General features: G+C 39.2%; 1 protein-coding gene across 3 annotated transcripts; it reads right to left on the bottom strand.

Moving 5' to 3' along the window:
* Window positions 1-18,993: 18,993 nt before the first annotated feature.
* Window positions 18,994-128,380, bottom strand: scml2 (Scm polycomb group protein like 2). Of its 3 annotated transcripts, none has more exons than XM_060832945.1 (15): window positions 128,308-128,380; window positions 89,544-89,642; window positions 79,279-79,347; window positions 70,602-70,672; window positions 66,933-67,167; window positions 65,068-65,156; window positions 62,949-63,192; window positions 48,373-48,620; window positions 47,019-47,154; window positions 44,469-44,672; window positions 38,714-38,896; window positions 31,172-31,297; window positions 27,561-27,839; window positions 20,459-20,622; window positions 18,994-20,361 (listed from the first exon to the last, which is right to left on the bottom strand). In XM_060832945.1, exons 2-15 carry the CDS (start codon window positions 89,566-89,568, stop codon window positions 20,236-20,238), a joined length of 2,199 nt encoding a protein of 732 aa, XP_060688928.1. In that variant the 5' UTR covers window positions 89,569-89,642; window positions 128,308-128,380; the 3' UTR covers window positions 18,994-20,235. The 3 variants fall into 3 exon arrangements, with proteins under 3 accessions (XP_060688928.1, XP_060688930.1, XP_060688929.1); XM_060832947.1 differs by having other exon boundaries at window positions 27,561-27,836; XM_060832946.1 differs by lacking the exon at window positions 128,308-128,380 and adding an exon at window positions 118,352-118,372.
* Between the last annotated feature and the right edge of the window lie 11,681 nt (window positions 128,381-140,061).

The raw sequence follows: 140,061 nt of genomic DNA, 5'->3' as shown, positions 1-140,061 counted from the left end.
ATATATCAGAACAATCTGAAGTAAGCTTTCAGATGACAAGCCTCCTCTGGTCCAAGGAAAACAAACTCAGCTTATCTAATCTCTCCTTATAACTGAGATTTTTCATCTCAGGCAATATCCCATTGAATCATCTCCTCACCCTCTCCAGTGCAATCACATCCTTCCGATCGTGTGGTGACCAGATCTGCATATAGTATTCCATCTGTGGTCTAAGCAATGCTTTATAAAGTTGAAACAAGACTTCCTTGCTCCTATATTCTATGCCTTAGTTAATGAAGGCAAACATTCCTTAAGCCTTCTTCACCACCATGTCTACCTGTGCTGTTACTTGTATGATTGACTCTTAACTGCCCTCTGAAATGGCCCAGCAAGCCACTCAATTGTATCAAACCACTACAAACTCTAAAGAAAGAAATGAAATCAAGACAGACCACCTAGCATTGGTATAGGCACTAGAAATGACAATGGCAAGCATAACTCTGTTGATTCCACAAACTTTTCCTTTCTAGCATCTGGGGTTTTGTGCCAAAATTGTGAGAGCTATCCCACAGACCCAGTCAAACAATAGCCTGACATAGTCATTCCCATGAGATCATACCTTACAGGCGCCACCATCACCATCCCTGGTAATGCACAATACAATGACACATTTTGGAGGGAGTTGCCTTTGGAGTTCTCAATATCAACTCTGGACCCCATGAAGTCTCATGGCATTGAGTCAAACATAAGCAAGGAAACTTCCAGCCAGTTACCACCTACTCCAACTCTCCTCACCCTTGACTGGTAAATTAATTATCCTTCATGAGGGTGGCAAGGACACAACATATACTCTGGTTGGGGAATATGGAAGTCCATCTCCAAGAGTGGCTTAGTAGATCCATTTCTGAGCAAGCTGTTCAGGTCTTAGCTGCTAGACTGGGTCTCTGGCAGGTCATGAGAGAACAAACAAGAGGAAAATAGATACTTGACCTCATCCTTACCAATCTGCCTGCCACATCTCCATGACTGTATCAATAGGAGTGACCATCGCAATCCTTGTGGATAACAGGATCTGTCTTCACGTAGAGAATATGCTCCATTATGTTATGTTCAGTATGACTGTACTAAATGGGAGAGACTTGGAACATTCCTGATGAAGGGCTTATGTCTGAAATGTCATTTCTCCTGCTCCTTGGATGCTGCATGACCTGCTGTGCTTTTCTAGCGCCACACTTTTAGCTTTGAACAAGTCTAGCAAGACCGAACTTGGCATCCATGACACTGTGGGCAATCAGCTGCAGAGTTGTGGTCAACCACAATTTGTAACCTCATGGCCTGGCATACCCCCACTCCACCATCATGATGAAGACAAGGAATCAACCCTGGTTCAATGAAGAGTGCAGGAGGGCATGCCAGGAACAGCGCCAGGCATACCCAAACATGAGGTACCAAACTGTGGAGCTACAACACAGGACTCCCTGCATGCTAACAGCAGAAGCAGCATGCAATAAGCAGAGCCTAGCATTCTGACAACCAATAAGTCAGATCTAATCTCTGCAATTCACTCACATCCAACAGTCAATGGTGGTGGATAATTAAACATCTAACATGCTGTACAAATATCCCCCAAATGGGCGACCATTGCATTAGATAAGACTGAAGTATCCATCTTCAGTCAGAGAACCAAGTTAATGATCCATCCCTGCTTCCTCCTGAGACCCACAGCATATCAGATTTTAGCAGATTTGATTCAATCATTCGCCATCCAGAATCAACTGATAACACTGGATATTGCAAAGACAATGCACCTTGACCCTGATTCTGCCTATAGAACTGAAGACTTGTGCTTCTTGTTAAACTAACACATTTCAATTGCAACACTGACATCTACCTGACAATGTAGAAAATTGCTGAATTATATCCTGTACGCAAAATGCAGAGCAAGTTGACCAGATCCCTCAGTCTACTGCCCCATTAGTCTACTAATGACAGAAGAGATTGGTGAGAGTTTTATCAAGCAGCACTAATAAAAGAATAATCTGCTTAGTTCAATTTCGTCAATTAATATGTCTATATCAAACACTGACAGCAAGTGTCCCTCTGCACATCTATACTTTCCAAGCTTGCACATTTAAGAAATATTCTGCATATCTGTTCTTCCTAACAAAGTGGATAATCTCTCATTTTTCTACATTATATTCAAGCTCTTGCCCAACTTCTCAGCCTATCCATATTCTCCTGAAAATATTTTACCTCTTCCTCACAATGCAATTCCTGTTTAGTTTTGTATAACTTTGAAACTTGGAAATATTACATTTGAACGCCACATCAAAATTATTGATACATGTTGTGAACTTTGTGTTGCAGACGTTTCGTCCCCTGTCTAGGTGACATCCTCTGGCGGTTGACACAGGATTCCCATTTCCTGGCTTGTCTTAGCGTCTCTTGCCCGTAGGTGTTCAAAGTTTGGGAGAAGATTTGTAGCTCGGGTGCTTGTTGTTGTGGTTCTGTTCGCTGAGCTGGAAATTTGTGTTGCAGATGTTTCGTCCCCTGTCTAGGTGTTCCCAGCACAGCGAACAGAACCACAACAATGAGCACCTGAGCTACAAATCTTCTCCCAAACGTTGAACATGTTGTGAACAGCTGTGGCTGAAGTACTGATCCTTGTCATACCCCACTAGTCACAGCCTAACAATATGAGAACGATCCAGGTATTCCTGTCTACTGTTAACCAATATTTAATTCATGCCAGCACATTACCTCGTTTAATTTCACTAACCAACCTCTTGTGAGGGACCTTCTGAAAATTCAAATATACTACATCCGTCAAACTTTGTTTGTCAAACACGATTTCATATTTGTAAGTCCATGCTGAATATGTCCAATTTGATCACGTTTAGTCCAAGTGTCCATTTATCATGTACTTTATAATAGATTCTAGCATTTCCTTTCTACTTTTATGAGGCTGATGGGTTTGTTGTTTCCTTTGCTCCTTTCTTAAACAGTGGGGTGACATTTACTACTTTTCAATCCTGAGGAATCATTCCAGATTCTGTGGAATTTTGTAAGATGATTACCAATGCAATGGCTATCACTATTGCCAGCTCTTTCAACCCTCTGGTAGATCAGCAGATTTCAGGAGTGTATCATCTTTCAGTCCTAGTAATTTTTTCAATACAACCTTCTTCCTGATTACCAAATTACTTCAACTTCTCATTCTCCTTGGTCACTTGGATCTCTAAGCCTGGGAGATTTATTGTATGTTCCTCAATGAAAGCAGGCACAGTGATCATTTAGTTCTTTTTTTGTCCATTTCTCTATGATGATTACAATTTCTCCTGACTCTGCTTTACTGAGACAACATTCAGCTTTGCTTCCTTTATATGTACCTGTGGAATCTCACAGTTTCTAAAATATTTTATTCTAGATTGCATTTGTATTTAATACTTCCTTTCCTTATCAGTTTCTTCATCAACCTTTATTGTATTCTCAAAATTTCCCAACCCTCAGATTTATTAGTTTCTAGTTGCTTCATAATCTTTTTAATCTTGTACAGTCATGAACTTCCTTTGTCAGCCATGCCTGACTAACCTTGTTAGTGTTTTTGTAACTTGGGAGAATATAGAATTGTTACAAACCATATAATAGTTCTTGAAAGACTATTCATTGCAAAAGTACAGTCTAGTCCTTTTATGTATTTTCTCAATTCACATTGAACAATGAGTAGACCTTAAGCTATGCTGGGCATTATGCAAAGAAGTAGCACTCTCTTTATTTCTAAAATGGGATGACACCAAAAATGGGTAACCTGGGTCACTTGATTCTTGGAACTGCAGTTACAATGTCAGGGGACCATTCAGGCAATGATGCAAAATGGCAATATATTTACTAATATAAACTTGTACTTGTACCCATGTTCCCTATGTGCATTCAGAAGCTTTTTTGTTCATCTCCCACTGACTGCATTGTGAAGGGCAGCTGCTATCTCACAACACCAGATCTGGTAAATGGCGACAGTATTGCAAATCCTAGGAATACTTGAGACACTGCCAGGTGCACAATAGTACAAGTGGGTCACTACAGAGATGTGGTGCACTACTATTATTGAGCTGTGGAGAAGAGTGTGAGAGAACTTGTTAGAAGGCAGGCTTAATTGAAATATTCAAGAGGATATTGGATGTCTGTATAGATAGAAATGACATGCAAGCATATGGGGGGAAAAAAATAGGAGATTGGCATTAGGTAGTGATGGTCATTTGACAGCCAGTATTGAAACCATTGGTCAAATGGCCTCCTGTGTTGCAACCCCTCTGTGATTCTGTGGTCTGTCCTGTTGTCTTCTGTTCCTAAATGCACGCTGCATACAATCTTCAACGGCTTCATGTGTTATAATGGTGAAAGTTGTTGGTTCTTCATCCTCTGTCTCTTCCTCATTTTCCAACAAATATGTTGTAGAACATAAAACAACACAGTGCAGAACAAGCCCTTCGGCCCTCAATGTTGCACCGACCTGTGAACTATTCTCACCCCTACACTATCCCATCATCATCCATGTGCTTATCTAAGGATTGTTTAAATCTCCCTAATGTGGCTGAGTTAACTACACTAGCAGGCAGGGCATTCCACACCCATACGACTCTCTGCATAAAGAACCTGCCTCTGACATTTGTCTTAAATCTATCACCCCTCAATTTGTAGTTATGCCACCTCATACAAGCTGACATCATCATCCAAGGAAAAAGACTTTCATGTCTACCCTAAGTAATTCTCTGATTATCTTGTATGTCTCTATCAAATCCCCTCTTAGCCTTCTTTTCAATGAGAACAGACTCTCAGCCATTCCTCATAAGACCATCCCTCCAGACCAAGCACCCTCCTGGTAAATTTCCTCTGCACCTTTTCCAATGCGTCCACATCCTTCCCGAAATATGGGGACCAGAACTGTACACAATGTTCCAAGTGTGGCTGCACCAGCGTTTTGTATGGTTGCAGCATGATATTGCGGCTCCGGAACTCAATCCCTCTACGAATGAAACCTAACACACCACATGCCTTCTTAACAGCACTATCCATCTGGGTGGCAACTTTCAGGGATCTATGTACATGCACTCCAAGATCCCTCTGCGCATCCACACTACCAAGAATCTTTCCATTGACCCAGTACTCTGCCTTCCTGTTATTCTTACCAAAGTGCATTGCCTCACATTTATAGGCATTGAACTCCATTTGCCACCTCTCAGCCCAATTCTGCAGTTTATCCAAGTCCCCCTGCAACCTGTAACATTCTTCCAAACAGTCCACTACTCCACCAACTTTAGTGTTGTCTGCAAATGTACTAATCCATCCACCTATGCCTGCGTCTAAGTCATTTTTTAAAATGATAAATAGCAGTGGTCCCAAAACAGATCCTTATGGCACACCACTAGTAACCAGACCTGAATAACGCCAGCAAATTTCCCACCCAGGATATTCGTACCCTTCTAGTTCAAGTGAAGGCCGTCCTGTTTGTACAAGTCCCATCTTCCCCAGAATGAGCCCCAATTATCCAAGTACCTGAAACCCTCCCTCCTGCACCATCCTTGCAGCCTCATGTTCAGCTGATATCTCTCTCTATTCCTTGCCTCGCTATCACGTGGCACGGGTAACAAACCAGAGATAACAACTCTTGTTTGTTCTTGCTCTCATAGTCAGGATTACTGCAGCAATAATTGTTCCTGATCCATTGCATTCGTTGGGTAATGGTTGATTTCTGAGATTCATGTTCATTTGACTCCTTGTGCATTTGATGACACCACATCATCAGCCAGCCTCTGGAAAGGAGCAGTTTCGCCAGTTGTACATCCATATCTTCAGTTGTGACATTTAATTTAGTCACTAACTGTGCACAAAATGCAATTGATTAATTTCTATTGTAGCACTGAGGAGTCAATTGCAAATTTTTCCTGAATGAAAGAGCAATTTTATTATAAACTAACCTGAAAAAAAATAAACAAAGATGCAATATTAAGTATTGGAATACAGAAGTGCAAAGTTAAAAAGGGATTGTGTGCAGTACTAGAGGAACATGAAATTAATATCGAGTTTTAAGTCCTTAGTGTGCCCTTAAGTTGTAAATTGAGTTTTAACCTTGGACTGTGATTGTTTAGTTGGTGTTTTGGATCACTAAAAGCCAGAGCTGTGTAGACTGATGAACCTGATGTCAGTGTTATTGTTGGAATGGATTCTGAGGGACAGGTTCTGTATGTTGTCTGTGAGAAATCGTGTCTCATTAACTTGATTGAGTTTTTTTGAAGAAGTGACAAGATTGATGAAATCAGAGTAGTGGGTGCTGTCTACACAAGCTTCAGCAAGGCGTTCAGTAAGGTTCCACATGGTATACTGGTTAGCAGAGTTCAATCACATAGAGTCCAGGGAGGGCTAACCATTTGGATGCAAAATTGGCTTGAAGGTAGAAGACAGAAGTTGGTAGTAAAGGATTGTTTGTCAGACAGGAGGACTACGACCACTGTTTTTTGTCATTTATATACATGATTTGAATGTGAATGTAGGAGGAATAGTAAGTTTGCAGTTGACACCAAAATTGGTGATATAGTGGACAGTAAAGAAGTTTATCTCAGAGTATAATGGGACCCTTGATCAGATGAGCCGAAGTGTGGCACATGGAGTTTAATTTCAATAAATGTGAGATGTTTCATTTTGGTAAGGCAAATCAGGGCAGGACTTATACACTTCGTGGTAGGGTCCTCGGGAGTGTTGCCATACAAAGAGACCATAGAGTGCAGGCTTATAGTTCCTTGAAGGTGGAGTCACAAGTAACAGGGTAATGAAAAATGCATTTGGTACACTTGCGTTTATTGTTCAGTGCATTGAGTATAGGAGTTGGGATGTCATGGTGTCACTGTGCAGGACTTTGGTTAGGCCACTTTTGAAATACTACGTTAATTTCTGGTCTCTCTGCTAAAGGAAAAATGTTGTTAAATTTGAAATGGTACAGGAAAGATTTAGAAGAATGTTGCCAGGTTTGTAGGGCTTGAGTTATAGGGAGAGGCTGGAGCTATTTTCCCTGGAATATTGGAGGCAAAGTGTTGACCTTAGAAGTTTATAAAATCACGAGGGGCATGAATAAGGTCAAGAGCCAAGGTCTTTTTTCCTAGCTTAAGGAAGTCCAAAATGAGAGGACGTACGTTTAAAATGACAGGGGAAATATATAAAATGGACCTAGGGGGCAACACCTTCAGCAGATGTTGGTGCATGTGTGAAATGAGTTGCCAGTGGAAGTGTTGGAGAATGATACAATTATAACATTTAAAAAGCATCTGGCTGAGTACATGAATAGGGATATAGGCCAACTGCTGGCAAAAAAGGTAGGCAGGTAGTGCAGGAGTCTTCTGTGGCTATCCCAATTTCAAACGAGTATGCTGCTTTGGAAAATGTAGCGGGTGATGGATTCTCAGGGGAATGTAGCACAGACAGCCAAGTTTCTGGTATTGAGACTGGCACTAATGTAATGAGGGGTATGTCGGGTTCCAAGTGATCGATTGTGTTAGGGGACTCTCTAGTCAGGGGCACAGAAACTCGTTTCTGCAGCCAGCAATGAAAAATCAGAATGGTGTGTTACGTCCCTAGTGCCAAGAGAGGATGCAGAATGTTCTCAAAGGGGAGGGGGACGAGCAGGAGTTCATTGTTACACATTGAAACCAACAACATAGGAAGGGGAAAGGATGAGATTCTGAGGGGAGAATAGAGAAAGTTAGCCAGGAATTTAAAAAGGAGATCTTTGAGAGTAGTAATATCTGATTACTCCTGGTGCTATGAGCTAGTGAGGGTATGAATAGGAGGATAGAGAATATGAATGCGTGGCTGAGGAGCTGGTGTATGGGAGAAGGAGTCACATTTTGGGATCATTGGAATCTCTTCTGGGGTAGAAGTGACCTGTACAAGAAGGATGGATTGCACTAAATTGGAAGGGGACGAGTACACTGGCAGGGAGGTTTGCTAGAGCTTCTTGGGAGGATTTAAATTAGTAAGGTGAGGGGGTGGGACCCAGGGAGATAGTGAAGAAAGAGATCAACCTGAGACTGGTACAGTTGAGAACAAAGGAAAGTCAGTCAGGGCAGTAAAAAGTGAGGTTTGCAGATGCTGGAGATCAGAGCTGAAAATGTGTTGCTGGTTAAAGCACAGCAGGTCAGGCAGCATCCAAGGAACAGGAAATTCGACGTTTCGGGCCGGAGCCCTTAATTCCTGATGAAGGGCTCTGGCCCGAAACGTCGAATTTCCTGTTCCTTGGATGCTGCCTGACCTGCTGTGCTTTAACCAGCAACACATTTTCAGTCAGTCAGGGCAGGCAGGGACAAAGCAGAGAACAAGGTAGGACTGACATATTACATTGAAATAAATGCAGTTTAAGAGGCTTAGCAGGGAAGGCAGGTGAACTCAAAGCATGATTAGGAACATGGGACTGGGATATCAGGAAAATTACAGAAACATGGTTCAGGGATGGGCAGGGCTGGCAGCTTAATGTTCCAGGATACAAATGCTGCAGGAAGGATAGAAAGGGAGGCAAAAGAGGGAGGGAGTGGCATTTTTGATAAGGGATAGCATTACAGCTGTACCTCGGGAGGATATTCCCGGAAATACATCCAGGGAAGTTATTTGGGTGGAACGGAGAAATAAGAAAGGGATGACCACCTTGTTGGGATTGTATGAAAGACCCCCTAACAGTCAGCGGGAATTTGAGAAAAACATTTGTAAGGAGATCTCAGTTATCTGTAAGAATAATAGGATGGATACGGTAGGGGATTTTAATTTTCCAAATATAGACTGGGACTGCCAAAGTGTAAAGGGTTTAGATGGAGAGGAATTTGTTAAGTGTGTACAAGGCAATTTTCTGATTCAGTATGTGGATGTATCTTCTAGAGAAGATGCAAAACTTGACCTACTCTTGGGAAATAAGGCAGAGCAGGTGACTGAGGTTTCAATGGGGGAGCACTTAGGGGCCAGCGACCATAAATCTATTAGTTTTAAAATAGTGATGGAAAAGAATAGACCAGATCTAAAAGTTGAAGTTCTAAATTGGAGGAAGATTAATTTTGACAGTATTAGGCAAGAACTTTCAAAAGCTGATTGGGGGCTGATATTCACAGGTAAATGGATGGCAGGTAAATGGTAAGTCTTCAGAAATGAGTTAACAAGAGTCCGGAGACAGTATATTCCTGTTAGGGTGAAAGGAAAGACTGGTGGGTGTAGGGAATACTGAATGAATACTGGGTAATGAAGGAGAGAATAGGGCCCCTCAAAGATCAGCAAGGCAACCTTTGTGTGGAGCTGCAGGAGATGGGGAAAAAAGTAGATGAGTATTTTGTATCAGTGTTTACTGTGGAGAAGGACATGGAAGATATAGAGAATGTAGGGAAATAGATGGTGACATCCTTGAAATATGTCCATATTACAGAGGAGGTGGTGCTGGATGTCTTGAAACACATAAAGATGGATAAATTGCCAGGACCTGGTCAGGTGTACCCTAGAACTCTGTGGGAAGCTAGGGAAGAGATCGCTGAGGTATTTGTATCACCGATAGTACAGGTGAGTTGCCAGAAGACTGGAGGTTGGTTAACATGGTACCACTATTTAAGAAAGGTAGTAAGGATAAGACAGGGAACTATAGACCGGTGAGCTTGACAGCGGTGGTGGGCAAGTTGGTGGAGGGAATCGTGAGGGACAGGATTTATACATATTTAAAGGCAAGGCTTGATTAGGGATAGTCAACATGGCTTTGTGCATGGGAAATGATGTCTCACATCTTTTTGAAGATGTAACAAAGAGGATTGATGAGGTCAGAGCGGTGGATGTGATCTATATGGACTTCAGTAAGGCGTTCAACAAGGTTCCCAGGGGAGACCTGTTAGCAAGGTTAGATCTCATGGAATACAGGGAGAACTAGCCATTATGATACAGAACTGGCTCGCATGTAGAAGATAGAGGGTGATGGTGAAGGATTGTTTTTCAGACTGGAGGCCTGTGACCAGTGGAGTGCCACAAGGCTCGGTGCTGGGGGTCCTCTACTTTTCTTCTTTTATATAAATGATTTGGATGTGAACACAGGTATAGTTAGTCAGTATGCAGATGACACCAAATTTGGAGGTGTGGTGGACAGTAAAGAAGGTTATCTCAGATTACAACAGGATCTTGATCAGATGGGCCAATGGGCTGAGGAGTGGTAGATGGAGTTTAATTTAGATAACTGTGTGGTGAAGCATTTTGGGAAAGCATTTATACACAAAAGGATTTATACACTTAATGGTAAGGTCCTAAGGAGTGTTGCTGAACAAAGAGAGCTTGGACTGCAGGTTCATAACTCCTTGAAAGTTGAGTCACAGGAAATAGGATAGTGATGACAGCATTTGGTATGCTTTCCTTTATTGATCACACCATAAGAGTGTAGGAATTGGGAGGCCATGTTGCTGCTGTACAGGACGTTCGTTAGGCCGCTTTTGGAATATTGCATGCAATTCTGGTCTCTTTGCTATTGGAAGGATGTTATGAAACTTGAAAGGGTTCAGAAAAGATTTACAAGGATGTTGCCAGAGTTGGAGGATATGAGCTATAGGGAGAGTTGAATTGTTTTCCCTGGAGCGTCAGAGGCTGACGGGTGACCTTATAGAGGATTATAAAATCACGAGGGGCATGGATAGACTCCCCTGGGGTGGGGGAGTCTAGAACGTAGCTTTAAGGTGAGAGGTGAAAGATGTAAAAGAAACCTAAGGGACAACTTTACATGCAGAGGTTGGTGGGTGTATGGAATGACCTGTCAGAGGAAGTGGTGGAGACTGGTACAATTACAGTATTAAAAGGCATCCAGATGGGTATATGAATAGGAAGGGTTTAGAGGAATATGGGCCAAATGCTGGCAAATGGCACTAGATTAGCTTGGGATATCTGATCAGCATGGACAAGTTAAACCAAAGGGTCTGTTTCCATGCTGTACAGCTCTATGACTCTAAGTCACGGCCAGAAATCCTTTGTGAAACATCCTGAAATTGACACAACTGCTATCTGGGAAGATTAGTCCATTGTTTCCAAAAAGCCATGTGATTATGTCAACTGCCTGGCAGGATAATTGTAGTGTGATTTGCTGGAAATCTCATATTGCTCAGAAAATGTACCAGCTGCCATTAGTTTATCTTTTAACTTCAGAAGAATTAGATCATCAGTTTGCAAGAACCATTTCCTCTTCATAGGAGAATTCAGTTTTTGGTTCAAATGCAGAAAAGTTTTAGTTTGTGAAGTCTCCAAGTTTAAAGAATTTGTATGGAAGTTGTCAGAATTGAAAAGAGGCTTAGGTCAGCAATCCAAGGAGAACCAGAAAGAAATCATAAAACAATCTTAATGGTCTCAGAAGGCAAATTTATCAGGACTGATAAATTAAAAAAACTAAACAATTCGGTAGGAGTGGTACTTAGGAGTTGAGCAACTTCCAAACACGCAATATCTACCATCATGAACAAATAAAAATTTACAGCACAGAAAAATAACCTTTGGCCCAATTGATCATGTTTGCTATTTAAGCTACCTACAAGTTTGTTGCAGTTTCTTCTTTCCTGCCTTGTGACACAATTTGCCTCTCCCTCAATTTCAAGTTTACCCATAAATGCATCACTATGTAGCACAGGATTCCACATTTTTTTCCACTCACCCTGCCCTACTTTAAGATTTTTTTAATGACACATTTGCCTACTCTTCTTTCCAATCATTCCTGTTAGTTGCATATTCTCAATTTTAGCTATATCTTTGTAAATCTTTTCTGTGCTTTCTCCACCGCTTTATACTTTTGTTATCTCAAGGCCATAATTCCATAAATGATTTCAACTGCATTTCCTCCATGGATTGAAAATTACTGCTTTTATCTATTCCTTTAGAAACAAGCACCAGAACTTTCTTACATTCTTTATGAGTTTAGCAGTTGGCACAATTACTACTTCCAATGTATGTTTCTATGTTTTCTTTGCTCATCTATCCAACTTAGTTTCTTACTTTCCTTGGGGTAAATCTTATTTCAATATCCACAAAATAAATTACTTCACACTTATCTAGTCCGAATGCCTTCATTTTAGTATAATCCTTTTCATTATTAACCATACGCTGTTCTCCTTTGACTGTAACATTCAACCCACCTCCCCAATTTGATTCGTATGCGAGTTTTGACATAGATTCAAGAGAATTCAAATAACATGCACATACAATGAATCATGGTCCAGTGCGGATCCCGATGGGACACCACTTCTCACTTTCTGCCATCCTGAGAAACTTTAGCAACCTTAAAACAAATAAATTGCAAAGTACAGCTACTATTGCTTGCATTTATTTAGCACTGCTAATGAGAAAGACAAACGTCCTAAACCACTCTTTGGATAGGGGGCAGAGAAAACAGCCTAGTCAGCGCATGATTAGGAAAGGCAATCACATTTTGAGAGACAGGGAGATTGACAGGAATAAGTCATCCTGTGACAATGGTCTGAGAAAAGTATTGCCACAGAATTGGAATAGTATTTGCAATTGAAAAGATCTAGTATTTTGAAATTGAGCTAAGAACATAAAGATCATGGGCCTGTTCAGCCGATGATTTAAGAAACTTTGCAGTGACAATTTCAAAATCTGTTTTTGCAATGAGGTTGCAGGCACAGGAGATATGTAAAAGTTGGTTGGTTACTGTTGCACAGCTTGTGAATTCTACATAGTGCAGAAACAAAACTTGGATGGAAGGGATTAAGCATGTTGCTTCTCGGAGTTTTCTAGCTTTTCATTTATTATTGCAGTTACAAGCAGATGAGTGATAGATATCCTACCACAATACTGACTTGTACCTTGCAGATAGCAGAGAGTTTCTTTTTGGGGAGGGATTGGTGGAAATTGAAGCTCAGTATTCAACCTCTGCTTTTGTAGCCAGTGTTGAGATACTTAGTTCAGGTTCTGAGTTGGTTTGGTAGAGGTGAATATAGGATGATGAGCCTAATAAGAAATATGAACACTGTTAAAAGACTAGTGGGCAAATTATTTACTTTTGTGAATTTTGAGGGATTTTGCAGGTCACAACAGGTCAGAGAAGGAACCTGGCTTTTCTCCTGTTGTAAATGGCATTGCCCGAAACTTATGGTACAATTATACTTGCCACTTGTCAGACAACTGCATGTCTTGCTATGGACAAGCATATCGGGCTTCCAAAAAAAAAAGTTTTGAAGAATTGAAATACTAGGATCAGCAATTAAAACAATGGATGGTCATTGTTGAAGCAGCTGAAGATGCATGTAGCAAGGTTGCCTTATTGAAGAACTCTGCATCAATACCACAAAGCAGTGATGACCCACTTCCTATTTGACATCGGTGGATCAGCCAATGACTTGGGCCCAGGTATGGTTGAGCAGAGATGCAGGTAAAAAATGAGGTCTGCAGATGCTGGAGATCACAGCTGCAAATGTGTTGCTGGTCAAAGCACAGCAGGCCAGGCAGCATCTCAGGAATAGAGAATTCGACGTTTCGAGCATAAGCCCTTCATCAGGAATGAGAGAGAGTAGCCAAGCAGGCTAAGATAAAAGGTAGGGAGGAGGGACTTGGGGGAGGGGCGATGGAGGTGGGATAGGTGGAAGGAGGTCAAGATGAGGGTGATAGGCCGGAGTGGGGTGGGGGCGGAGAGGTCAGTAAGGAGATTGCAGGTTAGGAGGGCGGTGCTGAGTTGAGGGAACCGACTGAGACAAGGTGGGGGGGGAGGGGAAATGAGGAAACTGGAGAAATCTGAATTCATACCTTGTGGTTGGAGGGTTCCCAGGCGGAAGATGAGGCGCTCCTCCTCCAGCCGTCGTGTTGTTATGTTCTGCCGGTGGAGGAGTCCAAGGACCTGCATGTCCTCGGTGGAGTGGGAGGGAGAGTTAAAGTGTTGACCCACCTACGTTCGGGACATCACCCACGCCCTCCACCTCCTCCAGGATTTTCGCTTCCCCGGTCCCCAACGCCTTATTTTCACTATGGACATCCAGTCCCTGTACACCTCCATCCCCCATCACGAAGGACTCAAAGCCCTCCGCTTCTTCCTTTCCCGCCGCACCAACCAGTACCCTTCCACTGACACCCTCCTTCGACTGACTGAACTGGTCCTCACCCTGAATAACTTCTCTTTTCAATCCTCCCACTTCCTCCAAACTAAAGGAGTTGCCATGGGCACCCGCATGGGCCCCAGCTATGCCTACCTCTTCGTAGGATATGTGGAACAGTCCATCTTCCGCAACTATACTGGCACCACCCCCCTTTTCCTCCGCTACATCGATGACTGTATCGGCGCTGCCTCGTGCTCCCACGAGGAGGTTGAACAGTTCATCAACTTTACTAACACCTTCCATCCCGACCTGAAATTCACCTGGACTGTCTCAGACTCCTCCCTCCCCTTCCTAGACCTTTCCATCTCTATCTCGGGCGACCGACTCAACACAGACATCTATTATAAACCGACTGACTCCCACAGCTACCTGGACTACACCTCCTCCCACCCTGCCCCCTGTAAAAACGCCATCCCATATTCCCAATTCCTTCGTCTCCGCCGCATCTGCTCCCAGGAGGACCAGTTCCAACACCGCACAGCCCAGATGGCCTCCTTCTTCAAGGACCGCAGATTCCCCCCAGACGTGATCCACAATGCCCTCCACCGCATCTCCTCCACTTCCCGCTCCTCCGCCCTTGAGCCCCGCTCCTCCAACCGCCACCAAGACAGAACCCCACTGGTTCTCACCTACCACCCCACCAACCTGCGCATACAACGTATCATCCGCCGCCATTTCTGCCACCTCCAAACGGACCCCACCACCAAGGATATATTTCCCTCCCCTCCCCTATCAGCGTTCCGCAAGGACCACTCCCTTCGTGACTCCCTCGTCAGATCCACACCCCCCACCAACCCAACCTCCACCCCCGGCACCTTCCCCTGCAACCGCAGGAAATGTAAAACTTGCGCCCACACCTCCACACTCACTTCCCTCCAAGGCCCCAAGGGATCCTTCCATATCCGCCACAAGTTCACCTGTACCTCCACACACATCATCTATTTCATCCGCTGCACCCGATGTGGCCTCCTCTATATTGGAGAGACAGGCCGCTTACTTGCGGAACGCTTCAGAGAACACCTCAGGGACGCCCGGACCAACCAACCCAACCACCCCGTGGCTCAACACTTTAACTCTCCCTCCCACTCCACCGAGGACATGCAGGTCCTTGGACTCCTCCACCGGCAGAACATAACAACACGACGGCTGGAGGAGGAGCGCCTCATCTTCCGCCTGGGAACCCTCCAACCACAAGGTATGAATTCAGATTTCTCCAGTTTCCTCATTTCCCCTGCCCCCCACCTTGTCTCAGTCGGTTCCCTCAACTCAGCACTGCCCTCCTAACCTGCAATCCTCTTCCTGACCTCTCCGCCCCCACCCCACTCCGGCCTATCACCCTCACCTTGACCTCCTTCCACCTATCCCACCTCCATCGCCCCTCCCCAAGTCCCTCCTCCCTACCTTTTATCTTAGCCTGCTTGGCTACACTCTCTCATTCCTGATGAAGGGCTTATGCTCGAAACGTCAAATTCTCTATTCCTGAGATGCTGCCTGGCCCGCTGTGCTTTGACCAGCAACACATTTGCAGCAGAGATGCAGGTAACCTCCTTGATCCATATTTTGCCAAGGCTTTTAAGTTTCTTAATGTGTATCAATGCGGAAGGCAATATTTCTCACCTTTCTATCATTGGCTAATAAGGGCTGTTATGAGGCCTGAAATTAAGTAGCTCTGGTGTAAACCGAACTAACAATTGATAAGTAAGCACCACTGGTTGGCTTTATTAGTTTGATTAGCAAAAGATTTTTTGGGTTCATAATTGGTTGCATTTTCCCTTTGCATTGAGAATAGCTTATACGTCTATTTTTTGGTACTGTCCAGGTTGAAGAAGAATGGTTTGGCTAGGGACAAGTCAACATTTTTCTTTTCATCATTACAAACATAATGTGTTACATTGTTCTATTACTAAACAGCGGAGTAGGACGATTCAGTTGGACCTTGTCTGCTCCATCTGTTGCTTTTTATTTTCTCGTTCTTTATTTCTTCTCGTCCTCCAATCTAGATGTCACAGACCTGCCTCAGATCACCTGACTCCAGTGCAGATCCGAGGGATACACTTGGCTTGGCATAGCAGCCTCCTGACCCAGCGTTGCCGTCACTCGGTCCAGCATGGACTTCCGATCTAGAGGCGATTCCCCTCCCAGCCTCGTGAACCCTGAGATGAAGTCCAGCAGCGCCTGGAGTCAAGGTTAGGTACCAGTGTGGTCTGAGTTGGAAGACTGTTGTTCTTAACGTTTTAATTTTGCTCCACTTTGTAATTTATTCCTAAAATATACAATGCTGGACGACTTCTCCATTTCTCCAAGAACTGTAACTGAAGCTGTACCCAAGGACCTTTGTGTCTAAGATGGCCCTGTAAGCGGGAACTTGTACACTGTCCATTGCACTCATTTGAGTACATGACAATAAAGCTAATACTAATTATATTTCTGCGTACATCTTCAGATCTACTGCTGAAATGCTACCAAAACCTATAGCTTTTTCTGTTCAGTGCTCATAGTGCTGCTTTGCAATAGGGGGAACAAACATTTTCAGCTCATTATGATCTATGATGTTGAAAATGTTTAAGGAGGCCAAGTAGAATTATTCTTGCACTAGAAAACCTTTTTTTTTTGCCTTGCACTGTTGTGTGCTGGACTCCACCATAGTTAGGGCAGGAAATATGTACACCATCTTTTTCCATCATTTACTTCATTGTCCACAACATCCTCCAAAAGAGATAGCTGGTTTATACAGCTTTGGCCTTATCAGTTTATTGTAGAACAACTTAATGCTATCTAAAAGCTTGGTGTGTTCAGCACACTGATGAAATCTCTTATTTTGAAATCAATAAAGATAGCTTTAGGGAACCATTTCCATTTTGTTCCTAGAAATCTTTATCACCACCTTCAGTCTTCAGGTATGATCTGGAGTCTGAAGTCACCATTGACCTTACTGACCTGTCCTGTCATTAGAGTCACCACACCTCAAGGTGGAGTCATGAAGGGTGGTGCTGAAAAGCATAGCAGGTTAGGAAGCATCCAGGGACCAGGAGAGTCAAGATTTCAGGCATATGCCCTTCATCAGGGCACTCCTGATAAAGGGCATCTGCCTGAAATATCGACTCTCCTGCTCCTCAGATGCTGCCTGACCTGCTGCGTATTTCCAGCTCCACAGATTTTGACTCTGACTCTCCAGCATCAGCAGTTCTCACTTTCTCCACACTTCAATGTCGAGAAAATGGGACCTTTATGGTGTGCTAGCTGGTATGGGAATTTAACACCTGCTGTTAGCGTAACCCTGCAGCACAAACCAGCAGTCCAACTGGTCTAATTTTTGGTTTGATTTCCACAACTGTAGTTTGTAACAAGGTCAGTCAGGTGGAACTCAGAGTAAGAGTTCCTTAATGGGGGCTATTAATCTGGTCTACTCAGGGAACCCTGCCCAACAGATATAAACAGGCATGTCAGAAATTCTGGTCACGCAGAGCTGTAAAAACAGCAAAACCCCCAGCCAAACGGTTAAAATTTTCTTCAGGATCCATGCTGACGTTGCTGCTAGTGTGCAGAGTCGAGACAGCAAGAGTCCTGTTCAACCTACATTGAGTAAGAGGCCTTTATCAAGGGCTGAGCACACGCTGGAAAGTCCACCTACATCTGATTTGGAACAGTTCTATTACTTAGCAACATCGAAATCAGAACCATACATAAATATCTGGTTAGAACCAGGTTCTAATGCAAGTTGATACCGGCATGGCCATTTCAGTGATCGTGTAACCAATCTTTTTAGAAAATTTGCTCTGGACTTCAACTGTTAAGTTTGTACAAGACTTCAGCTGGACTGAGAATCTTTACGGGGAACTTTTACAGATTAAGGGTACAATTTTACGTCTGATCTCTTCTTATGAGAAGCATCTGGTTTGGTTACCACTAATTGTGGTAAAAAGGCTTGGGCCCAAGCTTGACAGGCAAAATTGGTTCAGAAAGATTCACATTAATTGGATCAATTTCTTTTGTTTGAAAATGGCTGAATGAAGTCCTAATTAAATATCCAGAAGTTTTTCCAACAAGGTCTAAAGACTAACAAAGGAGCCAAGGCCATTTTGCATGATGGCCAGGAAGCAATTCCATGATTCTGCAAGTCCTGCCCAATGCCATTTGCCTTATGGAGAAAAGTAGGTGCAGAAATCAGGAGGCTGGAAAGCAAAGGAATCATTAAACCAATTCAGTTTGCGAAATGGGCAGCACCAGTCATATCAATTGTGAAGCCCAATGGGTTAGTTCACCTTCATGCCGATTTTAAACAAACCGTAAACTGAGTTTTGCAGTTGGATTAATAATCAATTCCTAACATCGCAAAGCTGGCAGGGGGCTGTCCTTTGCCAAGTTGGACATGTGCCATGAGCACTTGCAAATAAAGGATGACTTGGTGACGGGGTACTGGCCTCTTTGGCGTTATTTCACCAACCATATCTAATTCTGCGCTGGTTAAGTATACTGATGTGTAGCTTCAATATATTGACACCTCATTTTAAAATATGCTTCATACTATTCCTGGCATATTCCTTTACAGTATGTTCCATTGATGTAAGGTTGACAGTGCTAAGGAATGAGTTATCTTCCAGGCCAAAAGATCAGAGATTAAAACTGCATCTATTTCTGCAGCAGTTGATGCTGTGTTGTGCTTAAAAGATGCCTAGTTTCAGGCAGCTGAACCTGTCATATTCTTAATCTAATTCTATCCTTAATGTGTCACATTCAGAATTGTACTCATGCTGTTTATCAGAGGTAGTAAAATTCAAGACTGAGAACAGACCAAATTCATTTATTTCTTACCAAGATGCTGTATTATGTACAGTGGCTTGACTATTGCTCATTATATTTGAGTTGCAATAGAAAAATGTGCAGTTAAAGTGGGACTGGATTATTCGTGAACACTGATGAAACAACGGTATTTAAATTATAACACAACTACACTCAAAAGTATTATACACGATTTTATATAACTACAATGTTTATTATCCATAATGCATAAAGCATTCTTCCACAAGTATGTCGTTATCTATGCAAATGTTTTCTTACTAAAAGGAATTCACCTTGTATAAAAAGGCAACCAGCAACAAAATAAAAATCTCTAGTTTCATAGACTACGAACTTATGTAAAATAGTCATTTCTTCCAATTAACACTCATTTATGAAATACATTCAAGCTGTTACTGGCTAGGAGATTTTACATTCGTGTCCCTGATTTTTTTTCACAGGCACAGATAGTAACACAGCTTACTATCAGTATGTCAGGTCTCACAGTGTAAAAAACATGGCTGGCTGACTGCATATCATCAGTCAACAAATTACAAAAAAACTGAGTGTAAGAACATAGTATAAACATACAAATATTAAAGGCTTTTAAGATAATCTGCCAAAACATTGTGCTGGTTTAGTTTTCAATTACTGCATAACAGTGTAAACCACTGCCTGATCCCTTCAAGGGCGACAGTATTAGCCTGGTTGATCATATGACAAAAATCATACGTACAAGATTGTTTACTCCACTGGAGCATAAGAGGAGCCAGGTAAGAATAGTCACAGGGTTTGCTGAGGCAAGAATACCTGATCACTCAAAAATCCTTCTAGTAATCTAGAAGCTTTGCATAAACATTTTAGTACAGTAAAATCCTGACGCAGATATCCTTTGGATTCTAGCTATTTGGTACCAGGAGACTAAAAGCTGTTATGGATTAACAGAAACCTGCAAATGGAACACTGCGTTCCTGCAATTTAACACCAGGAAGATAAAATTGAAAATTCTCTATCCTATGTCTAACTGCAGACTCAATTGTGTCGAGTTACAAAAGCATGTACAGTAACACCCTGAATGCACAATATTCAGCACTATTGCATCCTTGTTATATGAAATACAAAAATGACAAAACTGCCTTGGACACTGCAAAACAGACCCATTTCAAGTATTATATCGCAGGATGAAACTGTACATTTTCTTGGTTTAAAAGTCTTAAATAATATTACAACTGCTCCTCTTAAAAAAAAAATCATGAAATTATTTCACATGAAGAGGAATTCAGTGGCTTTGAGGATCAACGTTTCCATCAGGCTGATGAAAGGCAAAAAAGATATGTTAGTATTTTCCATGTTTCAGTCTCTCAATGTGATAACAAAGCTTCAAAGCTGGGCCCAACTTCAATCCCATATATTTCATTATCATGTCACTTCGTAGTAAGAGTAATGCCTTTCCATCAATTTCCTGAAACATACCATAATACACATTAAGGATTAAAACATATTTAGCAAACAGATTCTCAGGTCTAATACATGTTAAAAGGTCTTTGAAAAATACTTGCATGTTTTCTGAAGAGATCAGCATGTGGTGCTAAAGCCTGAGGATCTGCTTCCTTAACGAACTTCATGACTTCTTCAATGGACCAAGTGGAAGGATCTTTACTATTAGTTCTTGGCGATTCACGTTCTGTTGAATGAAGGTCCGGTCCAGTTGTAGAACTTGCAGCTACATTACAAAAATAAATGAACATAAGTGCAGGCATTAATTTCTACTATGAACATTCAATTCAGTTTTCTACATCTGTTAAAAACTCATCTAAGTGGTTGATTTTTTTGACTCTTCATGATAACAAAAATAAAATTTAACTCTAATCTCTAGAAGTATTAATTTTGTTTTTGATGTGCTCAATGCTAGCTATTTTCTGATTTTTGGTTCAGCCAGCACTTTAAAACGAAATATGATTGCATAACAAGTAGCATAGTATTCAACTACGCTACTAAAATGCCATTTCAGAAATATGCTAATATTCTAATTGGTTGAATTGGTGAAATGAAAATTTGAAAGTACTACAAACATCAGTACAGAGCCTTAGGGAAACCACAAAATAATGGATGCATCATCTCCTGTTATTTTTTAAAAATCCCTCAAAATTTAAAGGACAGGCACATCACAATTTTACAACATAATCTGCTAGTATCACAGCAATATCATACATCATGCCAAATTTTGGATGGCTGCTAGATTAAAATTGGTAATAATGAACTAAAAAATATTTGTAAACACAACCAACATTTTTGAGAACATTCCATCTCCAATGTTCTCTAGATCTGGAGAAGTGTCAGAAGATTAGTGCTGCAAATGTGACATCTTTTAAGAAAAGTTGCAAGGTCATTCATAATAACTCTAGGTTAGTCAGTTTAACATCAATAGAGGGTAAGAGTTTAGAAATAATCAATCAGGAACTAAAAATCAGGTGTTTGAAGATGTGGCTTTAACAAAGGAGAGTTAGCAAAAACTTATAAAAAGGTAGATTAAACTTGACTATTTTAACTAGTTGTTTGATGCAATAACAGGAAAGGTTAAAGAGAAGAATATAAATATTGTTTAGCTGAATTTTAAGAAAATTAGTGCCATTCCAGCCACATCCAGCTACCTTCAATGACCTTGGACATTTACATCCAAGTTCCTCTGCCACTGCAGCACCTTTAGAATTCAAACATTTATTTTTATTAAAAGTAAAATATTGTGGATGCCAGGACTTTTAAATAAAAACAAAAATTGTAGATACTCAGCAGGTCCAGCAGCATCTGTGGAGAAAGAAATGGTTAACTTTTCAAGTTCAACATGACTCTTGTTTGGTACCCTTTATGTTATTATTTTCATACTCTTCCCATCATGCTGCTTTATTTGAACAGTTAAAAATCGCAACACCAGGTTATCAAGAAACAGCACTTCGATAGCTAGTGCCTTCAAATAAACCTGTTGGACTCTAACCTGGTGTTGTGAGATTTTTAACTTTGTCCACCCCAGTCCAACACTGGCACCTCCAAATTGTTTTAACGAAGCATTGAATTCTTTTGGCTAATTGATTGATTATTTTGAAATGCACATCGAGTATAATTACAGAATTACTGCAGTATGGAAGGCAGTTATTTGGCCCATAGAGTTCACACCGGCTCCCCAAAGAGCATTCCACACTGATCCAACATGTAACTCCACATTTATTCTGGCTAATCCACCTAGATGACATATCACTGAAAACTATGGGCAATTTCAGCATGGCTAATTCACCTAAACTGCACATCTGTGGGGGGAAACCGGTGCACCAGATGTTTATAAATGTTAAGTTATACGTTTTGGTGTGAAAACAGAAAGGCAGAGTAGTATTTGACAAATCCCCAGGCGCAGCCGAGTTGTATCCTTGGCTACTGTGGGAGACATGGGGGTGGTGGGAAATTACAAAAGGCCCTGATCCAAATTTTTAAATTGTCTCTGGCCATAAAGGAGAATGCCAGAGAATGGAGGACAGTTAATGTGGTTACACTTTAGAAGAGATAGACCAGTGAGTCTAACATCAACGGTGGATTGACGCCACTCCCCCACCAGCCGACGCCTGGAGGAAGAACGCCTCCATGTTCCGCCTTGGACTACTTCAACCCCAGGGCATCAATGTGGACTTCACCAGTTTCCTCATTTCCCCTTCCCCCATCTCACTCCAGTTCCAAACTTCCAGCTCAGCACTGTCTCCATGACTTGTTCTACCTGCCTATCTTCCTTTCCACCCTCCTCTCTGACCTATCACCTTCATCCCCACCCCCATTCATCTATTGTACTCTATGCTACTTTCTCCCCACCCCCCTCCTCTCATTTAGCTCTCCATCCTGCAGGCACTCTGTCTCTATTCATGATGAAGGGCTTTTGCCTGAAACTTCGATTTTCCTGCTCCTCAGATGCTGCCTGAACTGCTGTGCTTTTCCAGCACCACTCTAACCCAGAATCTGGTTTCCAGCATCTGCAGTCCCTGTTTTTACCTAACATCAATGGTGGCTAAACTTTGAGAAAATGGCTAAGGAGGATATTAATCTCCATTTAGAGAGGCAAGGATTGTTTAGGAATAGCCAGTATGGCTTTCAGAGAGAGATCATGCTTTCAGAGAGAGAGACTACAGCAGCTGAAGTAGTTTGCAAGGACTGTAACAAGGTTCCACATGATAAAGAAAGTAAAAGCTCATCACTTCCAGCACAACTTGGCAAGACGGATCCAAAACAGGCTTTGTGACAGGAAACAAGAAGGTGGTAGTACAACATTGTTTGCTGAACTGGAGTCTGGTGTTATAGTGGTATTCAGAGGGATCAGTGGTCTGTCCATTATTGTTGTGATATTCATAAATTATGTAGATGAGAATGCCCACAAAGATAAGTAGTTTGTGGTTGACGGTGAGGAAGGTATAAATGGATTGGTTAGATAAGCAGATCAGTGGCAGATTGAATTTATAAATGTGAGGTAATGTACTTTGGATGAGGGAACAAGTCCAGGGAATACTCCATGAATGACAGGACATTAGGAAGCTCAGAAGAACAAAATGGAACTTGGGGAGCTCGTCTACAAAGTCCTAAAGGTAGGAGGACAGTTTGATAGGGTAGTTAAGATGACATATGTGATCTTTGCCGTTGTCAGTCATGGCATAGATTATAACAGCAGGGGGGGGGTCATGTTGGAATGGTACAGAACTTCGGTTAGGCCACAACTGGAGCAGTGTGCAGTTTTAGTCCCCACACTATAGAAGGGTGTGATTGCACTGGAGGGGATGCAGAAGAAATTCACAAGGATATTGTCTGGGATGGAACATTTCAGCTATGGAGAGAGGCTGATTTATCTGAAGTTGCTTTCTTTGCAACAGAGGTTTGAGGGGAGACTCGGTAGAGGTGCTCAAGGAGCATATTTGTAAGGTGACAGGAGGATGTTTTTAGGAGGACATGAGGGCCAACTTTTCTTTTAACAACACACAGAATGGTTCAGTGTGGAATGAACCACCAGAGGAAGAGGTGGACGCAGGTATAGGAATAACGTTTAAAAGACGTGTAGGTAAGTACATGGAATAGGGAAAGTTTGGAGGGATATAGACCAAACGCAGGCAAGTGGGACTAGTTTAGTTTGGGAACATGTTCACTGTCGAATAGTTGGTGCAAAGCATCTTTTTCCATGCTGTTTAATTCTATAACTGGTCAATGACTATTTTTGAGACTGGCGATATGGAAAATAAAGAGCATGAAAGTATGGGAAGGATTAAAGCATGAAGACCACTGGCGATTTGTTGCAAGGGGTCTGTGGAAGGCAGGATGGGATAAGAATAGTGGAATGCTCTTACACCAATTAGCAGAATAAGGTTAAGACTGAAAGGTCACTATGGCGAGATGAGATAACAGTTAGTAAAGGTAGTCTCTCTGTTAAGTGTCATCATGATAAGATTGGGACCATAAATATTTGGGACAGGACAGTAAATATCTAATTAATAGTTCGTACAGTCAGCTTGAGACAGGAGACTATTGTAATAGATGGAATAGTTAAATATTTAATCATAACAGGTTAGTCTGGAATGGAAGATTACTGTAGCAGAGGTGATAATAAATATCTAATCATGACATTAGGAAAATATTAAGTAGGGCTTGGAATGAAAGACCATTGTTGCAAATGTTAGCACTAAATATCAAACCATGACATTAGAATAACATTAAGTAGAATGTACTACTAAAGAGATAATGGGAACTAACATCACTGGTTTATTGTGTAGCTAGAGTGGAGTACTTTGATTAATATAGTTGGACATGCTGATAAGCTAACAGAGACATAATTTTTAAAAAAACCACGGACCCTGAAGTTTGTGGGCATTCGAGAATTTGCTTTCTCAGTGTCATGGTTTTTTGTTTTGCAAATAAACGACTACTTCTGCGGTAGAAAGTCATGTTCTCAACATATGAACATTTATACATTACTTGTTTGGAATGCAGGGTAAATCTTAAAAATTTGCCAAAGACAGCACAATTGGAGGTTTGGCGAAGACGGTCATGAGACCGATCAATTGCAACAGGAACTATAGATAAGCTAACAAAATTGGTAGACAAATGAAAAATGTAATTTTACAGATCAACTTTGTGACATGTATATTTTACATACTCTGCTCTGTTTCCAAAGAGTCAGAGATATACAGCACAGAAACAGTCCATGTTGACCAGGTATCTGATATAAATAGAGTTCCATTTGCTGCATTTGGGTTATAACCCTTTAAATCCTTCCTGTTCATGTACCCATCCAGATGCCTTTTAAATGCTGTATTCAGATCAGCCTCCATTACCTCCTCTGGCAGCTCATTCCATACACACACCAACTTCAGGATGAAAACTTATGTCCCTTTTATATCTTGCCCTCTCACTTTAAACCTATGCCCACTAATTTTGGACTCCCTCACTCCAAGGAAAAGACTTTGCCTATTTATCCTATCCATGCCACTTATGATTTTATAAACCCTTATAAGGTCATCCCTCAGCCTCTAATGCTCCAGGGAAAATAGTCATAGTCTTTTCAGCCTCTCCCTATAGCTCAAACCTTCAACTCTAACATTCTTGTAAATCCTTTCTGAACCCTTTCAAGCTTCATAACATCTTTCCGATAGGAAGGGGACCAGAAATGCACGCAGTACTCCAAAAGTGACCTAACCAATGTCCTGGACAGCCGCAACAGGACCTACCAACTCCTTTATTCAATGCACTGACCAACAATGGCAAGAGTACCAAATGCCTTCTTCACTAACCTATTTACCTGTGACTCCACTTTCTCGGAACTATAAACCTGCACTCTAAGGTCTCTGTTCAGCTGTACTTCTGATGTGCCAGAAACAAACAAAATTGCAACAAAACATACCGCAACATTTTAAAAATGGTTCTCAATTTTTAAAATTCCTGAGGAGTAAATTTCAAACAGCCTGGTCATCTGTTTTATTTCAAGAACATAAAGCTAAAATAACTTGAGAACATTCCAGATGATTATACCGTAATATTATATACTGCAGAATATTATTCATCTTCAAATCAATTCTTTCCCAACTAGACTTGCGTATCTTTTGGCTTTTGCTACCTTATGTAGATGATTAAGGGATATAGTCAATGTGTAACAATGTCAGCTAACTATTCTTGACGCAGTGTATGAACTGCACTCATTCATGAGTTCAACAGTTAAATGCTTTATATTGTACAATATATGTAGATAAGTTAAGCACAGATTTTTATCTTTCTCTTCTCTCCCAACACAACCGATAAATCCTTTGAATCAATTAGGATAGAGAACATGACCAAAAAAGGTTGGAATATTGCATGCAATTCTGGTTACCTTCCTATCGGAAGGATGTTGTGAAACTTGAAAGGGTTCAGAAAAGATTTAAGTGGATGTTGCCAGGGTTGGAGGATTTGAGCTATAGGGAGAAGCTGAATAGGCTGGGGCTGAGTTCCATAGAGCGTTGGAGGCTGACAGGTGACTTGATAGATGTTTATAAAATCATGAGGGGCATAGATAGGATAAATAGACAAAATCTTTTCCCCGAGGGGGGGGCGGGGAGGAGGAGTCCAGACCCATGGGGCATAGGTTTAGGGTGAGAGAGCAAGATATAAAAGGGACATAAGGCGCAACTTTTTCAATGCAGAGAGTGGCATGTGTATGGAATGTGCTGCCAGAGGAAGTAGTGAGGCTGGTATAATTGCAGCATTTAAATGGCATCTGGATGAGTATATGAATAGGAAGGGTTTAGAAGATATGGGCCAGGTGCTGGCAAATGGGTCTGGATTAGGTTAGGATATCTGGTCAGCATGGACATTTGGACCGAAGGTTCTGTTTCCATGCTGCACATCTCTACGTCCATCACTTTCTTCATACAGAAAGTGTTTTCTGCAATTACAATGACCAGTATTTTCTCCTCTACAATAACTCATGACTTGGGTTTGTTTTTATGCCACACCTGTGATACGAGCAGCTTTGCGAGAATTGACAGATGAGGTTTTGCAATTTAAATGAGGTCTTTTCATGTGTCTTCTTGAATGCAAGCAAGACCCTAGAGTTTTCATTTAAAGACATGGCTTAGTCTTTAATTCCCATTACAAATGCCTGAATATCAGTTGCTGTAGGAGACTGACAAAATCAGCTGTATTTTTACATATAAGTGCAATGTACATTTAGGCAATTCTGACAACTTGTAACTTCAGGTCATCTATTCAAGTTTAGAGTTCATTTTCTTCTCTATCATGAATTTTCTCCCTAATGTGCAGCCCTTTTACAACTCCATCTAATAGCTGTTAAAAAACTGATTTTTGTAAAACAGTTCAACTTGTGCTGTGGACACACAGTTCCACTACCTTACATCATTTTGTTTATTTAATTTCTCTTATACTGAAGAAAAACTGGAATATTTTACCTTATAATTTAGGAATAAATTGAACTAAATAATACATAAAATGTAGTTACTGAAATTGCAAAACAGACACTTCCTATTTGATCCCAGCAGATCTTATTTACCTTTCTTTTGTGCACTGATTAATTTCTATTTCACCAAGATTATCCTGACACAAAAAGCATCAATACTGTTATAAAAAGACATACTGCAGGACCAAATGACTTACCTTCTATTCTCCTTTGCATGCGGGTTCTGTTAACATCATAGTAATTATTATTTGCTGCTGAATTTGAAGTCTGCCTTCTCAAAGTGGATGCAGAATTTGAGGTACAGCCTGATGATACGACAGAACTTCTGAAAACAAATTTATTTCCTGAGTTACGATATTCACTAGAATTCCGTTGATGGGGACTAGGTGGTTTTACAGAACTTAGGGAAGAATCCAAGTTCTCTGAATATTTGTACTCCTTCGGTGTAGCGTTCTCTTCTGCAGGCAATGCTTCTGCTGAAGGCAAAATTAAGAATGATTATTCAATTAAAAAAACATTTGAATTAGAACTGTATTCCATTAAATCATTATTTCTCATAAGGCAAATGCTACGTATATAAATCTATGCATAATTTTTGATTCTATTTTTCACAGAATGTGGGATTAGCCCTTTGCTGACTCTTCAAAAAAATGAAGATCATTCAACTACATACCAGTTTTCAAATGACTTACTTTCACATTATCCCACTTCATATAATGTGCATGGGAGAGTTGGATGTGAAGGAAGAGGGGAGGAGGTGTGCTACTGCTGACCATCGTTCCTCCTGAATTTTTACAATAATTGGGTTTTGATGGCAAGGAATGCACTTCTTGCCCATATCGGACTGTTCCCAAGGAGGTAGTTGTCCGTTACCGTTTAAATTGCTGCAGATCGTGATGCAAGTATACTTATGGTATTGTTACTGAGGGAAATCCAGGACATTGGTGCTGGTAGACTGAAGGACTGATAATATAGTTCCTAATTAGTGCAGTGCATGACATAAAAAGGAACTTGCAGGGTGATGTATTTCCATATGATAACTGGCCTTATTCTTCTGGATGTGGATGTCATGGATTTTGAAAGTAGAGTCCAAGGAGGCTTGGTGAGTTGATGGTGCCTCTTGTGAATGGTACATACTTCTGTTATCTTCTGCACAGATAATTGAGGTACTGAATGCTTAAGTTGGTGACCGCATGCTACTTTGGCTCAGATGGTGCTGAGTTTGATTTTTATTGGAACTACACTCATAAAAAATCGAGAGAGAGAGAAAACTATATAGCTCCTTAAGCATGAGCATCATTTAGTACTACTTGTTGGTCCACTGCATACACCATCAATTCCAACAGATCATCTAACAGAGAAAAGGGCTGCTCACTCATGAAGAAAGCTGCCAAAAAGCTCTCCTGCTTCTATTTCAAGAGAAAAACAATCGAGTCAAACTCTATCGCCTAAGTACGGGTGCAGGGTGAGGGATTCCCAGACATCACAAACTTATCCCTGCCACCTCTTGTTGATTGGCACAGGGTTGGTGTTGCATGTGGGGGAAGGTCATCCTCTGGGGAGATGCCTTATGCAGGACATTTTTTAACACGGGAATGTTACTGCACAATAGCAAACACATTGTCCTTGACAGAAGCTGGATCAAGTTCCAGTGGCAAGGAAACCTCGAGTTGGAATCTCCTCACTGTTGCAGCCTTTAATCACCATCGCAGTCACTGATACCAAATGAATATTTACAACTGGATTGCCGCCATTGAGGCCTTGTTTCAGATTGCACTTTGTCTCGTTCCTTCCTTCTAGCTTACAATGGGTGGCATTGCTAGGTGTTCTGAAGAAGGGTCACTGAAACTGAAATGTTAACTCTGCTTTTCTCCACAAATGCTGCCAGACCTGCTGAATTTTTCCCAAGTTTCTCTATTTGTACCTCTGATTTTCAGCACCTGCAGTGCTTGGGTTTTTCTTTGTTCCATCCAAAATGATATTAGTTTGTAAACAACCACGTGATAAACTGCTATTTTCTTATCAGATGAAATAGACGTGAAGTGAATAATAGCTAATCGTTGCTACCTGAAAGAAATGTGTTTTACAATGCCATTGGGAAGAGGACAGTGGAAGTCATTTGAGAGCAGTTTGCAGATTGCCCTACAAATCGACAAACATCACACACAAACAGCTGTTATGGCTAACAGAAAGAAAATGGTTAAAATGTGACATGTAGTTGTGTCATCCTTTTCAACATGTTAACCAGCAAGTACAAACGTCTTTTGAAATGTCATCAGTTTTTATGGAGATCATGACAGTTGGATTTTTCACTGTCACGCTTAAAAAAGGTGATAATATAGTTCCTAATTAGTGCAGTGCATGACATAAAAAGGAACTTGCAGGGTGATTTGAAAGAGTCAATTTGGGCTCTGGGCATCAGAATAAAATTTATTTCCTATGACATAATTTCCTACAAATTCCACTCCATTTTTTTCTTCAGACTAGGTAATATTGAACATGTAAAGTAACATCTTTTCCTGAAAATAAATAGTCTAACATATATCAATATGCAATATCAAAGTGCAGCTTGTGCCCAAAAGACCTTTTCAAACACCGGTTGCAAACAGTAAGTCTTCAGTTGTATTTTCAGTTCTTTTCAGAGTTTCAGCACGCTGAATAAAAACTCATCAGAGCAAATGATCAAAACAGATTTGTGCATAGACATACAAACATAAAAGAGGAGCATTTCAGATTCAGCTTTCACAGTCAAGAATCCAAAGATATGCAGGTTAAGTGGATTGGCCATGGGAAAATGTAGAGTTACAGGGATTAGGTAGGGACGGTGGGTCTGGGTGGAATGCTCTTTAGAGGGCTAGTATGGTGTTGATGGACCAAACAGCCTGCTTCCATATTGTAAGTATTCTTTGATTTTTAGTCTGATTTCTCATCTTGTGTTTGGAATGCCAATTCAAGGCTAAAAGAACAAATGTTTACAGGTGGCCAGAGAAGTGAAACTTTTGTCAAACTTGAAATGACTAAATTGGACAAACGCAAATTACACATGAAAACAAAGAATATTTTTCAACTATATTCTACTAACTTAAGCCATCAGTTTTCTGGTTCATCAACCAAAACAGCTACTTATAAAGAGAGAAAATAACAGGAGTAGGCTATGTGGCCCATCAATTTGCTTTAACCTTCAACGTAATGACAGGCGATCCTCTATTTCAAGGCAATATTTCCTCTCTTTGCCCATACACTTTGGCAACTTTATGCTGTTTCTTTTTAAAATATATTTAGGGACTTGTCATCCACAGTCTACAGGTTCAATACTCTCTTGTGTGAAGGACATCTCATCTTAATACCCCATATCCTGAGACCATGAAACATCACAATTACAATTCAATTAAATAATATGCACAACAGATTATGACAGGCAATGAGATTAGTGGAGTTATACACTGATTTTAGCTATTCTTCTCTCTGTCCCAATCTTGGTCCAATATTTATAAATAGTTTCATAATCACAGAAAACAATGATGCACATCATTGTCAGTGTCACTGATTAGATAAAATCACTAAGTTCCATGAATCATATTACTCTATTCAATTTCTCTTAAAACTCATGTATAATTCCACAAGTGAACAAGCCTTGTTACCATGTTTAGAAGAAACACAGTACAGAAAAAAAAAATTCATGATTTACTCAAGGTTAATAGACTTTGCAAGCTTACTCTGACATTGCCTTTTTTGAACAAGATAGAATTTCTTACTAAATATTCAAAGGATGAAATAATGGGTCACCTTTAATAAAGGTCTAAAGTACCTTCTGAAGGATGAGACTCTGTTCTTGCAAGTTTTGGAGAGAGAGGTGCACTGTATGGTGGAGATTCTTGAGGAAACCGTTTTAATCCCCTGGTTAGCGTGGCTGGATCTAATGTTTCTTCTTTGGCTAAAAAAGGTTGCATTGGTTGTCACAAGTACATCGCAGCAGTAAAATCATAACATTTAAACATTAAACTAAAATCTTAGCCATTCACCGGGCTAACAATTTGATAAATTATCTATTTTTGCTTCAGAATTTTTGGACTACATTTTTGAAAAACAAACAAACAAATCTTTCTACTGAATGCATACATGCTTTCTTTATAATATTATCAATGCCACCTTATAAACAAATACAGAATGTTAGAACATAAATTCTATGGCATACTTTTCAGACTTGCCTGACAACATAGAGCTTGCCTCAAAGTTCAAAACATTAGAAAGCTGGATATATGGAAAATCAGATGGAGGTGGGTATGGCACTGTATTCCCAATTATTGTGTTTTCAATAAGCATTTATCAAATTTACTCTCCAATCTGAGCTGATTCAGATACAAAAAAAATTGTGTGACTGTGAAAATATTTTTCGCCTGTTCAATAGATGGTTGAACGTACAGGAAATACTCTTCCTTCAGACTGCTCTTTCAAGGTAAACTTGGGAAAAATTAGGCTTATACACCAAAAGTACCGTTCACACTTAGTTTCCACAAAAATAAACAGAATTTCTCTGTAATACGTGCAATACCACATCAGTGACTGAGGAAAGTTAGAAGTGGCAGGTCTTTATTTTTGACATGTACAAACACATATTTCCACACTGTATTAAAGTTCCACATTGACAGTTTTTCAAACTTGAATTATAACCCATTTAGTCATGACATTCGTAATGAGAAAAGATTCAACTTCCTAACTGATTCTTCCTTACTTCACAAATCTGAAGGTCAAGTATATTAAATCATTGTATTTTGGGAATGTACCATTAACTAAGAGAAAAACCAAGAAACAAAGGGAGCCACAAGACCTATTCCGAATTCTGCTGACAGTAAACCCAAGTATGGAGGGTCTATACGATCCATTACCCCAAGCTTGTTTCTCGTATACAGGTGAACAATCCTTTATTTGAAATGCTCAGGACCAGGCTGGTTTTCAGAATTCAGAATTTTTCCAATTTCAGAATAAGTGACAGTTTGATGGTGAAATTTTAAAAAATCTTACCAGAGGAGAAAACTCTGAGTAAAACGGACCCTGACACAAAATTGAGGCTTGCCAGTGCTGGGCTACACCCCCCCATCGCATCTGAATGACATGCATCGAGTGGGCGTTGACTGTTTGCACGCCAAACAACCTTGTTAAATGAGAAAAAACTTCACAAGAAAACCTTTGGATTTTTGGAACTTTTCAAATTTCAGATAAAGGGTTGTCTACCTGTACAACCTTATTCTATTAGGGAACAATTTACAGTATTCATTCAGTTGTTTTGCACTTGCATTGTTATTTTAGCACACTGCCAAAAATTCTTTCAGCTCTTCTCATAGGAAAGAAAAGCCTGGTTTTGGTACTTTCGCTTTTTGACAGATTTTTCTGAAGTGTATCTCTGACAGGAAGGATTCCCTGTAGTTTCATTTTTAAAGATTGAACAACTCAGTTTGCTATACTGAGGACATTTGTAGACAATGACAGAGGCATATATACTGACAGTGGATAGACTATTAGCCTGTGAAGTCACATGAGAGTGGTAAGAATGTCAGGTTTTGCAAATGGTTATAACTTAAGTTTGTACTTAAGAAAAAGTAGTTGGGAGTCTAAAGCAATGATTCTCAATCGTTTTTTGGCTACGGTCCCCCAGGAGCTCTTATCAGGTTCCAGGGCCTCCCTTTCAGACAGAGATACAACACGAATAGATAGACAGAAAATAATATTATTGAACATCAAGAAAACCTGAACATTCTGACATACTGGACAAAACTTAAAAATACCTAATGCAATCCTTGAGCTTGGGGCTTTTCTGCAAGTTTCATGATGTCAGGCTTCAAATTAAGATTAGGCTTTGATATTTCATTGGTTCAGTTGGGCCACCATAAACCCTTGGGGCTCTTCTTTGCACAGTTTTTAGTCTGTGGTCCCCTTCAAATGTGCCAAGGCCTCTAAAGGGGCCATATGGCCTCCATTGAGAATGGCTGGGCTAAAGAACAGCCAATTAGCATTCCCATGTTCAGGGAACATCATTTTTAGGATTTGATTACAGTCTCTCCAAAGAGTGAGAGAGAAGAGGGAGGGAAGGATGGATGTGCAGTCTCTCTGCTTTGTCACAGAAACATGCACTGGAGCTCTCCCTCAGACTGAGAAGACCAATTTCCTGAGCATTTAGAATTAAACTGAAAGAGTCTCTGAGCTTGAATTAGAGGTGCTTTGGGTGAAAATACACTGAACATATTAAATCTTCTTGTTTAAAATCATACAACACCAGATTATAGTCCAACGGTTTCATTGGAAGCAACCTGGCGTTGTGTGATTTTTAACTCTGTACACTCCAGTCCAACACCGATATCTCCAAATCAAATCATCTTGTGTTGTCCTTTCAGCTATTCACTAGAAGCAAGTTTTTGGTCTCTACATAGAGTCTGATAATCTTCAAAAGGCAACTTTAACAGGATTCTCTTGCCTGATATTCTTTGCCCAAAATTGCAGCATGAATGATCATTTCCAGGTTACTTTTCATTATAACTGTGCTTTCGACATCAATTGCTGAAGTCAAATAAACCATTCTAGCTTGTTTATTAAGTAATTTAACAGAGGAAATGTACTATTCTACAGTTTCAAGTATACTGGTTTCATTTCTAATCGGATGGGTCATTTCATGAAGTGAAAGGTGAACAATTGGTGAAGTACAAAATATTCAAGGCACAATTTTCCTCTTGTAAAAAGTGTAGGGGACAAAGATATAAGGAAGCTAGACTAATTGTGTGCCAGCATCCATTAAGGAGTTGACAGCTGAGGTTGGATGCATTTGTTGGCCTATTGGAGGTATTGATGCTGGGCTTCTGAATCAGAAGTTTCTGACTAATTGAATTCTAGCAACGTCTGGGTCCGAAAGATCCAATAAGACCTACGCCTTGGTAAAAGACATTCTCATGGGTGGCCCTTCAATCTTCTTGGAGTTGTGAGGAGATCAAAGGAAAAGAGTAAAATGCGAGACTTTCAGAGGCTAAGCCCTGGCTATTCATCCATACCTCCAACTGTCCCCAGATAAGACCAATCAGAAGTCTCTGGTAGAGTCACCAAGATTTTAAAACCTACTCACGTTTTGGATGTAGGTTTGCTTGCTGAGCTGGAAGGTTCGTTTTCAGATGTTTCATCACCATACTAGGTAACATCAATGAGCCTTCGGATGAAGCACTGGTGGCATGGCCCGCTTTCTATTTAATGTGTTTAGGTTCCCTTGGTTGGTGACATCATTACCTGTTCTTTTTCTCAGAGGGTAGTAAATGGGATCCATGTCAATGTGTTTGTTGATAGAATTCCAACTGAAATGACACGGTTCTAGGAATTCTCGAGTGTTTCTCTGTTTGACTTGTTCAGGGATGGACGTGTTGTCCCAATCGAAGTGGTGACCTCCTATGTAAGGATACTAGCGAGAGTCATGCCTTTTTGTGGCTAGTTGATGTTTGTGTATCCTGGTGGCTAGTTTTCTGCCTTTTTGTCCAATGCAGGGTCTATTACAGTTCTTGCAAGGTATTTTGGAAATGACATTAGTTCTGCTTGTCTGTATAGGGTCTTTCAAGTTCATTAGCTGCTATTTTAGTGCATTGATGGGTTTGTGGGCTACCATGATGCCAAGAGGTCTGAGTAATCAGAAAGACCCTTTACTAACAAGCAGCAAAACTTATGTCACTTACAAAATATCTTGCAGGAACTATAATAAACACTACATTGGACAAACAGGCAGAAAACTAGCCACCAGGATACATCAACATCAACTAGCCACAAAATGACATGACCCTCTCTCACTAGTATCCTTACATACACAGATGAGGAAGTACACCACTTCAACTGGGACAAGCCAAACAGAAACACATACGAGAGTTCCTAGAAGCATGGCATTCCATCCAGAACTGTCAACAAACACGCTGACATGAATCCCATTTACCCATCCAAGAACAGGAAATGACATCACCACAGGAATTACCAATCCAAGGAAACTTAAACACATATAAAGCAGGCCATGCCATCAGTGCTTCATGCAGAGGCTCACTGATGTTACCTAGTATGGTGACAAAATGTCTGAAAACGAACCTTTCAGCTCAGCAAGCAAACCAACATCCAGAACCTCAACCTGAGTTACAAATCTTTTCAAAACTCACTAACTAGTCACAATTATTTCCCTCCAAGAAGGCAGCTATTTGGGCAAGATGCATGTTTAGATTCTTAAGTGGCCATTAATTGACCTGATGGTAGGTCAATAAAAGTTGCCCATGGATATTCTCATGACTGGTGAGATGAAGAAGGGGATGAGCATCCCTGGAGGGCCAACTTGTCAAATCAGTTTTCCATGTTGGGAGGGGAAAATCATGCTCTGCCAACAAATTCCCTTGGACATTAAGACTCACTTAATCTTAAGGTAAGTATTGCTGAAGCTTTTTGTCTAGTACTCAAAAGGACAATTTGTGAGAAAACCAGTTTAAGGGGCAGACCGAGACTTATGCTGCACAAGAACAGTGTATGGATTGGTTGACAAAATCATTAATTGATAGACATTACTTGGAAAATGCCTTCACCAGCATTGACTGACAGTTAATTGCCATACTTTTTTCAAATTCAGAACCAGGTAGGTTAACTGATTGGTCAGGGCATTACTCTGAGAAACCAACCACTGAATGGCCATCACCTATCTACTGGGTTTTTTTCTATCTGCACAGAACAGGTCACGGCATATTAATATCTATAGCTTCGAGTACACACATGTGCCACAATGACAACCAAACTGACAGTCTTAAATTGATTATCAGGTACTCTTTTGCACATGCAGGATAATCTAGCAAATATTATCCAACTGCAGAATCACATTTAATGTTGGACACTTTAGTTAGGCACCCTATTTGATGTATACATAAAGAATGTGTACACATACTACACCTGTTTTAACACAATGTCAGCTATTTGCTGGTTCATTTTTCAGAGCAACGCTCTGACCAATCAGAAGCAGCCTGCCCAATTTAAAACTTAAATAAAACTTGTCAATCAACATTAATGGGTATGTTTCTCAACACCTCTACAAATCATAAGAACAGAAGAGATGAGGAATAGGCTCTTCAAGCTTTCAAGCCTGTCCCACCATTCAATAAGTAATGGTTGATCTGCCCCAGGCCTCAAATCTTCCCTCATGCCATCTCTTCATAGTTGTCAAAGTCCCTGATATATTCAAAAATTTAACTCCTCTTTACAAGTTTTTGTGATTGAACCTTCACAATTATCTGGGGGAAGGAATTTCCAGGCATTCATTACTGCCTGGGATAAGAAATATCCATTATACTTCAGTTTCCCATAACCGTTTAGCTATTCGTGATTAGTCAACCGTTTCAGCTCAATAATCAACCCAGTGAATGAATTTTGAAGTGCTTGAAATGTCAGCATATCTTTTTTAAAACTAGATCCAATCAGTATACAATACTCGAGGTGCAACAGCATACACAGATGTGACAAGAGTTCCCTACTTTTAAAGGCAGCGTTTCCTGACATCAATGACTGCAGACAACTAACACAGACACTTGTTGGGGAAACACATGGCTCCAAGCATTGAAATAATAAGTAGACCACCAGCACAACCAAACCTGTGTCCGTGTGATTCAAAGCAGCATAGAGCCATGAGTGTATGTGTCCACAAACATAGCCATTTCTAAATTCCAACACCCCAACAGAAAGACCGACCAAAATTCCACTTCCCTTCTTAATTATTTGCTGCATGTGCACGTTAGCTGTGCCTCAACCAGATTCATCTGTGCTGCATTTTTTGGAGTCTCTCTCCATTTAAGTAATAATAAGCCTTTTCATAATTCCTACCAAAGTGCATGACCTCACACTTTGCTAACTCCATCTGCCAAGATTTTGCTCACTTATTCAACCTAACTACATCCCCTTGCAGATTAGTCACGACTTCTCACAACATGCCATCTCACTAATTTCTGCATTTTCAGCTAACTTGAATACATTGAATTCTATCCTTGAGTCCAACATTTTGACCAAAATATTTTTTTGCTGGGTGTCATGAAATAGCTGTTTAAATGAGAACAATGGCCTTCCCCTAAGTCAATCTTGCTAGTTACTTTAAACAACTTTCTTTCCACCTCTGTAACTGCCCTAAATTGACGACAGTAGTTTGAAACTCACGTTGCTTCTTCTCAATCTGAATTTGAAATCCTAACATGTTGCAATTGATCCTTAACTACGAGATTTCTTGGAAATCTACCTCATTACACATTACTGGATCTGAAATAAACTGTTTCCAGATAGTTGTACCTGCTTTAACTGCACTAAGAAAAAACCCTAATATGCCCTCCACAAAGTCATCTGCCATGGTCTCCTTGTCCAACTGATTTGTCCAGTCAATCTGCAGATTAAAACGACCCGTCACAATTTAGTGCCCTTCTCACATACCAACATTGCTTCTGGATTTACACCACAGAGGGGCAAATCTTCAGGGGGCTACAGATTACTCCCACTTATGACTTCTTTCCCTTGCTATTATCCAAACTGATTTCACATCATGTTCTAATGCACCAATTTCACAACTCACCATACACCAATACCCTCCTTTAGTAAGAAAATCAGCCCAAGTTCCGTTTCTTTTTTGCCTATTCTTCCAGAAGATAAAGTACTATTGAAAATTGAGTTCCCACTATTGGTGACCCTACAACCACATTCATGCATTTATTTGTGTCACCAAATTACCTACCAGCATCCACTGGTCAACCAGACAGCACTCGGCTCTTAAATGCTACAAATATCTTTTCTTGAATTGGTTTTCTTGCAAACAGTCCTCAAGAGCAAAACTACTCAGAAGCCAGTTCATATCTTTATATATACATTATTCAGCCAAAGAATCAACACCACGGCTTCAGGCAAGCAACTTATCCTGAGTGAGAGTCATTAAGTTGTAAAACATGTGCTTAACTTGAAATTTCTTCCACTGAATTCAAACAATTGGAAACATCTGGCATTCCAAAACTCAATACTGTTGTGATTGGAGCGCTGAGATGAGGAGATAGAGATGTTAATGATGCAACAATGAGAAACCTGGATAGGGAAACTATGATGATATCGAGCCTATGAAGTTAAGGTGAAGCAGGACAAAATTAGTTTTAATTACTTTTATCCTATCAAAACTAAAATAAATAATAAAAAGAGTATGAATGTAAAGCATTCACTCACAGACTTTCTTATTCCTTATTTAACTTCAGAATCAATATTTTCACTTTGGCTTTCCAGGCAAAAAACTGCAGTTTTATTCTAATTGTTCTTTTATTAACAGAAATTGAAGTTCCTTTACCTGATTTCACTCTCTCATATTCTGTTGGACTGTGTGCATTACCTATATATGGGCTGAAAGGCTGGCTGCTAAAGAGGTTCTCGCACTGCAAACTGTAACAGAGCTTCTCCAGAAATCTCAATACAAATGAGACGCTATTTACAGATGGAAGCTTCACAGTGTGCTTCTCTCCATCAAACGTGGCTATAAGAGGATAAAGAAGAAAAGTGAAAAGCGCTCGTTGGACAAGGTGCAAAACACTTCAGCACGTGGTACAACAAAATAAATAAATGTGAATTAATTAAAGGATGTTAAAAACATTATGCAGTTCTTTAACATATCTATACAAAATTACAATGGGTCATTCAGCCCAATGTTTCTGCGTATTTTAGCTGAGTGCCGAACTCCTGCCTTTACCCCGTAACCATGAACATTGAAAGATTTTGTTTAAACAATGTCCTTTTGAATATCTCAATTGAATCTGCCTTCAACACACTTCCAGGCACTGCATTCCAAACTTGGGACTACACATCTGGCATCAAAGCTTTTTCCCATCTTATTTGCTTCTATTGCAAGACACTTTCAAACTGCTCTCTGATTCTCAATCTGTTTAAGAGAAGGAACAGTTTCTCCCTTTCTACTCTGTCCAGGTACACCAAAAGATTTTAAAAACCTCTCTCAGATTTCCCCTCAGCCTTCTAATCTTCAAGGAAAATGAGTTCCAAATTCTCCAATTTATCCTTGTAACTGAAATTTTGTATCTGCGGAATCATTCCCTTAAATCTCTTTGCTCTCTTTTCCAATGCATTGCGGAACTTTTATTGAAGTGTGGCATCCAGAACCGTACACGATACTCAAAAGTGAGATCCATAGTCTCCTGCATAGTTTCAGTAGAACATTCCTGGTCTTATACTCTGTCCTATTAATAATGAAACCTAGAATACAGAAAGCTTTACTGATCGCTCTATCTGTCCTTCCAGCATTAATGGTACATCCAGATCCTTCTACTCCTGCACACATTTTAGAATAGAACTCTATTTTATACTTTCTGTATTCTTTGTACTGTTTATCACCTCATACTTCTTCACTTCGAGCTTTATCTGTCATCAACCAACCACTTCAACTTATCAATATCTTTTTTCAACTTCAACACTGTAGTCCTCACAGTTAACCATGACCAAGATTGTGTCATTTGGCATTTTTTAAATTGTCTCATTCAAACTAAGATTTGCATCATTTTTATACAAGTCAAGGTCCCAATACCAACACTTGCAGAATTTCACAATAACCTTTTCTCTAATCCTAAAATGCCCATTCACTATTACATTGTCAATTTTGTATCAACATTGTTACTGTTCCTTTCTTCAAAGTTTAATGTGCAGCACTGTACTGAGTGTGTTTTGGAAGTCCACCAATACCATGACAGTCCAGTCTTCTTCCACTGTCACTTTTCGAAAAGGCAAGTCAGTCAGACACTATTTTCCCACAACAAATCAATGCATACTCTACAGAATTACACACATTTTTCCAGGTGACTATTCTATTCTGAAAAATGGTTTCTAGAATTTTCCCTTCAAAAGATAAATAGATAGCAATTACAAACTAATCTTTACAACAAATTATATGGGAAAGTTAATAAAAAGAGAATGTGATGTAACGTATTTGTGAAAATCTTGAACATTCCACAAATCTGGATCAGAAAAGGCCTAACAATTTTAACAATTATATTGAATATTATATTGAAGAAACTTCAATTTAAATTTGGAGAGACATGGGTACTTTTCTCCCTTTGGAATGTCAGATATACAAAGAAAACAAGACCTTCATCTTAAAGTATACAGTACAACCTTGATTATCTGAATGAGATGAGTGAGGAATATTTTGTTCGGATAAGTGACTGATTGTTCGGATAACTGATTACGTTTTTACGGAACTTTGAGAACTTGTTCGGATAATCTGAAATTCAGATATTTGACATTCGAATAACTGAGGTCGTTTTGTATAAAGGACCATAAGATACAGGTGCAGTATGCTCTACCATTTGATAATGAATGATAAGCTACTCAAGCTTATACTCCTGCCTTGTCCCTATAACCTTTGGTACCCTTACTAATCAAAAACCTATCTGTCTTAAATACACACAATGACTTGGCTGCCACAGCCAATTACAGCAATGAGTTTCCCAGATGCACCACCCTCTGAAGAAATTCCTCATCAGTTCTAAAGGTTCATCCTTTCACTGAGGCTGTGCCCTTGAGTCCAGTCTTTCCGACGAATGGAAAGATTTTCACCTCCACTGTATTCACTGTTCAGTTCTCGGTGTTCTCCAAGTTTCAAATCAGATTTCAACCTCCCACCATCCCTGCAATTTTCTTTTATATTACTGGCTAGCTTACCCTCACATTTCATCTCTCCCTTTATTGCTTTTTCAGCTGTCTTCTGCTAGTTTTTGAAGGCTTCCCACTCATCTTCACCATATAATATGCTATTCTTTTTGCTCTTATGACAATTCTAACTTTGTTTGTCAGCTGTGGTCACCTCGTCCTCCCTTCGTAGGTTTCTTCTTCCTTGGGATGAACTTCTGTTTCCTGAATTATCGCCAGAAGCTGCCATTCTGCACCACCGTCTTCCCAGTTGGACTCCAAGCAACTCAGGCTAGCTCCTCCCTTGGGTCTTTCTAGTTATCTTTACTCAACTGTAATATCATTAAATCTGATTCTGGCTTCTTCCTCTCAAACTGCAGGGTGAATGCTTTCATGTTATGGTCACTGCCCCTGAGGGGTTCCTTCACCTACAGTTCTTTGATCAAGTCTGCCTAATTATACATCTTCAAGTTCAGAAAAAGTCTGTTCCCTAGTGGGGTCTACCACAAGTTTTTCCAAAACAAAAAGAAGAAAATGCCACTTCTTGGACACTCCCAAATTCCATTTTGGGATCCACTACCAGTCTAATTTTCCCTGTCCACTTGCATACTGAAGCCCCCCATAATTACTGTCATTTCTCACATGTCTTCTCTATTTTCTGCCCCATATTCTGACAACTTCTAGGAAGCCTGTACCTAACTCCCATCAGGGTCTTTTCTCCTTTGCCATTCCTCAACTCTATCCACAGATTCCACACCTTCCAACCGTACATCACTCCCTGTTATTGATTTAATTTAATTTCTTACTAACAAGGCAACCTTTTGTCTACCTGCTTGTCTTTTTGATAGGACTTGCATCCTTGAATATTTATTCCCAGCCCTGAACACTTCGCAGCCATGTCTCTATGATGCCACACAGCACAACTACCAATTGCACTACAAGCTCAATTACTTTGTTCCAAATATTGCATGCATTTAAATACAACACCCTCAGTTCTATGTTCACTGCTCTCTTTCTCACAGTTATCCCCTTATCTGTTGTGTCTCGTTAGATTTCCGACCCTTTCCATACTTTGTGCCGTTATTTCTAGAAACGTTAATGACCTCTCCTGAGCCCTCTTTTCCTTTACGTTTAAAAGCCTCGTAGCCTTGATTTACCCAATCAACTCATCTATTCTTATTCTAAATGCTTCTGTAAAAAGTAACTTGACAAGGTTATATATGACAACTTGCACTTTCATAGTATCTTTAAAATTGCAATATCTGACCAACTTAAAAGTTCATACGATGTTTTGAAAACTACACAATAGCCTTACAATAAAAAGAAACATTCACCTGAGTAGATCAGTAACTATTCAATTCCTTTGCCCTCGCAAGTGATCAAAGACAGTAATTGCAACTATGTGGCTAACAATTGCAAATTAATAACTTAATTATACACTAATGGCTTGAAGATGAATATACCTGAACATAGTCACATAAGCTCTTTACAAAGATACATTATTTTAATTATTCCTCTGTAGATCAAAGCCATTATTATTTCAAACAATTATCTTCCTTTCTTTTGCTTATCTTATAATAAATTTTGCTCTTCTCTAACAGTCGTTCTGCCATAGTAGGTTTCTCCTACAAAGAATTTGATTTTTTTTCTAACTTTGCTTCTTTAATCTACTTTTCACCTCGTTTTTAAGAACCAACCATGTTTTCCGACACATCTAACCAACTTTAGCCCTCAGGCAGGCTGAAAGTTAAAACCTGTGAAATTGTCAGATGTAAATTTAAAGTGGGATTGAGCAATTAGAAAGCAAATGGAGGAGAAAGATACAACTTGTTTTTGGAATTCTATGAGGATGAAATTAAAAATTTTAGAAAGCCAGGCACAGTTAAAGAGAAGATGTCCATCCAATGGGTTAAGATCCAGTTTATATGTAGCACAAAACTCATGCAAGACTTTCACTCAGTGTCATTGCTTCTGAGAAATTGAAAATAACAATGCAAATAAGAAGTTTGGAATTAGTTAACACAGATAGATGCAAACCTATAAATTAAAAGACAAACTATTTGAAAATCACCACAATTGTCAACATCTGAAACTATTTTAGTTTTGCTTTCAGTGAAAAACATTTGGTGTGCATTGAAATCGTAACAATATAACCGTATCTCCGCATTTATTGTTACAAAACCTGTCATCCATGGTAAGATAATACATACATATGATAACTCATACAGTTTTGAAATTTCAACTAAACTGCTAAACCTTCCAGTTGAACGAAGTGAAAAACTCATTGTTGGCAACATTTTAATTTATGACTAAAATTATGGTTAATTCATTGAACCCTAGTTCCAACAGTCGGTTTGGGTTTTGCTAACATGCATTTTGAATCATTATTCATATAAAACAATTTAAAGTATGCTAATGACTGTCAACAGGATGTTAACTTAATCATTGAATCATAGAAACTCCAAAGCGTGGAAAGAGGCCTGTAGGCCCATTGAGTTTTCACCAAAGAGCATCCCATCCAGTCTCAGACCTCACCTTTCCCTGCATTTAACATGGTCAATCCTCCGAACCTGCACATCTTTGGGCTAAGGGAGGAAACCAATGCTGACACGGGGAGAACATGCAAACTCCACACTGTCACTAAGGCTGGAATCAAATTTGGGCCCTGGCGCTGTGAGGCAGCAGTGCTAACCACTGAGCCACTGTGCAGCCCAAAATAATAAACTACAGAAGTATAATCAGTATATAACAGTAAAAATACAGAATTTAAGTTAAAGTTCCTTCTTAAATTCTTAACATTTAGTCACTCTCAAAGGAATACTTTTGACTACTTAACATGTTAAGTCTACACTGATGGCCAATACTTGTTATTTGCTGTCTAGCTACCCACACTAAAAGTTAATTCTGTAATTCACAATCAATAATTTATTTAACTTCCATCTTGGCAATATTGGAGAACAGATGCAAGATACATTATTCTGCTGAAAGGAACAGTACAAAGTATATTAAGTACTGCCATAAAATAACTTTACTTCAATCTCACTTGAAGGTGCTGTTGACAGAATTTCAATCAAGGCCTTGAAAGCACGATTAGATAATTAATTGAAAAGCTACAATTTGCATGGCTGTAGAGAAAACACAGAAAAGCAGGTTCAAGGAGACTGCTTTTAGAGAGTTGTTATGGGTATGATGGGCCAAATAGTCCCTGCCGATGCTATAAACGTTCTCTGAATCTATATGAAATGTCTCTAAATGGTCAAAATACATATTGAGCTCATGACAGGCACAACATAAATTTTTTTTGATCAGTGTAAATTTGTCAGTTTTTCATATTTATCTTTATCATATAGATAAAATATCAAATCTGAACAAACTGAATAATAAATATTTACAAACATTTCAATTAAATGTACCTGTTATTGCCTCTCCACCATGATGTCCGGACTTAAGAAATGAGAAGACTGTTTTAGCCTGGTAGGCACAATCAACACAACCTTGTACAGCCTGTTGAAGCACTGTTGGTACAGGGCCAGGTCCAAAATGATCTGGAAGCTGTTGAATGTTTTTTTTATTGAGATGTGGTCCGCAGTTTCCATGTTTGTTAACGTACACACAAACTGTAATAAAGCAGCCGCGATTAAACATTAATACTTCAGCTTAACCTAGCCAATAAATTTAATAATTAGTAACCAACAAATTAATAGCTCCTAGCTTAACTTTTTTATCCTGAATTTTTCACTTGGGTGACTTCTGTGCTTACCAAGTACATTTAATGATGTTTTTGCAATTCTTTACCAAATTGCAAGTTAATCTTGTCTAGAAATTTAACAATCACAGAGTCACACAGCACAGAAACAGACCCTTCAGTCCAATCAGTTCATGCCAAACATAATCCCAAACTAAACTAGTTCCATCTGCCTGCTCCTGGCCCATATCCCTCCGAACCTTTCTTATTCAAGTATCTATCCAAATGTCTTTTAAATGTTGTAATTGTATCCACATGCACCACTTTTGCAGTCCACATACGAACTACCGATTGTGTAAAAGATTTGCCTCACATCTTTTTTAAATCTCTCTCCTCACTTGAAAAATGTGCCCCCGAGTCATGAAATCCCCCAACCTAGGGGGAAGATAATGACCATTATGTGGATAAACCAACTGTAGTTGATAAATATGTAAGCCATGATAAGGATAAACTACTAAACATGCTTTGTATCTCACCTTACCAAGAAGCAGCAATTACTTAGTACTGTGGTTTATAAAATGTTGAAGTTTACATGTTGAGAAGTGAATTATTGGTCTAACTCAATGCCTTGGAAAAACAAATGTGGTTACACGTTTGTAAAACGTTTAGAATTTTTGTCCAAGGAAACTTCTTGAAATGCTATGCAGAATTGTGACCTTCAGAATCTTTTGCAAAAGCTTTTAAGAACAGGGTAATCATGTTAACAGGGTCTGTGAACTGAAATGTAAAGGAATTATGACAGCAGCCTAAACCAAAAGCTGGGATATGCCCCAAGAGGGTAGACTAACAAAATGATTAAAAAAAAAGTGCTTCAAGACACTGGCAGACACTGATAAATGAACCAAAGATTATCAGTCAACTGAACACTTGGGAGACATGGTGCCACAGGTATGGAGGAGATAAACACTAAAGTAATGTGAAGCTATATACTGCTGCCTGTGTTATGTATCACAGTTTAACTTGCACTGATTAAAACTTTTGCCATTCAACCATTGTTTGCACGTATGTGCAGTGCTTGATTAGTTAAACAAGTCTGAATTGTAACAAACAAGTTAAGAATGGCATTAACCAAACCAGAAATTTCTGGAAATACTCATTATTTTGGTTCCTTAAAATAGGATTGCCAACTTCATGTTGAATTAAGGAGAGTTCTTTGACATGGCAAATCAACCCATTAGGAGTGAGAAATAAGCATTTCAAATAATGTCCTTAAACCTAATATTAAAGGGACAAGTTCTTGCAACCCATCAGATTGGCCTAAATTCAAATCGGAGTTTCAAGTGGAAGAATAGTATGTTGTTCATCATTGCATCAAATTCCTTAAATTGCAACCTTGAAGCGTTAACTGTGCAAGTAATTTGTTTAGTTGGTTTAATTTAACCATATTTATTAGTCACAAGTTTTAAATCGCATCACTCCAGTACACTGCAAAATGTAACAAACTACAAACAGGATACAGAAGTTAGATTACTGTAAAACTTGACATCACTTTCACTATACAAAGATACCATGCATAGGACATATTTTCAAAGTGGAGGAAAAATGATGGATCAATGTACAAATCTATTCTTCACAAGAGTCAAAGTGAGCTATTAGATATCTGATCTGATTATGTATCAAACTTAAATGAAATTAATTAATCGTTGAAAAATTGCAACTGTTTATCAATATCCAAACATTAAACTTTCAATAAAGTAATACTTGGGATTCATCCGGCTCCAATATTTTCTTGGAAATCTCAAAATTATTATAGAAAAATCAAACCAAATTGAAACAATTTTCTAACTCTGGTTACTTGGGGGTCAAGCAAGATAACTTAATTTCAGTTATTAAACACTAAGTTAGCAGACATCTCAAGTCACATGTTATTATGCACCATTGAACTTATGAAATTCTCATTTAGACTATAAATTTAATGTTAATTCAAAACAGTAAGTAGTTTTTTTTTCACTTCATAATAATCAGGCATCAAATTTTCTCAGTATACTTAATGAATTGTTCCTCTCAGGATATGTACCCCAATTCCAAACAGCAAAAGCAAAGTTGATCAAGTTCGGAATATGTTCATCATTCATATAAGAGGGATAAAGAGTGCTAAATTGTGGTTTTCAGTTGACTGCACAGATCCACAACCATACCATATCCTAATTGTCAACTTGGAAACAGCTTTTTAAAATTCATTATTGCATATTAGTTTGAGATGACTAGTGACATTTACCTGTAGACATTACAGATGGAGTTGTATTGTGAATACTAGCAGCATCTTGAGTTGCAAGCGCACTGTCAATGTCAGGTTCAGGGGTTGTTGTGGTAGGAGATGGAGGATGTGGACTCTGTGTGCTTCGTGACTTCCTCTGAAACGTTACAAAAAAGGTTGAAAATTCCCACCAACTGTGCATAAAGTATTGCAACATGATTTATTTTGTTGATACTTCAATAATGCTGACTGTCTCCATAGTTTAACTAAACATTTGATATTTGAAAATGTGACTAAGAATCAAATTGAGGAATTTTACTCTTGTTTCACTTACAACCATTAATGACTTGCAAAATTTTGTTGAGTATTGCAAATACATCAAGTCACTAAATAAATTTCAGTACAGATTCCACTAAAGATTTTAAAAACAAATTTCTGGAGTAATTTTGTTACATCACTGAGAAATTAATTACTTACTTTTTGTTACCCAAGGAATTGCTCTGTATTTGTATTCATGATGCTGCATTGCATTAAATATTTAATTTATACTTCACTGCTTTACTTTTGCCAATATTTTCTGTTCCATGTTTGCAGTGAGTTTGGAAGCTGGTACAGCAATTAGTTAGACAGCACCCCAATTGAGTCAGCGGCACAAAAGGCAATGAATTGCCTTCCATCCACTGCCAATTTTACCCAGAGATAAGGAATTAACAACCAATTAAGGGTCTCTTCCCATTACTGCTGGAATTAACCTAGGACTGCAGTTAGCTGGCCAGTCATCAAGTGGGAAGCACAACATGCGATCTCTATGGACTGAATGTGATCTCAATGGAGGAGTGCCCAAGTTAAAATCAATCAGTGCATCAACAAGATATCTGGCGTCAGGAAGGGATAATTCACTGAGTGCCACCCGCTTCTGCCCGAACTGCCAAACCCCCTTGACCCATACACCACAAACCCTTCTGTCAACTTGTAACTTTGGTTTGGGTTGCTCCGCTCATGTGATGTCCTAGATGGGCTGGAAGGTTTCGTTATGATGAAAGCACCAAATAAAATACAGATCATCATTGTTGATGAGCCATATCCAGCATCAATGGAACGTTGCAGCCAGCACTTTTTAAATCATAACAGTTAGTTTCAAATTAACAACATCCCTTCACAGGAATATCAGTAGGCTTAAATATACATTCACCTCTATTAAACAGCAAAAATATCATTTTTTAAGAGAGATATTATGATTCAAGATATTGTACCTGCCAAAACACAAATGAAACTCAGTAATTTTTGTCTATTACAATTCATAAAACAAAATCAAAGTGCTGAATACTCTATTTAGAAACATTTCAATTGTGTAACTGGATCTGTATGAACAAACCTTGACTCCTGGTTTTGCCCCTCTTTTCACTGTTTTGGATGGATCAGAGATGGAATCAGATTGAAGTGCTGAATTGGTTGGTGATGGTGCATTCTTTTTCGAAGTAGATTGTCCTGGTCGTTTGCCTCGTATGCTTTTACGATTTTTCTGATTTGTCACGTCATCAGATTTCTGTGGTGACTGCATTGTACGTTTAGGCAATCTGGAAGGAGTTGATGGAGTAGCAGGAATACTCTTTGGAATTGACACTAAGATTAAGGAGAATATTTTAAAAATGTTTTATTAAATCCAACAATACAGATGTACAATAACTATTTCTTCTTCAAAACAAACCAAATCATCTACCATATTGCCTGGTAAGATTATCCTTGTCTCTATGTACTCTTGTGGAAGTTATAAGTTAAACCATCACTGACTGCCTAAGTTCAATTACAGTACTCCCACCTCCCTGACACTGTTTCATACTACACTGCATGACTTAAGAACTAACTGGTGACAGGAATATTGAGAGCGCCGCAAAGCTGGAGGAGTCATCTTAGAACAAAAATCTCCAACTAAGGTTCATCCTTCTCTCAGGTGAAAGGAAAAAAAAAACCTTATATTGGGGAGCATTCCCAGTGTCCTGGGCAAATTTTAGAAACACTCAAGTATGTTCACTAAAAAAAGGTATTAAGTCAGGATTTAAATGTTTGCTCAATCGAACTGAAATTAAATTTGTGTCTATTAATCAGCTGTCCAGTTTGCATGTTAATCAAAGCTTAGACATATGACTGCCACCGCAAACGGATAAAAACACTGAGTTAAAAGGTAACATTGAAGTTAGAACTAGAATTGGCATCAGATTTACTGCTTTCTAAAAACCTTAATCATTTGTGGAAATTTAGAAACCAAAGAAGTGGCCAGACCCCAAATGATGAGTTCCACAAGCAGAATAAATGAAGGAAATGATAAACTTTAACAACAAACATACACAACTACAGGTATTAAGAAATAACACAATACTGAAAGGAGCTTTTGAAATGATCCATCATATACAGGGCCTCACCCAACTATTCATACACCACAGATGAACTGAACATTTACATAAAACTTTAGAGATTGGAAATATTTAACTAAATTGAAGTTCTGACAGAAGTTAGGAAAATTTCAACCTTGACTCTAATTATTATTTGAAAGGTTGCAGCCTTACAAGTTTTGCCCAGTTATGCACAAAGTGGAGGAATAATAAGTTAACTTAGCAATACAGATGTCATGAGAATTAAAACTGATACCAATCCAGTATGCCCTCAATCCTACAACTAATGATTGACCATTCCCTTGGAAAATCCTGTTTCCACTCTGATCTAATAACCTGTAAATGTTGGGCATGACCCAAAATAAAAGTTTTGAATATATTCGATATTAGCTGTTATATAATACATCAATAACTTTTACCATTTACCATGTGCAATTGTCCTTGTTGTAATTGGAATAGGCAATATATTTGTCTGCCTTGACGTTCAGGCAATGCAATCGGGTCGGCAATTTCAAAAAATCAACTGTCCATAATTGAAAAGAGTTATATTGTAGGAATAGCAATCTGTGTAGCAATTATCCAGATAAAAAGTTAAAAAGCTGACATGAATTAACTCAAGCCAATCCACTTTCCTGCCATTTGCGAATGGCCACAAAATTGGCAAGAGATTTGATTTTGGCAGAACTGTTGCCGGGTCGCGTCAGAAGCAATAAGCCTGACCTCAGGGGTAGGAGTCAGGACTTCAATTTATTTGCACAGACTCCACGTGGAGTAGTCAAAGGGAACTCAAGCTGCTCAGGAATGGGAGAATTTTAAAACTCTGCAGCTCACCATGATAGGAGTACAGAGAGATGTTTAAAAAAAATGGATAAAATTGTTTAAAAGACTGTTGTAACACCTGCAGAGAAAATCTGAAGATAAGCATACCCAAAATCAAGCAGACCATTAATAAGAAGACAACTTGCAGAAGTCACAAATCTGGTCGCTCCAAAGGAGACAGAATGTGACCATCTTGAACCTTTATCACTCAAAGCTGAATATCAATTAAACAGTGAAGCAGTGAAATGACTCTCACCATTGAAGATACATCTTCTGAGATGCTCTCCAAATTGACAAACCTATCAGTAATTATATATTTGCTGCATTATCATGGACAATGAAAGACGTAAATAGTGTATCCATGTAACCATCAAGAGATACACAAAATTGAAGAGAAGTTCCCACTTTCTGCTGCCCAGTTATCAGTAAGTTTGCCTCAACATCTTTGCACCACCATCTTGCTCACTCCTCCCATCCTTCCCCATCTCCCCTCTGTATCGCCCCATCTTCCCTCCGTTCCTCCCCATCACAGGGTCTTCCCTTCCAGTCTCCACCGTTCTCCATCCCAGTCTCCCCTCCTTGGCCTCTTTCCCTCTTTTCCCACACCCTCCCCTCTCTCTTCGCAATCCCCTCATCCTCCACCATCCTTCCCCATATTTCCAGCTCAATTGAGTATCAGAAGTGGTTTGAAATATGACGACACATTAATATCACAAAAGACAAGGAGGTTGTCATTGTTCCCATATGCAGTAACATACTTTTGAAAAATTACGAGATACAGTATTCTTGCAGCTTACCTTTAGAAGGTATTCTTTGCTGATATCACTAACATATCTGCAATTTCCCACTCGATAAGGTCTTCTCAAGATTGAGTGGCTTTTTGATGACCTTAGTATTTCAAAATCTGTTTTGTCACACATTACAAAAGAAATAGCTTGGGTACATACACCCTTGGGCACTTGTACCATGAGGTAAAAGAAAGAGCACAAAATATAGACCAAGTGAACAGTCAGTAGTGGAAATGACAGAAGACCAATATACCAATCCACAGTGCCAATCTCAGACATTTCACAATTATACAATAGCCCAGCATGTTTTTGGTTGAACAAGTTTGTTGTATTTACATCAAGATTGCAGATTGTGACACTGCAACCCTCATCATTATGGTAGCAATAAATAAGATTTGCTGTGCATTGAATACCAAGGTACCCCTGAAGTTCAGGTCTCATACTAGACAATTTATCTTAGTCTAGCAATCCATCTAGTATGATTAGAATCTAATTTAGAATCTTCTCGGTATCCAAAAGGACAGGCTGAGAGATAAGCTTGAACTCACTTTCATGATGTATTTCACACATCTCTGTGGTGTCTGATTATATATGTCCTCAAACAGAAACCTGCTCATCCTGCAGGAATCCACAACAGCTCGGTAAAGGAGAAAGGCAGCATAGCAGGAGAAGGAATAAATGAAGCAACAAGACACTTGTCCAAACGCAAAGCTCCAGATATTGCAGAGCCATTCTATGCTCTTCTATTAAAAAGTACACATGAGCCTTTACCAAGAAGCTTCTGCTTAAAAAAAATCCTGCAACCAAACACTTCTTCCACAGAGATAATAAATGCAGAACGAAAGACAGCATCTCCAACAAAAGAGCGCTCCCAAAGTACTGTGTTCAACTATCAGCCTAGGTTATGCACGTTTATCCATAAACACGATTTAGACCCACACCCTCTATTGTACAGGAAATATTGTTGCCAGATGCCGAATGACACCTTGAACTCATGGAGCGCTTCCATTCAGTGGAAGTTATTTTCAGGCAATGCATCCATTCCACAGGAAAGTGATGCCTCTTGCACACGACATCTGCCAGATGAATTGGTGAGCAGTAAATTGGTTAACGTGGTATGTATAATTGTGGTAATTCAGAACATCTAGCTGTATAAATTAATACATCTGTGAGCCCTACTGCTGTAAAAATAACTCTTCTTGTTGTTGAATTTATCTGTAGGTCATCATGGAAGAGGTGGCTTAGCAGTTTTAATTGTGAAAAGGTTCAGAAAACAGATAACTTGTCGTAATTTTTGAATACAAATTCCCGGATTTGGTCTGATGTTTATATAATGTCTTTGGTGTTATCCCACCCAGTTTTCTTACAATATGTGCAACACATTTAGTCACCAATCATTTTCTTGTACTTGAATTAGCTGGCTTCAATCAGGGTTTCAGGAAGCGATTTCCATGAGGGAACTCCACTATTATATGACATGACTGGAGCGAAGGAGCCTCACAAATGAGATACCTGCTGCTCGCAACTGGTTTCAGTGAAAAGAATGTTTGAGTTATACTGCTCATATCTATCATTTATCTTTAATGACATGGATGTCTTCCCCCGTTTGAAGTATATTTAAAAGATAAACTGATCAAAAATACACCAATCTAATTTGTAAAAGGGTTGATTTGATAGAGGCATTTCAAAATCATGAAGGGTCTGGACTGCCTAGATAGGGAGAAACAATTACCGCTTATAAAATGATTGAAACCCAGATGGCACAGCTGTAAAGTATTTTGCAGAAGAAGCAAAAGTGAGGTGAGAATAAACGTTTACGCACAGTGAGTGGTCCAGGTTGGAATGTACTGACTCCAAGTGTGATGGTGACATTCATTTGATGCACTCATGAGAACATTAGATGATTTAAACAGAAACAATATGAGGGGGTAATGGGAAAAAAGTAAAGCTAAAGTTAAAATGCTCAGAGAGCCAGTGCAGGTCAAATCGCAACCTTTTACACTGTAACAAGTTCAGTGAAAAAAAATTCAGCTCAATGCAACATTAAGCTAATGCTTATCATTAAGGAGGGTTGGGAGAACTGTTTGTTTTATGTCCTGATGGAAAGTAAACAACTCACAGCTTAAACTGAGCAATTGCCTTCAAATGATAAGTTTGAGCAAGGGTCACTTGACCCAAAGTGTTAACTTTGATTTCGCTCCACAGATGATGCCTGACCAGCTGAGCTTTGCCAGCAATTTTTATTTTTGTCTGGCTCCAAACGAGGCCTATATACATTGGAAATGGGAGAAGAATATTAAACAAAGCAATTTTCTCAATTTAAATAAACAATTTTGCTATAATAGAGTTTATTTATAAATCACAAGTTACAGATGATTCCTTAAACTACCGTTAAATTTAACGTTTTTAAAGTAATGCTGTAATATTAAAAACACTTTGATAGGACTATAGTCTTGGCAACTAATAATGGCTGGGTATTTTCTTATTTTCACACATGTAAAAGATCAAATTATTATTTTAGAATTGAATTATGGGGCAGCTGGTCACTCTTGGGTATTAAATGGCATGCATGGAACATCACTGATTTCAAACACAATATTTTGAGACAGATTTATTGCTCCTACTCAAACCAAAGTCTAAGAATACTGTATCAATAGATTTATATTTAAAAAGATAATTAAACTAAAAGTAGAACATTTGTTTGCAGTTCACTCTAACCCGATGTCAAGAGTCTAATTTTTTCACAAAGCTACACTGTTCTCACAAGAAACATGATTAAAATTGAAGTTATGCTGTGACAATCTGACAGCTTATTAAACTTCAACAAAATAACTGAGCCTTTTATTTAGAACAAAGAGCAATATTCATTTTGAAGGAGTAACCTTATAAGCCTTTTAGCACATTAAATTTCAAATAATATCAAAGACCTGAATGCAAAGAAATTTTTTTATAAAATAGTAAGTTTAGTTTGAGAAGTTTCTGACCAAAATTTGCAGCAAAGTTAAGCTATCACTATAAAACATTGCTCAATACAGCCCTCAAACAAAGACTGCAACATTCTTAATATAATGATTAACTGGAACATAGTATTTATTTCAAGTTTATATTCTGCAACACTTGGTCTAAACCTGTTGACACTTGACTTTAGTTTTTTTTAAAGATTGACTTTTTTTTGAACAAAAGGACATACTCTACAGCCTTCATTTGGATTGATACACTCTTGCCACACAAAAGGTATACAGGCAAACAATAAAGGCCTACATCTCAGATCAATTTAGCAGTAATGTTACTTTTTCTTAAAAAGGATTTCATGCTCTTGCACTGCTCACCGTGATTTGGGTTTTAATTCTTCTTAAGACTTAGTTTAGGAGCCTTGAATTCTCTTTCTGGATTTCCTCCGTCGACTGCACTTTTTTCTGCCTGCTAACCCATCAACAAAGCGCATGCTGACTTAAGCTCTACAAGCAAACGGCATGTCTAGGATATTTGCATTTGTTTGGTTGGTTAGGGGACAGGGGGTGGTGGTGGTGGGGTGGGTGGGGGGTGTGAAGAGAAGAGAGGGAACTTGGGTTTTAAAGTAATATGTATATTGTGCGCAGGGCATAGTGACAGTGCTCATCAGTCACCTGCTCCCACTATCTCCACCCCCAATTTTGCAAAAGGCCATAAGGTTAAAATGGGTCACAGATCCACAAAAGGGAGAAAACTAAATTGGTCATTTGCATCTGTAGACAGAAGTGTCTATTCTGAAATATATGCGATGAAACCAAACCAAAGAGACATGGATCAGATTCTTGTAGAATTAGATTTTGACAGTCAACTGGTTTAAGATTTTTTTGGAAATTTGGTAAATTAATAAGTACTGTGTTATCTGATTGAGTGAGTGAATTAGCAGACAGGGAACAGGTAAAATAGACATTTACTCTTGCACTCAAATCACTAACTACGATGTTTAGAATTATGCAGCGAGGTCAACTGTCAAAGGCAATATTCAAATAATGCAACAGCAATGGTATTTCTCAAATATAAACCACAATGATCAAAATAGTTAGAGCCTGTACAGGTATGGAATCAGCCAAATAATGGCAAGTTCAAGTTTAAGAGCACTGTTTCTTTTCCTCTTTACTTAATTGATGATGGGCTCTCCCCAAATTTCATAAATATTAAATAAAGCAATTTTCTCAATATACATAAACTATTTTGGCAAAATAGCGAGCTATTTATAAATCAGGGTAGGCTGCAGATGATTCCTTAAACTGTCTTTAAATAATAGAGATGTGAATATTTAGTCTACTAAAACAAATCCTAATTCATTTTCTTCAATAATTTCAAATGGCCTTCATAAAATCTGAACAGTACCTTGATATAATTGCTTTTATGAGAAAAACTGATTATCTAGAATACATTTAGTTAGCAAATAAAAGTATGGCTAAGGGAAAGGGTTAATAATCTGCTGGATAGAAAATGACTACAAAATGATTGCAATGTCCATTACTACAAAATGGTTATTTTTTTAAAAACACAAGGTTTGTTTTAATCCTCTTTGGCAGAGAGAAAAAAATGAATCTTAAGCATATGCTAACACCCTTTTTTTGATTCAGAGCCCAAGGTCCCTTGAAAAAAAATCTTGTTATCAGGGAAGGTCCTATGTTCATTGTAGGCACTGCACTCTGCCTTTTTGTCACCATCAGATTATCACCTAAGAACAAAGAGTCTCTGTCCTATTGGCTCAAATGAAAATGTCACATCTCTCCTCCTTTTCTCATTCAAAAGATTTAAAGGTATCCATATTGTGTGCTGAATAACATTTTAGAATGCAATTTGATGAAACAGGATGTGGTCTGCATAAAAGAATCTATCATTCTGTATTTGCAAGTCCTGAGTTAACATTTCATAAATTCCCTCTCTCAAGCTGCTCACAATGAAATTGTACTCAGTTGTCAATTCCAGATAAGCACAATCTAAGCATAGATTCCAAAAAACTTTGTTTTAAAACAATCTCTGTATATTTATTTCCTAAACAATTCAAGCTCAAATACGTACACCCGAGGTACCTCTCTTTAAACAAAATGAAAATTTTAACAATAAGATCAACATACTGAAATATACTAGAGTAATAGTTGATCTCATGTAAAAGTCCACCCTCTATTATTGGCCATATAATCTGGAATTTGCCACATATCTCATGCAAAAATTGACCCTACTTCTTCACAGATAACTGATCAACGTTTATCAGACGGTGTGCCAGCTGTCATGCCCCCCTCCAGCTTTCCAATCTGCTGGTTGTTCTGCTTCAATCCTGGTCTTCCAGTCCAATGGCTGTTGCATTCCACTCCAGATTTTCAGAACTACCACAAATTGTTGTTTATTTTTCTTTATTCTTCAGCGATCAATTGGGCTTCTGCTGAAGATACAGTACGAATTTTGACAGGTATGAACTTAAGCCTATCAATAGTAGTATCCATGTAATAGTTGACTACATAAATTTAACCTTAAAAAGTAGTCAAAATAAAAATTCAACTATCACGAGTATATATGACAATGGAAAGGAATTATCACTCATTGTATACAATGAGTTACTGAAGACTCAACAGCATTAAGTGAAAAGAGCACTAATTAATGTTTGCCTATTTAAGGAAATGCTCAAATTAATACTTCACCATTAGTTATTTTGGTATTCATCATGGAAGTATGCTACATGATAGAAAAAGAGTCAAGGAAGTTAGTTTAGATTGGGGATCTCAACCTGAGATCTGTACAGAACCCCGAAAGAGTTGCAAGGGTTTCACAACCTAGCCTCCAGATCAGTTAATTCCTCACTAACTGTTGACTGAAACATCATGGTCAGCAGAATACCAGTCATGTCATCCATCCAACCTCTTCGTTCTTATGAGCCCTAATTCGCAAAGTGTACTGTTATATCTTTAATATTTATTTTTCACATATCCAAGAATGAAGTGTTACTTTTAACAATGCATGGTTCAATTTTCATTATCTCCCAAATGCTCCTCTCCCTGCCCTCACCTGTCAGTCCCTCCCACCTCTGGCCTTGCTCTTGGAGCTGATTATTCTGGCTGAATTAATAGTGTGCGTGGGGTACAGCATTTATAGATTGGAGTTTCTTACTTAGGGAAACAGCAAAGTGTCCCATGTACACAGCATTTTTCTTCTATAGCACAGAAGTTGCTGGATCTATTAGGTACAGGGTAATAACACATGTTTCTTCAGTGGCAACAAAAGTATTAAGCCAGAATAAACCGATCAAAGATGCTGCCACTGCATCAGATCAATTCAGTACCAGCAACATGTTTCATGTCCAATGATACATAAAGAATTGATGTTCAGTTCAAAAACTAAATGTTTTTAAAGATAACTTGTTTACCAGGAATCCATGGAATTTTAATTAAAACACTCCTATATTCTAAAAAGTCCTTTTGTAAATACTCATATATTGCACCATGACGAGATCCTTGTGGCACTTTCCAGCAGACAAATCTTTATAGTGAAAGCACTAACACCAAAGTAAAATCAGGAAGACAATTTAGGTGACAATTAAAGTATTCAGCAGTCGACCACAACATAATGGTCGTGTCGCAAGACATAACCCAAATACTCAAGATGTCATGTTGGACATGTTTTTGAATCTCACCATGACAGCTGGTGAAAATTTACTTCAAGTAGCAAACATAGAACATGAAGGCAGTATTAGTAATGTTGACCATAAAAAACTTATTGGCTGTAAAGTACCTGTTAGAGAAGCATAGCTTACCCTCCTTACTCAATCAAACCCACACGAGACTCCAGACTCTCAACGATATGGTTGATTCTTAAGCTGCAGGAATGGCCTAGCAAGCTACAAAATTTAAAAGGCAACTAGGGATAGTCTACACATATTGGTTATGCCAGAGTTGCCCACATTCACAAAATAATAGAAAGTAAAAAAGAAGATCTTATAATACAACCATTGTGTCACATGGTACAAATTGTTCATTCCACTTTAAAGTAAAATGTTATGTTTTGAAAACACATTTATGGAGCCTTCTGATTTAATTTTTCCATCTCTTTCAGGTTGACTGTTATAACTCGATTCCTGACTTTGATAACATGATTACTACCATAATTTGGGCCAGCATTTAGATCCTTACAAAACATTCTTAGCAAAGAAAAACGCTGGAAACTTCAAAAACAAGGCACTGCACCTTTCAAGATACTAAAAGTGAATTACACACCATACAATTTGACATGTTTCAGCAAATCGTACATGTTTTTACATACACAATTCACCATGAATTTTCTACTTGTTGCAAGTTTCAAGCTTCATCAGTTGTGCTTAACAGTGGTGACGACAAGCACAGCTTGCAACACAAAAATCCATTAACACCAGATCACAATGTCATGGGAATTAATAATTTTTGAACTCACAATAATCTTTAAAATATTCTTTCATGAGTGCCACTGGTGGGTCAGCAATTATTATACATCCTTAATCGGACTAAAGAGGTGGTCAGCTACTTTCTTCAATTTGTGCAATTGTTTAGTTTAAGTGTTGTTAAGAATTAAGTTGCAGGATTTTGACCCAGCAACATCTTAAAACTTGGAGGGTGCTTCTATGTGGCAGAGGTTATGGGTTGAAAGGTGCTTTTAAGGGAAGGTTGGTAAGACGCTACTGTGCTTCTTACAGATGACAAACACTGAAGTCACTGTGCAGTGACAGAAGTGGATCTTCAATGTGGTGGATGGGGCATTGAACAAGTGGGCTGCATTTTCCTGACTCTGTTTAGCTTCATGTTGTTGCCTCAATGTCAAGGGCAGTTATCTCAAGTTCATCACTTCTGTCCACATTTGGATTAAGGCTGTAATGAAGTTGGAAGCCAAATGTTCTAACAGAAACCAAAACTGAAAATTGTTGAGTGAGTTATTGCAGTTTAAGTGCCACTTGGTTATATTGTCAATGACATCGTCCATCATGAGAACAGACCAGTGGGTGGTAATTATCTCGGACTGATTGGACCTGCTCTGTGAAAAGGGCTAGTTCCCTGTTGTAAACATGAGAGTACATGACACACAATCAAAGACACTTCAACCAACAAATACTAACAATCATTACTTTTTTTAAAAAAGTGATGATTTTAACTTATAAAAATTATTACAGGAAATTCTGAAGATCTAAGGATTTGAAAAAAAAACAAATCATGCTCAATGATGTTGTGAACTAGCTCAAAAAGATAGAAGCTGGTCATGCATCCAGAACAATCACTATTCTGATTTATTGTCCATTTCTGATATTTGGGGCCTTCAAGAGAGTTTAATTACTTAGTAGGGACATCTCAAAATTTTTAAGTGTTTAAAATTTAATAAGTACCCGAGTTCTGTACACCGATACAACTAATAAATCATTCTGTTCAGTTTCTCTTCAATGAAATATTCATTAATTTACAATTAGTTACTCACAGGTAAGGGACAAAACACTGGCTTGTTTCAGATAAACCTATTCAAATTACACAAGTGGGAAGTAAACTGATAAATTTTGAAATATAATAAGCATGCTTACAACGGAGTGTTTCAAATTTATAGCTTAAAATGCTTTCCAATTGTTCTAGTTTATGGAACAGTTGCATCTGATAATATGCAAATGAACTCCAGCAGGAACATGAGCAAAAAATTTGTTAAAACTAGCTCAATTGTGAGACCAAATTTTGTACCAAGACTGCTAATTATAGCCAATGTTGAAATATTGGGTTTCATGATTAACAGTGCACAGAACACTACTCCTTTCTAGAAAACAAATTCAATATATTTCCCAAGACTAAAAGATGTCAGAGCAAAACAGGCTATTCCACCCACTGAGTCAACTCCACAATTCAATGAGATCTGGTTGACCTGATGGAAGTCCTCCACCTGAGCCCCACTTTTCTGCCTTATCATCACAAGCCTAGATTCTCTAACCGATTAACAAACTAGCTCAACATTTAACATACTTAACAATCCAGTATCTAAAGCCCTCTGTGATATAAAATAAAATTCCTCAGACTCTGAATCCCTCTGCAAATTGAAATTTCTTATGCCCATTTTATATGGGTAGCCCCTTAATCTGAGAACATGTCCTCTATTCCTATACTCACCCACAAGTGGGGAAAAAAATTCTCTACCTACTGTCAAGCCCCTCAAGAATCTTCAGTTTCAATAAATTTGCCTCACTTTCTTCTGAACTCCCATGTATATGGGTACAAAGTGGGCAACCTCTCTTAAGAAAACTCCTCCATGCCCAGGTTCAACGTGGTAAAGCTCGTCTGGACTTCCACCAGACATGGTGTTTCCCTTGTTAAAGGGACTAAAATCACTCTCACTATTCTTGGGGTGGTGTGACTCACGCCTTAATTTGTAGAGCAAAAATTCATTATTTTCATTCTCCATTCTCTTTGAAATAAAGGCCATCATACATTTGCCTTCTTTATTATCTGTTAAACTTGGATACTAACTTTTTACGATTCATGTACAAGGAATCCAAATCCCTCTGCACCGCAGATTTCTACAGTCACTCCCCATACAAATTATAGAAATAGTATTCAGAAACAAATAGAGTGCGGCAAAGGAACAATAGGTTTGGCAGCTTCTGTTGAGAGAAAAACAGTCAGTGTTGAGTCCAGTGACCCATTTAGAACTGGACTTGAAATGTTAATTCTAGGCAGATGCTGCTAGACTTACTATGTTGCTTCACTATTCTGTTTCATATTTTCAGCATCTACAGTTCTTTGTAATTTTTTTTAGTTTAATTAATATGCAAACCCTCCATTTTTCCTGCCAAGGTTCATAATCTCATACTTACTCACAACACATTCCATCTGCTAAATGGAGTGTAGTTTTGGTCTCAGTATTTAAGGAAGCCATGATGTGGAGGTTCTGGTGTTGAACTGGGGTGGACCAAGTTAAAAATCATACATCTGATTATAGTCTAACAGGTTTATTTGGAAGTACTACCTGATGAAGGAGCAGCGCTCCAAAAGGTAGTACTTCCAAATAAACCTGTTGAACTATAACCTGGTGTTGTGTGATTTTTATATTAAAGGAAGGATGGAGAAGGTTCAGACGCAGTTAATCGGGAATGAGTGGGTTATCTTAAGATAACTTGTGGATTATCTTGAGTAGGCTGGGCTTGTTTACATTGAAGTTTAGAAGAGTGACTTGATTTAAGTGTACAAGATCCTGACTATCTTGACAAGATGGACGTGGAAAGATTGATTTACATTAGAGACAGTGCAGAGGTGATTTAACTCTGATTTAAAATCAGGGATTGCCTTATTTTTGACAGATTGAGAGAATTACTCTGAGGGAGATGTGAATTTGGAAATGTGCCTCAGAAGGCAGTGGAGATAGGGTAATTAAATATTTAAGGCAAAGTTAGATTGTTCTCGATCAAAAAGGGAATCAAAGGTTATTGGAGTTGATGGGAACACAGAATTCAGATTACAACAGTTTAGCCATAATCTTTAGGAAAGGCAGAGTAGGCCAAAAGGGCCAAATATGTTTGCTCTTACCTCACATGTTCCCTCTCCCAACTACATGCATCCGACTCCAAACTCGCAAGCCCGCCTGCACCTTCTTTGATCTCAAGAGCCTCTTGCATTTCCACTGTTCAGGCTCTCTTTCTCACCAAACTCTTGCAGCTTTTTTTTCTCATTCCATACCCCTCACAGCCTTCTTCCCTTTCCCCATCCCTCTGTTCTTACAGCTTTCTTCTCCCATTCCAACCATACATGTAGCCTCCTTCCATCTAGCCCCTTTCAGCAACTTTTCTGACTCTCCTTCTTAGTCTCCTTCTCCTCAAACTCAATTTTGTACCTCCTTCCTAGCCCCACGCATTATCATCACCTTCTCCTCAACCCGACCTCTTGCAGTCTTTTCCTTCCTATTATTTTAACAGCCCACTTCCTACACATGTTCTTTCAGCTTCCTTCTCTTCTCCAGCTATTCTGTCAAAAACATGGCAACCACATCTTCGCACCTGACCTGAAGTGCTACTCTCAGCCTCCTCCTCCTTTTGCAGTCCTTTTCACTACCCTCATCATGCAGACTCCCTTCCCACACAACCCTTCTGGCAGCCTTCTTCACCAGGCCCCAACTGCTTTGGTAGCCCCCTTGAGATAATCGCCATTGTTGAATAAATCATTATTTTTTGCTTTTATCAGTAAAATAAACGAATCAACTAAGGTTATTTGATTCTAAGCTTAAACAATGTAATGTGCACTTAGTAAATATGATAGATACTTTGGCCTTGCAATCTATGATAGACTTTTTCATAAAACCTATAGTTAACACAAAAACTCAATTTCATGGCTGAAAATATACAAAGGTCTACAGAGCACCAACCATTGACTAACTTTATAATATTAATGACGAGTGAAAAAGGAAAGTTCAGCAACTCTGTATTGATAAGTAATACCCTACAGACCTTTCTCAAAAGGGATGTACAATGACAAGTCCTTTTCCTTGAATATAATTCTTTATTTACACTGAAAGGTAACGGACCATACACACAAACCAAATGACAGTTGAGCAAAAATATAAAAGGAACATTATTATACACTGCCCATAAAAAGTGTATTCTAACAACCACTATTGGAACAGAGCATAGAAAATACGCGAAACAGAAAACTACAAATTAGTCAGCATTCATCCACAACTTCAAACCAAGATATTATACAATGTTCATTATAAACAAACTGAATAACTGACCTGTAGAGGTCAACTACATGAGCTTTAGCAACATCTGCAATTTCAGTTGATAGACATTGAATAAATTAATGTAACATAGACAGGCTGATAAAATTATTTGTGCGCAATGTAGCACAAGAGTTACAAGAGCTCTCTGAAATTTTAGTCGAAAATGTTCCACAATTTAGAACACTGTTTTTGGCAAACTTAGTACAAAATGACAATCTATTTTAAAACCTTACCTCTATTTCCAGGTGGCTGAAGGCCATCGCCTGTCATGCCACACCATCCAACTGGAAAGATGTCACGAGAATCATATCTGCACCAATAATCAAATGCGCCTCTCCAGCCATCAAACGTTATGAAAATGTCATCGGCTTTCACTTCACTAATAGTTGCTGGACAAATCAGATGAGGGTTTTTTCGATCCACTGCTTCTAGTTTCATCCCAACTTTGAAATGATTGTGCTGAGGACTTGGAGGTTCCTCAAAAAGAAAAGACAAGACATTATGCTGAAGTGCATGCATGAACTTTAACACAGAACACATGGATTGTTATTCCTTTTAATAAATAGAATCCAGCATTTCTGGACTGTGACTATATTCAACATTTTCAGATGAGCAACAAACGTTTGTCAATGTAGAATGCTTACAGTTAAATGATTGATGCATCCTTTTTTTCACAAAACAGAAGTCCAAAACATATGGATGGATCACAATTTGATGAGTATAGGGAATTTTAATTTACACAACAGGAAAATAACCACTAAAAGAAGCCAAAACTGCAGTAGAGTAACAATTGACATTAGCAGCTGATAGAATAAACTCCTCTCTTCCATTGGTGATACTTCACCCAGTTGCTCATTTTAAGTTGAAGTCTTTAAAGCATAATTTTAAGGAGGTGTTTGCTGATTCTCTCCTTCTCCCCACTCCTATTTCCCTATTCCTTCCTTTGCTGAGCCCCATTTCAAAAGAGCATGCATGCACAGTGCTGTATTTGCTATGGCATCATACATAAATTCTACCTGATGACAATGACTGGAAGTCATGCACAGGAACATTTCTAGATTAGTTCACCTGCACAGTTACCCACAGTTCTGAACTTTACTCCTCACATCACTCCCACCAGTATTGGCCCTGAGCCTTGCTCCCCAACTCTTTAACCTCAATTCTTGTTGCCAGTGACTGTGGCTACCTGTGACATTGGTGCAGTCAGATGATCGATGGCAACAATCACAGAATATTTCACTCCCACATTTGCTGATGGATTCACTGCGAGCTAATTATATCAAATATAGGATAGAAGAAACCTGGGATGGGAGGAGTCAGCTCCTCATCATTATCTTCCATTCTGTTTTTGGGAGGTGAGAGACAGCAGGAGATATAGCATTTCTCCAACTGAATAGTGGCAAAGGGTCGACGTCTGATTTTCAAATATTGGCAAATCTTTTATACCCACCTTTGAAGGCTAAGGTTCTTAGCTCATTTGAGACAGTTGTCTCCAGCAATGCAGCACATAGTGGAGGCGAGGACTTAGCAATGTTATTGTTAGACTATTAATCCAGAGACGCAGGTAATGTGCTGAGGACCCAGGTTTGAATCCCAGCTTGTCAAAGGAGTTCAATTTTTAACAAAAATCTGGAATTCAGGGTCTAATGATGACCATGAAACCATCTCAATTATCAGAAAAATCCACCTGGTTCATTCATGTCCTTCAGGAAGGTATTCCTGCTGTCTTTACTTAGTCTGTCTAAATGTGACTCCTGAACCACAGTGACGTGCTTGACTCTGAACTGCCCTCTAGGCAATTAGGAATGGGCAATAAATGCTGGTATCACCAGTAACACACAGTCCCCATGAATAAACAAAATCAAACATTGCTTCAGCACGACACAACGTCGACCTCAATTTACTGACTCAAGTCAAAGTCTTCAAACTGAAACATTCCAAGAGTCATAGAGGTCTACAGCATGGAAACAGGCCCTTTGGCCTAACTTTCCCACACCCGCCAGTTTTCAGAATTAATTTCTGACTTCAAGGGGTTTTTTGTCCACTACTGCATGGTTTATCAGTTTTTTAATAGTAAAATCAGTCCAAGTTTTCCCTTGGAATAACAATGTAACTTTAATCATCATGGTCACGTCACTAAAATAAAAGAACACAAGTTAATTTTTTTTTACAGAATGGCAACTTCTCAAACAAGCACTATTTTACAGTACGATGTGCTGCCTAATTATTTAAGAGGATATGTTACATAATAAGAAAATGAACTTTATTACAAACATCCAACAAGCAGTGAGGCACCAAGCATAATTTTAAAAAGTTACAAATTTAGCTAATCTTTTAAAAAGATTTTGTTACCTTCTTAAATATGCACGCTGGGGCCATTTCTGCTCCATTTAGTGTTCGCAACAGAAACATTGGCCAGGATGAAGCATTCATTCTGAAACCTGTTCACTCATTAAAAAAAATGAACAAATAAATAAACAAATCAGTTAGCCACCACTGAAGTAGCAGAAAGGTCCACTCCAAAAAACATTTCATATGCCCAATAAAGTGATAGGATCTTTAAGTTCACCTGGAATGCCAATGAATCTTTAGCATGGATGAAGTTCTACCCCTTACAAGGATGTAGACCTTACAAGGATGTGATTAATTTTGCACTTAGGATCAAGGCCATTTACACGGTTACATGCCCTCTAGCCTCTGATGAGGTTCAGAGCTTGACAAAGCATTCTACAGTTAGTGCCCTCTGTTTTAGCAGTAAAAACATTTTTGGAAGGGTCTTTTTTCTCAAAAAAGAATCTTTTGCAAATTGCCCAGAGAAGCCAAAACCCTTCAACAGTCCAGACAGAATTCAACTGGTGATAGCAGATGTAGTGTCATCAGTTCAATCTACAGTATTCCATTTTACCTGTGGATGCTGAAACAAAGAAGGCCTTTGCAAAAGCATTAAGGCCCAGGAATTTCAAATAACTGGAGCATGGATCCGAAAGGAAGCCTTGGCTAGCCCATGCGATTGAGTCAGGATATGGATCCAGAACACTGAGGAGCTCAACACTTGGCAAGAAGGGCTCTTTAACATTTGTCAGTATTTTAAAGACCAGCATCATAATCTTGTCCATAATCTTCTCTACCCCATAAAAAAAATACATTTACCTGTTGATGTCTTTGTAAATTTCAACATATTGTGAACTAATCTGGTTTCCGTTTTGGAGTAGAGATGCAAATAATTATTACCTCTCTGTTGCAATATGTCTCAACTTTTATTACTACAATAATATAATGTGCACTGAAATGCAAAGTGGTACTTCCCAGATAAGTCCAATACTCATTCTTATTAACAATCCATCACCCTGACTTGCAGGATGCCACAAATAATTATGTCCAATTCTTTTTCAGGGAAGGCTATTTTCATGCTATCCGCGCTTTTTGTATTTTGGGATAAACCTAAACAATGTTGATGTCAATTCAGTTTTGGCACAAAGCACTTGCAGTGAACAGAAGCCCCATGAAACTGGTATGCCTCCTGCCCTTTAAAACAACATGTATTAGTGATTTCCTTAACATGAAACAGAGCCACTTTAAAAAACAAACTTTTCAGATTTCTTACATATAATGGTGGTACCAACATATTGATTGGTTGCTTTATGAAATACACATTATCAGATTTGTTAAAAGATAGATCTTGGATGTAGGTTAGCTTGCTCAGCTTGTTCATTTCCAGACATTTCATTACCCTACTAAGTAACATCTTCAGCGGGCCTCAGGTGAAGCAGTACTGAAAATTCCTGCTTTCTATTTATATGTTTGGGTTTCCTTAGGTTGGTGAAGTCACTTCCTGTTTCTTTTCTCAGGGGGTTGCAGATGGGGTCTCATTCGATGTGATCCTTCGACTGGGACAACATATCCATCCTAGGACAAGCCAAACAAAGACATGCACAAGAATTCGTAGACGGATGGCATTCCAACTGGAACTCTATCAACAAACACATCAAGTTAGACCCTATCTACCACCCCCTAAAAAAGGAACAGGAATGAATTTTCAGCAGTGCTTTGCCTCAGGTCTACTGAAGATGCTACCTAGTAGGGTAATGAAGCATCTGGAAATGAACCTTGTAGCTCAGCGAGCAACCTACAACCAAAACTTCAACCTAAGCTACAAATCTTCTCAAAACTTGCAAAGATAGATCGCTCTCTCTCAAGCAGAAGCTTTATAACCTTACCAAGTGGAGGCTGCAGCATTCCACTGTTCTTCTCACAAGTTCCAATAGGTTGTATATCAGATGAATCAACCAATCGCCAGAAGTCATTTTTGTTGTCACTCCCATCTAATCGCAATCGTAGCCTTGCTCCAGATATGCCAACCACAGTAGCTATACAAATTGAGGTAACATTTCTTGGGTCCTGAGCCTCAAGTTTCATGTCTATTTTGAACTCATTGGTGGGTGGTGTTCTTGGCTGGAAGTGAGCGCACAACGTAAATACACTTTTTGAACAAATATCTTTCTCAGCATAGTTCTATAAGAAGCCATTAAACACAAATTTCAAAGTCACTTATCTGTGAACACCCTTACAACAGCTAAACTACCACAAGATATCTCACAACTAAGCCCTCAGAAGAGGGTTTCAAACCAAGAGGGTCCGTAAGAAAGTTCACGGGTCGAAAACTTCCTCTCAAAACTCTGGAGAAAACTGCACGTCAGAGCAATCCAGAAGTGCCAAATCCTGAAAAGAAATTCAAGTTATCATAGCAAGATAGTTGATTTACCATCCGAAGGCAGCCTTGAACCCAATGCTTAACATTTCAACTTTGCCAGGTTTTGGAGAGGGTCACCTGCTTTGGATTATGCAGACCAAACTTGCACTGTACTGGGCAGGACGAACTAAAGCCTCAGAGATATGATCATCTATGTGAAGGGTGATGGTGGTCGGCTGAAAATGTGTTGCTGGTTAAAGCGCAGCAGGTCAGGCAGCATCCAAGGAACAGGAAATTTGACGTTTTGGGCAAAAGCCCTTCATCAGGATTCCTGATGAAGGGCTTTTGCCCGAAACGTCGAATTTCCTGTTCCTTGGATGCTGCCTGACCTGCTGCGCTTTAACCAGCAACACATTTTCAGCTCTGATCTCCAGCATCTGCAGACCTCACTTTTTACTACTTGATGGTGGTGGGCACCTGCCTCATCAGCCTGGACCATGAGGAGGCCTTTGACAGGATATTGCACACCTACATGAGAGATGTACTCAGCAAAATGGGCTTTGGGGACTGTATCTGCAATTGGCTCCAACTGCTTTACTACATCAACATCAGTAATGCAGTCTGAATTGATGGGTCGGAACCAGACAGCTTCCCAATCCAATCAGGAGTCAGGCAGAGCAGCCCACTCTTCTATGCTGCTTGTGTGTTGCATAGAGCCTTTTGCCAAGTCCATCAGGAAGGATGTAAATTTGAGAGGGGTGACAGAAGCAACAGAGGCCCACAGGTCAAAGCCTCCCTGACATGGATAACATTGCCATCTTCTGCTGACAGTCTCATGAGCATCTGCGAGCAATTGCAACTGGCCTCAGGCGCAAAGGTAAATCGAGGTAACATTGAGGTCACGTTCTTTGGGCCAACTGATCCTTCATTCCCTTCACCATCAGGACATGTTACCCGAAGGTGCTGAGTATATGATTCGGAGGGGCCAGGACACGTGCCAAACCTTGGGAGGAGCGTATTACCAAGGTGAGGCAAAAACTGAGCTTTAAAAATCTGATCAGGTATGAAGTCCTCTTGGTTTTTCTACTGTATATTGCACAGGTCTGTGCCAATCCACAAACTCTTGACACTGCAGTCACTTAAGCCATCTTGTACTTCAAAGAGGTCAAAGAGGGATTGGGTCCACAAGGACATCACATGTAAAGCACTGGGCAAGGGGGCCCACTCTATACTCATCCTGATGGCCACCTTCGTTTGTGGCTGCATCAACTATGCAGTACACAAATACCAAGTAGCTCTGCTTACTGAAGTTCTACCTGCCTCCTGTGCGTGCTACAAAGGAGGGGTCTGGCCCCTCTGCCACAAAATGATCCAAGTAGTTGGACTGTCCCATATACCTGTACCTCAGAAGCATTTTGTGAAATAAAACAACTTGGACCACAAATCCTCATTTGGCAGTCATCAGCATGTAGCACGCTCAAGACCCTTCAGGAAAAGGATAGGGTTGATCTTGTCAGGTGATTCCCAAGTAGACTGTCAAAGCCATCTGGCAGAATGCCTCATGGTCTGAATTTTCCAAGGAGCACTGAGACATAGCTTGGCTGGTGTGAGAATGGCACTACCTGCGAGATCCTTCACGTACACACAATCTGTCAACAGCATCACATGCTGTCCTCAAAGAACTGCACAGAGGATAATTCTGTCACACGTTTCCTTCTGGAATGCATCTTTGCAAAGGTAGACCGGAGAGAGATGCAATGGTTTTTAATGGAGGTTCATTCCGAGCAGCTCATGACACAGGACTCTGTGTTCTATGGTCTGTTCCCGGGAATGCACACTGACAAACATGAACTGCACCCGGAACACCATTAACTTGGTGAAACATACATTTTGGTCTGCCTGAAACATGCTGGCCTTTCAGTTGAAAAGGAGTTGACCCTGACAAAAATGTTGCAGACTGGCACATTCCAAGGTCCAGGATTACATGCCGAAGGAACCAATAAAAGTTGGAGCAGCTGCCACCAAGGCACGTTGAGGTAAGACCACCATAAGGTCTTCCTGCCAAAGTATAATGGGAGTCCGTTCAGTTATCGGACCCTCCTGATGCCTAAATGTATGTCCCAGGAAATGCCTTGGTTTGATTTTACAACTCCAGGGATTGCCAAATTTCTAGTGTTTACTTGCTTCATGTGCAAAGACTATACAAAAACGTTTCACTAAGTGTGTATATATAAAGAATGAAGTTCATTTTTGCAAAATACACTCCCCTGGACATCTTTCAAGAATTCTGCCTTTTTTGAGGCCTTTGAAACCTTTCTTACCCCAATTCATACTGGGATTATTCCCTTTTTTTTTCTTTTACACATCTGAGATTTGTATATATATCTGCCTTTTGACTTTGCTCTGTCTACATTATACGCACAAAGTGATTGCTCCTTTAAGTTCTGCCCATATGGCCAATATGAGATGGCAACTGAGTAGGACACTCCAGCCAGAGCTGTCCGCTCTCTGTTCTTCCTTCTCTTTTCTCCTCTTCATTTATCCTCTTTAAGTTCCTTATTCTTCTTCTCTCCAGGCCTCCAGCGACTAGAGACCTCCCAGCCTGGCACAACAGCTTCTCTTAGTGGCCTCTCAGCCTGACGCAGCGGCCTCCCATAATAGTTTTCTAGCGTAGTATTACCACCTCCCAGCCTGGTGCAACTGCCTCTTGGCAGAGTGGCCTCCCAATTTGACATGCTACAGTGAACGTCCAGCCTAGTGCGGTAACCTCCCGACATGATTTGGCATGGCGACCTACAAGCCTGACCTAACAGCCTCCTGGCATGGCAGCCTGACCCGGCAAGTGGTCAAAAGTGGTGTCCTTGCCTTGTGATCCAAGAGGTGAAACCCAATGCAGTCTAGAGGCTAGGTACCAGTGTAGTACCACGGATTGGAAGGCAGTGGTTCAGAAGTTTTACTTCTGCAATGCTGGACATTTTATTTCTCTATTTTCTAAGATTGTGTAACTATAGAAGCAGTACGTACATACCTTTGCACCCAAGATGACACTAAGTTGTGACACATAAACTGTTCACTACACTCTTTCAGTATGTGACAATAAAAACTAATTCCACGGCAGATGCACATCAGAAACATGTCATGATAAAATTGTGTAAAACTGATTGCAATTCCAAATTCAGTTTCTGTGGTTACTTGCCTGTTTAAAACAATGTGAAGGAGCAGGGACTTCTCCATTTTCCTTTAAGTACTCATCCCAGTTAAAATGTTCTGTGATTAACAAGAAACAATTTAGTAGGTCACTTAATTGAACCACTTCACAGCCAGTAATCCTACTCATGGTCATACTAGAATCACACAAATAACAAAGGAATATTTATTCTGCTTGGCTTCATGGGGTTTTGGTTACTGTCACTTATAGAATATACGCAACAAAGGCAATTAAATTCCGTAGTTGGCTTGATAAGACATTTTCAACAAACCACACCAAATTATCATTCTTTAAATTAAGACAAAAAAACTTTCCTGACTCTTGAGCTATTATGCAGGACATCAAATCTTTTCATGAAACTAAGTGATCGCATAGAAAAAGGAGGAGGAGGAGGAGGATATTCAGCCCTTTGGGCCTGCTTTGCCATTCACTATGACCATGGCTGATCATCCAACTTCATAACCTACTTCTGCTTTTCTCCTATATCTTTTGACCCCTTCAGCCACAAAGTGCTATACACAGCTCCTCTGGGATACATAATGCTTTGGCCTCGACAGCTTTCTGTGGTAGTGAACTCCACAGGCTCACCACTCTCTTGATGAAGAAAATTCTCATCTGTCCAAAATGGTTTATCCCACAACCCTGATTCCATGAATGAGGAACTTCAGTTATGAAGATGGTTTGAAAATGTTGGAACTGTTCTCCTTGGAGATATGGCTAAGAGGAGGTTTGATGCAAGTATTCAAAATGCTGAGGGAACTGAACAGAAGCTGTTCCCGTTCATAAAAGAAAGAACAGAACAAGATGGCATAGATTTAATGTGACGGGAAAATAAACCAAGGGTGATGAAAGATACCCTGTATGGCTGTTCAAGTCGTGAGTTTCAGCAATAATAGTAACTGAGTTAACTGTTAAAGGTCTCTGGAAGCAACTTTATTTGAAGTGAATAGTGTTGGGTGACTGAATTTGGAATCTCAATTGTTATGGTATAGAAGGAGGCTATTCAGCCCATTATGTCTGCGCCAGTTCCATTACCTTGTGCTCATCTCCTGCTTTTTCCCATTTCCCCTGCACACTTTTCAAATAACCACCACTGCCAGCCTGGAATGCCTGTCTTGAACCTATCTCCACCACCATTCCATGCCATAACAATTCTGAGATTCCAAAATTCAGTCACCCAACACTATTCACTTCAAATAAAAGTTGCTTCCAGAGACCTTTAACAGTTAACTCAGTTACTATTATTGCTGAAACTCACGTCTTGAACAGCCGTACAGGGTATCTTCCTCTCAGTTTCTGGAGTTTTCTCCTCAGAATATTTTGCTGTTTTAGCAAGGACTAAATGAATGCCACCGCTAATAGTCATTCTGAATAAAGCAGTTTCTGACCATCAACCACCCTATACTCTCAATTGCTGAAGTGTTTGCAAGCAAGAATCTGCTCAGGTGCTTATCAATCTTTTAGCTGAAATCATACAATTTTGTAGAAATGTTATCTGGAGTTCAATGTTCAAAATAAACTTTAAATTTAAAAGAAACACAGACCTTCATAGAATTGAAAATTAAAATCCATTTATCTTCCACACAGAGCCTTAAGTTTTGAAATAATAGTATACTTTGATCTTTCACCATATTCCAAATGCATTATTCTTTTTCGATACTTAACAAAATTCAGTTTTGTTCATAATTCAAACAACTGAGGCTAAACAGGGCATTAAATGTTGCAAACTTTTAGAATGCCAAAACAAGTGTCCACAAAAGTAGTTAATAGCAGTGTCATGAGCAGTGAATCACACTCCCAAGAGCAGCAATAATGTGTGGCGTTAACAAGGATTTGCCATTCTTGTTTTATGGTTTGTGGTTCCTTTTCAACATTAGTTTCATAAAAGACAGAAATTCATTAGCCACACATAAATGTCAACAGGAATATTACACAAACCCACCATATCTCCAACATGCCCAATTATGCAGAGAAAAAACTGGGATGAACCTGAATCCGATAGCTAGTTAAGTCAGGCATCTAGCATTTTACTGGATTCTGTGATCCTTATATAAAGACAGATAGCACAGCAAATTTAGACAGAAGGTCTTTCAGATGGGCATTTCCAAATACCGCAAGTTAATTTTTTGATGGGATGCAACTAAAGCTTCTCAATGAAACCTAGGTTCAAGACAGATACTCATTACGTTGTTTTTTTTGTCAGTTAATAACAAACTTTGAGGTTCCATCAACATTTGGATGTAGAGAAAGTGTGATGAATATATTTAAAGGACTTGAGTACAAGGATGCAGAAGTTATGCTGCTGTTATACTCAAACTTGGATAAACCCCACAAGGAGTACTGCGAGCAAATCTGGGCATTACACCTTCGGAAAAATACATTGGCCTCACAGGAGTACAACACAGGTTTACAAAAATCATAAGAACTACTTCAGCAGTTAGGTTTGAGGAGAGATTGCCCAAATTAGGCCTATTTGATCGGATTAACATCTTCAAAATATTGATAGGAAAAGGCAGGATAAAGATAAATTCTTTCCACTTGTTGGAAATTCTGGGAGGGCATAGTTTATGAATTTGGGCCAAATCATTCAGGAGGCACATCAGGAAGCACTTCTATGCACAAAGGTGGTAGATGCTTGGAACTCCCTTTCATAAAGCAGCAGTGGATATAGAATCAGTTAATTTTAAATCTGAAATAGGTACCAACTTTGCTTAACAGAAAGTTAAGGGACATGGGTGAAAGTCAGGAATATGGAGTTAGGCTATAGATCAACTATGATCTCACTGAATGATACAACAGACTCGAGGAGTTGAATGGCTTAGCCCTGTTCCTATGTATCCATAAGCAATTAGACGATAGATAATAGGTACAGGAGCAGGCCATTCGGCCCTTCAAACCAGCACCATCATTCATTACGATCATGGCTGATCATCCACAATCAGTATCCCGTTCCTGCATTATCCCCATAACCCTTGATTCCATTACCTCCAAGAGCTCTATCCATCTCTTTCTTGAAAGTAGGGAGAGACTTGGCTTCCACTGCCTTCTGGGGCAGAGCATTCCATATATCAACCACTCTCTGGGTGAAGAAGTTTCTCCTCAACTCTATTCTAAATGGCTTACCTTTTATTTTTAAACTGTGTCCTCTGGTTCTGGACTCACCCATCAGTGGAACATGCTTCCTGCCTCCAAAATGTGTAATCCTTTAATAATCTTATACATCTCAAATCAGTTCCCCTCTCATCCTTCTAAACTCAAGTGTATAAAAGCTCAGCCACTCCAATTTTTCAACATATGATAGTTCTGGAAATTGACCTCGTGAACCTACGATAGCCAGAATGCACTCCCCGATAGCCAGAATGCCCTTTCTCAAATTAGGAGACCAAAACTGCACACAATACTCCAGGTGCGGTCTCATCAGGGCCCTGTACAACTTCAGAAGGACCTTTTTGCTCCTATACTCAATTCCTCTTGTGATGAAAGCTAGCATGCCATTAGCTTTCTTCACTGCCTGCTATATCTGCATGCTTGCTTTCATTGACTGATGTACAAGAGCATGTACCTAGAGCATGTTGTACTTCCTTTACCTAACTTGAATTCATTTAGATAGTAATCTGCTTTCCTGTTCTTGCCAAAGTGGATAACCACACATTTATCCATATTAAGCTGCGTCTGCCATGCATCTGTCCACTCACCTAGCCTGTCCAAGTCACCCTGTACTATCATAACACCCTCCTCACATTTCACCCTGCCACCCAGCTTTGTGTCATCAGCAAATTTGCTAATATTACTTTTAATACTTTTATGTATATCATTAATGTATATTTTAAACAGCTGCGGTTCCAGCACCAAACCTTGTACTACCTCACTGGTCACCGCCTGCCATTCTGAAAGGGACCCAGACCCATTTATCACTTCTTTGCTTCCTGTCAGCCAGCCAATTTTCAATCCATGTCAGTATTTTGCGCTCTATACCATATGCCCTAATTTTGCTCACTAATCTCCTAAATGGGACTTTATCAAAGGCTGTCTGACAGTCCAGGTACACTACATCCACTGGCTCTCCCTTGTCCATCCTCATAGTTATATCCTCAAAACGTTCCACAAGATTAGTCAAGCGTAATTTCCCCTTCAAAAATCCATATGGACTCTGACCTATCCTGCTACTGCTATCGAAATGGGTCATTATTTCATCTTTTATAATTGACTCCAGCATCTTTCCCACCACTGACATCAGGCTAACCAATCTATAATTTCCTGTTTTCTCTCTCTCCCCTTTCTTGAAAGGTAGGGCAACATTAGCAACCCTCCAATTCACAGGAAGTGTTCCCGAATCTATAGAAAAGTGGAAGATGATTACCAATGCATCCACGATTTCTAGAGCCACCTCCTGAAGTACCCCGGGATGCAGGCCATCAGGTTCAGGGGACTTAGCAGCCTTCAGACCTAACAGTCTATCCAACACCATTTATAAAACTATATGAAAACAATAGAAAGTAAGAGACCAGTATTTTGTACTGGAAGCTTGAAACTGAAACTGGGAATCTCACTGTGACATGAACACATAATGTGGCTGAATAATATTTTAGTTCAAGAGATAGAAGCCAACTACCTGGATAGGATCGCAACATAGATAATATTGTACGTAGCAAGTTCAAAGTTAGGTAAGAATTTTACAAACTTGAAATCCTCGATGTAAAACTTTTAAAGGCCTCATAAGCGCCCAACAGATTTTGTAATGTAGCCTACTTTTGAAATGGGCATCTCAGCACAGACATAATTCTTCAGCATAGGGAACCAGAAATTTTATAAAATCCGGTGAGAGTTGCTTGATATGAGTGATTTATTTGGCAAGAATTCTACTTAAGACTTTGAGTGAAATGAGCCTAGGAATGGAAGATGGGGCTATTGCTCCCAATTCTTCCCTGCTCAGAGAGTCACAAGTGGACATGTCAACAAATCTACCATGTTACCCAAATGCCTGGATTCTCAGCAGACATCACATTATCACCAAATGATTCAAGTCAAATGCAAATACTCAGGTTTTCAGATAGTTATTATGAATTCCTCTTTCCTTCGTATGTATTTTAACAATATAGCTGTATAAATAAATTGTGGCTTGCTTAAACATCAAGTAGTTTAATCAGTCACATATGGAATACAGCACTTCACATTTACCTTTAAAATAAGAAAATGTTAAGGTCTAGGCTACCTTCTTTAAACATATATTGAGGGGGTCCAGTCTGGCCCATAAATATATATAAGTCAAAACATGCATGGACCTGCCAGTACAGAGTGAAACCGAAAGCTGTGGATCAGGAGTCACAAATAGGCCAGAACATGCAAGGACGACAGTTTGCTTCCCTAAGGGATGTTAACGAACCCCAGATGGGATTTCATGAGATCAATAATAATTTCAGCATTACCGAGATTAGACTTTAATTTCAGATTGAGTTAACTGAATTTAAATTTCCCCAGTGGCCATGGTACGATTTAAACCCATATCCTCAGGATATCACCAAGATACCACCATCTCTCAATATATTTGGTGCCTTCATGAACAAACCTGGTACATTCTGGTCAGTCACAAACCAAGGTTTCCTATAAATCGGCAGGGATATTTGTCATCTTCAGGTCTGCTTCAAGGCCAGCCTTGTGGCACTAGCCTTGACTAGCCTTGTTCTTATGGGAATCCACAACCATGTCTAAGTTGGAAGGATAGCAATCTGGTGTCTGGCATATTAACGATTTATTCTGCCCAACAGAGCAAATTCTGGATAGGCAGAAGACAAGGAAAAGAAGAGTAAAAATTGTGCTTGTACTAAACTTACAGTTTATCCATAAAGCAACTGTACATTACTAGACAGCTTCCACTGCTGGGTTCATTATGTGGATAAATGTCTAACAAATGTCTAATCTGCACAATTGGCAGGTCTCTAGGCCTAGTCTATTTCTGGACCAGACCTTGGATGTCAGCACAGTTATTGTGATCCTGAAGTAAATATATATAACACAAAAAAAGAGGGAGAAGGGTTACAAGAGAATGTTGGAAGAAAAGCATTTTGTAAACTAGTTCAGCACCCAGTTTGAGAGTTATTTAAAGTCAGCTATTCTGAAATTAAAAACAAATAGTTTGGTAGTTACAATAAGGGGATTGTTTTGCATCCAACTTGAGTAACTGAAGTCAAGTTCAAAATTCTGCTAAGAACAAGGCTGCAGCCTGAAGAAATTTACTTCTGCCAATTCATGAAGTAACACAATTCCTTGTATTCCTGTTATTAGAAATCCAACATCCACGCAATGCAGTCATGAATTTATTACAACTACAGCATTCTCACAGTCATCTAATGACAAGATTACACCATTGGAGGGCACCGGTGTTCTATTTACTGACTTCCTATTCTAGAGAAAATCTGATCCTCAAATTCAAAAACACCAGTTGAATTTTGAACTCACTTGAACAAGAACTACTGCATTCTAAATTTTACAAATGAATCAGATTCCATGTAAAAACAATTAAATTAAAATCTAAAACTAAAAACTTTCTCCTCTACATGTTTTAAACAAAATAAAACGTGGTGGAGAAATTCAGCAGGTCTGACAGTATCTTTACAGAGTTCACAGAATCTAAAATTCACCATCTGCTGTGGTGAGAATCGAATCCAGAAAACTAGCCTGATTTGAGACCTGTAACATGACGACCACACCGCCATGTGACTGGTGCTCAACCTACTACCAACATACAGTAAACATCTACAAGGAGCAGTACAGCATCTTGCCAAGGTTCCTTCGAGATCACCTTCCAAAACCACAAAAGCTTTCAACAAGGAGAAGAGCAACAGACGCACATGAACACTATGACCTAAAAATTCTTCATCAATGGTTCAAAAATCATTAAACTCCCTTTCCAATATCACTGTGCAACTAGAGATTGCAACAGCTCAAGAGAACAACTCACTACTCTATTCAAGGACAATTAGGTTTGGCCAACTAATGTTGACTTGACAGAGATGCTCAATTCCCAAAAAGTAAATTTTTGAAAACATTGCTGGTTCAGAAATGTCGTGTGAATTGCAAAAATAAATTAATGAATAATGTTGAAAGATGAAATGCATCACTAATTAAAGGTTCAGGGAAAATGTTTTCATATGTTGCATTTTTAAGCACAAACATTCCTGCTCAGTTGTTACCAATTCAGAGAATGGTAGGTTTGAAAGATCCTGCCTACATAACAGGGTATAAACCTTTAAACTTCCCCACCATGAGTCATTTATGTAATTGTATATCAGTCTCAGTAGTATAGGAGTGGAGAAAACAAGTTTAGCATAATAAAGTTTGGTGAAAAGTTTGGTGCTATACAACCTAGTCAAAGCAGGAATGCAAAGAACAGAAACTGCTGGAACAATTCATTAGGTCTGTCAAGTTAGTGCAAGGAAAAAGGGAGGAAAATATTTAGAGCCATCACCAGACTTGGGAGAATTATAAATGGACATGTAAAAAACATGTAATAGATAAACGCTTGCACACATTCACACAAAAGATGACATGAGGATTTGCGAGCTCTTAAGATGGATGAAGTGACATTACCACAAGACAACAGGAATCATAACCAAAACGGCATGATAAGGGCAAACAATCAACCTGAAGTGGTGAGCGGTATAGCAAAACAAAAATCATCATCTAAAGATGCTGGAAAAGCAGATCAAGTTCGGAACAATAAAAACTGAAGAGCATGCCAATAACAACAAGGATGTAGAACACCCCACCAACTTTGTGCTCTGACAGTGTCCCTGACTCCCTCACCCACAAAGTTCCAACACCTCCTGCCAAGGAGAAAGGAGGACAAAGTTAAAACCTAAAATAGTCACATACGAATGTCAGAAAACTACACAATTTAAAAGTTGGAAATAATGATGACTTGTAAATTAATTTTATTTCAGTGAGTTTATTTTTATATCTCTGAGTACCAGGATACAATTTCATTCTGCATGATTTTTAAAAATTGATATTTGTGAGACTATCAATTTTCTATGGGCACACTTAGAAATTATTTCCAATGAATAGAATCCTTAACTGATGAATTTGGCACCATACTAATTGGTTTCTGCATCAAGTTAATTAGTAAAATAACTGCATCACACAGAGTACAGAGTGATGAATATTGCCATTTTCAGTTGTTTTAAGTAGGTTAGATTAGAAGTATTTTACACAATAAAATTTACAAGTGGAAAAAGTGAAAAAAAAACCTTATGCCGGATCACTGCTTACAGCAGAGCTTTTTCATATTGAAAGAAAGGGGGTCAAATTCATCAACAAAGTCCAACCAAATTCTACTATATTACATGGCAAATTATTTTTATAAAGTAAACCCAAAAAATTCCTTTTTAAAAAAATGCTGGTATTGTACATTTATGACTACAGCATTGCAAAACATGTTTACAAAATAAAGGAAAAATATTTAAAGATGGTTCCAATGTTAAATAGAAAGCATATTTAAGCTACTTACAATAACATAACTTGCAGGAACAAAATATATGCACCTGCGTTTGTGTGGCATGAGCACTTAAGATACCAGCACATGTTTTAGTGGTTTAAGAAACAAATCAAATCAGATACTGCTCAATTTAGTACAAGAAAAATCTAACACAACATAAAAGTTACTTACCGCTGCTCTTAAGAGGATTATTTGGTACATGGCTCTTCCCAGTTTTTTCTTTTCGATTTTCTTTTGGATCTAAAGAAGTGCAAACATGGTGCTTTAGGTACATTAATTATTGGTACAATGCATGAATAAGTCTTTCATACTACTAGAGAGATTAGCTTCAAAACAATTACTTGTATCTTCTTCAAAAATCCATGTATTAAATTTAAAATGGTTATTAAAGGGAAAGCATCCAGTGGAAAATCTGCAGATGTAACATTGGATTAACAAAGGATCTAAAACTGACATAGGTGTTATATATAAATTCTCTGGTAGCAGCTCTGATGTGCTGGATTGTATAAATGCTGAAATTTGGCATTGGGGTATGAAGCTCAGGAAAGCAGGATTAATGGGGGGAGGGGAGGTGGTTAGCTTTAACATAAATTGGGAGAGGTAGACGAGCACCTGTCAGAAAGGTAAAGAATTTCTGGAGTGCGTCCGTGATAGCTTCCTAAAGCAATATGTGCTAGATTCAACAAGGGTACATGGGGAATGCTCCATTTGAGAGCCATGGATAAATAAAGAGCTAAGATACAGAATAAAACTAAAAGGGCTTACATAAATTCAAGAAATAGCACTGTTTCTGCTGAATGGGAAAGACAGACAAGAAAAGGGCCATAAACAAGCTTTTAAGAGTAACTAAAGGAGATAATGAGAGAAAATTTGCAGGGAAATAAAGAATCAATAAAACAAAATTCAATAGTTACATAAAGGGAAGACAGTGGTCAGGAGCAATGTCAGCACACTGAAGACTAAGTGGGAATATTACCAATGATTATGAGAAATAGCAGACCCATTGAAGGATTATGTTGCCTCAGCATTTACAGTAGAAAAGGAGAATAGCTTGCCTGAAGTCCTAAGAAAAAGTCCTAAGATCAGGGACAAGGATTGAATAAAATTAATAAAATATTAAATTAATGAAATTAAAGAGTGACAAATTACTGACACTTTCCTTCTGAGGGTGTTAGAGGGAGCAGAAGAGCACATTGTTGAGCCCTAACTAAAATGTTTCAGATTTTCCTCAATTTGGGGGTTATCCCTCATGTCACTTCACTTTTTAAGAAGGGTGGAAAGGAAAAAACCAAGGAATTACAGACCAAGTAGCCTAACATCTGGTGGGGAAATTATTGGAATCTATAATCAAGGATGGTATAACTGAAAAGCTTGAAAATGTTTAGTTAATCAGAAGAGCCAGCATGAATTCATAATAAGTCAATCATGCCTCACAAACACTATTGGAATTTCTGAAGAGGTGGCTAAGGTAGTGGACTGAGGAATATCTATAAATGTTGCTTATATGGACTTCCAGAAGGCATTTGATAAAATCCCACACAAGGAGATTTAACTAAGGTAGAAGCGCATAGAAATAAGCAGATTACTGCATATGGGCTGGGAACTTGGTTGAATGGCAGGCAACAGAAAATAGCAATTACAGGAAGCTATTCAAATTGTTGTCCCACAATAACTGTTTCGAAGGGTCACCGGATATGAAACATTAACTCTGATTTTTCTCCACAGATGCTGCCAGATATGCTGAATTTTTTGAACAATTTTTGTTTTTGATTCACATTTCCACAGTTACTTGTTTTGTTGTTACTTTTTAATGACTTGAATAATACATAGACACAGTCATATATTCAAATTTGCTGAGGACACAAAGTTTGTGGCATTATATGATGACAGGAGTGAGACGAGGAGACATTGGCTTGATTGGCCCTATACATTTAAAAGCATGAAAGGAAATCTCTTTTACATAAATTCTGATAGGGTCGGGGATATGTTTCCCTTTCTGGGGGATGTCCGTACTAAAGAGTTTCAATCTCAGGATGTGCAATAAGCCAGTTTAGACTTAGATAATGAGAAACACCTTTTCTCAGAAGGGATGGAGGCCAAGTCACTGAATATATTCGAGAAATCGATTTATAAGACTAAAGATACCCAGAGGTATGTAGAGAGTATGGGAAGATGGTGATCGTGTTGAATAACAGTAGATTTGATGGGTCAAATGGCTCCCTCCTATCCCTATTTTGTGTGTTTCTACAACTGGCTCATGATTAACGATTATAACTGATCAGGATTTATTTCAGAAATCAGAAGAATCAATGAGATACAAGTGATCTTATTGAAACATGGAAAATTCATACAAGGCTTGACAGGGTAGAAGCAAGAAGGGTTCTTTACCCAGCTGGGAGGGGTAAAACCAGCAAACAATGACTGCGGAAAAGCAGCAGGCTACTTGGGATTGAGATGAGAAGAAACGAGAAATGGTGAATCATTGAAAATCTGACACAGCTATTGAAGTTCAGTTGCTGAGTACATTCAAGAATGAAAAAGAGATTTGTACAGGTTAAAAATGTAGGGATATGGGAATAGAACTGGAATAGGGTGTTGAAGTGTATGATTTTGCACCATTTCACTGAATGGCAGAGCAGGTTTAAAAGGGCGAAATAGCTTACATCTGCTCTTTTTTAACCATCCTTTTCATGATGGTTGATTGAAAGTGGACATGATCAGGTTACGCTTTGGGATTTTTTTCTCAATGACCTGTTCAGAGGTGTTACTACACACCTCTGGAGCATGTGAGACTTGAATCTAAGTCTCCTTGTTCAACAAGTGACATTTTGACTTAGCTTGCTTAATTTATGTTGCCTGATCAAAGAAGAAATGTTAAATCAGGGATATTAATCGAAGTGTCACTTGAAGACATCCCAGAACAGGACATACAGTTTTCAAGATGGGTGGAGCTTAGGATAGTTATCTGGTTTACAATTTTTCTACAGGTTAACTGATGCAGGCTTTTAGTTGCAGTTTGCACTAAAACCTGATGTGGTTTGCAGTTTTCAGAGACAATTAAAATAAATTACCAATACACTTCGTGGAAGCAGAATAAAAGGTTAGCATATGTGAGAGTGTTGAATTAACTGAGGCATAACTGCAGTTTAAATTTCATGAGGAAATACAAGTTGGAAGATTGACTAGTTTCAAGCCAGAGAGAGAAAATACAAAGTGGTACAAAGTTATGTGGCAGAGAAAGTAACAAGTAAACGAACTTGGGAACATGAAAAAAGTCAAAAGGTGTGGTTCTGGAAAAGCACAGCAAGTCAGGCAGCATCCAATGAGCTCTTCATCAGGAAATGTATAGAAAAGTAACCAGAATAAGTCTGAAAAGTCATCTCCTGTGGTGAAGTCACTTCCTGTTCCACAAACCCACCAACACACTAAAACAGCAGCTAATGAACTTGAAAGACCCTGTACAGACAGTGAGCAAACTAATGTCATCTACAAAATAACGTACAAGGACTGTAATAAACACTACATTGGAAAAACAGGCAGAAAACTAGCCACCAGGATACATGAACACCAACTAGCCACAAAAAGACATGACCCTCTCTCACTAATATCCTCACATACAGATGAGGAAGGACACCACTTCGACTGGGACAATACATCCATCCTAGAACAAGCCAAACAAAGACACACATGAGAACTCCTAGAAGCATGGCATTCCAACTGGAATTCTATCAACAAACACAGAGTTAGAACCCATCTACCACCCCCTGAAAAAAGGAACAGGAAGTGACTTCACCACTGGAAATGACACCACCAACTCAAAGAAACCCAAACATAAAAATAAGCAGGAATTTTCAGCATTGCTTCACATGAGGTCCACTGAAGATGTTACCTAGTAAGGTAAGGCAATGAAACATTTGGAAAAGAACCTTTCAGCTCTGAGAGCAAACCTACATCAGGTTCGCCCTGTATTCCATGAGGTCTAACCAGTCTACCATGTGAAACTTTGTTGAACACCTTACTGAAGGCCACATACATGTCCACCACTCTGCCCTCATCAATCCTCTTCATTACTTCTTCAAAAAAAAACTCAGTCAAGTGTTTCAACTCTGAGATTGAAGAGAATAGGTTTGCAAACAGCATATTTAACAGAAAGTATGAATTTGTTTTTAGATTGGCAATTTTCCAAAGTTACACTTGGGGAGGAACAACAAAAAAAAAGAGGAAGATGAAGCCATCTGGTAACTATAAGCTTATTTTATAATTTTCAGGAAGTTACTATAATGCATCAGAGGCAGTGTGACTGAATACTTGGACAAGTACGAGCTAATCAAAATCTATGTGAATTTATGAAAGTAAACCCCCCCCTTGGCTGGATGTAACAAAGGATGTTCCCAGGTATCTGAAATGGTACCTCAGCTTTTCATTGCCTATATTTGTGACTTCGATGAAGAAAGAGTTACACATTCAAGTACATGAAAGCACTGTTTGCTGAAAGAAAAAGGAAATTAAAAAAGGGTATGGGATGGACAAAATTATGGAGGATGGAGTTGCATCCTGGGAAAGGCAAGAACATGCACTTGACAAATCAGAATAATTTCCTAATGTCAAGATACATACAGCTCTGAGGCAGCAATGGGATTCAGATGTTATGGATACATCATTAAAAGATACTGTAGTGGTACAAATGTGGCAAAATGAAAGACCAAATAATTTTGGAGAGGTACAGCAGACTCACTACAATGGTCATTTGTGTGAAATTGTTAAATTACGGAGACAAAGTAAAATCTTAGTTGGCATCTCTGTGTATGCAGTCAAGTCATTGCAGTTATGCTCATGAGAGCAACCATGAACTGGCTTTCTTCAATATCACTCACATATGAGACAGCATGGGCAGACATCTTCTGGAACCGAGTTGGGCACCAGCTCCATTTCATCCCATGTTATGAAGACACAGTGCCTTTCAAACATACTCAAGCTTTATGGAACAAAGAAAATCTCTCTCCCTTTAGACATAGCAATTAATCTAACTTTCTCAGAAGGCTTAGCCAACATAGGCTTGTAGGCAAAAAAGGTGACCCTCAAAAGCGTCTTATCTGGCTTGCTACTCGGTTTCTAGATACATGAAGCATAACTAAAAGATACTGCAAAGAGATGCTCCTTCAATCCAATGCCATTTCTCTGCTGATAACTTTAGTAAACTAATCAGCAGCAAACACAGGAAACAAAGAACAGAGTTGTGCAATCAAGAATAACATTGCTCAGTCTAAGCCTTTACAACATTAGCAGCAGCAGAGAGTCTGCTTTTCTCAGAGGGTTCAAGGATTGGGCATTCACTGGATTTTGACTATGGGGCAGAGGCCTCCACATGGCAAGCAAGTCAGGCTGAATACAAGACCCTCACTTTGATGCAGGGCCACTGAAAAAGAATAATCAAGGTGGCTGCATGTTTCTCAACTTTCAGGGCTATGAGGAGCTTGCATGTGAAGAGAGGAGTAAATGAGAGGGAAATAGAGGGGGAAGAATGGAAGACTAGAGAGAGGGAGAGTGTGTTTGAATTCTGAGACTGAGTTGTACACACTCAGTCCACATGTCTATCCACAAAGCACATCAAGAAAGGAGAAAATCCATGGGCATCCTGTAACTTTCACATCAATTCCACCAAGGCCTGTTCGGAAAGTGCCAAAATCAGAGGTCAACAGCACAGGAAAAGGCACTGAGTCTGCGCTAGTTGAAAACAACCCCCAAACTATTCTAATTTCATCTTCCAGCACTTGGCTCAAAGCTTTGTATGCCTTAGTATCACAAGTGCACACCTAAACACTTACTGAAAGTTCCAAAGGTATCTGCTTTTAATACCATTAAATGCAGTGATTTCCAGCTTCCCACCAACCTCCGAGTCAAAAAGACTTCCTCACATGCCATCTAAATCTCCTGCTCCTTACCATAAATCTGTGCCCCCGGTCACTGATCCCTCCACCAACAGGCAAAGGTTTCTTCTTGTCTACCCTATTATTTTCCACATTATTTTATATATCTTGATGTTGTTCCTTAACCATGTCTGCTCTGCTCCAAGGAAAACAAACTTAGTCTATCCAGTCTCTCTTCATAACTAAATGTCTTCAGCCAAGGCAACATCCTATCCTTTACTAGTAGGAAATAAAAAGGTCAGTGGTTACTCAAGTTCAAGTCCTTAAATTGATCTCAGTCTCCTTCCCTTCCTTCATGACAAGAATTTGGGCCCTGCTCCAAGTCTTAACCAAAAAGGCAAAAATAATTAGTCAGCTCTGCAACTTGACACTTATAGCAATTTTACTCATAGGTCATTTAAGTGATTATTTCATTGATTGGAATTGTGTTTTCCTTTCACGCTCACGGTTACTAATGTTCCTAACCTTGCTTTCTTGAAAGCTAATCAACAGCCACGACAGAAAAATTGATGCATGCCACCGCAAGCTGAAGCATTTGGAAAAAACCTGTTCTAAAATAATCAAAGGATTAAGTTAAGTAAATACAGAGAAATGAGTTCCTCTTATACAAGCAAAAGCCCAGAACAAGAGAACATGATCTTAATTTAAAGTAGCCATTCAATCAGGAAACATTTTTCCTCCAAGTTGTTAAAATCTAGAAGTTGCTCTCAAAAAGCGGTGGATGCTAAGTCATTTGAAATTTTCAAGACTGAAATTTATTGGTCCAAGTTGTTGGCCCAAGATATCTGAAACTAAGAGGGCGAAAGGAATTAAGTAAATGCTAGTCACAATCTAACAAGGAGCATAGGTTTAAAGGACTGAAAGGTCTGCTCTAAACCTTTAAGCACTGTGCGTTTTGCACAAACTAAGAAAGCCAAACTTGACTGTTTAAAGACAAACAAAATACTTACACAGGGAAAACTCTGCAACATCCCAATTATGCAGTACAACTTAGCTTTGGTTTTATCTTTTCCACAAAACAGATAGAAATGAAACTATTTTAAGAACACTTGCTAGTTTAAGTTTTTTAAAAGGACTTTGTTGGTCTAAAACATACCAAACATTGATCGCATGATGGATAACTATAAATTCCTGAAAAATTTTGAAGCAGTTAACAGGAAGCAGCTCAAACATCATACTACTGAATCTTTCATCCTGACATTGTGGGAGCTGCGCAGTCAACAAAAGAAACATTCAGAGCTGTGTTTTACCCCAGCAAGAACTGAAAACAAACTGGAGCTCTTGAATCTCTGTACTTGAAATGGTGCTAATGGCCCAACACTTCACTCAAACAACAATGGATTTTCATTAGGGCTATAGCAGTTAACTTCTTCTACTTAGAGGTACTGTTGCAGAACTTATTTCATTAGGTGAATATTGGATCTCTGGCCAGAGGAATAGAAACCTATTCATTAAATTGAACATTACTCCTTAAATTGGCCTCATCACATTAACAAAAGTCAAAAGAGTTTTGGTTATGCTTTAACTATATCGTCGGGTAATAGTCTGGTGTATTGTTAACATCACAGTTTGCTAAGAATCTAACTAGTTATGCCTCAACTCCAAGCATTGTTCAATCTGCCTCAGGTATAGATCTTCAAAATCTGATTCTGGAAGAAAACTTGTCATTGCCTATAATGTGGTAAAATTCGGTACACTATTATCTTGTTGGTCCTTCATCAATTATTAAAGATATACTGTTATATCACCCTTCTACATCCATTTGAATCTAAGATCCTACAAAATTTTCATTGGATACCAACTTTCTAGACTCTCACAAAAATTCAAAGGTCAAAACCATGCTTTTGATATTTTTCCCCCTCGAATTGTAAACTTTTCCTTCCTTCCCAATATACCTGCTTGTATATTTTAACACAATCACCTAGGCTTGAATGGCAGAATACACCAACTTTTGGTTTAATCATAAGGAACATTTCTTGCATGACATTTAAAAATTTGAGTTCATAAATTAAGTGTTTGGGAAAAACTAGATTATAGCCTCAGAAAAAAAAACTACAAAACCTGTGCTTGCTGACAGAAAAGGAGAAACTTGGGAGAATTCAATTACGTGTACTCTCTCATGTACATAACAATAATCACATAATTTCATTTTCTGTCATAACATTTGTCTGTTTTAATTTGAAGCTAATTTAAACTTATGAGCAATCACAAAACTAAAATGCCAGCAAATAGATGGTATGGGGATGGATCGATTCCCATTCATTGAATAATTCTTTTCAACTTCCTAACCAGCTTCCACATGCTGTGGCAGCATAAGAATGTATACAAATTTAAACAAAGGAGAAAGTAAAGACTGCAGATGCTGGAGATCAGAGTCGAGAGTGTGGTGCTGGAAAAGCACAGCAGGTCAGGCAAATCCAAGGAGAGGAGAATCGACGGTTTCAGGCATAAGCCCTTCACCAGGAATAGGCTCTTCCTGATGAAGAGCTTATGCCCGAAATGGCGATTCTCCTTCTCCTCGGATGTTTGCCATACCGGCTGTGCCTTTCCAACACCACACTCTCAACAATTTAAACAAGGCAGAGATCCGACAGAGGATCCACCATACATCAAATAATTTATTATACCTTTCAGTCAACTCTAAATAAATGAAACAGGACAAATTCTACCTGTGGCAGCTTTAAAGATAGTATAAACTGGAACTTGATTAAATGGATGCAATTGAAGAGAATAATCTTTCATGTCTCTTCTCTGGTAAATAACGTGGTCATACTCACCTACCAAACTACCCATAAACAACAAATAATTATCAAGACATTTAAAATTCTTTTGCATCAACCTGTGGAAACTTGGTCGTCAATGACAGGTCGCAGTGAAAATAATGCCTCTTTTTTGAATGATGTACCATAAAAGTCAAATAAATGGGACAATAATGCCTTAGTCCAACTGAAGCTCAAACTTCAAAAGATGTAATAACATATATCAAGATTGAATTTGAAGGGTCATGAGTCAATCTTCCATAACACATTTATAGTTCACTGTACCATTAACTAGAATGCTCTTCTCAAAAGAGAAATTTTAGATCACATGATCCACAACATCCACTCAAAATATCTTAACTGCTGACAAATGAATAAAAGATTCCAAATCATAATGAGAAAAGTCAAACTGTGCACAATTTCCAAACAGCCTTGTACATGAATTATCATAAATGTGAGTCCCTATTAAGCCAAACAAAGTCATGAAAGAACAAAACTGTCAGAATGTGAGTTGGAACAAACTTGGTTTTAGCACAAATATGATTAAACTGCTCAGAAGTTGAAAGCTACTATACTATGAACCATACCACAGCACTTCTTCGCAATGCCATCTAATTCTGCAAATGAAAATCCAACTTCCTCCAATCCTTTTCAATTATTATGCTGAAACAACTGAACTAAAATTGGAGTCTGGACCTGAAATTTAACCAAGGACTGATGCCTTCTGAGAATGGCAACTTTAGTTTACTACACCATGAATGAAATCAAGAGAACAAAAGAAATATATGGAAAAGTTAAAATCCCGGAGAAAAAGTTACTGCAGTCCCCAATTTAATTTATTTTTTATCCTCCAATAGAAAATCACCATCCACTAACCAGAGAGGACTATCCACTTGTGGACAGGCCCAAGCCCTGAACATTTCTCTAACTGTATACAATGGATCTTTTACTTGTTAGCATACCACAGGACTGAACAACGGAACATGATGCTTTATGGATGACAACTCATTTGGTCAATACAACTTCTGGTATATAGACACCACTGATTTCGCTGGACTATACCTGATATGCTAACTAAGAATATTCCCTCCCAGTTAACTTTGACAAACTTGACATCTATTTTGTGTCTTCCCACTGTATAACTTTGCCCTCAATATACGTGGAACACATAATCCAGATTCTTACAGCATTTGAACATGACAATTGTCAAGGTCACATTTTGGTAACAAGCACCACACGCCTATATCATTTTTGATTTTTTAGAAGCCCTTGATAAAATTCTTGTTCATATGCTCAAATCAAAATCACTATTTAACAGTGACAGTTTTGGATCAACAAGAGATCCAACCCTTAATCTATTCCCCAAAGATTGTGCTGTGCAATGAAGTCAGTTTCTACTTCAAAAGCCTTAATTTGGTTTTGATGGCACTTTAAGGTTACAGCAAAGCTAGATTATGGTTAATGAAAGATTACCACTTGACTTGCACATTGCTAGTTTTACTCGTATTAGGTTCTAATCAGGCAATTAGTACTGATGTAATTTCAAATAATTATTCACAAGTAAAAGGAAAAGGAAAAGGACAATTGAAAACAAAAGGCTGAAAACGCATTAATCTTATCTGCAATGAGAAGCACAACATAAAGGCCTTGTGTAATAAATCCTACTTGCTGGTCAAGACAAATCATATACTTTCAATCCACAAAAAAGGTGGCACATTAATAAAATATTATTTTACCCAGACAATCTTACCTTTTGTTGCTGAAGCTCTCCCCATGGCAATTTCTGCAATGTTCCACAACACGCAAAAGCTGGAATAATACCAACTTCCTTCTTTTGAAAGGTTTTTTCCTGCAAGAATTACAAAATGTAAGTAATAGAGAATGTAATAAGTTGCTCATGAACAAAACAGGAAAATGTGCCTATACGTGAAGTTTCAATCAAGAAGATCGACATATCAGTTATAAACAACTGTCACCTGTGTCTGGTTCATCCTCCATTCTTCTGTACAAACTTTAAAGACTGACAGATTTCTTTGAATTGATTGAACATTTTCAATTGGTTAGCCAGGCCTCGACAATGTAGGCACACTTTGGTGTATACAGATTGCGGGTCTAACCATAGCACGTGCACTGCAGTCGTTCAAAAAAATTATAACATGCACCAACTTCTCGACTGGGGATGGGCAAGAAATGCTAACCCAGATGACAGCACCTCATTCCACGAGTGAGTAATAAGATAAGACTGGTCATGACACTTCAGCCATCTGAAAACTCAAAGTTGTTACTTTATTTTGCGTCATAATTACAATGAGAACTTTTGCGTGTGTGTGTTAGGGCATTATAACTTATCACTGAGCACTGGCAGCTTAATCTTCACCCGGTCACAAAATGTACAATGCATAATTAAGTGAGGTAGCCGATAAGAATTAGATCAGTAACTACTGTTCAAGATATTGCCCTTTGTTTAGAAAAAAAACATATTACACAAATCAACTTTCTTTTTGAAAAAGGTCATTAACTAGTTTCTACTGTATTTCACCAGCTGAAAGGATCACGTGGAGACAGCAGTAAATTGTTCATTTCACATGTGTTAAAGAACATTGTAATTAACAGAGGGCTTCCTTTTGAATGGTCATCTTCTTTAAATAATGGGAGACAATAACCTCAAGTTGAATATTTTCAGTACAGAAAGTGAGTTTCAGGAACTGATCATGTAAAGTACATTGCAGAATTGAACAGTTATCTTCCACTAGTCTTTGCTCTCAGAAATATTGTAAATTAAGAAATGGGCGGGAAGCTCCCCAAGGAAAATTACAATCACCAGACAAGCAATACTGAGTAACATGTTGGAAGTGCAAGCTGACAAGTACCGGTCCTGATGGACCTCTCCTACAGTCTCAGACAAAATGGCTAACAAGATAGTTGAAGCACTGGCTTTAATTTTCCAAAATACTCTAGATTCACATGAGGACCCATTAGAAGGTAGCAAATGCAATTCCTTTTTTCAAAAAGGGAGACAGAAAGCAGGAAACTTCAGGCCACCTCACTTAACATCAGTCATAAAGAAAATGTTACAAGTTATTAGAGATGCTACAGTAGAGAACTCGAGATGTTCAAGGTAATCACACAAAGTAAACATGGTTTTATGAGAGGGAAATCATATTTGACTACTGTTTGAGCTCTTTATTTCCTCAAAGTGCTCAAAATAAGGAGAACAATTGGATATGCCGCATTTACACTTACAGAACACATCTGATAAGTATTGCTTCAAAAGGTTACTTTGGAAAATAAAAGCTCATGATGTTTAAAGATAGCATATTGTTTGGCTAATAGGAATCAGAGCTTGGATAGACATAGGTATTTCAGGTTCGTACAACATAAGTGATGTGACATTGATCCCTATGTTGAGACCTCAAAGGTATGGTTGCCAAATTTCTGAGGACACAAAGACAAATAGGCAAGTAATTTGTGATGAAGCCAGAAGGAATCTATAAAAGGATTTAGATAATTTATTTGAATGAGTGAATTGTGAAATTGTCATTTTAGCAGGAGAAATAAAAAGCATGTAATTCAAATAGCTCAGAGGAATAATAATCCCGGCGACCTAATGCATGGATTACAAAAGGTTAATATGCAGATAAAGCATGCAATGAAAAGTTAATAGTATGTTAACATCTATCTCAAGGAGAATTGGGCACAAAGTAGACAGGTTGCCCTTGAGTTATAGGGATCATATCTAGGATATTGTGCACAGTACTGATCGCTTCATTTGAAGTGAGAAAAAGCAGTTTAAAGAAGGCTTACCAGACTACCTGATGGGGAGGGCAGGTTGTCTTGGGAGGAAAGGTCGGACAGGCTAGACTTGCACCCACAAGCATTTAGAAGTTTAACAGGTGACTTGTTTGCAACATATGAAGATCCTTAGAGATCTTGACAAGCTAGATATGGAGATGATATTTGTTCTTATCATAGAAACTCGAATTAAGAGTCACTTTTAAAAATAAGAAGCCACCCCATCAGTAAAAGATAAGACAAGATTTGTTCTCACGGATAGTCGTGAGTCTTTGGAACTCATTGCAAAAAGACAGTAAAAGTAGGAGTCTTTGAATATTTTATGGCATATTTTAGGTGGAGCAAAGGGGTACAAAGTTGTCAGGGGTTAAAAGGAAATATCGATTTGTGGTCACAATTAGCCATGAACTTACTCAATTGCAGAGCAGGTTCAAGAGGCTGAAACACCAATTCCTGCTCCTTGTTCATGTTTTAAAATTTAACTGAAAACCCCTGAAATTCTGGAAGGATAATAACCAATCGCAAGTCACTGAATTTCGTGAAAACTCCAGTTATTGCCATTTCACATTATGCTGTATCAAAACACACTATGAAATCATCTAGATATGGCATACTGAGTTCAACTGAAATACATTACTATTTTAACTACATATTCAAATTACATATATAGGATGCTACTCAAGATCCACAAGGTAATCTAGTTTTGTGGACTGACCTGGTAAACCACCAGGACACTTCAGGTACAAGTTATAACCATTTAGTCAAGCATAAGCACGGACAGCTAGCTTTAGACATCCTAAGCTAGTGCTGTGAAAAGCTTCTAGTCTTACTCTTTATATCCAATTTTGGTCATGTACGCATACTATCACTTCATTCTACAATTTAATCATATGCTAAACAATTGTCCCTGGCTTGATCCGGTGATACAGACATCAGGCATTATTCTTATGCATCTAAGGTTTCCCAGATCTCCCTCCCTGTGAAGGCTGAATTCCCTCATATTTCCATCAGCCACTCCTTGGCCTGGTGCCTTTCAAAGTCTCATTCCTGATCTTACCTAAAAGATACCTGCTAATCTTTTCTTCTGCTTACATCTTTGTTAACCTAAGAAAAACTTCTAATTGAAACTATTTAAACAGTTCATAGATAAATAAGCACATATTTCTAGCACCTGCAATATAGTAAGACATAACAACTTGCCTCACAAGAGTACAATACAGACAAAATTGTAATTGGGCATATAACCAAAGCTTGGTCAAAAAGTGTCTGAAAAGGAGGCAAGTGAAGATACGGGCACACCAGTATTGGTAGGGTATTCTAGAGCTCCTGAAAACCTAAGCAGGTGAAGGTCTGATGACCAATGGTGGATTGATGGAAATAGGGCTGCCAGATCTTCCAGGGTCAATCTTCTGGTGATTGGAAATAGCATTCAGGAGATTGGAATGAGGTTGCTTCCTTCTTTGCCAGAATCTGAATCAAGTTTTTAAATCAAACAAGAGGTTTTCTGATGAAGTCAGATTGAGACTGAGTACTAACCTGTTGGCATCCCCTCACCAGTCAAAATTCTCTAAAATTTTGTTTGGTGCATACTCATTTTTCCCCAATGTGTTGTAGTTTTTAACATTATCACTCAGCTGCTTATACATTATATTTAACACAGAACAAGGTCTGTGCAATACCTTCAGTCTACTGTGCTGTCATACACTAATCAGCGTGATAGAACAGCTGCCAAGCCAACTTTCGTCAGCTGGCTCAGTATAAAAGTTGATCACTGGGCTCTTGTGGTCTGGTGCTAAATTCCATGCCTCTGAGCCAGGAGACAGGTTCAAGTCCCACCTGTTCCAGAGGTGTGCAATAAAATCTGAGCTGGTTGATTAGAAAATACCTAAAAACTGATCATCTAAAAGTAATTGGTAGCAGAATTCCCATGTGGCAGGTAAAGCTCAAACTTTAAGCTCCTCAATTTTCTCCAGAAGAGATCGTTTCATTTACTCATTCCATGCTACCAGTTGTGAAGGTTCCATACTGTCACTTCCACTGGACATTTCCCGAATATGTCCACTAGTGTTGGCATCACAATATAAAAGCACAGTGACTCAATATCCTAAATAAGTGCACCAATAATATTGAACACTGTACTAACTCACCTGCTCTTCATTGATCAACTAATTAATAAAAGGCTGATTGTGCTTTTTTCAGCACCTGGTTTGTTGTTATGCATTCAAATAGCAAAATGCATGCAAGATATTTTGCAGTGTATCAGTCGTCAGTTAAATCAGGTTAAGGAATGCAGCATGAATCACCAACCATTAAGTCAAAGAAAAATGAAAAAGGTTTGCCTCAGCTTACTTAACAGCTGTTCCTTAATAGTTAAATTTTAAATTGAAGAGGATGAAAAGTACAGCGTAGTCATGGTTTGCATTTTGCCTTTCATCTTCATTTCCCAGGGTGCGGTGTCAAACATTTCAGTCATTAAAGGAGCAGCTGGCTTGTCTGAAACATACATGAAAGGAATCCACTTGGTCCGACCAGAGAATGTGCACCAGCAAATCTTTAGTACATACTCTTGGCACTTAAAGGCTAAAGAGAACAGGAAGTAATTGCAAAACAAAGCACTGGCCATTTAGTAAAGGACAAGGTGAATTCACATCACATTCATACTACAACCTAAACTCCTAAACATAAAAAAAATCAAGTTATGGAGCCAAGTCAAATTACAAAACACACAGATTAACAAGTGCTCTTTCAATTTTCACTTGACAACTCGATATCATTTGCAGTAAAAATCTTGACAATGCTGATACTATGATCTGTAATCCAAAATAAGGCTGCAATTGCAGTGTATTCAAAAATGGATTCACAGCTCTTCACCATGACTGCAGCCACAAATATTAGCTAGAAATATAATCTGTTATAATAATACAAGGCTATGGATGCAGATTAGTTGGAGATTCTGCAAAAGCTTGATAGCTTTCTGTTTGCAAATAGCGCAAGATAAATAAAGCAGAGGGGAGCAAATGAAGTGGAAAACAGATGCTGAAGTGTCAGGCCTGAATGGCCAATTTTTACTCCAACATAGCTACATACCAGGATCAGGTTCTACACCCAATGTAATTATTATTGCTGCTCATGTCACAACTCATGCTTGACTGTACATGGAATGCAGATCTGATTTCTGAGTAATGCTGACACTTCGATAGGGTCAGAGTTTTACATTTGTGAAAATGTCAAGCTGTGATTGCTTCCTTTCCTAATTGCTGCTAATAACAAACATGGTGTAGGTGGTAATTCCAGGATGGCTACCTGTCATTAGTATCTGCAACAGGGATCTGTGCCTACCATTATTTAAAAACATAAATGATTCAGATGAGGAAAGGAATCAGACTACAGCCAAGTATACCAGAATAATTGCACAAATGATAGAAAGTGGCAGCAGAACTACAGCAAAAAGAACTTTGTTGCACTTATGGCCCAACTTCTCCAACCTTTCAATTAGGGAGACAGGCCCTAAGATATGGGAATAAAAATTGTCCATTCAGCCCATTGAGCCTGATCTGACTTTTCATGAGATCATGATTGATCTGATAATCCTCAACTCCATCGCCCTGCCTCTCCTCTGTAACTTTCAATTCCCCTACCGATTACAAATCTAACCCAGCTTCGACAGCCCTCTAAGGTAAAGCACTTAACAGATTTACCACACTGAGAAGAAATTCCTTCTCATCTGTCTTAAAAGGTATGACCCTTTATTCTGAGATTATGCCCTCTGGTCCTCAATTCTCATAAGAAGAAACAGTATTTGCATATCTACCCTGTAAAGCGACACTCTCACCGTACTTGGTATCAGCCTAGCGCACCTTCCCTGGACTGCAGTATATCTTTGTTTAGATAAGAGGACCACAAAACTGTTCATAAATGTGTTCTGAGTAGTGCTTCGTATAATTTTAAGCAAAAATCCCTACTTTTATACACCTTTCCCTTTAAACTAAGAGTAAACATTCCATTTGCATTTCCTATAGCCTGGTGAAGCCTGACACGCACAAGCGCTCCGATACCTTTCTGCAATATTTCTCCACCTCGTATTCAGCCTATTTGACCGTACATTTTTCTACATTGTATTCCATCTGCTAAGGCTTGAGGGTAAGCAAAACCTATCTATACCCTCCTGCAGACTCTCTCATCTTCACAACTCACATTCCCATCTATTTTTGTGTTACTTGAAAACTTGGATGCAATACGTTCACTTTCTTCATCCAAATCATTCAAATCTATTTAAATAATAGTAGACCCAGATCCCTGTGCCACACCACTACTTACAGATTGAGAGAGATATTCAGGATAGCAATGTCTCCAAGAGAAAGAAGCAAGTTGCACTGGGGTGTGCGAGATGGTGATGGTTGATGGCAGCAGGAAGCGGCAAGGACATGAAATAGAAAGGGTGCACTAAGAACAAATTTGAAAGGACAGACTGAGAGCTTCAAAAGAAGAACAATTTTATTCAAAAGAATACTCAGCCAACTGGAATCCAAGTAAATTTTGAAGTAAATTAATTTCTTTCAAATGTATATGGACTCGCCAATTTAAGGCTGTGCAAATTCAGGAGCTACTGTAATAAATGTAATGTGTCTGACTATAATCAACATTTAAGAAATGTAAGTTTCCCCTGCACATTGCCATTTTAAGTTTAATGAGATAATTGAGGATACTGATGGATTCTTGGAATGCTGCCTCTGGGTGAGTCCAAACACCATCATCAACACAAATCCAAAAGTTATTGTTCAGTAACTGCTTCACTAAATAAGTTAATAAGATTGAAAAAGTCATTCAAGAAAATCTCAAGAGCAGCCCCCAGAGAAAGAATGACCCTAGATAGCAATAAATGCCTTCGGAAACATAGGCAAGGAAACCTTCCCTGCTCCTCTCCCTCAGCTGATGAATCATAACTCCTCCACATTGTTTATGCTTTATCCACATGTTATTCAATGGCAAAGGCGCAGCATGTACTCTGGGTGAATGACTTCAATGTTCATCAGCAACAATATCTCAGTAGTATCACTACTTACCTAAAAATAGTTGAGTCCAGCTGGTGGTGAGGGAACCAATCAGAGAAAACCTCATCACCACCAATCTGCACCCGACCACGAGTGACCAATGGTGGTGTATGAGGAATTGTGAGGGGCAGAAGTGGCTGTGGAAGCGGCTATGATGGGGGCGGAAGTGACATCATCGATCGCTGTGGGGATGGTAGCTGCACCAGCTGCATGGCTAATGGTGTCTGAGAACTTCCAGAGGTGGGGGGAATCTTATGGAATGTTTGAGGAGCATTGGTTATGGAGGTGGGTGTATAAAAGTTTGTTGTACTTAGTTTTTGATGTTTGAGATGGTGTTGAAATACTGTTTGTTAAGAGTATGAATTCTTCTTAGAATATAGTAAAGGAGGGGTCCTTTGCATTCTGAGAGAGTGTGGCCCTCAGCTGTGGCAGGGCTGACAGTAAAGAGGTTAGGTGCCAGCACATGGCTGAGTGTGTGGAGCGGAGGATCCTGAAGGAGAACCGTTGCTGCTGTTTTTTAATCTATACTCTGTACTGTTTTTCCTCTTCGGTTCCAAATCCTGCTGGTTTAAAAGTAGTCCGGAGTCCGTATGGGATGGTTACAGAGGCAGGCGCTGAGGAAGCGAATATGGCTGTGGTAGCGAGTCTGTTTCAGGACATGGTTGAGGAGCCTCACGGCAGAGGAGATGAGTTGGGGGTTGCAGTGAGAGAGAGACTCTCTGAGATTCTCATAGAGAGAGGAGATGATGTCCAATGTAAAGTCATTGTGAAGACAAAGTCCTGTCATCACATTAAAGACACAGTGGCACGTGGGCAGCACGGTGGCACAGTGGTTAGCACTGCTGCCTCACAGCGCCAGAGACCCGGGTTCAATTCCCACCTCAGGCAACTGACTGTGTGGAGTTTGCACATTCTCCCCGTGTCTGCGTGGGTTTCCTCCGAGCGCTCCAGTTTCCAAAGATGTGCAGGTTAGGTGAATTGGCCATGCAAAATTGCCCATAGTGTTAGGTGAAGGGGTAAATATAGAGGTATAGGTGGGTTGCGCTTCAGCATGTCGGTGAGGACTTGTTGGGCCGAACTAAGTAATCTAAAAAAAATGTAAAACAAAGAGTCAACAACATTCTGTAGATACCTTGGGTAGTAGGTGAAGCGGAGTGCTTGGTCTGCTGAGCTGTCCGTCACTAGGTGGTCGAAATTTATCCAACCTTCAGAACTCTGGTACTAACTATGGTGTTGAGCTAGAGTGACTAGACATGCACATGGAATTGATTGAATCATTGTCAAAAATCCACAATAATGGCCCAAGATTGGCAATTAAAAGTGTTTTGCCATTGAATCAATGCCATCGTAATGTGCACAGCAGTCCTAAGTGGAGCAGTTTGTGCACCTCTCTGCAATTTCTTAATCAATATTCCAGGTTACAAAATCAACCAATATGGATTCATGCCTACTGGCTTCAAAGTCCAATCAAAAATACTACTTCCAGTATGACAAAATTTAATTCAGGAATACAGGTAAAATTTGAACTTTACAACATCCTGCAAATTTATTTCGATATCAGAGCAAATGAAAATATTCAAGAATATAAGATGATCAGCTTATCTGCAAGAATTGAAGTAAGGTTCTATAACTACATCAAGAAATTAAGTCTGATGGGAAAGATGTTTTTCTATCACATTTGATTTATACAAATCAATTTTCAATATAGCACAAAATCAACCCATGCACAAAAGGTTCCATTTACATACAACGTACCAAAGCTTCCCAACTTTGCAATGAAAAACAGGTACAAAATCAATTATTACCTTCAAATTTACTTCACATCTTCTCACAAATCAAAACCAAGCAAACCTCAATCTTCGTCCAAAATATTTGGCAAGCCATGCTGCTTTCAAACCATTGAAAATGAAATTTCAAGCCTGAAACAGTAAATTTATATTTGACCTAGTGTCATACAGCATGAAAACAGACCAATCAGTACAACTCCTTCATGACAACCAGACATCCCAATCTGTCTTAGCCCCATTTGCCAACATTTTGCCCACATCCCTCTAAATCCTTTCCATTCACGTACCCTTCAAGTGCCTTCGAAACGTACCCACCTCCACCACTTCCTCTAACAGCTTGTTCCCTACACGCACCCCCCTCTGTGTGAACACGTTGCCCTCAGGTTCCTTTAAATCCTTAGCCCCTCACCTTAAATCTATGCCTTCTAGTTTTGAACACTCCCACCCTGAGGAAAAGACTTGGGTTATTCACCTCATCCATGCTTGCTATGACTTTATAAACCTCTAAGGTCATCCTTCAGTCTCTGACGCTCCAGGGAAAAAAATGCTCCAGCCTATTCAGCCTCTCCCTACGGACCAACCCCTCTAATCCTGGCAATCCTTGTAAAGTCCTTTCTGCACCCTTTCAAATTCAACAACATCTTTCCAAGAAAAGGCAACCAGAATTGTACGCAATATTCTGAAAGTAGCCTCACCAATATCCTGCACAGCCACACGTGACATCCAATTCCTACACTCAATGCACTGATCAATGAAGGATTCATTCCAAACACCACCTTCACCATCCTACAACTCCACTTTCAAGGAACTAGGCACCTGCACCCCAAGGTCTCCTTGTTTGGCAACACTCCTCAGGACCTGACCATTAAGGGTATTGATCGTAGCTTGCCTTACCAAAAGCTACTCACGTTTACCTAAATTAAACTCCACCTGCAACTCCTTAAGCTCATGATCAAGATCCTGCTATAGCCAGAGATAACGTTCATTGTCCATTACACTACCTATTTTGATGTCATTTGCAAACTTACTAACCATACCTCCTATATTCACATCCAAATCGTTTATATGAATGATAAAGTATTGGACCCAGCAATAATGCTTGTGGAACACCGCTGGACATAGGTCTCCAGTTGAAAAAGTAAACCTCCAAAACAACCCCCTCTCTCCTACCTTCAAGCCAATTTGTACTAAATTGGCTAGCTCTCCCAGATCCCATGTGATCCACCCTTACTAACCAATCCACCATGCAGAATATTCTCAAACACTTTGCTGAAGTCCATATAGATATCAACCAGTCAGCCTTCTTTGTCACCTCTTCAAAAAACTCCATGTTAGTGACACATGATTTCCCATACATAAAGCCATGCTCACGTTCCCTAATCAGTCCTCACCTTCCCAAATGCATTAACACTAGTCCTTCAGAATCTCCTCCAACCTACCCACCATTGATCCAAGGCTCACTGGTCTATCATTCCCCAGTTTATCCTTACAACGTTCCTTAGAAAATGGCACATTAGCCAACCTCAAGTCTTCCACCATCTCATCCATGGCTATCAATGATACATGTATGGCAGCAAGGGTCCAAGAAATCTGTTCCTTAGCTTCCCATAAAGTTCTAGGAAAAACCTGATCAGTTCCCAGAAATTTCTCCACCTTCACGCATTTTAAGACCCCTAACACCAACTCTTCTGGAAAATTAACTCTTTTCAAGATGTCACTATTTCTTTCCCTGGCTTCAATGTCCTTCTCGAAGTAAATATTTGCTCAGTATCTCACCCATCTCCTGTGGTTCCACACATAGCTCATTAAGGGGCACCCATTTTCTTCACTCAATCCCGCTGTCTATACCTGACGTATGTCTACTTGTTTTTCTTAACCAAAGCCTCAATTTCTCTAGTCATCCAACATTCCCTAAACCTATCAGCCTTGCCATTCACTAACAGGAACTTACCGTCTGTGAACTCTCAAGCTCAATTTTAAAGGCCTCCCACTTCTCAACCATCCCTTTACCTGTGAATAGCCTCTCCCAATCAACTTTTGAAAGTTTTGTCTCACACCATCAAAATTGGCCTTACTCCAATTTAAACTTTGACTTTTTGATCAGTTCTATCCTTTGGCATAATTATTGTAAAATTATCACTTGCTCCAAGTAGTACCCCACTGATATCTCCGTAACTTGCACTGCCTTATTTCCCAACAGAAGTTCAAGTATCCTTCTCTAACAGGTACATCCACATATTGAATAAGAAAGTTTGCCTGTACACACAAATTCATCTCCATCAAGCCCTTAATACTATGACAGGCACAGTGTATTTGGAAAGTTAAAATCCTCTAGCATGACAACTCTAATTTTCTTACAGATATCTAAAATCTCCTTGTGTATTTGCTTCTAGGCTTCTCACGGACTACTGGGGTGGGTAGGGGGCAGTGCCTATAATACAATCCCAACAAGGTGATCATTCCTTTCTCATTTTTAAGTTCTACCCATATAGCTTCACAAGATGAACTCCCAGGAATATCCTCCTTAATATTATACCTTAAGAAAAACTCCACTCTTCCTCCTCCTCCCTTGGTTCCCTTTCTATAGCATCTGTAACCCAGAACATGAAATTGCCAGTTATGTCCATCCCTGAGTCACGTTTCTGTAATATCAATGATATTCCAGTCCTATGTTCCCAACGATGCCCTAAGTTCATCTGCCTTACCTATCAGGCCTCTTGCATTAAAGTAAACACAGTTTAATTTATCAGTCTTATCTTGTTCTCTGCCAAGCTGTCTGCCTTGACTATTAGACTTGCTCCCCTTATCTACTGTACTAGCTTCAGCCTTTTTGTTTTTCTCACTATCGCTTTGGTTCCCATTGCTTCTCCTGCCCCTCCTAGTTTGTAGCATCCTGAGTAGCAATATTAAATTTCTCCAGAAGGGCATTTATCCCCTTCCAATTCAGGTGGAACTTGTCCGCATTATACAGGTCATTTCTATTCTTGAAGAAATCCCAATGGTCCAAAAATGGGAATCCTTGGTCCCTGCATCTCAGCCACGCATTCATCCACTCTATCCCTCCTATTCCTACTCTCACTACCCCATGGCATTGAGAGTAGTCCAGATATTAATACCCCCGAAGAACCTATATTTTAACCTCCTGCCTAATTTCCCATACACTCTCTGTAGAATCCTCTTCTCTATGTCGTTGCAACCAAGGTGCATAACCTCCTGCTAGTCATTCACCCCTTTCAGAATATTCTGCACCCTTGAGGCTATGTCAAGGAAGGCAATACATCATCTGGATAAGTTGCTGATGGCTGCAGAAATGATGTTCCCTGTTACAATTGATCGCAGGGAACCTGACATACCCCTCATTATAACAGAGCCAGTCATGGTCTCAGAAACCAGGCTGTCAGTTCTTGACTCCCCTGAGGGGCCACATCCTATCCAGTATTCAAAGCAGCATACCTGGCTATCATTTCTAGCAGTCAACCATCTACCTGATCTGTACCTGATGAAGGGCTTGTGCCCGAAACGTCGAATTTCCGGTTCCTTGGATGCTGCCTGACCTGCTGCGCTTTAACCAGCAACACATTTTCAGCTCTGTATCTGTACCTTCCTCAAACTACCATCTGTCACACCTCCTTGCACTCCTCACTCTACACAGTAAACTCCTCATTGCCCCTACCTGCTGCTTCGACCAATCCGTGTGGTCCGATAGGATTCATAATCAAACACACATTGAAGATTTGTAGCTCGGGTATCCGTTGTTGTGGTTCTGCTCGCCGAGCTGGAAGTTTTTTCTGCAAACGTTTCATTCCCTGGCTAGGGAACATCATCAGTGCTGTTGGAGCCTCGTGTGAAGCGCTGCTTTGATGTTTCTTCCGGTATTTATATTGGTTTGTTCTTGCCGCTTCCGGGTGTCAGTTTCAGCTGCAGTGATTTGTATGTGGGGTCCAGGTCGATGTGTCTGTTGATGGATGTTCTTGCCGTTTCCGGGTGTCAGTTTCAGCTGTAGTGGTTTGTATATGGTGTCCAGGTCAATGTGTCTGTTGATGGAGTTTGGGGATGAATGCCATGCTTCTAGGAATTCTCTGGCTGTTCTCTGTCTGGCTTGTCCTATGATAGTGGTGTTTTCCCAGTCAAATTCATGTTGCTGGTTGTCTGAGTGTATGGCTACTAGAGATAGCTGGTCGTGTCGTTTTGTGGCTAGCTGATGTTCATGGATGCGGATTGTTAGCTGTCTTCCTGTTTGTCCTATATAGTGTTTTGTGCAGTCCTTGCATGGTCCTTGCAAGCACACTCAGGAACAATGGACTGACAGAAGAGACACAACAAACAGTGAGACAAACGGTAGTACCCATGATGATAAGAAAACGACAAACACATAACCTCAACACCAAGGAGAGGGAAGCACTGAAAGCACTGAAAAATGACAAAAACATAATCATACTACCGGCAGATAAAGGCAGAATGACGGTCATCCTAGATAAATCAGACTACATCAGTAAAGCACAACAACTACTCGCAGACACCAACACCTACCAAATGAAGGATTCCGACCCCACACCACAACTCACCAATAGAATAAACAACACACTAAGGAATCTACAAAAAAACGGACAGATAACCAAAGCGGACCAGCAAAGAATGAAACCTGAAAGCAACAACACTCCCAGATTCTATGGACTACCCAAAGTACACAAACCAGACTTCCCACTCAGACCCATAGTATCACTACCAGGGACACCAGCATACAAACTGGCCAAAGAACTACAACAAAAACTGAAACACCTAGTCAGTGGATCCAAACACTCCATACAATCAACACAGGAATTCTTGAACGTCATCAGGAATACACACATAGACAAAGAAGAAACCATGGTATCATTCGACGTGACGGCACTGTTCACTTCAATTGACAAAACCCTAGCCAGAGAAACAATAGCCAACCTACTGGACATACAGAACAGAACACAGGAGGCCGAACCTATCAACAAGGACGGCATACTTAAACTACTAGACCTGTGCCTCACCACACACTTTACATTCAACAATCAGATATACGAACAAATCAACGGAACACCCATGGGATCACCAATCTCGGGACTCATAGCAGAGGCAGTTATGCAAAGGTTAGAACATACAGCCATACCACAAATCCAACCCAAACTCTGGATCAGATATGTTGATGACACCTTTGTAATCATCAAAAACACAGATATAGAAAAAACACACCGAATCATCTACACCACACTCACAGGAATCCGATTCACACAAGAAGAGGAAAAGGATAGCCAACTCCCATTCCTAGACGTGTTAGTAGAGAGAACACCCAACGGAGAATTCACCACAAGGGTACACAGGAAACCAACACACACAGACCAAGTCTTAAACTATGAAAGTAACCACCCCAACACACACAAACGAAGCTGCATCAGGACACTATTCAAAAGGGCCACAACACACTGCAGTACACCAGAACTGCGAAAAGAGGAAGAGGAACATCTATACAAGGTATTCGCCAAAAACGGATACCCACGCAACTTTATCACCAGATGCCTAAGAGATAGACCGAGGAACGAGGACATGCCACAACCAAAAGGACTAGCCACTCTACCATACGTCAGGAGCGTCTCAGAACTGACAGCCAGACTACTGCGACCCTTAGGACTCATAACAGCACACAAGCCAACATCCACGCTCAGACAACAACTCACTAGAACAAAGGACCCAATACCCAGCACGAGCCAAACTAACGTAGTTTACAAGATACCATGCAAGGACTGCACAAAACACTATATAGGACAAACAGGAAGACAGCTAACAATCCGCATCCATGAACATCAGCTAGCCACAAAACGACACGACCAGCTATCTCTAGTAGCCATACACTCAGACAACCAGCAACATGAATTTGACTGGGAAAACACCACTATCATAGGACAAGCCAGACAGAGAACAGCCAGAGAATTCCTAGAAGCATGGCATTCATCCCCAAACTCCAAACTCCATCAACAGACACATTGACCTGGGCACCATACACAAAACCACTACAGCTGAAACTGACACCCGGAAACGGCAAGAACATCCATCAACAGACACATCGACCTGGACCCCACATACAAATCACTGCAGCTGAAACTGACACCCGGAAGCGGCAAGAACAAACCAATATAAATACCGGAAGAAACATCAAAGCAGCGCTTCACACGAGGCTCCAATAGCACTGATGATGTTCCCTAGCCAGGGAACGAAACGTTTGCAGAAAAAACTTCAAGCTCGGCGAGCAGAACCACAACAAACACACATCCTGTAGACAGACAGACAGTCTCCAGGAACATTCAAAATCTCCCAGATCTCCCACATCTGATGGGAAGAATATATCACTACAAAAAGGCAGTTTTGCCTTTTAACAACCTATAGACCCCACATCATCAGACTGACATCAAAATTTGACTACATTACTATGAATTTTACAAATCCTTAAAGCAATATTTCTCTGCCCAGTACTGCACTCTTCCTGGGGATTTGGTTTGATTCAACAGAGGTCCCTGCATTAGGAATTTTAAGCTTATTTGCTTTCAGGCATTTATCATCTGCAATAATTACAAGGCTGCCATGCTCACATCTCGTAAAACTACATCATAAATTGGACTAAGAGTTCAAGTAGTTGATTATATGTTTAGTACTCAATCATGAAAAAAATACATGCTGGTAGTATCAAACAGTAAACCAGAAGGCAGTATTGAAGCATTGTAACAAATTCTGAGTAGAGATTTTCTAACAAAATTTCTAGAGAGCAATAAGATTGAACGTTATGACTATACAAAGGAATAAGGGTGTGAGTGGGGAAGAGACAGAACTGAAGATCAGGGTAGGATGTGCACTGGTCCACCTTCTTTAAGATAATAAGATAAAGGAAGATTCACAATCATGCCTGCTTCACAATTCAATAAGATCACATATATGATTGTCTTCAATTTCACTTTCTTGCCTGTTCTCCGTGGTCCCCGCTCCATTGTCAAAAATCTAACTCGGTTTCAAATTATCAAATGACCCTACCTCCATTGTGAAAGAGAATCTCAAAGACTAGAAAGCCTCAAATGAAATTCTTCCTGATCTCTGCTTGAAATGAGAAGCCACTTACTTTCAATTTTTTAATTCTAGATTTATTCACAAGAGGCAAGATTCCCTTAGACTTATAAAGCTTCTCAAAATTTTACATTTCAATCATTTTCATTTGGAGGTGCCGGTGTTGGACTGGGGTGTACAAAGTAAAAAAAATTACCCCACACCAGGTTATAGTCCAACAGGTTTATTTGGAAGCACTAGCTTTCGGAGCACTGCTCCTTCATCAGGTGATTGTGGAATACAAGATCATAGGACACATGTCACACTATAGGTGACCCCACTGCACTACACACACACACACACCCTTTCTCATACACTCCCACATGTACCCTCTCAGACTTACACCCCTTTACACTCTCACATATATTCTCTCACACAGACACTCATACTCTCCCCGCGCACACACTCAAGTTTGCAGGGTGAATTTATACCCGCAGAATTACATTTTATTTTGCTCAAAAACTGCATTAATCCATGTAAGATTCTGAACACTGGGACACAGACAGCCTCACACAGGGCGCCTCACATCTTCAATGCATTATTTGGGCCAACATGGCACTTATTGTTAAAAGTTCACTTGAGACTGGAACTTGAAGTTCTGGAATTTACCTAATAGAGAACTGAAACCAACATGCTCTTTCTAAAAGATTAGAGTTAAGAAACAATCCAGGTCTTTTTAAATATATAATTTCAGTTACATCACACTAAACTTTTGCTATAAATTCTGTATCCTACAATTTATACTGCATAACCACCTGATGAAGGAGCAGCGCTCCGATAGCTAGTGCTTCCAAATAAACTTGCTGGACTATAACCTGGTGTTGTGTTATTTTTAACTCCATATTTCAACAAGTTCATTTCACAATATTCTCAGCTCTACCAAGGCATACTATTCTTTGAAACATCCAATGCTACAAATCACCCTTATACACTAATGGTGATTTAAGATTTAAATTCCAATTTGTTCAAATTCTTATCGAAAGTAGTCATCATTTGTAGATCAACAAATCACTTTTCAAAAAAAGTGAAAAGGAAAATGTTGCATATTTCAGCTCGTTGAGGCTTTCCTATTTGACACTGGATTTGAGAGTCATTAAAATGAATCTGTAGTTGGCAATACTGAAAATCTTGCATTGAGAACAGACAACTGTGGGAACTGATTTCAATTTCCGAGAGTGCTCAAAAAAAGTCTAAATTTGTGAGCATTGGGAATGCATTTGGTATGATCATACTAGGTATGTGATCCTAAAAGGTGACAATGTCAGCAATAAGGACTGCAAGGACTGGAAGGTCTGGGGATAACAGAGATAGTTTGGTTAAAGATGAATTCAAGTGGCTGGTAACATGGTGTATTAGTAATGCTACTGGACTCAAATCCAGAGGTCGAGACAAATTCTTTGGAGAAAGTAAGGATTGCAGATTAGATTAGATTCCCTATAGTATGGAAACAGACCATCAGCCCAACAAGTCCATGCCGACCCTCTGAAGAGTAACCCATCCAGACCTGCTCCCCTACCCTTTATTTACCCCTGACTAATGCATCTAACACTATGGGCAATTTAGCATGGCCAATTCATCTGACCTGCACATCTTTGGATTTGCTGGAGATCAGAGCCGAGAGGATTCCTGAAGAGCTTATGCTTGAAATGTTGATTCTCCTGCTCCTCAGATGCTCCCTGACTGGCTGTACTTTTCCAGCAACAAGAGTTCAAAAATAGGAGAAGCTAAAAAAGGTCTTACTACACTCTTCAATTTTAAAACTACTTTGAAGAGGATAGCGTGAGCACAAGTATAGTCAAAGTGGGGATACGAAAGTCCATCGCTCAGTAGAACATCACTAATGACTGAGCTGGCAGAGTTCTGAAAACCAAACCTTCCAGAATGGGCTTGCAGAAATGGGGAGTCAGAACCAAAAGGAGGAAAAAAAAACTACCAGGCCTCAGTCTGTCTAAACCATCATAGGTTTATTTACCTATGACATAGTACTGTCAAAAAGTGTGCCAGCTGTTCCTGAAGAGAAAAAGTCCTGTCCTTCCACTGAAGACACTCTCCATTGAACTGTGAGGCACTAACACTGCTAAACCACATATTCACAACTGACCTAGCCATTCAAACCAAGGCATTCACTCACATGATTGCCCTGCCATAACCCTCACCCAATCATTACCATCAAGTCATCAGCAGATCAATTTAGGTTTAGGAGAAAGCAATTGAGCACACTGGTAGTACCAAGCTAGTGATCCTTCAGAAGAGAATGACACAATATTTAGCATTGCAAGTATGTGGCAGTAAGAGCTAAACAAGGCTACAAAACACTGGTTAAGATCAAAGACCAAATATCTGCAATTCTGCTATATCCAGTTATGAATCGCAATGGATACCTAAAACCACCCAGAAGAGAGTTGTTCTCTTCTTAATGTTCTCCTTAATGGGGGAAGCCCAAATTCTGACCGCAAAAGACAAGGCTGAAGTATTTGCAATCGACAGGATAATGTTTAAATCTCTTCTTTAATCTCAACTTGGACTTCCTCCCACTGTAAATGCATCTCATTATCCTTTCTTCTGAAAGGAAACCTTCATTAACTCATCTAGATATCAAGTAGGCAGTTGTAGAAAAGTCCAGTAAATTGTCAGTAAATTGTAGTTAGGAAAGTTTCAGTACATTGCTTCTAGCTGTCTCTCCAGAGCTGCAATGAGGGAGAGAATAAGGTCCCTCAAAGATCAGCAAGGAGGCCTTTGTGCGGAGTTGCAGAAAATGGGAGATAGTAAATGAGTATTTGGCATCAGTATTTACTGTGGAAAAGGATATGGAAGGTATAGACTGTACGGAAATAGATGGAGACATCTCGCAAAATGTCCATATTACAGAGGAAGAAGTGCTGGATGTCTTGAAACGGGTAAAGATGGATAAATCCCCAGAACCTCATCAGGTCTACCAGAGAACTCTGTGGGAAGCTAGAGGCGTGATTGCTGAGCCTCTTGCTGAGATATTTGTATCATCAATAGTCACAGGTGAGGTACCGGAAGACTGGAGGTTGGCTAACATGGTGCCACTGTTTAAGAAAGGCGATAAGGACAAGCCAGGGAACTATAGACCAGTGAACCTGACATTGGTGGTGGGCAAGTTGTTGGAGGGAATTCTGAGGGACAGGATGTACATGTATTTGGAAAGGCAAGGATTGATTAGGGATAGTCAACATGGCTTTGTGCGTGGGAAATCATGTCTCACAAACTTGATTGCATTTTTTGAGAAAGTAACAAAGAAGATTGATGAGGGCAGAGCAGTAGATGTAATCAATATGGACTTCAGTAAGGCGCTCGACACGGTTCCCCATTGGAGACTGATCAGCAAGGTTAGATCTCATGAAATACAGGGAGAATTCGCCATTTGGATACAGAATTAGCTCAAAGGTTGAAGACAAAAGGTGGTGCTGGAGGGTTGTTTTTCAGACTGGATGTCTGTGACTAGTGGAGTGCCACAAGGATTGGTGCTGGGTCCTCTACTTTTTGTCATTTACGTAAATGATTTGGATGCGATCATAAGAGGTATGGTTAGTAAGTTTACAGATGACAGCAAAATTAGAGGTGTAGTGAACAGCGAGGAGGGTTACCTCAGATTACAACAGGATCTTGACCAGATGGGCTGAGAAGTGGCAGATGGAGTATAATTCAGATAAATGCGAGGTGCTGCATTTTGGGAAAGCAAATCTTAGCAGGACTTCTACATTTAATGATAAGGTCCTAGGGAGTGTTGCTGAACAAATATTTTGGAGAGCAGGTTCATAGTTCCTTGAAAGTGGAGTCGCAGGTAGATAAGATAGTGAAGATGGCGTTTGGTATGAAAGATATAAAAGAGACCTACGGGCAACTTTTTCCACACAGAGGCTGGTACGTGTATGGAATGAGCTGCCAGAGGAAGTGGTGGAGGCTGGTACAATTGCAACACTTAAGAGGCATTTGGATGGGTATATGAATAGGAAGGGTTTGGAGGGATATGGGCCAGGTGTTGGCAGGTGGAACTAGATTGTGTTGGGATATCTGGTAGGCATGAACAGGTTGGACCGAAGGGTCTGTTTCCATGCTCTACATCTCTATGACTCTTGGAAGAGAAAAAGCACATCCTGCGACACAGTGAATTTAACAATTTCCAAGTGAAGCGCAAGTGCCCAAAAACACATTAATCATAGAATCCCAAGCTAGGACTACAGAGAATTGAAAGGAAGTACCGGAAATCTCAAATCCAATGTACCTCTTTTACAAAGCTGGTCAAAATGGTTTAAAGAAATAATTCCAGATTTTATCTTGAAAATATTCCCATTCAACTCTCATTAATGCTTAACCTCTTGTTCAGAAATAATTTAGTTATGACTTTCTGAAATATTTGCAATCAATTATACTTGTATTACAAACAAGTGTTGACCAATCCGTGAAGACTCCCAAACTAGAATATTCGCCTTCTCTCCCAAAAAGATTGATGCAACTTCCATGCTCCAAAATATACACTTTCCAATCAAGAATTCAACAATTTGTTATAAGCACTTATGAAACAAAACGGATTTTCAAGTTTTAAACTGTCTGCCTCAAATTTCATTGACAACCTAAGTGATTAGTTTTATTAATTTCAAATGCAGGTCTATAATTTGTTCGTTAAGTAAATACCAGAAATGCTTCTCATATATTCTAAAGAGAAAAATTAATCAGACCAAATATTCATTAATAACACGACATGGCTTCACTATCCTTCAGTACAAATGCTGTGATGGCAAAATATCCAAGATTAAGTACAACATAAAATATAAATACAAATCAAAAGTAAAACCGAATGCTTCACCTAGCTGATTTCTTTACTATAACTAGGTTACTTGTATATGGGAATCAGAAATTCAGGAATGACACATCTCAGTTAGCAACAGAATCTAGCCACTGCAAATTGCTCGAAATGGCTATTTCTAATAGCACAAGTGTTAAAAAATCACATCAGTTACACAAATTGAGAAAAATTTAGCAAATAAAAGTTTAAAATAGTAAACACAAGTAAAGGATGTCCAGGAAATTGCTGCATTGGCCCTTGAGAAGTTTAGTGTGTCAATAGAAAAGTAGGTGGCAAAACGTCCAAGCATTTTGACAACTGTAGTTGACAATTGTTTTTGTCCGCCCCCAAGATGGTAGAGTAGCAGGGCTGAGCCCAGAGCTTGTCCACTCTCGCCAGCTTTCTCTTTTACTTTTATCTTTCTTGGTTTTCTTTTAAGCCTGGAAAGTGGAGGGTCAAAGAGGTGGTGGTCTCTGGTACCAATGCCAATACAAGCTGGACACAGTTCCACCCTAGAACAGAGTCTCCCAGTAAGTGAGGAAAAGGTACCGGGCTGACTCTCGCAGTCAGACTTGCAAGTTAGACTGAGGCACTTGAATTTCGATCTTCGCTCATCAATCTCCCTATGCGGTGGCCTCATCCAGGCGGAGATTTTTATCTTAATCTTTGGCGTGTAGATATTCCAGTAGATCAATAAGCCGTCTCATCCAGGAATGGCAGTCTTGGCCTGAGGTGGCAGTCTTCATCGGTGGACGCTTCCAGCCTCAACCAGCAGCCTGGCATGGCTGTCTTGCCCTGGCTGCGTTTTCAGGGTAATCCATTGTTCCCAACTGCCCCAAGCCCAGGAGACATTAACTGAAATGTGATGAACTTGGTCTTAATTTTACTTTTAAAAACATTGTGTGGGACTGCTGTCATTGAAGTAGGTGCCTTGGTTTGATGACTTACAAAACATTTCCCTTCTTTTCATCTCAAAAGTATATTTGACATTTACATTGATATGCTATTCAACAACCAGTCGCACTTGCCATCAAGATATCCAAAATTAGCAATGCTGGTGTTTGTACGAAGAAAGACCAAGATACGTAAAGCTCACCCTGGTAGTCATATATTGCACTTGCTACCAATTCAATTCTTATTCTATAATGACCCAGTAACTACATGGTGAAAATGTAGAAACCCAATAGAACCACAGGTCCTGAGTCACCTTTTCAAGTGCCTCAATTTCTTTCGTATGTAACATGTTCTTTAGTTTAAAGAACATTTTCATAACTGCCATCTTATGATCCAAGGCTGGCAGTGTTACACTTTGATCCAAAGCCGACAAAGAACAGAACTGAAAACCACCAAACTCGGTTCTTTAAACATTTAAACCTCAGAAAGATTTCAGTCATTACAAGCAAAAGAAGTCAGAATCCAAAAATGAGAAGGTGATTCAAAGCCATAATTTGGTAACCCAGTTAAACAGTTTAACTGCCTGCTTGATACCTGACGCTTAGACTTGACCACATGCTGCAAGAATAACAAAATTTAACAAGTTGTTGAAAGGTAAAGCACTAACATGCACAAAATGTAATTACAAGCAGGTTTACAAATAAATACATCTCAGAATCCAAATAAGCAAAGATGCTACATGCATTAAATTTAAAATCATTACAATAGCAAAAATTAAATTAGCCATTCAAATCACACATTTTATCAATAAGCATAATATTTTCCCAGACGACAAATCTTTCAAACAATCCCATCAAGTTACCACTTCAAACTGTTGCCATTCTTGGGACACAGTATTTGTTTACGTTAAAACGTGGCAGTGAATTCCTCTGCTAATTAAAGCAAATACCCAGAAAAGGTCACCTTGCCTCGTAATCTGTTAAAGTATGAGTGAGAGAGAACTCCCAAATTCCACTATTTGAAGAAAAAAAAATCAATTTATTCTTTAACACTAAAAGTGAACATTAAACAACAGCTATTTACAACTCTCCTGACTGCTTGCTATCTGCATTCAACTCTATAACAATCTACTGTGCCAATAACCACCTGAATTGAAATCACATCAATGTAATTTTCAAAACCAAACAGCAGTGGTTGTCTCCAGTGTCCTCCTCCCTTTGGCTGTAGATCTCCCTGGATCGCAGTTACTCTGACAATGGCAGTTGATTGGATTCTTTAGCCAATGCAATATGCTGGCTTCTTTATGCCCCAAACATTGAATAGTGTCATTGGTTCGATGTTGGCAAACAGTATAATTTGATTGGGTTTTAGTACCTTGGGGCATTGAATTTAACCAATCAGTTTCAATTCAAACTGTTATGAAAACACAGCAAGCAAAACTCAGGTACTTGTTTCACAGCCAAATGTGATGTATTTTTAATTTTCTAGTATACTCTGAGACTGCTAGTCAGTCACATGACAGGTGCCTGAAAGCTCTGTGCAAAGCTGCTTTCACCATCTTAAAAGTACAGCACAACTTCATTACACCTTCCCCCTTAAGAAAAAATAAATACCATAATGAGAAAACGGCTTTTTTTCTTAATCCCATTACAAAAGCATACACAGGGCATTAATCTAAGTTCATATATTTGTTCAATCTTATCTATACTTTATTCATTAAATCTGCAATAACATAGCTGCTATCACATTCTTACAAACCACAACATATACAATTTATAAATTACAAGTCTGTAACACACGACTCCAATGAAATAGTCGCACATGCTCATCTTTAAATCGTTCCAAGAATGTAACAGGATTGTGATCTGTGCATACAACCATCTTCGACACACTGTTTGTCATATAAACGTTACAATATTTTAAGGTCAGTATCAAACTCAATTCCTTTTCGATTGTTGAGTATTTTCTCTGGTGGGTCTTGAAAATAACCAACTAGCTGTTCAATTCCAACATCATCTTCCTGTAGCAGTACAGCTCCAACTGCTATGTCACTAGCGTTGATTGCAACTTAAAAAGGGTTTCAAAACGTTTAGTGTAGTTAAAACCTGTGCGGTGGTTAATACTGCTTTTAAAATTGTCAAATGCCTCATGGCATTGTTCTGTCCACCAAAATTTTGCATTCTTCTTCAGCAAATCTGTTAGCGCTGCCAGTACGCCGAAGTTTGTAACAAGCTTCCGGTAGAATCCACTTAGCCCAGAAATCGAAGCACCTCTTTCTTAGAGGTTGGTCGTGGAAATTCCTCGATGGCCTTAGTCTTTGTGTCCATTGGGGTCAACCTTCCATGATCGATGTTATTTCCCAAGAACGTCAATTCTACTTTCACGAATTCTGTTTTCTTTATGTTTTTCACCAGCCTTGCTTCTCTTAATCATTCAAAGAGTTCTGCCAACTGTACCATGTGATCTTTCCATGACTCACTAAAGATCACTACATCGTCCAGAAAGACTGCACAGTTGGTTAACTCAACCACAACTCTGTTCACGAGTCTTTGGAATGTGGATGGTACATTCTTCATTCCGAAAGACAGCACTTTGAATTGATATAGCCCATTTGGGGTTCCAAATGCAGAAATTGCTTTCACTTTCTCTGATAAGGGTACCTGCCCAAAAACCACACAATAAGTCCAACTTGGTGATTTAATTAGCTTGTCCATCTTTCTCTATGGAATCCTCCAATCTTGATATTGAGTACAAGTCCAATTTTGTTACGGGGTGTTGACCTTCCGGTAGTCCACACAAAAAAGTTGAGTCCTGTCAAGTTTGGTAAGTAACACGATAGGTGAACTCCACTCTCTCTGACTCGGTTCGATGATATCTTCGTTGAGCATCGTACCACTTCCTTCTGGACATGTGTGGCTTTGAAAGGATTAAATCTGTAGGGGTGTTGTTTTATCAGAAGAGCATTTCCTGTTTCTACCTCATGCACAATCGCATTAGTCCTCCCCATCTTATTTCTGCATGTGTCCTCATACTGCTGCAACAAATCTTTCAACTGCATTCTTTGCTCCCGAGGTAGCTAGCTCACTAACCTATCCCATACAATACATGGTTTAATGTATTTTGAGGCATATCAAACTCTGCGACATCTGGATTCGATTCCTCATTCTGCAGGGCAGTAACTAACACCTGTTTCTCCAGTTCCTTCTCTATTATAATAAGGTATCTCATATACACATGACAAACCTGATACACATTTCGAGGGGCATGGATAGGGTAAATAGACAAAGTCTTTTCCCTGCTTTTGTACCTTAGCCTGAGTCTTTTGTATACCTAGGTGACGTCCTATTGGTAGTTCACGTGCTACCTGTAACACTTCCTGTCTATGTGCAACCAGCAACACAATTTGGTGCACTTTTGCCCAGTTCTCCTCTGCACTAACCTGCTATGGTCTCCACTTTCATCTTAGGATTCTACAGATAATAACAACCCTCAGGCATATTCTCTGACTATAAAATATATATATCTCTAATCATCTTGTCTTTCTGTTGTATGTCCATTAGCCTTCCAGGATTAAACACTCCTGCCTGACCCTTCTACCTGTTCAGGTTTATCCTGCACCATTACATCAAACAGGATATCTGCTATCTGAACCTCAACTCCTTCATCTTTCTCTCTTTAGTTTTTGCTTTGTGCTGTGACTTATGATAGTGGGATCTTATTACTACACGGTCTAGGAAAATCGCAGGTATTTTTCTTTTCACTCCTCAGTTCCCTGGACTTCCATTGGCTTCTCCACAACCTGGAGTATGATTCCCATCTTGGATCCTGCTAAAATCATTCTCAAGAACAAACTGTATTCCTGGAATTCACACTCTGTCAATCACTCCCACTGTTACTTGAGTTGGCACTCCAATCTGATCTTACATAGGAGAACACTACATTTCGGTCCATCTATGTCACAAACTATCACTCTCTCGGGTAAAACGTCAGAAGGAGTGCAAATACGTTCATCTCTTACTATTAGAGATTGATTAGATCGTTTATATCTCAAAATTATAACTTCTTTCCCTTGTCCCCCTGCTGAGTAAACTTTACTCACAGAGGCAAATTCTTTGTACAGATCAGACACTAACTTCGTGCCCAGCCCCTGCAGCATCTCGACTCTTCTTGGGGTTTCCTTTATTACTTTCATTAATGCCACTGACTTAGCTTCTTTTACCACATTGTTTCCCATAGTGTCTTTCTTTAATGACCAGCATTATGACTTTATGTATCCCAATTTACCACAGAGGAAACACCTTTTGTCAGTGCCCTTCTTAAACCACTGGCAGTCGAATTTTCTGTGTCCCATTCCATTACAATGAAAACACCTGAAGCCTTTCACCCTCTTGGTCTTCTTTTTAAACCAGTGATAACCAATTACCAGTGTTCTCCACTCTGCTTTGTAGTGTAGGATCTTCCTTTCTCCCAATTTCTCTCCCTCACAGGATGAAATTCTTGCCAGATGCTAAACTTTGCCTTATATACCAATATACATTCATCTGCCATCTCAGCTGCTCTTCTCACTTTTTGAACTTTCTGTTCATCCACTTGAATTCTTATCTCTAAAAGCGAGTTTGTAAACTCTTCCAGGAGAATAACCTTAGAGCCTCATAGATCTTGTCTATTTTTAAAGGCCGGCACCCATCTATCAAATTGACTATGTTTACTTCCTTCGAACTCAACATAAGTCTGACCTGGTTGCTTCTTTATGTTTCTGAACCGCTATCTATACCAATTCATAAGCACTAATAGCCTGTTTGACCTCTTCATAATCTCTTGACCGCTCATCTGACAGCACTGCAAATACCTCACTTACTAGCATAATCCACAAGTCCTCTGACCACTCCATCCACCTAGATAATTTTTCAAATTAAATAAAGACGGCTTCAGCATTTTTCTCAAAATGTGGCAGTATTTTAACATATTTGTAGATATCACTACCGCCCCTCTTCATCTCTGTCCTGTTAACATGACTTTGCTGACCAAGTCCCAACTTCTCAAATTCAAATGCTCTCGCCCTTTCTTTATCCTCAATTTTAATTGAAGTGTTTCTAACTCTACTGTACTTGTCTGTTCCTCTGATACACCTAAGTGCTTGACTAACACCCTTACAATTTCAGTTTTACTTTTGTCTCTGGTTAAATCCAATTCGAACCTCTTTGCTAATTCTAGAAGAAGTCTCTTTCTGTCCTTCTACACTTTCTCGGCAAATTTGGGAACCATCTTCCAACCCCACAACCTCTTTAGCAATTTTATGAGCCATTTCTCCCACTTTTAATTTAAACAACCACAAGTAACCTAAATTAAACAAATTGTCTCTCCTACATTTTTATTTAATGATCTCAGCCATTAATCAGCAAATGTTTAAATCTGATAGGATCTTTTGTACCCCAAATCTGTTCAAATCGGTCCAAATCTCAGACTAGATCTGTCTAAACCTGTCCAAATCACGGACCTGAGCCCCCAAACTGTTACAACATGGTGGTGAACCCCTCTGCTAATTAAACCAAACACCCAGAGAAGCTCGCCTTGCCTCGTAATCTGTTGAAGTATGAGTGACAGAGGACTCCCAAATTCCACTATCTGAAGAAAAAAAGTCAAATTTATTCATTAACTCTAAAAGTGAACATTAAACAACAACTATTTACAACGCTAAGCCTCTTTTTTCCTGACTGCTTGTTATCTGCATCCAACTCTACAACGATCTACTGTTCCAACAACCACCTGTAATTTTCAAAACCACAAAGCAGCAGTTGTCTCTGGTATTCTCCTTCCTCTGGCTGTAGATCCCCCTGGGTGATCTTCGGTCTTTTGCTGCAAAGGTGTTTCATATGAAAAAGGTGGCTTTGATAAAGAGTGTTTTACTCGCGGTTACTCTGGTGATGGCAGTTGATTGCTCTTGCTGGCAAACTCTCAAAATGCCGGCTTCTTTATACTCCGAAGATCAGATTGCCCCATTGGTTTAATGTTGGCAAAACAGTAAAAATCACATTCAACGGAGTTTTAGTGTTTTGGGGCATAATTTAAATGGATGGGTTAAATTCCAACTATTGTGAAAACATAGCAACCAAAACTCACGTACTTGTTTCACAGCTATAATGTTACATATTTTCAATTTTCCAATACACACGGAGACTGCTAGTCAGTCAAATGACAAATGCCTGCGAGTTCAGTGCATTACCACTTTCACTCTCTCTTAAAGGTACAGTACACTCCTTCAATTTCATAACAATTAATATTGCACTAACAATTATCACATTGTTAAAAAGGCAGTTATGCTGACCACCAGATTTAAAGTTGCTGCACCAGGATTAACAAACAATTATGTTTATTAAATTCATAAAGTAACAGGAAGCTGAAGGAGGAAGTTTGAGAGATTCACAAATCTCAGCATACCTTAATTATTTGAACTTTGTAGCTGATTTACACACTACTGGTTAATGTTAACAGCATTATTTTTTCAACACAATTCCACCTAAAACTCCAACAGAGTGAATTTATTATTCATCTGCCAGTTCAGATCTTTTCCAAGATTTCATTTAGCTGGCTGAGAATTGAAGTTTTAAAATTGGTAGAGCTAAAAGGGAATAGTTATGCACAAAAAGTTTTTAAATCACAAGGGTGGCGTAAGGTGAGAAGTCAAACTTTTAGATTAACTAGTAATATTTAAACCCAGTTGCTGTGCAAGTGTTAACAGCTTTCCAACTCCACTGTTATGCAGTAGTTGCATAAAGGCTTCATATAGGAATATTAAGAGTCACAATTAAGAGAAGGCCTTTGATGCGCGTAGCATATCTAAAGTAGAGCTTCACAGGTGAATAACCACAAAGCTTGGCATAATGCCAAAGTCACTCAATAAACTTTTTCATCTGTATGACAATAATTTAGTTTTAAAAGACGATCATGAAGGAAGGGAGATTTCAGTGGGGCATTAAACTTTACTCAGAATAGAAAGCTACAGTGACTCAAGCAGAAAGTCTAGAACGCATTCCAGGGCAGGATAAACAGCCCTGCATTGTAACCAAAAGATAGCAGCTCTAACAATGTTAAACCAATGTCCTACCTGCTCTTACTGGTGGACAAAAGATCCTGAAGTATTATTTTAGTGAGGTGGAGTTACTTGCCTGAAGCTTTACTTCCAATCAGTTTATGGCTATCAGCAGTGTTCTGAAAAGAATTATTTCATAGGTGGTGAGCATTGCTAGCCAAACCAGCGTTCGTTGCCATTCTATGATTGCCTTTGAGAGAATAATTGCGACTGCTAAACTGAAACACTAGACTTCACGTGTTGTGGGTTCAGGGCTGTCAGGGAGTTCCAGGAATTTGACCCAATAATAGTTAAGATACTACTTAGAGTCAAGATAATGTGAACGTGACAGGAACATTTAAGCAACTCATAGATAGCCATATAGATGATAGTAATGAATGGTAAGTAGGTTAGTTTGATCTTAGAGTAAGATAAAAGGTCAGCACAACATTGAAGGCCAAAGAGCCTGTACTGTTCTCTGTTTGATGTTGAACCTGCAAGTTGCGCTGATTGTTATGTATCTACCGTTCTCGTTTCTCAAGACTGTAGATATTGCAGGTTAGGAAAAAGCTGTTCAAAAGAACTCGTTAAATTGGTGAATTACACTTTGTCAATGGTACATTATTGCCACTATGTAGTGATAAAGATAGTAAACGTTAAAGTTAGTGGATGAAGCATGCTGCTTTGTCAGAAACAGTGCCAAGCTTCTTCAGTGATGTTGAACCTGCACTCATGAAACATGCACTCCTACTTACTACTATGTAGAAGGTGAACAGGCTTTGGGAGTCATGACAAAAAAGTTTCACACTGCAGAATTCCCAGCTATATGTATGGCTGCTTCAGTTCAGTTTCTGGTCAATGGTAACCCTCAAGATCCAGATAGAGGGGGAGTTGGCAAAGGAGTGATGGTTCGACATTCTCTACCTTTAGAAATACTCACTGCCTGACACTGAGGCACACAAGTTACTTGGTACTTTGCAGCGAAAGTCTGAATATTGCCCAAGGTCTTGTATACATTGACACTGGCTGTTTCAGTATAAATCAAGAGTCTCAATTGTGCTTACTGTTGTAGTGTGAAGAGCACCATTTCTACCTTAAAGGACAGAAGGTTACTAAATGAAGCAGTTTAATGCATTTAGTTCAAGGACACTATCCTGATCGACTTTACTTCCAACAACTACTAAACCCTTTGGCACACCATTGGCTAAATTCCTTCTTGTACTTCTCCCTTATTCTGCTACAAAAGCATTTCAGCAACTGTCCCAACACAAGTAGGAAACAATCTGGACAGCTTCAGAAGCAGGACTGCGTCATATTGTAGCTGTGTGATCCCACCTAAGGTTCTTGTGAAAGCCATTTTCGCACTGGTGCTGAGTGCCAGAATTTGACCAATATGTCTTCAGTATCCTTTGCAATAATCAACTCAGTCAGCATTAAAAATGATTTGGAGGAGCCAGTGTTGGACTGGGGTGGACAAAGTTAAAAATCATAACACCAGGTCATAGTCCAAAGGTTTATTTGGAAGCACTACTTCTTCATCAGGTGGTTGCGGAACAGGACCTTAAGACACAGAATTTATCGCAATAGATCAGTGTCATGTAGCGGAAATATTCTAAACAAACTTAGATATTAACAAACGAAAACTAGCAAAACCATTCTCAAAGATGAAAGGACAACCACCTGAAGAAGCAGCGCTTCGAAAGCTAGTGCTTCCAAATAAACCTGTTGGAGTATAACCTGGTGCTGTGTGACTTTTAGCATTAAGAATGGTCTCTCCATCTGAAAAGGAGTATTGCAAGGTAAGGTGCTTTATATCTTAATATGGACACAGTAGAGATATTGGTCAATAACTGGTTACCAACAAGAAATCTTTTTTAAAGTTTGGATTTACGCCATACACTACACCTTCAGGAGTGAACTTGAGCTAATAATTCTTTATACAGAATTATTACAGAATAATTCTTCATCCAGAATGGAGTAAAACAACAAGAGGTAGAAATACTCTAGGAAATTTGATGCAAGATTGGTATATCCTGATTTTTTTGCCACATCTGAGTCCAATAATGCTTCCGCCAACTCCAAAAACACATATTTTAACCATGAATGGTGGTGAATATTATCCTTCAATTAAAAGGATAAAACCCACAAAAATCGATTACCTTGTCATTGCTGCACTGTGATTTCTAGGAGATTCTTGTTATATTGTTGTAGGAAACGTGACAGCAATGTTGAGACTTCAAAAGTATTAATTGGCTGTAAACTGCGTTGAGACGTAATGATAATTGAAAGTACAAGACAAATGCAAGTCCTCTACTTGAGTGAAATATGTGGTATGCCTTAAAACATCTAAGGAACATCCTATAGTACTACTATAAACACAGTGAAATCAATGTCCGAACCAATGTTTTTCTCTCTCAACCAAGATAACTACAAAACACGATCTGGTCATTTATTAAGTTTACAATGTGCATCTTCACCTCTTCCTTCAATATGTAGCTTCAAGCTCAAAACTTTAAATCTGACTTTGCCAACAATATCACACTACCTTAGTGTTATTTTCCCCAGAAAAGCACCCAAAAGGTGTTTCACAAATTTTATAAAATATTGCTCATACATTTTGTAAGGTGAAATTCTCCCCATGCGTATTTTATATGACTGCAGCATAATAGACATTTAAACTTCCAGAGAGGAAAAAAAAGTTTGCTGTCTGCACTCGACTAAACCAACCTATAAACTATTTATTGAAACAAACATTACATGCTGAAATGGCTTCAAAATAAAAGACTTGAAGTAATGTAGCAGAACATAGTTTCATCAACTCCCAATTTATTACTGTATCGAAAAGAAAAAAAATGTCCTCTTTCAGGGGGTTATTCATGACAAGGACACTGGTCCTGGCAGAACTTTTAAAAGCAAATTAAGTGCTGTTTACACTGTGATTTGTTCACAGTGCAGAAAGGCTAAGTACAGATGCTTACAAATGGAGATTCAATCAACACAGAGAGGCAGAGAAGGACAGAGAGATTGCCCACGTGTTCTCAGTCTTCTCTTTTGAACAGCAGTTTCTAAATGTACAAGTAGACTCATTTTACAGGGAGGAGCATCCACATAAGACAACATATATATTGATTGGGTGACCGTTACAATCAGCGAGTATCAATAGTAGAGATTAAGCCATCTGCTGTTACACAATGAATACTTTTCATCATGTTAAACTGACCTTACACAATGAATGCTTTTCCACATTGATAACCCATTACCAAAGGATAAACACTCCATTGTTAACTGCAAGTTCTTTTCTGATCCGAGTCATGTTTGGCTGAACCTCATTTCACAAAACTCAGAACTTAACTCTTCCCCTATCTGCTTATACCCTATACACATTCTCACCAGTAAGGAAAAAAAAAATCCTTTCTCTCAACTAAAGAAACCAGTTCATTGTTACTATGGATTATGGCTTTTACCTCTTAAAGTCAGAGCCATGGTAAGTGCAAATCTGCCACCTCGTGCCTCCTGAAAGCAAATAAAAAAGTACCTGGAGAAAGATCAAGGAGCAGCAGCCAAAAGAATCACCTCAATGATCCCTGCAGACAGGGAGCATTGAACTGTCTAATGTTTAAGAGTTACAGAATTGTTTTGCACTTTGTCCTGCACATTCATCTTCTAGAATTGTTTCTATTGTGAGAAACCTGACTTAAGAAGTTTGTGGCTATACTTCAATGAAGTCTATGACTGCTTGATCCTGCAGCCCTGTGGCTTACACTGCTGTTGTCAGAAGCAATGGAGTTAAGAGTCAGGGCGTTGAAGTTCTTAGAAAGTTGGCAAAGACCATTTTTCTCAAGGTATGGATGAGGCCTGGAACTTAAAATTGAAAATCCTACTATATTCTGCTTTATTAATCTTATCTAACACCGTGTAATCCAGAACCATGTTCCAACAACCAAAATCTTCAATTTCCCCCCAATCACATATTCACTTGGCCAAATGGAAGCTATACCCATTGATAATAAGCATCAGAGATCCATTGTAATGGCAACAAGCTTCAACTAGAAATTATAAAACTTTGAATGACAACACAACTAAAAGATAGTAAATGCTCTATGATCAACTCTTTTGCAGTATTAATTCAACTATGATTATCATCACTACATTTGGATCCCCAAGCACAACACTGACTGATATGAATAATTTAACCCCTATGTGTATGGCTAACAAAATTTGTATTTCTTTTGTTAAATAGCATTTCTGATTTACCAGCATTTGCAATATGTACCAGATAATTCAAATTTAGTTGCACTATTCTCTGACCACTCAAGACAGGATCAGTAACAGAACAACACTGACTCTTCTTCAACATGCAGGTATCTTCTTCAGACTAACAAACAGAAGTCATATTGCATGTGACCTCACATCCCTGACACTGCTGCACAGTAGAAAAGATATTGGTTATGCTGTGCACACCTTACATAATTGTCCTTTATTTGCACATTTAACATACTTATAATGCCCTAAAGATTTCAAGTCACCTGCCTTCTGATTTCTCTTCATCATGATTGCTCCTTTTGACTGAGTGACAGATTTCAACTACATTGACACTAACCTCAGGAAATCAGTTTGCAAATCTCTTTATAACTCTTCAATTGGACAACTCTTCTCACTGCAGTCCTGGTTGGGTGGTGCACAAATATCTCACCTGTGAATTGCACATGTTTCTAGTATTTACATCCCAAACTTCAAGTTACCCTGTCAGCCTCATACTTGAACACGAGCTACCCACATAAGAAAACAGAGGCAAATGCCCAAAATATACCAAATAAGAACAAACATCTCAAGTAAAATGCAGAGGACAAAGGTTGTCAAAAAAATTACACCATTTTTGAGCCATTGCCGTGAAATTAAATTACAGGAATAAGTGCAATGTCCACACGGTGTTCAAATGAACTTGCAATTCTATCAACGAATTTTGTTTCACAGTTCTCAGAAGATCATTTCAACTAAAACAATTATAAGAACTAAACTAGTAGATTCCTCATTAACAAGCAACACTGGAAGAAAAAGGCATCACAATAAAAGACTCAGCTACCTTCATTCCTTTACCAAATAGAAGCAAGAAAGCATTGTTAAATTTAATATAGAACGTCACCATTTATGCATAATATAGTCTGAGTAAAGGAAACTCCATAAGCAAACAAATTTTATCTGAATCATTGCATAGTGGTAACCAAAATGTACTTCAGATCACCACTAGAAGCAAGCCAAAGATACTACAAAAATATTCCTCGCGTGAAGATGACCAAACCCATTGTTGGTAATAAACGAATCAGAGAGACAGCTTCAGAACAAAATCTATATGACTCAAAGATTAAACACTCGCTTCAAAATCAAGTTTCATCAAGTCCCACATAACTGTATATTACCAAAATATTACTTAGAAATGTATTCATTGATGGTTAAATAGGAACAAAAAGACATGCACTTTAAATAATGCAATTAATAAATTGAACAACATTTAGCTAAAATGTGTTTTCAAAAGATTGGAAAAGTAGATAACTACTCCAGAAATCTCAAAATTACTACTTTTTTATATCTGGATGCACACACTATTCCTTTCTCCAGCGGAATTAAATGAATTGTTTCGATGAAAGTCCAAATCAAAACTATAATAATGGACATCAGATCTAGGCTTCCCAACTACATTTCCATCATGAAAAATTACACAGCAGCTGGACACGCACAGATGTTTCCTTGAAATACAAAAAAAACACCCTGAACAAATAACATGTGTTCATGCAATGACTTCAGAAGTTCAAAATGCACAAGTTCCCATTCAAGATAAAACTTGTCGATATTAATGATGATTTGGCTCATTTTGCATTGATCTTTCCAAGAATCTGCAAGTTTCTTTGTACAACAACAATAAATTTTTACAGCTCCAAACATTTTAAGTAGACAATAGTTTTCAGTTCTATCAACTATGCATGATCCTTTATATTTGCATTACAACACTGTCAATTGATTACAATAAAATAAAGATGATGTAACATTTTAGGAAAGAATTTCTGAAAGAGCAATATTTCACAACTGAGATTCAGAAGTACTATACTTCAGTGTTTATTATTCCCAACAGTGCTTGAAGCAAGAAGTAACCATAGCCCTACACAAATTAATCTGAATTGTAACAATGTGGGATAACAAAGACTTTTCATCAATCCAAAATCAAAACAGACATTTGTAACATTGCAGGTCGAGGATAACCCTTAATTATTTTTATATCAACACAGCATCACAGTATTATAATGAAGAAATCAAGTCGCCCAACTTGCACATAGAAAGCTCCTACGAATAGCAATTTGTCAATGCCCAAATGGCCTGTCTTTTTGGTGTATTGATTTCTGCCACCAGGAGAATTCACTGGTTCTTCTTTGAAATAGTGGTAGAATCCTTAGTCCAGATGAAAGAGCAGATGGGAACCATAGCTTAAAATCTCATCTCAAAGATGTGACCACCAAATAAAGTATTCCTCCCCAGGAATGCACTCAAGTGTAATCTTTGATTTGTGTGCTCAGGTCTAAGATTGAATTTGAACCCCAAACTTTTGACTCGAAAGGTAATAATACGATCAACTTAGCCACAAAGAACACAAATTAAATATTGTCAACTTGCAAAAATGTATGAAGAACACTAGAAAGGGAATTACTTCTGGGAGAAGAGATGACACAAATATATGAATTAGAAAGATCTTGAGACACAGTGGTAGTGACCATAGCCAGACCAAAAGATCTGGGTTCAAGTTCCACTTCAAGATATAACAACCACAATGTGCATCACACATCCACACAGACTGATGACAAAAATATTAAAAAGATGAAAATTTTCAGCAAATAAATCTATTTGTCTAAAGCTACAAAATGAAAAAAAAGTTCAACGTAAACTTTATATCAACTTCGGACAAGGTGCAGCAGAATAAACTTGCAAGGAAATTAGAGATAAGACACATCGTTGACCAAGTATAATGGGAACTTTAATGATCTGATCTGAATACTGGCTAGATTATTATAGTATGAAGGGCAAGAGCTCCTGAGGCGTGTTCAGAAGTTTCCACAGCAGTGTGTTTCCAGTTCAACAAGGAAACGGGTATCACTAGACCTAGTTCTTTGGAATGAGGTGGGCCAAGTGAATCAAGTGTCAATAGGAAAATATTTCAGGAACACCAATCATTATGCCAAAGTTTAAGATGGCTGTAGAAAGGGTAAGGAACAATCCAGAATAAGAATCATTAACTCAGAAAAGGTAACTGTACAGGATAAATAATGCATCTAGCACTTATGAAAAAGAAATAGTAATTTAAACTGTAAATGAATAATGTGTTGCCTTTAAAGATGACATAGGTCAAGTACAGTCTGCTCATATCTCTACAGAGGAAAGGTATGGCAAACAAATCCAGATCCCTGGATGCCAAAGGATTTAGAACTTTATAAATGTGCTTGTTACAGTTATCATGTGAATAACAGAATTGAGAATCTGGTTGAATATTGAAAGTTCAAAGGAGAAGTGAAAATTCAAAACAAAAGGAAAAGAAGAAAATCATAAACAAAGTATTAGAAGAGACTGGCAACCAAAATGAAAGAGAAACCAAAAGTCCTTTATAGCGCCTAATCAAAGGATTATAAAGAGGTGCAAAGAGGGGACCTGCAAACCTGGAGACAGGGAACAAGGCTGAGGCATCAGACAAGTACTTTGCAGATATTTTTAGGTGGTGACGGTGAATAAAAGAGATAAGAACTAAGAGGCATTGGATAGGCTATCTGTCCTACAAGATGATGAGATGTGTGGACCAGAGGAGATGTAAAGGACATGGAAGCAAGTGACAGTGGAAACTGCAAAAACAGTGGCTATAATTCTTCAATTTTCAGAGACTTGGTGTCTTGAGCAGTCAAGAATTGAAATGTTATGAGCTTGTTAAAAAAAAATAAAGATAAGCTAAGGAACTAGAAGCCAGTCAACTTAACTTAAAAGTCAAGAGCTCTTGAAGGCAAGATTAATAATCACTTGGACAAATGTAGGTTACTTGAGGAAAGTTAGTAAGGATTTCTTAAGGCAACTCATATTTAGCTGACTGGAATTTTTTTGATGGAAAGGAAGTAGAATTAACATTTTGGGTGCAAGCACCCTCCTTCAGAATGAAACATTAACTCTGGTTTCTCTCCACATATGCTGCCAGACTTGCTGAGTTTTTCCAGCAATTAGAATTTTTTGTACTGAGTACAATTTCACCATGTGATGATACAAGATTTAAAAGCAGTGATAACTGTGCAGCAAAGAACAGAACTTCATAAAAAAAGGCACAACCAAACACATGGAATGGGCAGCCGATGAAATTTAATCCAGAGATTGTGAAGCATTTCATGGTGATAGGAAGAATGCAGACAGACACAATGATTACAATTCCAAAGGGAGTGCAGGAGCAGTGGGGCAAGGTATGTATACATAAATCATTAAAGTTGACAGACAAGTTGAATGGTTAATTATGTATACAGCATACAAGGCTTTATTAATAGGAAGGAATGTTAAACTTGTAAAAAGACTGCCGTGAACTCAGTATTATGCTATTTCTGACAGCTACACTATAGGAAGGGTGTGAAGACTTCAGACAGTGCAGAAATGGTTCACAATTGTTCCAAGAATGGGGAACTTAATTAAGTTCCCCAGTCTTTGAAAAGAAAATTGAATAGTGATATGTGGAAAAATTGGTCCCATTGATAGAAGCATCAAGAATCAGAGGGCACAAAATTTAAGATGGGCAAAAGAACTGATGACAACAGGAGGAAAAACCTTTTTCACACAGCAAATGGGGAGGAATTGGAATGCACTGTATCAGAATGTAGTGACGGTAAATTCAATCTAGACTTTCAAAGGGGAACTGGATTATCTGGAAAAGACATTGCAAAGGATGACTATGACTCGAAAGCAGGGGACTGGCGTCAGTAATACTGCTCCTTTCTAGGAAGCAATGAGATGCAGAAGTCTCCTTTTGCGCTGTGACGAGGAAAACTGATTAGGAAAAACATTTCTCAGTACAGCTTAATAGACAGTGAGAACAGTCGAACGATGTAGGAAGGACAGGCGGTTGTGGACTTTAGATAAATTCTTACCATTCTTGCAAATATCGAGTAACCTAAATCAAATACTGTACCCCCTATGGCCTAGAAACGAAACATCTGCCCTGAAACTGCTGCTATGGCAGCAAACAATGCTAAAAACACAAGTTTCTAACAACATCCACTATCTGCACGGCCCGAAATATACACCTGTAACTGGAATAGTTGCATTATTTTCAATAGTAGAACCACGCTGCTCGCAGTGCGGAAATGGAAAAAAGTAACATTAAGGGAGGCGGGTGGAAGGAAGAGGAGAAAGATGAGCAAAATGGAAAGGGAAACGGGCGAGTGCAGGTGGAGGATAATGAGAGTTAAAGCAAAACTATAAACAATAGTCACATCGCGACATGCAGTGAAGGAATCCGCAACTTCAATATCTGATCTGCCAACCCCGCAGCTCCACCAAGATAAACCCAGGAATCCCAAGCTCCAATTGCTCCCGGAGATGGAAACTCTGGCTCCGGGCTCCTCGTGCATGATCCCGACTGAAGGAGCCGAACAGGTGAGAGCGCGGATCCCGAGTCGGGGCGCGCGAAGCTAATTGTCGCCCCCGACAACGCAGGACCCAGGGGCTCGAGCTGCGCCGCGCGCCGCTCTCCCTCCTCCCGAGAGTCCGGCGCGAGCGAGCGGCGGCGGTTGGAACTCAACGGTCCAACGTCGGGGCACTCGGCGACTCACCCGAACATCTCCCCCTCCTCCTGCCTCACACCGCGACAGGAGGGGAAGCGAGCTTGCGAAACAAAAAAAAAGAAAATAAAGAAAGGCCGTCTCGTGAGATCCGCTCGACCGAAACCGTTACGAGCCGCGCGCGCTCTCTCTCACTCACTTACTCACCCGCAATGTAAAAGGCGCTGAGAGCCGCTCAGCCCCGCTATCGCAGATTCTACTCAGCCGCCATGTTCCGCTGCGTAACGGCGACGTCAGGAGCATCGCGTGCACGGATGAGTCGTGGCGGCGAAGGGAGGATCGGAGTTTACGTGCCGGCAGCGCACACCCAACAGAGTACCGGACGGAGGCAAGTTTAGCGCTAATCCCCAAAACTCTCTGACCGCAGCACATCAGAAATTTAGCACGTATTTCTATTTGATGCAGCGAGCAAGATCATTTTCAGTCGCCCTCTTTGTTTGTACCTAAATTATCCTCCCCCCCCCCCCAAAATGCAGGGCTAATGAATGCAGTTTTCAGTTCACCTGGAATCAGTCAGCAAGGAAACACAATGTCTGAATTAACATGGGTAACTGAAATGACAGTATTGCTGCAAAAAAAAGTGTTTGGAAGTTACCAATATATTTGGTTTTATGACATTTTTTAAAGTTTTCAGTCCTGAGTTCTGTCTCAGCCGGCCAACGGGGCGGCCCTTTGTTTCAATTTGAATGGTCGAGAAGCAGTACCTTTTATTGTGCTCCTCCACAGACATCTGTCATAGTGCCTAACAATTACCCTACTTGGCGTAGTCTGCTTTGTGGATTGCATGTCATTTCACACCACACAGACAAATTCTCTTTGAATGACCACAAATACCACAATCGTTCATGAAAAGAGCTTATTTTGTTCAGGTCGATCGGAAATCTGACAATCTTCTCCTGGTTGAAACATCATGATCCCATCTAACTGATAGCTTTTCCAATAATTTGATTACTCAAGTAGTCAGTGTTTTAACCCGAAGAGCATCAACGACTCTGGTTTTGGGAAACGTTTTTTTCTGATCATTTATCATGCAACTATGATTCACATAAGAAACTATCACAACAAATCCAACAATATTTCATGACTGTAAACACCAAATATATTGCATCAAAGTACATGTTTTAATTTCCAGAATGTCAATTACAACAAAGGAATTGCACATTTACTTGAACAAGTTTATTTTCACAATAGAACAATCAATTCTTTAGATCAAAAGAACCACCTGTTAATAAAATCAACCATCCTATTCAATCTAAAGCTAGAACCACAGTTTGCTTGGCCCAGTCAAGGAAGCAAGTAATTCAGACTTTGTCTTAGTTTGTATCACAATTAGGGATCAATTTTCAATATAATTAACATTAACCGATTCAACAAATACATGTAAAAATGTGAACAGGACAATAAAGACCAAGAAGATGTTAATAATTTGTTCTGACTGATTTTTTTTCAAAAATGCTTCATATGACAAACCCAATTAATATTGAGCCAATTCAATCTGTAATTGGTTTGAAGATATTTTGAAATGGGTAACTTATTCATGAGTAAAAAGTATCAAAAAAGAGGCATGTTAGGGAATTAGTTTTACACATTTGACGCAGCTTTTAAAAAGCTACCTGATGTCTCTGAGATATACTGTACTTCATTCAGTTATGAAAAGAAAAAATGAATGCATCATTAATTAGCTCACTTTTAACAGAGATTTGGTGTTCTAAGAATGTTTTGAAAGTTGGTGCTTTAAACAAACTTGCTCTGATTATGAGTAGTCTGCACCAGACAACACTTAATTATGTCATATCTGAATATTTTCAATGTTTTATTTCAATTCAGTCCCAAGAAGTGATTGTACTTACACCACCATCAAAGTAAAAACCCTTTTCTAATGACGGAAGAAAACTTATCAACAATGCATCTTTTATTTTCAGTTTAGCTCAGGAAAATAAATGTCAGGTCAAAATCTCAAATGATAAATTCATTGGCCCTCACCCACTCAGAGGAAGTCAACTTCAATGATGAGTATGTGGTAAATTCAGTACTTGTAGTTCTGCTCTGACTATTCTGCTTCAACTGGGAGTGCAGTATTGCTGAATTCCTATTAGTCGATTTAGATAAATAATTACTGGTGGCCCATGCAGTGTCTTATGTCTTCCATGTACAAAATATAATTTTGTTCACTTTTGGTGAATCACGTTAAAAGATATTCCCCCAAAGAAATATTGGAAAGACTAATTGGAGATAGGCCTCTTGATTAAACTTAAAATATAAGCCATAGCTATTACTTTAACCTGTGGCAGTGTTTGTAGAGGAATAAGACAGTGTTATTTTCTGTGTCTGCAGATTGTGAAGGAGGAAAAATGGCCTTTACAGTGATATATACTTCTTGTCAGATGTGGGAGTTTAATGGTAGTTTAAGGGTTACTGTGGATTATATCTGCCATAATGTGGTTGGATGCGAATCTCATCAGATCAAGTGGATCGGTTGGAGAGACAGTTAGAAGCAATGAGGAATTTGCAACAGCAACAGTATGTGATGGATGGCAGTTATAGGAAGGGGGGATGTCTCAGATACAGTCACATAGATGGGTTAACTCCAGGAATGGTAAGAGAGGTAGGCAACTGGAGCAGGATCTTTTGTGGATATAAACATTTCAAACAGGTATACTGTTTTGGAAAATGCAGGGGGTGATGGATTCTCAGGAGAACGTAGCACAAACAGCCAAGTTTCTGGTACTGAGACTGGCTGTAATGCAACGAGGGGTATGTCGGCTTCCAAGAGATCAATTGTGTTAGGGGATTCTGTAGTCCGAGGTACAGACAGACGTTTCTGTGGTCAGCAGAGAAAAAGCAGAATGGTGTGTTCTTTCCCTGGTGCCAGGATCAAGGATGTCTCAGAGAGGGTGCAGAATGTTCTCATGGGGGAGAGGGGCCAGCAGGAGGTCATTGTCCACTTCGGAACAAACGACATAGGAAGGGAAAAGGTTGAGATTCTGAAGGGAGATTATAGACAGTTAGGTAGAAATTTAAAAAGGAGGTCCTCAAGGCTAGTAATATCTGGATTATTCCCAGTGCTACGAGCTAGCGAGGGCAGGAATAGGAGGATAGAGCCGATGAATGCATGGCTGAGGAGCTGGTGTATGGAAGAAGGATTCACATTTTTAGATCATTGGAATCTCTTTTGGAGTAGAAGTGACCTGTACAAGAAGGACGGATTGCACCTAAATTGGAAGGGGATTAACATACTGGCAGGGAAATTGGCTAGAACTGCTTGGGAGGATTTAAGCTAGTAAGGTGGGGTGGTGGGACCCAGGGAGATAGCGAGGAAAGAGATCAATCTGAGACGGGTACAGGTGAGAACAAACGTGAGTCAGACAGTCAAGGCAGGCAGGGACAAGGTAGGACTAATAAAGTAAACTGCATTTATTTCAATGCAAAAGTCCTAACAGGGAAGACAGATGAACTCAGGGCATGGTTAGGAACTTGGGACTGGGATATCATAGCAATTACAGAAGCATGGCTCAGGGATGGGCAGGACTGGCAGCTGAATGTTCCAGGATACAAATGCTACAGGAAGGATATAAAGGGAGGCAAAAGAGGAGGGGGAGTGGCATTTTTGATCAGGGATAGCATTACAGCTGTGCCAAGGGTAGATATTCCTGGAAATACATCGAGGGAAGTTATTTGGGTGGAACTGAGAAATAAGAAAGGGATGATCACCTGATTGGGATTGTATTATAGACCCCCCAGTAGTCAGAGGGAAATTGAGAAACAAACTTGTCAGGAGATCTCAGCTATCTGTAAGAATAATATGGTGGTTATAGTAGGGGATTTCAACTTTCCAAACATCGACTGGGACTGCCATGGTGTTAAAGGTTTAGATGGAGAGGAATTTGTTAAGTGTGTATAAGACAATTTGCTGATTCAGTACGTGGATATACCTACTAGAGAAGGTGCAAAACTTGACCAACTCATGGGAAATAAGGCAGGGCAGATGACTGAGGTGTCAGTGGGTGTGCACTTTGGGGACAGTGACCATAATTCTATTCATTTTAAAATCGTGATGGAAAAGGATAGACCAGATCTAAAAGTTGAAGTTCTAAATTGGAGAAAGGCCAATTTTGAAGGTATTAAGCAAGAACTTTCAAAAGTTGATTGGAGACAGATGTTCGCAGGTCAAGGGATGGCTGGAAAATGGGAAGCCTTCAGAAATGAGTTAGCAAGAATTCAGAGAAAGTATATTTCTGTCAGGTTGAAAGGGAAGGCTGGTAGGTATAGGGAATGCTGGATGATTCAAGAAATTGAGGGTTTGGTTAAGAAAAAGAAGGAAGCATATGTCAGGTACAGATAGGACAGATCGAGTGAATCCTTAAAAGAGTATAAATGCAGTAGGAGTACACTTAAGAGGAAAATCAGGAGGGCAAAACGGGGACATGAGATAGCTTTGTCAAATAGAATTAAGGAGAATCCAAAGGGTTTTTACAAGTATATTAAGGATAAAAGGGTAACTAGGGAGAGAATAGGCCCCTCAAAGATCAGCAAGGTGGCCTTTGTGTGGAGCCACAGACAATGGGTGAGATACTAAGTTAATATTTTGCATCAGTATTTACTGTGGAAAAGGATATGGAAGATATAGACTGTAGGGAAATAGATGGTGACATCTTGCAAAATGTCCATATTACAGTGGAGGAAGTGCTGGATGTCTTGAAACGGTTAAAGGTGGATAAATCCCCAGGACCTGATCAGGTGTACCCAAGAACTCTGTGGGAAGCTAGAGAAGTGATTGCTGGGCTTCTTGCTGAGATATTTGTATCATCGATAGTCACAGGTGAAGTGCCGGAAGGCTGGAGGTTGGCAAACATGGTGCCACTGTTAAAGAAGGGTGGTAAGGACAAGCCAGAGAACTATAGACTAGTGAGCCTGACGTCAGTGGTGGGCAAGTTGTTGGAGGGAATCCTGAGGGATAGGATGTACATGTATTTGGAAAGGCAAGGACTGATTACGGATAGTCAACATGGCTTTGTGCGTGGGAAATCATGTCTCACAAACTTGATTGAGTTTTTTGATGAAGTAACAAAGAAGATTGATGAGGGCAGAGCAGTAGATGTGATCTATATGAACTTCAGTAAGGTGTTCAACAAGGTTCCCCATGGGAGACTGATTAGCAAGGTTAGGTCTCATGGAATACAGGGAGAACTAGCCATTTGGATACAGAACTGGCTCAAAGGTAGAAAACAGAGGGTGGTGGTGGAGGGTTGTTTTTCAGACTGGAGGCCTGTGACTATTGGAGTGCCACAAGGATCGGTGCTGGGCCTTCTACTTTTTTGTCATTTACATAAATGATTTGGATGCGAGCATAAGAGATGCAGTCAGTAAGTTTGCAGATGACACCAAAATTGAAGGTGTAGTGGACAGCGAAGAGGGTTACCTCAGATTACAACAGGATCTGGACCAGATGGGCCAATGGACCGAGAAGTGGCACATGGAGTTTAATTCAGATAAATGTGAGGTGCTGCATTTTGGGAAAGCAATTATTAGCAGGACTTATACACTTAATGATAAGGTCCTAGAGAGTGTTGCTGAACAAAGAGACCTTGGAGTGCAGGTTCATAGCTCCTTGAAAGTGGAGTCACAGTTAGATAGGATAGTGAAGAAGGCGTTTGATATGCTTTCCTTTATTGGTCAGAGTATTGAGTACAGGAGTTGTGAGGTCATGTTGCGGCTGTACAGGACATTGGTTAGGCCACTGTTGGAATATTGCATGCAATTCTGGTCTCCTTCCTATCGGAAAGATGTTGTGAAACTTGAAAGGGTTCAGAAAAGAGATACAACCATGTTGCCAAGGTTGGAGGATCTGAGCAACAGGGAGAGGCTGAACAGGCTGGGGCTGTTTTCCCTGGAGCGTCGGAGGCTGAGGGGTGACCTTATAGAGGTTTACAAAATTATGAGGGGCATGGATAGGATAAATAGGCAAAGTCTTTTCCCTGGGGTTGGGGAGTCCAGAACTAGAGGGCATAGGTTAAGAGGGCATTGAAGTGATGTTGAAGAAGCCTCACAGGTTTATGAATTATAAAATTTAATGGTACAAAAGGAAATTATTTGACCATTGTGCCTTAGCCAGCTCTCTGAAAGAGCTATTAATTAGTGCCATTGCCTGATTTCCTTTTCTCCTGTAACTCTGCAGATATTTCCTTTCAGTGGGATTCTGTGTTGAATCTGCATTCACATTTGCATTCCATTCAAGTAATCATAATAAATTATCATCTCACTTTGGCCATTTTGCCAGATACTTTAAATCTGTATCCTGTTGTTACTGATCTTCAAGCCAGTTTCCATCCCTAAAATGTTGCCCAGCTCTTCCCTGCTTCAGTTCCTCTCTAAGGAAGCTCTTATCCATATCTTTGTAACATAAACTTGACTATTCCAACACATTCCTGAACAACTTTCCATCTTTCATTTTCAATAAACATAAACTTATCCAAAACTCTGATACCCGTGTCCTAAGTGTGTTCTAACACAGTTGTGGTCACCGAGCATCCCTCTGATTGCAGACCTGCACTGGTTACAGTTTTAAATTACTCATCCTAGTTTCAATTCCTGATATGAATATGACCCTCCCTTTCACTGAAACCTCTCATACCTTTATAAACCCATGAGGTATCTGCACTCATCCAGGTCTGTCCTCCTATGCATTACCATTGCTACCAAATCCCTAATTTTCTTCTTAAACGTCTTTCCACCTGTCTTTCTTTAACATGGCCCAGTAGACCCATTTTTGAGAACAAGCTTTTGGTCATCTCTCTTCTATCTCCTTATACACTTGATAATACCCCTCTGGAGCATTTAGAGGCATTTTATTACAAAGAAGTGTTACATGAATACACGATTGTTGTTGAGTAAGTTTCTCGTGATTTGCCTTTTCCATATTTGCTCCTTTGCAATCTGTATTTGCACAAAAGGAATTATCATTACTTTTTGATTACCACAGCATTATTATCAGAATGATTAAATCACTGTTAACAATGTCAGCTTTTCATTGAAAGAAAGACCGGACAGTCCACAGATTCCTTAAGCACATCAATGATCATAATGTACATAATCTCACATAATTGATAGGAAAGAATTAAATGTGAGGCATTGCATTTTGGTAAAACAAACAAGGGCACGACTTATACAATTAAAAGTAGGGCCTTGGGTAGTGTTGTAGAGCAGAGAGACTTAGGGGTTTAGGTAACGAATTCTTTGAAGTTTGCATCACATAGAGATATGATGGTTAATAGGGTGTTTTGCATGTTCGGTTCAGACCTTTGAGTAGGGGAGTTGGGATGTTATGTTGAGGCTGTACAGGACGTTAGTGAGGCCTTTTCTGGAGTACTGCATGTGGTTCCTTCCTGTTAAAGGAAAGATATTAAGCTGAAGAAATTTAACAGGATGTTGACGGGAATGGAGGGTTTGAGTTATGGGGAGTGGCTGGATAGACTGGGACTTTTCTCACTGGACCTTGGGGTTTTGCGGGGTGACCTTATTGAGATTATAAAGTCATGAAAGGTATAGATAAGGTGAATGGCAGGTGTCTCGGGTGGGGGATTGCAAAAATAGAGGCCAATTGGTAACAGTGAGAGGAGAAAGATTTTAGAAAGACGTGAGGGGCAATCTTTTTACACAGAGAGTGGTTCATATGTGGAATGAACTTCCAGAGGATGTGGTGGACTCTGGTACAGTTAGAATGTTTAAAAGACAATTAGATAGATAATGAACAAAAAATCTTTGGAGGGATATGAGCCAAGTGCAGGCAGGTGGGACTAACTTTGTTTGGGATTCTGGTCGGCATGGACTGGTTGGACCGAGTGGTCTGTTTCATGCTGTATGACTCTAAGACTCTAATCATTCAACAAGTGGAGTAAAACATTGGTCTTATTTATAGAAAACACTCAAATCATTTAAATGATTTGTCAGATTTGTGGAGCTGATCTACAAATTAGTAGATTTTTTTGAAACACAAATATTGCAAATATTTATTTGGTAAATTTATCATGACAGTTTCTCCACTTTATCCAAGAAGTAGCTAGAATTATTTCTTAACTCAAAACTTCAGTTCAACAACTAAAGAGCTGCACTAAGGCTCAGAATAGTATATTGAGGTATTCAGCCTCCGAGGTCTTGTTTATTGTGGAAATTAGACCAAACACTATTGAAAGACAAGGATCCTGTTTTATAGCTCACAGCAATTTGCCATTTTGAATTGGTGGTATAAATTCCTGAAAGAGGAAATGTTTCTAAGGAGTTGCTGATGAGTCCTCAGATTATTGACTTTATTTGTTCCTTTATTGGTTTGAAAGAATGGATAGCAGTATTTACTGAAACTAGTTTGGAGGATATGGTAAATCTAAATTCAACAGTACTGTGTACAGGAAAGAATTCACTCTACTCTTGTGTGGATCAGAATATTTATTGGTCTGACCAAAACTTGCTTTTTCCTTCCTAGTTTAATCATCAATACATTATTCATCAGGTTGTGGCATGTCACCAGATTCGAAAGCAAAAATGTGATGAAATATACTTAAGCATTCAAGGTGAATCAGGCATTTGATCATGAGCTATGACTCAGTCGTACTCCTGCCCGAGTCAGGTGATGGTTGTAGTTTCACATCCCATTTCAGGAGTTATGTATAAAAATCAAAACAGTAGCAATGGAGTGTTTTGGAGGTGCTGTCTTTCAGATCAGACAATAGACCAAGAGCCTGACTGCTTTCTCTGATAGATGTAATGTTCAGTGGCACTTTTCAATTAAGAAAAGGAGAGCTATCCCTGCAAAAACAGATTATCTGGTCATTACCATATTGTTGTTTCTTAGAGGTTGTTGTATGCGAGTTTGCTGTATGTTTCATACACTACGATGACTACATGTTTGAATGGCTCCTTGCCGTTATCTTTCCCTTTAATGGAACCACTTGGCTAATAAAGGAAGTTAGATTAATGGCCTCAATTCATAAGGAAATAGCAAACAATACGGTGTCAGTCCTTGAACAACTTAGTGCAGAAATGATAACCATTCACACAGTTACCCTACAAAACAGATTGGCCTTGGATTATTTACAAGCTGAAAAAGGGACACATGCGCCATTATTGGCTCCAATTGTTGCATCTATATTCCTGACCCCAGTGAGAACATTACAAACCTCACCAGTCACATTTGAAAGGCAGTCTCAAATTCCCGTGACACCAGCTTCCGATGGGATCTTTGGAGTTGGATGAGTGGTTGGTTTGGATCCTGGGGCAGAGTCCTTCTACAAAGCTTTATTGCCCTTGTTGTTATTTTTATTACTCTTTTGGTTCTTGTTATCTTCCTTAAACAGTGCTGTGCGTGTATCAGCTCACTGCCATTGCCCTCCATCCCATGATCCTCCCAGTTGGCCAAAATCATTGTTGCTCAAACCCCTTTCAGTGGAAACCCCTGCCATAAGGCAGAATTCCCAATTGAGATCACCACTGAGTTTGAGTCCGACTCTGAGGGCCGCCCATCTGATTCCGAATTGCCACCACCAGATAACCTCCCCCATCCCCCCCAACCTCTCCCACTCCATCCCCAATCCCCGGATCTGGCTCTTTTCCCCCTTTTGCCGAGGCTCAGGACCTACGTTTTTGATCTCATGCAAAAAAAAGGAGAGAATGTGGAAATAATTTTGTGGTCCTGGAAGCCATTTTAACTGAATTTTAAACTTTGCTAGGCTAAAATCATGACTAGGAGAAACTTGTAACTAACACTGTACCAAATTATGTGGCATGACCCTGCAAGGAATGAGATTACAGTTTTATTCATAAGAAAGAAAACATTATTGAAATTAACAATGATTATCTCTGTTCTGTTCTCCTGCCAACTACGCCAAATTGCTGAAAGAAAATCTCGGAAACAGACATTCAGTATTGACTAGCTTTATTACTCACGCTATATGTCATGGGAAGCAGCTAGTAAAGACTGTTTCCCATGATATATATATCGTGAGTAATATAGCTGGTTAATACAGTAGGTCTGTTTCTGAGATTTTCTTTCAAAATTATGGAATGTGCCACATAAATGCAGCCCTTTTGTTTCTTCTTAAGATATCAGCAACAAATAATTATAGGATATGACAGTTAAATGAGCTTATATGTCCCTGGTGTGATGACTCTTCCAACCACTGTCATTGAGAAACATTCAAACAGTGACCAATGCATTGCAGTGTGTTAGTTAGCAACTAATGATGAGCCACTGTTTCCCAACTGAAGAAAAAAAGTTATTGGCCTTGGTTTTCATTAGCCTCAGTAGAGCATGTCTTACTTTCTGAATTAGTACAATGATCCTATTTAAAAAGAGTAAATATTAAAGTGTGTAAATTTTTCTCTCTGCTTATCTTGTTTTCATTCCTGATGAAGGGCTTAAGCCCGAAACGTCGAATTTCCTATTCCTTGGATGCTGCCTAACCTGCTGTGCTTTAACCAGCAACACATTTTCAGCTGTGATCTCCAGCATCTGCAGACCTCATTTTTTACCCTTTGAAATATTTAAACCATTTCTCTCACCATAGAAACTGCCTCATCTGAGTATTACCAGCATTTCTGTTTATATTCTTGTTTCATACCTGATTTTGCTCAATAAATATATGAATGAAGATGAAATGCAGAATATCAAGCTACACTTCTCTGCTCCTCAAGTACTTAGTTAAATGAAGGCCTGCATATTACTACTAGCCGGTTCAATGTCAGATTTAGGGTTGTCCAGACACTCAACCAAACATTCTTCTTAAGATATTAGTATTCTTCTAATCAAAACAAAGATATTATCGTACACAATGACTGGTTTGTATAGTGCTCAGTAGCATATTGCAACAGAATCTTTGATATGTGAGTATATGTTTGCAAATATCTTTTGAACAAAAACTGCTGTCCAGCCAATGGTTGTGACTATAAAACTCAGGTTTATAAACAGTCTGTCTGAGTGCAATATATAGGACCTTGAATCCTAAGATCTTACACTGGTTCATTTTGACTGGTATGTGATTTCCTGGTGCTGAAGTTCTTTGTAACCTGAGCAAATTGCATTATCCTGGATCATTTGGCCCCCATTTTGTGTTTGCAAAGAAGCACGACATGATCAAATTTCTAAGCCTTAATGTTTACACATCTGTTTGAAGCAGCAAATGGCAACTTGCCTGAGGTACTGGAGAACTATTTATGCTCTAAGAATTGTACCCCAGCAACAACCAGTAGCCTCAGGAACACTGAAATGAAAGTGAGAGTGCTTCTCATAATATTTAAAAGCTGCTGTTAAATTGCTTGTCACAATTGGAAAAGAGCAAAAAGAAAAAATATATGCCTTTGTGTGAATGGCAGGTTTATTGGACAGATTACCAAAGAGTGTCTGCAGCAAATAAAACTAAGAGAAAATGAAAGGCTTGAGATGGAGGGAATAATATACTGATATTGTCTATAAATTGCTAAACCACTTTGTTTTCTGCCCAAGGCTCATTGGTGAATAGAATTTTCTTAAATCTGGTCAGAGCTATAATATATACATGTGCCAATAGACTCAAAAAACATATATTTAAAATTGGTTTGCTTTTGGTATGCAGATGAATCAGAATGTTGCAAATGTCAAAAGAAAAGCTATAGGACTTGCACTTTTCAATTCACTCACTAATTAAGTATATAAGCTTAATCTTTTTAACCAAATCTTTAGAAACATGCATCAAGTGCCTTCAATGCTATTCTGTACAAATGTGTACTCTTGAAGTTGGCAGATGAAATCAAACAACACATCTGAATTCCAACATCACTTCTAAATTAACTGGTTTGGCTCCTACCATGCCTAATTATCTCATTGTCATGAATATGAATTTCAATACCAGAATTGTTTAATAAAATACATTAAAA

This window comes from Hemiscyllium ocellatum, chromosome 12 (assembly GCF_020745735.1).
Source record: "Hemiscyllium ocellatum isolate sHemOce1 chromosome 12, sHemOce1.pat.X.cur, whole genome shotgun sequence".
NCBI lineage: Eukaryota > Metazoa > Chordata > Chondrichthyes > Orectolobiformes > Hemiscylliidae > Hemiscyllium > Hemiscyllium ocellatum.
This window is presented reverse-complemented; position numbering and strand designations above follow the sequence as displayed.

Excerpts from the sequence above, each read along its gene's own strand:
- scml2 (XM_060832945.1), bottom strand. The coding sequence starts at position 89,568 with ATGGGGAGAGCTTCAGCAACAAAAG. Across the intron at positions 70,673-79,278 it reads TAATCCTCTTAAGAGCAGCG|AACATTTTAACTGGGATGAG; the intron begins GTAAGTAACTTT and ends TGTTAATCACAG. Across the intron at positions 65,157-66,932 it reads AATGCTGCAGCCTCCACTTG|GTTTCAGAATGAATGCTTCA; the intron begins GTAAGGTTATAA and ends ATGAGTGAACAG.